Raw genomic sequence first — 130,007 nt, forward strand, 5'->3', positions numbered from 1 at the left:
GAGAGAGAGAAAGGAAAATACTCTTTCCCAAGCAGACCACTGCTGCGTATCAGCTGATGAGCAAACGCCTACTGATTTTTCATTTTTGCAAAAAACCCTGTGTCCTGCAGTGTGCATGCACTCCTCATCACAGCTTCCCTGCAGAAAATCCTCTCTGACAGGGAGCACACCGTGGTGCCAAATCACCCTCCCCTGTCTAAACAGAGCCATGGATCAAGCTGGGAGGCAGCTACATGGCCGCTCCAGCCGTGTCACACCACAGCCACGAGCATCCTTGGCTTTGGCCAAGAGGAGCGCGGAGCGTCGCCGCCGAGACTGGCACAGCTGCGGCCGAGCCACGGCACCAGAGACCTCCTTCCCCTGCTGCTGCGGCTGGGACAGGCTCTGCCGTCTGCAGGATGAGGCTGGGGCAGGGCTGCGTCGCCTGGGGACCCGCTGGCCGTTGTGCCTGTAAGGGATGACCAGGTGAAGCTCTTTCAGGTAGCCAGGCTTGCAGCACCTGCAGGTCTGTGTCTCTTCAGAAGTTTCATCATCACGTCACAAATAAAAGGCATGTGGGCTTCCCCATCCATCCTATGGCGGCTCTCATTTCTGTGGGGTTTTATTTTCCTTGATTTAACTTTTATTAGTTGAGATTTTAAAAGAACATAATTCATTAAAATTTGAGAATGAAGATGGAACTGAGACGGAGGTTACCAGTGAAACTCATGAAATAACAATTGCTGCAGTTGTGATGCTGCTTGCACATTAGTGAGGAAAAAAAATGTGCATGTGATCATTTCTGAGGTGTGACATTTCTTGTTTGCAGGGAAAGGAGATAAGGTGTAATACTTCAACCGTGCAAGTTGCCTACGGAAATAGGAAGATGATGATCCTATGGAAGAACATGGGAAATGGTTCCAAGTGAAGGACATTGTATATTAAGGAAATTTCCTGCCATGCAATGGAAGTTAACATGAACTCTTGCTTTTGTTTTTTAAATATCACTATAATATATTAATTTATTTTAAAATCACATATGAGTATAAAAATATGTGAATAGATAAAAATATCGTGCCCCTGTAAAAACATTTTGAAAAATTAATGTTTAAATGCTAAAGTATGGTAAAAGTTCCCCAACAAAAATGAGTGTTCATGAAATACTTCAATTTTACGCCAAGTGTAACCAGATGTAGAACTACATTATGCTAACTGCTGTATCTTTTGAAAATGTCACTTTATTTCCAACTACTGAAAAATACTTTGGATGCCACTGGAAGATCAACAGAACCAATATTACAGTCTGCACAGGTTTACACTGGTCTGCACCATTTGCTGTGAATGAAGCAGTTTCATGCTTTGCAGTTTACAAATGATAGTTCTGATTACAGCAAATCTCTCCAGCTACCATTCTCCATCATAATCTGTAGAGCATCTACACCGTAATCAAGGTGAAGTCTCTTCTGGTTTTGAAGTCACAATTATTCTGTTGTCCCACTGAGATACTTTGAGGTTTGGTGATTTTTTTTTTTTTTTTTTTTTTTGAGGAAAAAAATATTATTAAAACTAACTCCACTACTGTTAGACTTGCAGACTACCCCTATCATGTGGAAGGGATATTTGGTGCTCAGATTTGCATTTAGACAGTGAAACAAGATCTTTGTAACATCATATGCAGTGGAAGGGGGAAGAATCAGCAGCAAAGCCATTTGACTTCAATTCTATGTCCAAGACAAACTTTCCAAACCTGCACTCCACTTCAGCAGTCCATGAACAGGTATGTGGTGCATGACCTAAATCAGCACGGTATAGGCAGTGGCAGCTCCCATCTGTCTCTCTAAGGTTGTTTCCGAGCCCTGCAGCTCTGGTCCATCACAGGTGGTTCAAGCTTGCACCTCCAAACAGTGGCCACCTGCGTGCGGGCCTGGAGCTGAGCTGTGGAGCAAGTGCTTCTTCAGGGCAGCTACAGGGCAATTGCTTTTTCAGTAATTAACAACCATCAGCTGTTGCTGGCAAGTTGTTAGTGCGCGGCAGCTCCCGGTCCCCCAGGCAGCTCGGTTCTAGCGCAGTAACCCGGCCCCAGGGACGGGCTGTGGGAACCATAGGGCTGCTGCGGTGCTAGCGCAGGGAGGCTGGCCAAAGGGGTCGAGCTGAGCCCCAGTTCGTGGGACTGCAGGAAGCTGGTGGTGAGGTTTTATGTCGGAAGCGTTATTGCAGGAGTGCTACAACTGCTGGTTTGGTTTGGTTTGGTTTGGTTTGGTCAGGTCAGGCATTGTAAGTCAGCTACAAGGAGACTCCGCAAGCCACTACGCACAATGTAAAAGCACAAGGTGATCATTTTATTGGGTAACAGCTGTGAGAAGCAGGCGGGCTGTAACGAGGTATTAAGATGAGCACTAGAGTGGCCACCACTCAGGTCAGGCAGGGCGGGCAGGCAGGTAGCTGAATCCCTGGCTGTCTGAGTTAAGGTTATGGTTATCCTTGCTGAAAGGATGACAGCATTGAATTTTTATGTTTTGCTTCAAGAGGTTTGCCAAAGGACTTCGGGACTCTGCATTTAATCAAAGTTTCTTTTGAAGTAAGAACTGAGTTAGGATTTATGGATTGTTGGTACATCAGGGAAACAAATAGTAGAGAATCTGTCAGCTACTGCTTGCTTTTGCGACCCGTGAGTACAAGCTGGAAGAAATCATACACAATCAGTTAGCACTTGAGTATGTATGCTCAGAGGTGATGACATGGAGGTAAATTTGCTCCAGTATTACTGCCCATAGGCTTTCTTTAGCAGCCTTCTGGAAATGCAATAATGATTATTACTGCCTCTTAGAAATACCCAAATTATCTGGCATATATGTATCAGATGGAGGCTTTTTGTTATTTCTGAAAGCAATGGAAGCACATTTCAGAGCTCTGAAAGCATAATACCTCAGGTACCAAAATAGCAAAGGGAACAATAAAAATGACTGTTGCCAGCTTATTAATGGGGATGTTTCTTTACACTAGGAATTCACCATCATGCACATCTCATTCCTGATGAGAAGGCCTCGTTCCTCATGCTATGCCATAAGTAAACCCAATCTCTCCTGAAATTCCTCATTAAAAGAAATTCTTCATAAAAGGAGCTCTCTAGCGTCATCTCTTGATGAAGTGCGGGAAGAGCCACTGAGCACCTCCAGGGTTCATTGCACTTTCGTTGAATATAGAAGCAATAAAATGGTACATTTTCATCTGAGGTCACATGTTACCATGAGGTTATCTGGCAATTGATATGCCACATACCTCTGTGGCAATACAGGTAGGAGGGTATGTTTCCCTTGTTTCATCTCTTCAGAAATATCAACATACAACCCATACACCGTAACATGGGCTGGATTTCCCGGTTTGACAGCGAGCTGTGCCACAAGTGTGGACAAGGCAGCTGGCTCTGTCCAGGAGCGGTGCTGTGCACCAGGGTGGTGGTGCCCAGCAGAGCCACTGCTCGGGACAGGACAGTGCATCCCCCAGGGCTCTGGCCACCCCAAGAGGCTGTTTGGGCAGGGACCCCCCTCCCGCCAACTACACCAGGTCCACTACTGCTTCAGCCACCATTTTATGGTGGGTGACCATGTCTTTTGACCATGTTGTGCCCCAGGTGATTTCATGCTGCCCTGTGACTGCCTGCAGGACCAGCCACCCCACCAGTGAACTCAGGAGCAGGTTGGGAAGGGAAGCCTCCACACTGCTCCAGGCAGCATCATACCCCATGGTCTTTCCTAGCACACCATCCTCCCACTCAAGGGGAAAAAAGAGTTGGGGGATTTTTAAGCCAAATGAGTGCCAGATATCCCAAGACCTGTTTCTTCCTCTGGCACAATGAACTTAATTATGGTGCTGAGGCTGACAGAAAGGTTTTTGGGGAGAGAAACATCTGTGAGCTTTGTCATACATTATATAACCACAGCCAGGGCTTGTAAATACTATTGCTGCCTCTGCTTGCCCCAGAACTGTGCAGGTAACAAGGGTAAGGTGCACCAGCTGCAGGCTTCGGTGCAGGGCTGGGGAACACTTACAGATTTTACAGAATGCTTATGTTGTGAAAAATGCAAGACCTGTATAGGAAAACATCACAAACATGAAGTCTGGAAGTGCGGACTGCATTGTGAACAGATCTGTTATGTAAACCAGCACCAGTGATTTGTGCCCATGATCCAGAGGCAGGGCAGGGCTGCACTGCTGATGGCCTGGGGCGTAGGCAGGAAAGCAGGACACTTACACCACACTATCTTTTTGGCATGGAGTTAGGACCGGGTGCCCATTGGGATGCAGTATAAGGCACAAAGAGGGAAAGACCTGAATGGGAAAGGGAGTTTGAAGAGGACACACATCTCATAGGCTTGATTCAGCAGTTCATGGACACCAAGTTTCAGAGCTCTACTCTCCTAGCAGGTAACACCAAAGGCTATGGCGGCTACTTCCTTGCTAGTCAGCTTCTGAAGGGAAAAATTGATGTGCGATTTATCCCCCAAGGTGGTGAACTCATGTACATAGAAGTTACGAGCTTAATTATATGTTTCACTGACTCTTTAAATCTTTTACCCCAACGTTCACTAAGCTTTGGGTATCAGGGTCTGTCCATTTTTTCAACACTGCTCAAAATCAAAGTTATGTGGGGCTTCTTCAATCACCAGAACATTATGGAGTGGATGGCACAAAGCTTGAAGAGAAAAAGCTGTTCTCAGCATGGCACACAGCTAGTCAGGAGAAGATTTCTGGCTTGCAAAAAGAACTGAGTTACTATTGCCAGCATGATATAAAAATTTTGAGGGAAGCCTGCAGATCGTACAGGAATGAGATTATGGTGATGAGCCATCTCACACTCTGAGAAAGAAGGCAATGGAAAGGTGGAGGTTTATCACCCATAGAGATCCCTTTTCCATATACCACGTACCAGATTATCTGCCTCAAACCTAACATTGCAGCATTCCTCCCTCCAGGTGGCATTTTGTCTGCATTACAAAGCAACCCCCAATGAAGAGAGAAATCACTATGATTTCACTAGCCTCTACCCCTTCACCAACAAAACAAAACCATACCCTCTTGAGCACCCCAAAGCTGGTTTTGAGAATTTTGACACCCTGACAGCCTGTTTTGGGATGGTCAAAACAAAGAACTTTTCCCCCTGAGAGTCAATGGCAAGCAATTCTCTCCCTTATGATACTCTTGTGCTGAAACCTGCCAGGTCCCCTGCACCCAGTGATGAAGAAAGAGCTCATGTGGGCACCTGATGATCCTGAGAACTGAACAAGGCTCGGCAGGAGGGCTACAGCAATGTTTTGCATAGAGAGGTAGCAGCCTCTTCTCAAATTGCATAAAACTGCACCTCCACCAGAATCATCAACCTACCCAGCCTGGTGCACAGATGATAATAAAAAAGCTAAATATGTTGAAGATTACAGGCAGAAAGAAGATGTCGTTTTGTGGGATGAACTTATTAAGAAAAACTCTGCCAAATGCCAAATTGCAAAACAGTTTGTAAATTATCTGTGGGGAAATTTAGACAGGCATCCAACCTTCCAACACCACCATCATAAAAGAACCAGATGAGTTGCATGTTGACCTCTTTTCTCTGGCTTATGATGTGTGCTCCTGTCATTTTTTTGGTGGGGGGTTTATCCTTCACATGGCTGCTGATCATATGAACGGATGCTGTATGTACTCTCTCACACAGCTTCCATTCTCAAAACCAGGCTGCAGCAGTTTTTCTGGTATTTACTCATCGCCATGTGGCCCACACACAAGGCCACAAAATTTGAATCATGAAGTTGAAAGGGTTCTTAGCATAATTGTAGCTAAAAGTGTCATTATTTACACACCCAATAACAAAAACGTCCAGCAGCTGTCCCAGAAAAAAATTTTCCTGGTTGCTGATATGACTGCTGGATGGTGTGGTGAGCACTTTTGTGCCCACCTGGTCCATACCCTGCCGTCAATGGGCAAAGGGAGCTCCCTCACCACCACCACTGCCTAATTATTATGAACTAAAGGAAAAGCAAAATTCAGACCTTTTGTATCCTAGCTTTGTTCTTTTCCACGTTATTTAAATAGCACATGGAATTTCTCTCTTTGTCCTGTTTTTTGTGCTTCTTTATTTCTTGCTTTATAAATAATTCTTAAGGCCAATCTCCACCTGGTTCCACCTTCCTTCCTAGCTATCTGCTTGCTCTGTGTGACTCAGGTATGCATTCTCCTTTGTAGCTAATGAACATGGATATATTTTTGGTGCAAAGTCTGCATTGTATTGCTACCAATAAACCAATATCATAGAATCAATCTCAAGTAAAAAAACTCCTCTTGGGCAGTAGAATGTAACAGTGTCAGCTTTGCTTTCTGTGCATGGCATGTGTTTTTCTGCAGTCCCAAACAGTATGAGGGTGGAAGAGAACTTCAACTTTAATAACCTGTATTTTAGGACTATTGGTTATAAATACAGCTCTCTGACTGTGACTGTTACTCTCAGTTATGTACTACATGCAGCTAAGGTCTTTTATCCTGTATTTAGTCTGCTGTCTCTTCTGCTCAAGGGTATTATTTTTCACCTCATGTTTGTGCAGTGCCTCACACTACTCACGTGAGGCCAGAGTTATCAACTGGGAAACTGCATGGGGTGAAAAGGTGCCAACACTGTATTGAAATATGGATTGAGAAAGGAAGATTTCAGGTTAGTGGGGAACATAAAGAGACTAAAAGCTTTTCAGTAATTTTTATTTTTGTTGAGAATATTATCAGATTTTCAGGTTGCTATTTAAGAGGTGACAACTAGGAAAGTATGCTGAAACCCTTAAAAAGGACATACACTTTCATAAACATTATGAAACAATTTAATTCTCAGTTTATTTCACTCACTGCAGAAGATAGAACACTCCCATGATCATGTTTTTCCAAAGCCATGGCTCAAGGCACACTAAAACAGTCTCCTTTTTTTTGCCTTGACCGGGAGCATTTAGTTTAATTTCCATCTTGTTAAGAACAAAATCTTAATGAGAAATATGTTGGGGCAGAGGGAGGTTGGTTTATCCTACATATAAATGAGTAATTAGACTGCACTAGACTTGGTGGTTTGCCTTTACCACTGCAAGATTACTTGCTTTCCTCAGATAAATATGCAAACACAGCACAACAGAGCCTTAACATTCAAGTTGTCACTAGCAGTTCAAGATGTTTTGAGTTACATCAAAGGAAACAGCTCCCACAGTGAGATCACGAGTTGCACAGTCCAAAGCCTGGCTTTGTTATTGCATAGTTGGGATGGAAGTCGGGTGGGGAATCATTACAGTTGCATTACAATAACAACACAAAATTTCATTATTTCTCTTCTAGTCTGAACCTCCCCCAGGAAAAAGAACCCAACAGCAACCAATGTTCTTTGAAAAGAGTGTGTTTCATTCAGCAATTATGTGTGAACAACAGGATATAGCAGAATTAAAACTGAGGTGTGAAAATGAAGACTCGTTGAGTGTGTCTGCACTGGAACGGCCACGTCCCTGTCACTTGTGGTACATAACCAACTTGGGCAAGTATAGAAATATTACCTCCCTCCTTTTGTCACTGCAGAGTTGAGACATGTGGACGTAATAAGCTTGTCAGAGTTGCAAAAAGATGGACAGTGCCCAGTTCTGGTCTCTGCTCAGAAACACACCTTTCAGGTGCATTTGGGCTGTTTTATGAGAATTTTCATGCCAATCAGGCAGGTCTGGTGTGGCGGCTGCCTGGAAGCCCTTTGAACCAGTGGAAAGAAGGAAGCAGAAACACAGCTGTCTCCATAAGGGATCATTGCTGTGTGAAGAGGGCAGATGAAACTCACAGAAAAGTGAGGGGAAAGAGAACAAAGGAAGAAATACATGAGTAGGAAGGAGAGTGAGGGAGGTAAGAGAAAAAATGCAGGGATAAGGGACCTGAATCAGCAAAGCAAGTAAGGAGAAAGGCACATCCTTCTAAAGGTAGCAACCCTTGCATCTATCTCACAAAATATGTAGTAAACAATTCCCAACACATAGCAAGGAATGCTTTTCTACAGAAGACATTCACAACCTTCAATAAAGAACGTGCCAGCTGGCTTGTGATCTACGGCCTCCTCCTTTCAGTAGGTGTTGGGGTATCCAACCTGCCTGCAGAGCTGTTTGAACTGAAGGTGTATGAGATCATTTGGGTGTACGTCAGCGTGGACTGCAGCTGTGAATTCCCACAGGTTAGCTCAGGACACCTCATGTGTTCATCTTGCCAGCTCTGCACTTTTATTACTCACTAAGAATGCTGCCAAACCCAAGGCAATGTACTAATAACATCGATTGTTTTACTCATGGTTAATAATGGACTTACAGAAATGAGTTATTATGATAATCATAAAAATTCTAAAAAGAAGGTGATATTGGTAGCATGTGATGCTGTATTCATGATGAAATGGCAGTCCTCTGAATTCCTTTCTCTTCCCTTCCCAACCTTTGAGCCAACCTGCTCATTACTGTGCCTTCTGGGATTTGCACCGACACCTGTTTTTTGAATACTTTCATTGAAGGAGTTATCTTACAAAGAGAAGCAACTAGAGCTACTCATCTTAGGGCAAACTTGTACAGCACTTTGAATCATACTGAGTTCAAGTCTGTTTTTTAAAGAAAGATAAGTAACATTCATGGACATCTCTATAACAACCAGAGGTTTGTCTATTTTCCTTTTTGGTAAAAAACAAATGAGCAAGTAACCTTTGCGAGATGACTTTGAGGATCCAAATCCAGCCCCCACTAGGCAGATATTCAAAAGTTCCTCACCCACTAGTAATCATCCCGTATTTGTAGCACAACCCTCTTTGTAACTCTACAAAGAGTAACACAGAAAGTAATGCACTTTCTCTGTGTTTGAAAAAAAATTATTCAAAGCTCTGCTTTTTCTGCAAGTGGACTGTGATGATTTTGGAAGAACCATCTCCTAAAGTAGTGTTTCACAGAGACTAGACAACCGTTTTGAGAGGCATACTATAGCTTCATTGTTTTCCATTAGGCTACATAATTGCAAAATAGTAGCTCCCTTCCTCCAAGAATTACTAGGTCACATTCTCCCATTTTTTGGAGGCTGGACTTAACAGTACCTGTGGGACTTAAGAACCATGCCACAGACTCGTAGAATAACTCAAGTTGGATGGGCCTCCTCGAATACCTCGTCCAATACACCTGGTTAGAGCAGCATCAGCTAGAGCAGGTTGTTCAGGACTGTGTCCAGCTGGGTTTCAAATATCTCCATGGATGGAGGCTCCACAATGACTCTGGGCAACTTGTGCCAGTGTTTGATCACCCGCATGGGATTACAGTGTTTTCCTGTGCTCAGACGGAATTTCATATTTCGGTCTGTGCACATTGCCTCTTGTCCCATCACTGGGCACTACTGAGAAGAGCTGGGCTCCGTCATCTTCTTTCTCTCCCGTCTGGTATTTATATATATTGATAAGATCCCTGAGCCCTCTCTTCTCAAAGATGAACAGCAATCTTAGCCTCTCCTCAGAAGAAAGGTGCTACAGTTCCTTGATGATCTTCGTGGCCTTTTGCTGGACTCACTCCAGGCATCTCAGAGATTGCTTGTGCTCTGCTCTGTTGCACATCCAGCAGATATCCGAGTGGTCCAAGTGGTTCTTCTTGGCCCCCCAAGAGGACCAGGGCCTGCAAATGTGAGGCTTCTTGCATCTGTCTGAATTAAAATTCATCTACTTGTTTTTCTTTATCAGGAGGCCTATAGCAGATACCTACTACAATAGCACCCTGCTTGGTCTGCCTGCTCGACCCATATGCTCTTCATTGGCTATTGACCCACACCAAGGCAGAGCTCCATGCATCCCTGCTCCTCACTCACATAAAGGGCAGCTTCCTCTCCTCGCCTTCCCAGCCTCTCTTTGCTCAAGAGCATCTGTCCATCGGCAGCAGTCCTTTTTGTTCCCTACACTGCATACACTACTGTAGAGGCATTTCAGAGTGTCACCCACGTGTGCTGATTCCCCAGAAAGGGCATGAGAGTGCTCCCCGTAAGGCTGCTCCCCAAGCACTTCCTTCTTTACATGCCTATGCTTGAGATGATTCAAGTGTCCATTCTGTTTAAAGTCTACAACTTTGTACATTAAGATGCTGGATGTAGAATAAATTAGATTTAACATACGTGTTCTGGTCTGTTGGACTACTTCCAGCTTGTATCCTTACCATCTGAATATGTATTTCTGTAGGGCTCATGATGATGTTCTCCTACATTCCTACTATAGTTTACAAAAAGGCTTGAGCATGAATTGAACAACACTCATGCACGTTACATCTTCTCTGGGTTGAGTTCATTCCTCTGAAGACATCCTTCAAAACCTACAAACCACTCACAACGTGCCCCAGCATTAAGTTTGGGCAATGACTGACTGTCTTTCTTGTGCTTCAGTCACTCATTTCCACCTGCTCCATCAGTGTCAGCATAAGGCAGAGCTGGGAACTCATTCAGCTGAAAAATTACTCAAAGAAAAAATTATTCTGAGTGGGATCCACTCCCCAGCCTGCCCCAAGGAAGAGCTGCATGAGTGCTGGTGCTGGCACCACCGCAGACAGTGTGGATCAGTGGTGGTGGTAGCTTATGCCTGCATTGCCACTGGAAAGCTGTTTGTGAAACCAGACCATCACACACAGCAGCGGAGCTGCTTCACAAGTTTTTTTTCAGCTGGCTCAGCTCACTTAGTGGTTTGGTTTTTGCATGAATAAGTGTGCTGGCATGCTGGAGAGGGTGACTGGAGGTGGACGCAGCAGTGGGCAGCCAGAGAGATGCCTCTGCAACCACAGACATACATTGCCAAAAAAATCCTCCCAAATCTTGGCTGAAGTACAGCTTTATTTCACAGCTTGCAATGCAATTCCCAAATGTCTAAGCATTATCAGCCCCCAGATGAGTATCCATATTTATCTTTTACATCACAGAGATCTCTGTGTTACTTTGTTGTACCTTATATCCCTGATGGAAGGGGATTTTTCCTCTATTAGAATGCAAATGTTATCTGTTACTCATTCAAAGTTGAACAATATTTTATCACTTTTGCTCAGAAGTCTTAAATGCTCAGAATAGAAAGCTTTCATTTTGGGGCAATTTTTTACAAGACCTAGTGCATTTGTACTGTGTCCAGTGTGCCAACATTTCATTAGTGTGTAATTCTCTAATTTCTTCACATCCTTCATGTTTCCAGAACCAGGAGAAATAGAAGAGTAATTTTTAAAAACTCCCAAATTTGCCAGTCGGTTGTGATTTCAAAATCTAGAGTGTTAGGTGGAGCTTTAGTGCTGAGACTGTACTGAGGGCTTTACCTCTTCACTCTGATTTGGTAATTCACACAATATATTGAACAGTTGTTTATGTAATTGGCTGTGATGATGGCAAGCTTCTCTGGTGGGATTAGCTGTTTAAAAAAAGTTAAATAACTTACTTGTTTTAATGCATCTTGTGATTGAGTTAGTCTGATGTGTATTTCTGTGTTTAAGTATCATCATTTGATCTCCTTCCACTGTGGATGGAGGGCTTGCAAACACGTGTCCATATCCTTGCCCTGAAATTTGGCCTTACATCAAAACAGGATTTTAGAGAACACTGTCTCATAGAACCTACTCAACTGCTATATGACAGCATCTTCTGGAGGTATGTTTCAGGTAGTAGAGACAGATACTGATCTGGTCTTCTGCAATGAAAAAAAGTATTGGCCAATGGCATGATTTAGGGGAGTGAAGTATTATTAAAAAAATGAAATGTTAATGCAATCTTATGCACTTCCTTCCCCTCCTCCCAAATCTAAGATCGATATAGGACTCTTCAAGTTTATGTGCAGATATTCTGCATTTAAGGATAACAAGTAATTTCAAAGAGCTCTCATTTTCCTCTTAAAAACACTGATGTTTGTTTTCAGCAAAGTTTTATCATTTGCTGAACATCATGAGTCTGAAGAATAATAGCAGAGTTAAAATGTTTCTTATTAGAAAAGAGTGTGACACATGTTGAGATGTTTTGTACCGACAATTCAAAGAAAAGAGCAAAGTTTCCAACAGCCAAACCCCATAAAAATCGTAGGTGTACTTCCCTGTGAGAACATGTTCTCTGTCATGCTTTCCATGACATTGATAATTTGAAGATTGTCCTTGCTGTCCTCAGCGTTTCCAGAGGAAATGATCCAGAAGAAAGTCAGAAAGTGAGATTAAATGAAGCTGAGAGCAAAGCAAATTGCAAAGGAAGGAGATACTGAAGGGTAAGTCGGGAACAGGAGACCATACCAACTTTTGGCAATAGGCAGAGTCAAGGGTTAGGGATAAAGGGAAGCAGCATTCCCTTTTTCGTAAGCATGAACAGGACCTCTAGAGTTCAGGAAAGTTGATTGCAAGGATACAGGATACAATCAGCTAGAAAGATGGAAAACAGTGAGAAAAATTGAAAAAATGCAAAGATACTCTCTCCCTCCAAAATGTAGCTATCTTCATTAAGCAAGTAGCATACTATAAAGGAGGTCTAGTCTGCAGTGTTTCCGAAGTGAGGTGTCATAACAAATTAGCTGATCAGCTTAAAAGTAATAAACCTACTTACGCATACTGCTTGATACTAATGGAAAGGTTACATAACATGCAGTGACATGTCTACTTGTTTAAATGATTCCCCTAATGAAGGTGAACAGTAGTCTCTTACGTTACAGAATTTCAAACAAATAAAAAGTGGCATTCTGTGAGCAGCATAAATTCAGAAAAATATTGCCAGCTACCTTTTTGCACCAATAAACACCAGTCCTCAAGACAAGATCCTTATGCTAAAAAAGAGGATACAGTTAGAAAAGAGCTTGCTGCTAGAAAGGAAAGCAATATGAGTTAAATATTCTCATGGTTGCCTTGATAAATGATGTCAATTATGTTCAAAGTACTAGGTACTAGATTGCTGCCTTCTAGGCGATGACAAAGAAAGGAAGGACTTAGATCAGAAGGCACCAAATCCAGGCTTCTGCTCCAGGTAGGGTTCACTGCAAAGCTCAGTCAAGTTGCCAAATTTTGAAAGACTCATTCAACTTTATTGATATCTGTTTTATAATGGGGACCTAAAATTGGACACTTTATTGCTGTTAAACTTGAAATTTTGCTGGTTTCCATTAACAATGCAGTGGCAATAAAGAAGCTGGCTTTGCAAAGAGGACTGGGTAAGAGGCAGGAAAAGCTGGAGAAGCCAGTGACAAAGACCAGGGGGAAAAAAGAAAATGAGTGAAATGAGAGGTAGAGCAGCACTTCTGTCTGAGAAACAAAAAACCCTACCCAGAATGGAGGTATGAACTCTTCATCCTGTGGGTGTATAATCAACAGGTACACAGATGCCAAAAGGTGAAGTTCTGCCCTTTTTGCTGGCCAGCTGCCCATTTCTAGCTGCTCGTTCACTTGGGTTCAGGAGCTAAGCAGCTGCAAGGTGAACAAGATCAGCAGAAAAAGGAGGAAAAAAAAAAAAGTTTCTTTCTGTGATTCACACTGTGGCCATTTGAACACGAGTGCTGGATCAAATGGGAAGGGAGGGGAATAGGGGCTGGGAAGGACACAGGGCAGTGACTGTGAGCTGGGAGGTAGGCACATAATCCCTTGGGCAGTGGTTTATGCTGACTGAAGAGTTACAATCTTATTCCAGAAGCTAAATTACTTCTGCACAATGTTTAATAGGAGCTGAGGAGCAAGTACACACATCCCTGAAAAACCCAGGGCTGAATCTGGACAGAAGAACAGTTCTGTCTATGTGCAGTAAAGAAAATGCAAAGACAGTGCTCAACAGCTGCATTTTTAAAGGAGAAACCTCTAAAGTTGTACTTTTAATAGATTTTGGTGTGCTTCAGACAAATGAACAGATTCAGTGGTTGGGATGTGGTAGTAAAGGCAACAGATATCAGGAGAGGGGGACATCCTATTTATGAGACCGAGCGTGTATCATGTGGATAGAAACAGTGATCAGTGATGGACATGGGTGCTAGCTGGGATAGTCATCTGGGAAGAAGGAGCTGGGGAGGCAGCTCCTAATGAGTTAGCTGGGAAAACAAAGCATTAGCCATCAAGCTAGCATGAGCTGTCCTGCAGGTGTATGTCTACAGGCTTACATTTTTTCTTTCTCCAGAGAACAAATGAACAACAATAAAAGTAAAATAAATTGTTGTCACAATTAATTGGAGACCAGGTTCACCTTAAACTTTGCAGGTAAAACACCTCTGAAAAGCCTTTTATGCCTTTCTGCTTTGGACGCAGCATGCTGGGAAGGAAAGAGGAAGACAGACATTATTTCTTTCAAAGGCAACACCATTGTTTTAGTTCGAGCATGTTATATGAGTTCACAAGACAGTAAACTGTGGTTCAGGTTCATCTGTTAATATCAATAAGCGAACTTCATAATCCTTACAAGGTTTATATCCTCCTCGTATGGAAGCCTGCTTATGCAAAATGTCTTGGGAATACAGGACATGGAAACTAATCACTGCGAATGTGCATTCACTGGCATTTAGTCCCTTTCTGTTAAGTTATTTTAATAGCTGTTACATTTTTTCCTTCCTGATTGTGAAGTGAATCAAGAATTTCCCTCTTCTAACCCTAGTCATTTCCAGGCTAAGTTTCTTCCTGGTTATTTTGATTTTTTTTTTTTTTGCTTGTGCTTCCATTGCTAATAATTTTAATAAGGTTTTTTTCCCCTTCACTTGTTGATGTGTTTGTAGACAATAACCATATTGGCTCTCAGCTTTCATTTTGCCAAGTACAACAAGTCCAGCACTTCCAGTTTCTTCCTGTACAATGGGCTGGCTGTTGATCCACCTGTTTACTTAATAGCACTTCTGTGCATCTGCTACAGGCTCAAAGGATCCTCAACCAGGATAACGTTAAGTTACTCATGGCACCATTGCCATTGAGTATGGACATTAATGCTTCTCCATCCGTGCAGAAGAGATCTTTCCTGATGCCTCCTACAGTCGCATCTGTCTGTATTACTGTTGCGTCACCAAGCCATGATTCTCATCATCAGTACTGCAGATTTATTCTGTCCTCTCTTGTGAAGCCATAAATGCTCTCTGTGAAATGTTTATCTTTCTCTGTGTTGTCCTGTTGGTTCCTAGGAACTTCAGTCATTCTGGTACAACACACATTCCTTGCCTCTTCTGCTCCTTACTAAGAACATATTTGATACCCTTTGCATTTACTCTTCAGTTTCTCTTCAGTGATAAATTCAAGGTGGAGTTGCTGTTTGATTCATCCAGATTTTGCTTTTGGTTTAGCTGTTTTCCAAACAAAAAGTTCTTTTTCCTTTATTCCTCCTTTTTTCCCAACTTCTGTTATCTTGCTACTTTTTTCCCGTGCCTTCCCTTCCTTGTGTTTTGAATCAAAAGCAGTGGCTTTCTTAGCTTCATTTTGAGTGTCATTGTATCATCCACCAGATCAGCATCAAACACCTTAATGATCTGTCCAAAACAAAAACCTGTGTTACACCCTATGGTCTCACTAACACTGACTTACTCTGCCTCCAGCATCACCACCAGCTCTGGTTCTACTCAGGGTTTCTAGTACCAGCTCCATCAGCTGTACTGTTTAAAATCTCCCTAAACTTTGTACCCCAAAGAATAAAGATGGCCTTTGCTACCTTTTTCCACTGTGGCTATAGATGCCAGCAAGGGGTGAGCAGTGGGGTGCTGGACCACAAGCACTGTTTCTACCTCCTCTATAAGCCATCAAGGCCAAACTGGTTAGCAACTAGAGTTGTTGATGCAGTTGGACCTCCATCCTGTTGCAGACCAGGTTGTATCTTAGGTATGTATAGATCAGTCTGTATAATCTCCTTGACCAGTAATAGTGTTCACTCTGCTTCTCCCCACCTGATGGAAGGGCTCAGCCAATGACTTCAAAAGAAACCCACCCCTTTCCTGCAGACCGTCCTAGCAGATGCCTCTTCTGAGGGGGAAGTGCCCATTAGTCTTCTCTAAGTGTAAGGCTGGTGATCTACAAAGGAGGCAGAGTTCGCATGTGCATTCTGTGGAGCTGGAGAGGTTACTATATCTGGGAGGGGATCTTCAAATCATGACAAGCAATGCCAGTACAGTATTCTGTATCAGCCTGCAAGGAGGTTGGAGGTCCTTCTCAGAGGTGTGAAGTGAGTCAGCTTTCTCAATTGGACTATCAACCTCTGCATGCACCTGCTGGTGGTGTATTTCAGATCCTGCAGTCCTAACAGACATTTCTGCTTGAATCCTCAGGGAGATATGAGTCTCCTGTGCCCCATTTTCCCATGCAGCAGCCATGTAGATGTAGGCCTCCTGCTTCATGCATTAATGGGCAGTGTTGTGTAGGTACTGCCTGCCAGTATCGGCAGTTCTGATTTCTGAACTGGAAATTGAAGAACACTAGGACTCTGCTGATGCTCCCCAGATGTTTCTGGGTCCACTCACCAAAATGCAGACCTTCATCTCTAACCTTCACCAGCTAGGACTCTCCATATTACTCTGGCCTCTCTTTTTTTTTTTTTTTGCTGAGTATGACTGACAATTCTCCCACAGGCATGCCTGTCCATTTTCACAGAAGTGTGAAAACCTTACGCAGTGCAAGCTTTAGACATGCTACAGGCTGTAGCTTTTTTCTATGTGTTTCCCCAGCCGCTGCGTAATTGTACTAATTGCTCCTTAGGCCGCTGCACTTATCTCTTTTTCTTAATGATTCTTTTTTCTTTTGATTCAGTATTTTCTTGTGATTTCCACCTCCCTCATTTGCTTTGGAAAATCAGGTATGCTGTAAGTGGTGAAAATCTGTTTCTTTATAAACCTGACTGCATGAATGACAGACTGTTGAGGCTTCCTCAAGATCTGAGTAACTCGTGTTCAAATTAGAGATGGGTAAACCATTGCAAACAAAAGCAAATTCCAAAGCATGCACTGCAGTTACGAAAACAAATACAGATATTTGTAATTTCTAACACCAGATTCGCTCTTGAAAATAATAGCTAAAAATTATTTGAAGGCTTTGCTACCTAGGACCATCTGTTGGTTTTTATGTAAAACGCTGTCACAGGATATTTCCTCTAAACTATAGCAGGGCTTTTGCAACTTTCCTACTTAAAATTCTGAAAAGTTACACCTATAGGAATTAAACTTAGCTACCTGTTAGTATCTGATATTTGATTGCAGATCCTAACCAACCTATTGGGATGATGTCAAATACAAAGAGTTTCAGGAGGTTCAACCTAATTATGTTTTAATATTTAACCATATTTGAAAGCAAATAGGAACTCTTGTTTTAATATTAAACCTTCCAGCAGAGCCAAACAGCTAGATGTCAGTTTTTTGTGCTTTGTTAGAACAAGAGCTATCAGCAGTTCCTTCGTAATTCCCTTTTAGTCCGCTTTTGACAAAACTGACGAAGTCTTGCAGCCAAGCCTGAAGACCCTAACTTTGCTCCTGCTGCCAATGGCAAATGGGCATCAGTGCCAACAGGATTGTGCTTCAGTGCCTTCCTCACCGTAAAAGCAAAGATAAACAAGTGCCCAGGTAGTCCTCACCTTTTCGAGATGAGGGCAGCACAGTTCATATGGGCAATGTCGTATGTCATGTGTTTGCACGCTTACCCGAGCCCTGTTTGGAAGTATCTATAGAAGGTATATATCTTGCTTTGATTCCTTGCACTAAAACATATTTTACCCTTAAATCTCAATTAAAAAAGCAAAGAAGGTTAATCTTAGGACAACTGCCTTCTGTATGACTGGGGTATGTAGGGGGAGTGAGAGGAAAAGAGACAGATTTTTTAAAAACTGACATACAAATTTTGAATGAAAAATACTGCTTTTACACTTTCTCCCTAAGCAAATGTTTTCCCATCGTCATTAAACAATATAGTCAGCTAATGACATATGATAGCACTGCTTTCTAACTAACTGGTGATTGTATACTAACTTATGATTAGAAGTCTGCCAAAATCCTTACGTTAGTAATGGTGGATTACGAAACTTTCTGTAAGATGAACTTCAGTTGGCACACCATCTAGGCTTTCACACGAACAAAAGGGGACTTGTCTCCCGCACAGAGGACCCTTATTCAGCAGGGTCAAAGTTATCCATGTTTGCTAAGCAGTGCTGTAAAATTGTTTCCTACTCATAAGACATACAGATACAATTGTCCTTAGACACCACCATGCAGCCAAGGGTTGGTAAAGCGCAAAATGGAAATGACCACGCTACGTACCCTGTAATTCACACCACACAGCCAGACGGTCGCCCTATGGCTCTAATTCTCATGCCTAAGTAAACAAATAGAAAAACCTTTTGTTTGGTGATTTTTTTTTTTTTTTCATTTTAAAAACTTTCTATTTCACTGTACGTGTGACAATTTTTAACCTTTCTACAGAAAGAATCGTAATGTCTGGTCCAATAGGAATGCATATGCTGTTCAGAGCTTTGCCAGGCTCTTGGAAATCATGCAAGGTGTGATATTTTTAAAGATGTGAGTATGAGGCAAATACAACACGCCTGTATTTTCAATAGTAGAGCCCTCCTTTATAACTTCTTGCAGACAGAGGAAGAATGTCTACTGATATATTTTTTGACACGGGGAGATAGCATTCTGGTTTTGACAGAAAGAAATTAAAAGGGAAGCCATTGTATCTGCTGAGAATCCCTCATGTTCATTTCAATATTTTTTTTTAAATATACAAGTTATGATAGATTTGTTAACAGTCTGATAGGCCAAAGATAATTCCCTATTCATTAGAGAACCATGCCATTTTGTGTGTGATTTTTTCTGACTAGCCAGTTCACAACATCACTTTCAACTATTGAATTGTTATCACAATTACTGTAATTCATTCTTTTAGTAAATAAATAAAACAATAAAATTTGGAAAGAATACCTGGAAAACATGAATGTGTAAGTTACCAAAAAGCAAATTTAAATATTTGTTAAAACTCAAAATTTTCTCAGTGATTTTAAAATTTAGCATCTAAGTTCTCCTTATTTTAAGTATTAGTATTTACTCCTTGTGTGTTCTACCCACTTCTGGGGTAGACTATTCTCAATCATTTGGGGAAATTTCTGAATAAAACTACTGCAACTTACCATTTTCAATGAAATTATTTCATCCCTGCTCCTTTCAAGTATTTTTAGAATAAATTGAACTCAGTTTCCTTTATGCAGTTCAATCATTCATTCAAAAGTAACAACATTCATAACACTACAATATCTTCAAAGACAAAGAGTAGTGCTGGCTGTGTTCACACATCTAGGCTTGCATAGACATCATCAAATTCACAGGTCGGGAACTGGTCTCTGAAATATGATTTTTATGTTTATATTGCTTCTACTCTCATTCACTCTTAAACTCTCCTGTGCTCTCAAAACCATTGTAATTAATTCAGGTATGATATGGAGAAAAGACTACATGTGCAGAGCTTAAAATAATTTCCTCTCCCCTCCAGTGCAAATTTTTAATGAATACTAGAACTGCTAAAGAGAGGCCCATTGGTAAAACTCCACTGAATTATTAACAACAACCTACAATACTCTTTGAGTCATTTATTTCCAATAAATCATGTCAGCTAAAGTGCTAGAAGGTGAGAAGAGAAAAACAAAACTGGTTTAAATTCTGAGTTTTCCTTTCATTAAAAATAATACATTTCAGACTAGAGAAAAACAGATAATCTTGACATTTCTGATAAAATATCACTTTTTTTAGTAGCAGCACATGTGACCTGTGATGTGATATTATCTTGTATCATGTGCTGTCATATGATATGCAGCTGGTGCTGCTACAGCCCATATATTTCCATTAACATGTCTATTTTTTTATTTTCTGATTCTAAAGTTTTCCATTTTGTTAGTATTTTTTAAAATGTTTGTGTTTCACAACTTTCATAAAAATGTGTATGAAATCACAAATTGCTTTTTGAGTAGCATAATTCTAGCAACTGCTTTGTGAGAAAACGGCCTTAGAGATTTCAACAGGATACAGGATAAGCAATGACCTTTTCAAGTGAAATGCAAATTGCAAAACAGTCCGAGTCAACAATTGTCCAGTGGAACATCCATTGAGTTCATCTTCAGTCAGACTTCCTAAGAAGTGCTTTTTATGCGTCTGGACTGCTACCTTTTGACCTTGGTCTGCAGCCAGTTCAACTCTTCAGTCTTTACACCATGTTAGCTATTCCCTTTTCCCACCTGATCCTCACTAGAAGCAACTTTCTTCCTGTTTTGTAAGAGAAATAGGAAATCTGCTCAGCCAGTCTGATGCAGTCCAAGAAACTCGCTGCCAACAGAACAATTTAGCTGCAAAACTTTAGGGAAGTTGAAAAAGGCCAAGAACAACATTACAGAAAATCTTAAATGATGGGAAATTAGCAAAATAATGGGACGCTGAAAATTGAACTGCATTATAGGGCTATTGCAGCTTCTCATCTTCTCTTCCTTTTTCTTTATATACCTACTATGTGAGATGCGGTAATTTGAAATCATCTGCTATTTTCCAGGATAAGATACCCGTCGTCTGTTGTCACAGACTTAACTGACCTCTTGCAGAAAGCACCGAACTCCCGCAGCTTGCAAAACTAGGAAGACCTGCAAATGTGAAACAGCTGGCAGATATACAGCTTCCCCATAAAAAGAACTCCTTTATTTCTTCTCCCACAACCCCGCAAGCGACCGACCCCTCTCTCCCCGGCAACCCCTCCATCCACGGCTTCCCTGCAGTGTTGAGCAGTCCTCTGCCCACCGCACCTTGCAGTTGCTCTGCCAGCCTGCTCCCTCCCGAAGGTTCTGCCTTTGACATGCTGGAGAGCCCACGGCTGCCACTGGCAGGTCTCACTTGCTTCTTTTGAATTTTATGGAGCTGCCAGGGAACTGGCTGGGGTGGAAAATTAATTTATTTTTCCGAGGCTGAAGTTTATCGTGCAAACCTGTTCTTCCAGCCATGTGAGGTGTAGCCTAGTCACTGGCTTTTCATTCTTCTGAGGATTATAAAGATTGTTTAATTTTTGTAACTTCATTTAAGATTTTTCAGAATATCTCTTTTTATCTCTTTTCCTAGTATAGAAGGGGAATTTATCTGAATTCTTAATTTTTTTCTCATAGCCAGAATATAATTTCCTGTCCAGCGATTAGCTGAGCCTGCGTCAGCACAGATATGATGCTGTCATGTTCCAGCTATAAAATTAAAACACGCAGGTCAATGAGTACAGATCAATAAATAGAAAACAGAAAGTAAAAGGTGTTTTCATCAACACAATTATTTTAGTAAATGCTGTGTGGTAGCAGAAGGACAAGTACTACAGAAGATGTGAATTACAGTAATTGCCTGAGCTTTCAATAGCAGTCATGAATAACTCAGTATTTCTATTTGTGTGTGGGTGGATTCTGTAACATCTGAAACATCAAAAAAACCACAAATAAGAAAAATTGTTTTGTAAAGTTCATTTAACAAGTAGGGAGAAAGTACAAATTCTACAGGGAAAAATGTTATTGTAAATTTAGCTGTCTCTGTTAGCCTATGGGGAGAATAAATTGCAAGAAAAGCATTCATGAATATTTGAAACAGCGAAGCACGAAGCAAAGGCGTTCTGGGAGACACTCCTGCACAAGCAGGGAGATGAACCGGTGGACTTCATACTGAGCAAGGCAAATGTAAATTACGTGCCTATTTAAATAATTTATTTTAATACATTCCTGTCACAGACTTATGCTTTTGTAGCTGCTTTGCTGGAAGAGCAGCTGCTGCTGGTGAGAGAGCACCCAGCGACACCGAGCCTGCCGTGGCTCTGAGGGGTCCCACTGAGCCCCACCTGCCTCTCGTGCCCCCAGCCTCTACTCTCATCTTCCCTGCACAAACTCCTAGCCCAAACACGGGGCTTCACTCCTCCTGGTCATTGCTTTCCTCTGTCACAACTGGGACACCTCCTTTAAAGACCTGAATTTTGTGAAACCAGTGGCTAAACTAAGACTTTCCTGTGATCTCAAGGTCCTTGACAAACCTGCTCCTGCACATGTGCTCTGTGGCTGCTCGTGATAGCGGGAATTTGCTCTGCTTTTGTTTTCTCCAGTGGAGCAGCTCTTTTAAGGGAGAAGATCTCTTTGTTGTGCTCACCAGCTGCTTTTGCAGCTGAATTTTTGCTGTATTTTGCAGCTTGAACCTTACTAAGCAGTGCAGGGAGGTGTGAGCAGCATGCTGTTATAGCCATCAGCCCTCGGTTAAGCAGCCGGGGAGCAACCTCTGAGTGGTACTCAGAGCCCAGCATAGCTTCACGTCTAGGAAACACACTCACTAAGAGATGTATGGCCTCCTGCTGCCTCTTCGGGGGGCTCCCGGACAGCCCTTGGGGCCACCCTGCATCCCAAGTCCAAGGTGCTGGACTCCTCTACGGACTGCGTAGGCCACGCAGGTGCTTAATGTGGGCCTCCTAGGCTCACTGCCCCAGGGTGATGGATGGAGGCACCTAGTGCTTAGGTGTGTAAGTCCTTCGCTGAGTCTAGCCTGACACCTGCCAGACACTCATATCCTTCAATGTTGCCTTACCTTGACAAAACAGAGGGGAAAAGTGAGACGGTACCCTCTCTCAGAGAGCAGCAGCTATTACCTACGCATGCCCATTTCCCTCCCATGCCAATGTCTGTATGTATGCCTACATATAGATATGGTTCTGTCATATATACCTCTGTATGCCCATCCTCAAGGGCTGCCAGAAGGCATCTTCCAGAAAACCTGCAAGCTCACACCACAGAGGGTTAATGGCTGGTAGGCATCCGGGTGAAAGCAGCCCGCAGCCTGCCTGCAGTGCAGGCATGTGAACTACGAGTCTGTGGAAAATGAACTTGTCACACGTACAGCCAGCTTCAGAGCAGTATAGGCATCGCACGAAGTCACGCCTTTATTGTGCGATGACAAGAGCAGAATTCCTCTTGTCTGTAGGGAGCCTTCACTGTAAAAGAGCTACAACCCACTAAAAGTACCAATACACAACACTCCCTCCCATTTGGACAAGAAGGAAACACAGTACAGGAGAGCTCACTGTGAACAAGATTGACTGTAAACTTCTGTGCCACAAGGAGAAATATTGCTGTGTTCAGTTTTGGGCCCCTCACTACAAGAAGGATGTTGAGGAGCGTGTCCAGAGAAGGGCAACGAAGCTGGTGAGGGGTCTGGAGCACAAGTCTTATGAGGAGCGGTTGAGGGAACTGGGGTTGTTTAGTCTGGAGAAGAGGAGGCTGAGGGGAGACCTCATCGCTCTCTACAACTACCTCAAAGGGGATTGTGGCAACGAGGGTGTTGGTCTCTTCTCCCAAGTAACTAGCAATAGGACGAAAGGAAATGGCCTCAAGTTGCCCCAGGGGAGGTTTAGATTGGATATTAGGAAAAATTGCTTTACAGAGAGAGTGGTCAGGCATAGGAACAGATTGCCCAGGGCGGTGGTGGATTCACCATCACTAGAGGTGTTCAAAAATGTGTGGACATGGCACTTAGGGACACAGTTTAGTCGGGATGGTGGTGTTGGGTTGATGGTTGGACTTGACGATCCTAAAGGTCTTTTCCAACCTTAACGATCCTGTGATTCCTGTGATTGTATAGCTCACTACAAAATACGCACATGAGAGATTCAGAGGAACATACAGAGGAGGTTTTTCCTATCATAAGCATTAGAAAATTAACCTAGCGCTCAGTTAAGATGCATTCTTAGTTCAAATTTCAAGGTAATCTTTTTTCCTTATTATTCCATATGAAATAGCACAGACCACACTAGCACACAATGCTGAACTCCTTAGACAAATAAACATCTTTAGCTCCTCTGTTGTACCTACACCCCGCCGCAATGCCGAACGATGCAGCATTAACTCAACGTGACGTTTCACTGCTTCAGCCTCGTCTGTGAAGGGTGCAGTAACAACAACACCCCAGTGCCTGCAGGTCGGTGCTGGGGCACAGCCCCACGCTGTCAGCGCCGCGCCGCGCCGGCCTGAGCCTCTCTGCCAGCTGCTTCATAGCGAGGCGTGGGGTAATCAATCTGCCCTTTCCCAGGCAAAAATGGTAGTGGCTCAGGAACACGTTAAACTTACCTGACTCCAGCCTGAGGTGAGCAGTGCAGCCTTCCCCCCAGGTGGTGACAGGGGACAGATTCAGCCTGGGAACGCATGTTCAGTGTAGGCATCAATCAAACTGTTGTTTCGGCAACAGGAGAAGATGCAGGGCTCAAGACCCAGCCACAGGTTTTAGGCAGGGAGTCACAGATTTTGAAGGGCAGATGAAAGCCCTGCTGAGCAGTCCAGCAGTTTTCAATCACCAGCACAGGTCCTGACCAGCGGTGCTACACAGTGCTGGGTCTGTGACAGCCGGGTGAGAAAAAGCGTGTTCCTGGAGCGGAAACGGGAGCTTGTTTTGACCATTTAGGGACATACAGGTGAGGGGCATGCAGCACAGAGAATCAGGTTGCTATTGCCACCCCAAGTTTGCTAGCCACCTCCCCAGCTGAACTGCATGACTGGAAAGCTGTAGCAGTGGTACTGAACAAGCCATGAGCTCCCAAGGGGAAGCTTTGCTGAGCAATTTTAATTTCCATTCATCCACAAGCAGGAAAGACAATGTGCTTCCCAAAACTATCAGCAGGTATTCTGTGGGAAGGTAGTCCAAACCACAGAGATAAGCACATAATTTTTACCTGCTTCTCCAGGTACACCATCTGAAAACATAAGGAGGAGCGATTTGCCATTGCACAGGCTGCTTAACAAGGGTTCAAGACATCTAAGTGGAATGTGCATGACAGTTTTGTGCATCCAAGGCATCTGGAGATTTGGTGTATTTAAATATGTCTGTGAATTGCTATCGTGTATAATGATCCTGAGATATCAGTCTGTTATGTCTTCATGCCAGAGTATCACAAAAATATTGACAGACTAATAAGTTACCGGTAAGATGATTTCCTTCTTGTCATAATTGAACAGGGTAAATACAGCACAGGAAACTACGTGCGAATGTGAGTTTCAAATACTCAGATCAGAATAAATGAATAGGTGACTTTTGGTAAAGGAAAAGGTAGCTTACAGGAAATACGACCAGAAGGAACTGTGAGAAGGCATTGCAGAGTGGGAAGCACTCGATTTATCCTATCAGCCACAGATTAGCTGCCACTCACTCGTACTCGTACCTCCATGTGGTGCCACGCTTCCTCGGTGCTGTGTAGGTGGCTGTGGCTGAGGGCTGAGAGAACAGGACTACTTCAACTTTGGCAGGGTTTTGCTCTGAAATGAAGGCTAGCCCAAATCACTCCTTACCTGAATGCCTTCCTGAAGGAAGGGCAGCAGTTGGTCTTGCTGTGTTTTCGCTTTTGCTATGACATTAGAATGACCCACCTTAGAAAAATTCTGTCAAGTGATTATATCGTTTTACAAGATTTGTTCTTGACTCAACTTTCTGATAGAACCTGAAAACAAAAGTGAGAATGGCTTTGCAGATCCTCTGAGAACTAAAGAAGCAGGTGGTGGGAGCTTGAAATAATTGTACTTGATCAGAATGTGTGGCAGCTTCGTACCAGCTGCTGTTTCCTTATAAATATTCTGATTTGTTGTAAATTACTATCCATCATATTTGGATAAACACAGGGCAGAAAAATATAGTGCTGGTTGAGTAGACATGAAAGATCTCATGAGATACCCTAAACTTTCTGTGAGATAAAATGTGAGGTTGTGTGTCGTGGTGCAGCTCACACATGTACAGACCAGGACAGGGTAAGAGAGGAGACACGGTACTTTCAGGACTCCTGGCCAGTCAGAAAGCAAAACTCTCTCCTCTGAGAGGAAGATACGTGATTCCAGCACCCTATTGAAAGTACCTTTGCAGAGATTCCCCCTCAAGAGCTGCAGGGAGGGTCTAGAGGAGAAAGAACTGGAGCCTTCCTCATCCCATCAAACATGACTCCCTCTTTCATAATTTGCATAAATTACCTGCAGCATCTAGACGCACGCAGTATATTGGAAAGTTTTATTGCATTGATTACAGAAGTCCTACAGCTCCCTCAGTCTGTAGTAGGGAAATAAAGAGTCCGCAGTTGGTAGGAAGAAACCCTCTAACAGGTCATGGCAGAAAATTCTCATAATCATTTGTTGTTACCTATATGTAACCCAACAATACCTGCAATAAACTCATTATTGCAATACAGATTTGAACCTGGGCAGATATTTTGAATGGTCCCCTGATTTGCTCTGATGGTTCTGATTTGCTCACTCCATTATGTGCAGTGCAGATTTTACAATAAACCAAGGCAAGATCTGGTTAATTACTCCATTGTTGAAAATATTAAGAATCATAATTAGTAATGTTCCAAATAAGGTGGCATTAATAGACAAGTCAAGTTCTGATTATGGAGTTTGTTATGCCCTGTCAAAAACTAGTGGCTATACTCTCCAAGGGAAAATCCATAGGCTAATTGTAAAGACTATTTTTTTGCCTTGGAGGTAGCAATATTTAGACCTAAAATCTGTTGGTAGCAAGCAACTCTGAATTTCAGATATCTAAGTATATTTGGATAACTGAGTATAAGTGTTCCTGCATAGCTTTGAGCACTGACTCTTTGGAAAATCAGTCAATAAAAATTGCTAGGAGAAGATAAAGGTAAAGGAATCAGACAACAGTAGAACCTGCAGACAAAGAAGGAGGTTTCTTGTATGCCTATGTCCTTTTTTGACACTATGTAATTCTGGTTTCTTTCATTTTATATACTAAATTCATTTATTATTGCAAGCTAGAAATTTATACTTTTTCAAAGGACTACTAAAGAGGTCAAGGCAACTGAATAATGTGTTAAAGACAGGAGACCAAATCCAATGAAAGATGAAAATGTGTGATTAAAAAAGAAGCATATTTTCCCTTTAAACTTTTAACAGGGAGTTATGAACGGTGTTTTTATTGTTTGTTGTTTGTTTTCTTTTCAGATAAACAAACACAGGTCTCATTCGTAAACTAACAAAGTGCGTAAACCATTGCAAATTGTAAATGCAATGAATGTAGCAGTTCAGTATGCACTTTGGAGATTACAGTGGCAAAGGAATGGTGCAGAAAGTTTCTGTTTCCTTCCTTAAAGTAGGTTTAAGATTACAAATTAATCTCAAGAGAGATTATGATTATCTTGAAGAGTTAATGAGTATCTTAAAACTGCCTGTTCCTCTTAATTGTCCAAAGGCCAGTTGATCCTGAAGCGTATAAAATACCAGTGCGTGAAGATGAGAAGCACAGCTGAGACGGCCGGCAAACACAGAGCAGACAGGAACCAAGTGCTGTGTCTGCTGAAAAAGATGTCAAAAGGAGTTTCTACCTTCATTCGTCTTTTTGTGCTCTTACTCGGTTTCTCCACCATTTGTCTGGGAGTCTTCTGCATTTCCACAAGTTCCTCCACATGCAGATGTGGTAGTAACCAGCTGGTGTTTTATTGCCTGTTAGCTTTGGGGTTCTTTCTCCTTATGACTGGCATTTTCTGGAGTGCTTTCCATGAAGTCTTCAAATACAGGGGCCTCAGCAGCATCTTCATTCAAAGTCTCAGCTGTAGAGGGCTACATGTCAGCACCATCGACAGGTATGTGTTGCAGAGTGCTGCTGATGAACTGGGAGGGAGGGATGCTGTTTTGTACACATACTGTGAGAAGAAAGAATCAATACAAGTTTTTTACAAAATAAAGGCTATGTAGCCATTTTATTATGGGTTTTTTTTTTTTGTGGGAAGAACTGTAATCTGAAATTGGATTTGCTAGGGCAAGCAGCAACGGGCAAAGAGCAATTTGTGCAAAGGATGCATAAGGTAAAGTATACCACAGGAAACGTGGCGGGTTGCACAGAGTGGTCCAAAGCCATGCGTGGAGGGAGCAGGTGCAGCTGCGCTGACTCCATGGAGCTCTGCAGGAGCATCATTAGTTCCATCTCAACAGACAACCCCAGATGTGCTGCTGTGGGGTATGTGCTCACACTACGTGTTACCGATGAGGTATGCAGGGAGCTTCAGCTCCCGACATGGTCCCTGCTAAACTTTTCCTGTGTAGTTGTCCCTCCTATTTCTGAGCAGAGCAAAGTCTGATGCTTTGAGAGAGTTTCTTAAACTGATTGGCGCTAGGCCCGACAAAAGTCTTTAAGAGGCTCACTGGGTACAGATAACATTTCCTGGGCTGTTGTGGCAACCGCAGCAGAAACACCCACAATGGGTGCTCTAAAAGCACTATAAAAAACAACATTCAGCAAATTTTGGTTAGATAAGCAGAAACATACAACATGTATTTTAAAACTGTGGAAAATGGTTACTATTATAGTAATAAACAACTCACTAATTTAACCTACTTCAGACAGTGATCTCCTTTTTCTTCCACCTCAAACTTTCCATGGGCACTTGTTGAAATATTCACAAGGATGAGTGTTTGTATACCGTGGGTGGGAACTCTCATGGGGAAGGCTTGCCTTTTTGGGACGCTGTGTTTTAATAAAACATTTTGCAGAAAGACACAGGTAATGATCCCAGCTATGCCAGCTGTTTTATATTAATATACTCTGTTGATCTAAATCTACTTAAGCTTCCATTTACAGTTTAAGCCTCATCTAAACTTTGGAAGTGTAACAGACAAAGCCGCTAACCAAGCTCTCTCAGATAAATCACATTTCACCATGATGTGTTTCTTGTTGGTTTGCTTTTTTTCAGGCCTGACTTCTATCCCCCCTCCTATGAAGACAGCACAGACCCTGAAAAACAGACCTCCCCACTGCCAGTTATCTCCACACTAAAACAGCAAGAAGCCATCAATATCCCGCCGCCTCCATACAGCGAAAGCAGCACAGAGTTCGTCAGTGAGACTTACGAGCAGGAACAGCCACCACCATATGAATTATCTGTGCCGCAGCTACAGCAGCAGCGAACAGCTGACCAAGGCTCAGACCCTGGAGAAGAGTCAAATTCTCATCCATCCACACAAGAAAACAGTTACCAACAGGATGCAGGCTGCCGGGGACCTCAGAAAGAGCAACGCCTGTCAAAACGTCTGAGACAGGCAGCGGGTAAAATCCTGCATCTGTGAAGCGGGGAAAATTGGAAGAAGACATGCGTCAGTGGTCCCTTATAGAAGCTACCCAGGAGAATCATTGACCATTTGTGTGTTTGAGTGGAGTTAGAGGGGATATATATATGAAAATGTGCTCAGTATTTCAAAGCAGAATGAATCTCCATAGACATAGAAACAATCAGATTGTATCTTATAAAAGTCAACATCATAGGCAATAACAGTTCCTTACGCTGCGAGATAAATCAAGCATCATGCTGCTATCAATCTTAAATGTCTTGTGCCTCTTAAGGAGTTTGAGCTGAAAGTCCTCATTTGTGGTTTTGTAACATTAGCTGACTTGGAAACCTATTAAGCCAGCCTTTGTTTGGAATTTGTAAATTATTTGTTATTGATTATTTTTGTATCATATGCCTTTCAAGTTACTTGTTTTATTTTGGGGTACTAATAGCTGGCATTTTACTATTGAATTGATGAACAAATTTTGTATTTAAAATAAATGTCTCATATTTGCTTATATGATACAAGGTGTCCGTGATTCAGGGTAAGCACACAATACAATACACTTAACACACTTCCTAGCTGCTAAACAGACAAGCCTGGTTATGCCCACAGCTCCTCAGAGAGAACTAGCAACTGCAGGAGGAGAAACCTTCTCTGACTCCTCTGAGAGGTCTCTAAAAGCAGTTGCTTCCACTGCACCTTATCTGAGACTTAAAAAAGGGGTCCTGTATCCTGCTTCTGACACAAGCGGCCTCGTGGTTGGGCAACAAGTACCAGAAAGAGGATAGGCTTGGACTCATCCTTCCTCTGTTAGATATTACCATCCTTCCATAAAATAGCTGAGGCAGATTTGCATCCAGGTCACTGTCATTTATAATTCCCAGTGACAAGAAGAATTTCATAGAGGTTCACTCAGATTTGGACCTGCAACACTGGCTATAGGTAGAGTTTTGCTTTTTCATAGAATCGTAGAAGGGTTGGAAGGGACCTTTAAAGGTCACTAGTCCATCCCCCCTGCAATGAGCAGGAACATCTTCAACTAGATCAGGTTGCTCAGAGACCCGTCCAACCTGACCTTGAAGGTTTCCAGGAATGGGGCAACCTGTTCCTGTTTTTGTTGCAGAACCAGCGAGACAGAAAAGTTGCCACGCTTTCTGGATGCCCACATACCCCAAGACAACTTTAGCATTATGGCTGCATATACATTAGAAACGCAAGCCATGATGGTGATGGTAACAATGGCTAAGGCCAGGGAAGTGGCAATCACATAATTTTTTTCTTCCAAAGAATTCCGTCCTTTATGGGAAGGACCTATAAAATTTCAGTTGATGTAAGGACAATGGAAAGCAAGATAAAATTGGGTGGAGAAACTACGGAGAATGGAAAACCAATTCAAGATGAGTTAAGGAAGAGAAATATATTAAAAAAATCACAGAGAGTCCCTGAAAAAGACAGAAGCAGATAGAAGATGCCATCAGCATATAAAGGGTTTTCAAAGTGGCTGGGAAGTGGCACAGCACAGAGGAGAACAGTAAAAGTCAGAGGAACATCACACATTATTTCCAAAACAGCTGAAGTGAGGATCTCCTTTGCCAAGTGACCTTGTTATGGCCTTACCTTTTAGCATTACCATACCCGCATGCTGAAACCACTTGCTGCTTTGCTCCAGAGCCCCAGATCCTGAAGGCTGTATACACTGCACAAGTATTGGTGCAGGGATCAATCACAGCAGATGAGGTGGATTAACAAGGAGATGTCCTGTGGCAAAATGCTTGTCCTGTGCAGGTTAATCTTTTTTTTTTTTTTTTTCCTGTGGAAATCTAACTTTTCCACCAGGCACCTTTTAAAGCAAGATCACATGAGTGGGAAATGATTGAGACTACAGGTAGCTCTGAGTGCAAGTACTGCAGGAGTATTGCTGAAGTTTGGTACTCTTGGACCAGTTTGCTATAGGAAATGACATTCAGATTCTTTCCACATAGTTATGGATAATCAGGAAGAGCTAGTCCTCCCTTCCTTTCCCCTAGTCCCAGGGCAGTCCTGCAGTGCCCCTTTTTATCTCCAGCCTTCTGCAGATGTTGTGAGGTCTCAATGGATCCAGAAATGTGAAACTGAAGGTAACTGCATCTTCAACCTGCAATATGGAAGAAAGTATTTGAGACACGAAGGTTATTGAGATAAGGAGAAAATTAAGGTTAATATCTAATATTTTATTTGATACAACCTGTTTTTCAGTTGGTCTTTTCAGCTAATGAACTATTTGGCTATGAGCTTAACAGAAAATGGTGTAGGCAATTGGCTCAAAAATGTCAACAATCTTAAAGCAGCAAAAGCTTTGAAATGGTTTGCTTTTGATGAAACTTACTAGCAGAAAGCCATCTTTGCCAAAAACAGCAGCTGGAAGTTTTAGATTTAAAGGAAATTTATTTATACTGAAGGATATAAACAGGTCAAACTGCGGCTTCAGAACAGAACAGGATCTTTCAGTGCATTGACAACTTCCTGACACAGGTGACTGAGGAGACAACAAGGTGTGTGACTGTCCTAATACTTACAATACCAGAAGAAATGAGTGGGCACATGAAGACCTTCGCTGCAGTGATCATGAGATGTGGAGTTCAGGATCTTGAGAGGAGGGAGGAGGGCAAAATGTGGGACCAAAGTTAGCAGAGCCGACTTTAATCTCTTCAGACATCTCCTTGGAAGAACCCTATGGATTACAGCCCTGGAGAGATGAGTCCAGAACAGCTGTTTGATTTTCAAGTATCACCTCCTTCAAGCTCAGGAATGGTTCATGCTGTCATGCAGAAATCAAAGGCAGCATGGACGACCAGGGAGCTCCTGACTAAATTCAGATATGAACAGGATGTTTATGATAAGTGAAAGCAGGGACAGGTTACCCAGAAGGAATGTAGAGACACTGTCCAATCATGTAATGATCTCATCATTAGGAAAGCCAAAGCCCACATGGAGTTGAATCTGGTGAGGAATGTGAAGGGCAACAACTGTAGAAAAGTTTCTACAGTTACATTCAGTGAAAGAGGACATGGAAAAGGCTGAAGTGCTCAATGTTTTCTTTGCCTCCATCTTAACTGGTAAAACCAGCCTTCAGGAATCCCAGGCCCTCAAAACCAGAGGAAAAGTCTGGAGCAAGGAAGACTTACCCTGGGTGGAGCCGGATCAGATTAGGGCGCACTTAAACAAACTGGACACACATGTCCATGGGATGATTTGGGATGAATGATGGAGCTGAAGAAGCTGGGCCATGCCATTGCAAGGCCACCCTCTGTTATATTTGAAAGATTGTGGTGACTGGGAGAGGTTCCTGAGAACTGGAAGAGAGCAAATGTCAGTCCTGTCTCTAAGAGAAGGAGGATCTGGGGCATTACAGGCTGGTCAGCTTCATCTCTGTCCCTGGGGAGGTGATGGAGCAACTAATCCTGGAAACTCTTGCCAAAACCATGAAGGGCAAAAAGGTGACTGGGCGTGGTCAGCATGGATTTATGAAGGGGAAATGAGGTTTAACCAACTTGATGATATTCTACAATGAGACAACTGGTTCGGTGGATGGGGTGAGAGCAATAGACGCCTTCTTTAACGATCTGGACGATGGGGCAGAGTGCACCCTCAGCAGTTCTGCAGATGATACAACACTGGAAGGAGCAGCTGACACAACAGAGGGCTTTGCTGCTATTCAGAGGGGCATGGGTGGGCTGGAGAAATGGGCCAACAGGAACTTCATGAAGTTCAGCAAAGGGAAATGCAAAGTCCTGTCCTTGGGGAGAAACAAACCCAGGTACCAGTTCATGCTGGGACCAGTGGGCTGTGAAGCAGCTCCAGAGAGAGACCTGGGGGTCACTCGCTAGGCGACAAGTTCACCACTTGCCAGCAACTCACCTGCACAGCAAAGATGGCCAATGGCATCCTGGGCAGCATTAGGAAAAGCATCACCAGCAGGTGGAGGGAGGTGATCCTTCCCCTCTGCTCTGCACTGCTGAGATGCATCTGGAGTGCTAGTTACAGGTCTGGGCTCCCCAGTACAAAAGAGACAAGGACATACTGGAGTACCCCCAGTAAAGGGCCAAAAAAATCAAGGGAATGGAGCATTTGTCATATGACAAGAGGCTAAGAGAGCTGGGAATGTTTAGCCTGGAGAAGAGGAGGGATCAGGAGGGATCTTACTGATTTCTATAAATACCGCATGGAAGAGAAAGAAGAGGATGGAGCCAGGCTCTTCTCAGTGGTGTCCAGTGACAGGACAAGAGGCAATGGGCATACACTGAAACACATGAAATTCCATCTGAACACTCACAGAACCATAGAATCACAGAATCTTTGGATGGGAAAGGACCTTTAAAGGTCATCTTGTCCAAGCCTGCTGCAATGAGCAGGGACAACTTCAACTACATCATGTTGCTCAGAGCCCCATCCAACCTGACCTTGAAGGATGTTTCCAGGGACAGGGCATCTACCACCTCTATGGGAAACCTGTGCCAGTATCTCACCACCCTCATTCTGAAAAGTTTCTTCCTTATATCTAGTTGAAATCTCCCCTTAGGAGAGATTAGTTTAAAACCATTACCCCTTGTCCTACAGCAACAGGCCTTGCTAAAAAAGTCTGTCCCCATCTTTCTTATAAGCCTTTTTTAAGCACTGGCAGGCTGCAATAAGGTCTCCCCGGAGCCTTCTCTTCTCCAGGATGAACAACCCCAACCCTCCCAGCCTGGCCTCCCAGGTGAGGTGTTCCAGCCTTCTAATCATTTTGGTGGCCCTCCTCTGGACCTCCTCCAACAGGTCCATGTCTTTCCTGTGCTGAAGGCCCCAGAGCCGGACACAATACTCCAGGTGGGGTCTCACCAGAGCAGTGAGAGGGGCACTCAAGGAAATTAATTTTTTTTTTTACTATGGGAGTAGTAAAAAACCTGAACCTGCTCCGAGCTGCAGGATGGACTGCGTAATTCTAGTCCAAATGGACTAGATGGTCCTTTCCACCCTCAAGGATGCTGTGATCCTGTGTTTCAGCTACTGCTGCCTTCCAAACTATCTCTGAAAACAATGTGCTTCTCACCCTGCCACTAACTCTCCTACAGAAGGGCACTTCTCCCAAGGGAAAATGTAATAATCATTTAGCTGTGCTGGCAGGTGAATTTGCTGGTATTTTATGCGTAGCAGCATAAAAATGCCACTTAGCTCAAACCACTTGATGCTGAAAAGCAGACGCTAGAAGTTTGTGTGGTAAAAAGCCGCAACCATGCTTCTGCCAAACATTTTGTGGCTTCTAGTCACATTGGCACTACACTCTTCCACCGTTTTCAGTAATTTGGTCTCAGCTATTGTGTTTTTGTAAACTATTAAAAGTATGTTACGTCAGAGTTACCAATTCATAGTGCTGCAAATTTGCCCTTATTTCCCCCTAGGGTTACTTATCTCAGGTCATGAGAGCAGTTACTACAATACACTGTCATTAAACAGATGCGATTATAGACAGTTTTCTTTAGTATTGAACATTATTACATCATTCTTAAGACTATGCTCCCTTCCCACCCTTAATTCCTTTTTCTCTCTTGCCCTCTTTCAAATCCATTGTTGTGCTATTAGTATTCTTTTATCACATCTTTCTCTTTCCAGCTGAGTCCAGCAATTTGTCCTCTCCTAATCCTTTCTGCCACCTGCTGCCTCTTGCTCTGTTCCTGGGACCCATCAAGCCCTGTCTTGGTCAGCCCCCTGCTAATGTACCTTGCAATTATTCTCTCTCTCACTGGTCTCTTTGAATTCCTCTTGCTCCTTTTCCTCCAGCATGATGGGAATGTATCTTTGTATTGCTTGGTACAGAAAAATTTGAGGTTTTAGGAAACAGAAGTACTGTCCAAGTAAATGTTAGTGCAATCACAACTGAACGACATGGGAATCTTGCTATTTCCAGACTTGATGAAACTGTGAATTCAACAATAGCCACAGAAGGGCCTGGGTCTCTGTCATAGCGCACAGACACTGTGATAAGACAAACTATTAATATTAGTTTTCCCTCTGCCAGATGTACGGTCTGTTTTTAGAAGCCTTGCATCTTTGTGTAAGTTCATGTAAGTTGCTCTTTCCCAAGCATTCATCTCTCATGTTAATAAATAAAAGACCTCAGGAAATGCAGCACACTTTATGAGATTATAGCTATAGTCCTTCCCCAAACACATCAGATATACACTGTACTTCAGCCTCACAAAGTTTTATTCATCTTCTTACAGAGAAAAGCAATTAACTGGTGGAAAATACCAGTTGTTACATTTTATCAATATCACCAGTCATCATAAAGGGATGGTGAGTAGATTTGGGGTTAGGCTAGTTCTGGAAGTCTGCTGTTTGATAGCTATTCACAACCACACAAAACCAGCCCTTTTCTCCACTTAGTGCAGAGGCACAACTATTGTTTCTGAAGCGGAGGACAAAGTCAGTACTGAGATTTTAAAATATATCCTTTGTTCACAAAGACTGCCTTCACGAAAGCAGACTGCCATCTACTGCAGGTAGTGATCTAGTGACTTTCTGATAAAAGTACAAGTATGATTCTTCACAGTCCTGATTTGTTCCCCATGAGTCTTCCCACCACATCTTGAAAGACACCTGGCTTCAGTACATCTTACTTTTCAAAGTGCAAGTCCCAGTCCCAGAAGCCTGGCAAATGGGATACTTGGTACTATAACTAGCTAGTTCACCATGTGATCAAAAATTATTTCATTGTCAGAGAATGTGTAAGAGATTTTAGAAGTTCTTGGACTGCCTTTCAGAACGTTCTTTCATGCAGACCCGTAATTTGAACTAAGTGTTGTAATTCAGAGTATGTCTATGCTTGACCACGTGCAATCCACTAGTTAGGAGCTTACTATCCTGCACCTAGAGGAGTTTGATCTATGAGAAAAATTAAAGATGAGTTAAACAAGGTTTCTGTAAAGATGAATATTCTTACGTCCAAAGTAGATGTCCAAACTGTGTAAGAATGCCATGGTCGTCTCCAAAAAAACAATCTTTATAAAAGGAACTAAAGTCTTAAAATCTTTCGGTGAATACTTAATGGTAAGGTAGAGTACTATGGGAGAACATTAGTAGCTCATTTGTTTAGAGTCAATTAAGTAGATAATGTAATTGTATTAAAGGCAGTTTTATTAGGATGCTTGAAAGTGCAGTGTGTCTTGTCCACAATTACATATTAAGACAGAAATAAACCATTACTCTTTATTGTGTACTAAGTGCCATAGCAATTTTTTGACAGAAGTGTTGAAAGAAATCAAAACACTTTCCTTTGCTGCAGTATTATATAAATTGCACTAAAATTTGACAACCACAATGAATTGAAACACACTGCAAAGAGGCAAGTTGCACAAAGCCACCTTGACAAATGATACAAGTGACCACACTGTTCCCAAGGAAGCAAAGCTTTCAAACAAGTCACATGCATAAAGTGTTTGTGTTCTTCTTCAGAGCACAGTATTGTAGCCAGAACTGCGGTATCATTTCACAAGCAGAAAAATGCTGATGTCCATATCCCCAATATCCTTCTCAGACCTATGCCAGGACGTCTCTTCTCCCTTTGCACCCCCCAAATTTTTATTCCACTATCCACTGTTACAAAGAGTCTAACAGAAACTGTGTCCAGCTGGTGAATCAGACAAGTATTTCTATTTAATTCATTAGGGTTTGTTTTCATTTCCTATTCACTACATGCTTCACTTACCACTTTGTGATAAGAGAAGCATGAGTATTCCAAAGACTTAAAAAACTTTCATAATAACTCCTTCATGAAAAATTGCTGAACTTGCAGTGATTACCTTTCAAACACCAATATCATCTGCTGATATGAGGAATACTGCAAAAGACAGCCAGATTCCACATCCGACATATTGCTGGAAGGACAGAATCAGCTTCTATAGCACAAATGCCTCCCTTTGGAGGCAAAAAAAACCCAACAAAGAGTCAAAATTCAGGAAAATTTAAAGGCACAAGTCACATTGATATGCTTTAAAAGCAGGGGTAAAAAAAATATGGGATAACCCCTTCTTTGGGAGCATGTGCAAGTGTGTATACAACACTGCTGCCAGCGTGCATCTGTGAGCAATGGCAGAGACAAGAGAGGAGGAGTGGTGTCAGGTGAGGAAACACACCCTTTGCAAAGCTTAGTATATAGCCATTATACATCAGACATGCTCTGTATACCTCTTCCTAAACCAACAGAAGGTGACAAGGATTCCAAACAACATTCGTCAAGCATGTCTTTGCTTTGCAACTCTTCTCCCTATCTCCCTAACTGAAATTTCCCCAACCTTTATCACAGCATTCAAAACCAAGCAGTTTTCCTTTTCCACCACATTGCTGACAACATTTGAAGGTTAAGGCCTCTTTCTTTGGCTATATTGTTATCTGAAATTAAGATATTGCAGGTAAAACAAAGAAGTCAATACACTATGGTATTTGGAGATCAATGCAAAAGAATATGCTCATATTGAATTTTATTTCCCACCCTACCTCTATCCCCAAGAAAACTTTTTAAATCGTACAAGGCACAAATGGCTAACATCTTTAAGCAAGGTCCTGTCTCTTCCTTGCTGTTCTTCTTTTGGCCCTGGTTTAACAGTCTTCTGTGGCTTCAGGTGATGACAGTGGGTCCCTTTCGCCCTGTCCTCTCATGAATCTGAGATATTTTCAGTGCGATTGCTATAAGAGGACTCAGCACAGCCTAAAGAGGAAGAAATAAATTTAATTACATAAAGCAGAAATATCAATAGACATATTTATGAGTCCCCCTTTTAAGTCTAGTATTATAGAATAATAGTAAATCATTTAATAATAATAAACACTGACACAGTTACAGTGTCTATACTGTACTTGATATAATCAAGTATGATGCTGAGACTATGTTTTGTGAAGTGTTACACTCAGTTACCTAAGCTATGCAGAAAAAAGAAACAAATAAATACACTATATTGATAATTTCTCTATGTAACAGGAACTCCGGAGTTCATGTGAAATCTGATGTACAAATCAACTCAGAAATCACAAAAGTAGAATTATTTCTGTTCTGATGAATGGAATCCATGTAGATGAGATTTTCTTCCTATACGCGCTTAATCTGTGAAGCTTAAGGTCAGAAGTTAATGCAACAATTACCTTAACAGAAATCATGAAAGTGTGTTTTCAGTAATATCACCTATAATTGTATTAAATACGATAAATTCCAACAGGAGCAGCATGAACTCTCAAGTTTCAGGCTACAGATCTTACTGAATGGCTGTATGTATGAAACTGCCCATGTGGGTGAGTGCAGATAACAACTATGATGGTACCATTTGGAAACCAAGTAAAATACAATTTTTCAAAAGGCAACTGAATCTTCTCTCAGTTAGTTAAACTATATGCAAAGATAAACTGGCAGAGCTGAGTTTTGTGTGAACATCTTCTTTTCAGAGAATCATATAATGCTTACCAAACTAGTAAGGTTACTTTCTGAGCCTCAAAGATTTACCCTTCTGCTTTCAAATAAACTACATTCTGGCTTTAAACCTGTCAGGTTTAAAAATCAAATCAAACAAAACAGTAATTCTGGAGAGCTTAAATTTACAGATATCTTTTTAATAAGCTTAATATAATCAATACTTTGAATCTGTTTCAGCCACCCAACAGTTTCTGACAGTATGAGATGTTTACTTTATACAAATGGTCAGACAGTTAAATCAAAAGAGTGAGACCAACTAACTATGCAAGCAGAGTCATGGAATAACACCATGAATGTCACTGGTGTCAAGTGAGTTTATGATCAACCTTAGTTATGCACAAGTGTGAGCAGTCTGACATGTTACTGTTCAAAAAGTTCCATATTTGTAGATATCTATCTATTGAATAATCATTGAAGCAGAATACAAGTCTATTAAAGTCAAGGATGTTTACAGAAGATTAATATGCAGAGCACAACTTCACATCTGTGGGCAAGTGCTGTAAAAGTAAACATTAAAATGTGCCCATTTGTAAGGTCTAGATCATATCATTCCTTCCCTCCAGCAACATGGATTAAGGAGGACTGAAAGAAGACCAAAGCATCTGAAGTCCCTCTGGCACTCCTCTAAGAAACCTCTTCCTTATTTAATCTAAAAAGTACAGTAACATTTAAAAAGCAACCCTACTGACCAGCTTTACTTAACCCTGCTTTCTTAAGTAACAGAAGCACTCTGAAGAAAAAAAAAAACAACCCCAAAAAACCCTCTACATAATGCTTTGAACAAAACACAAAATCAGTTGAGTTTATGTGACACCCATTTACATAAACAATTTAGCCGCTGCTCTTTTGCCAAGTCGTTCCAATTATTACTAAATATTCTTCTTGTTACAATCACGCTTTTCTACAAAGAATGTCCTGTTTTAGTTCTGTCTTCTCACACTTCAGTTTAGCTACACTTTCTTTATCCTCCAGATGTAAAAAAAACAGAAGGGCATTCTCTTTGGAATGGCAAGAGTGGGGCAGAATAACAAGGAACTAGAGCTGTATGTGCCTTTTAAAAACTCCTTTATCCCTGCAATGAATAGTTTACATTTCAGCTGCAAAAGATAAATTCCAGCCAGCAATCATTTATAGTTAACATGACTCTAGAAAGACTTCTATATTCTAAAGAGATCTTGACTTAAAAATATTTTTCAAATAGTTCTTTCAAGAAATTATAAAAATTTACTATTGATATGTCAACTCAAAATTAAAATTGCAATCATTCTGTATGTTAATAATGTATTTATCTCTTGGAAACTGTTTGGGAGATACGGCATGATATAATTTAGAGAAAGTTTAAAAACTGAAAATTAACAGAACTTACTTAAATCAGAATTTTGCTTTACTATTAACAGATAGAAGTTATACCTCTAAAAAAATAACTGGTAGGAATTATTATTCATACCAGGAAATACATCAAATAAGCAGATACACAACATACGGCAAATAAATCAAAAGCCTTTTGCTTGGGAGTAATTTGTACCAGAGCTGTCAGAGGTATATCATTCCTGCTTGGCTCATATAGCATTTTTTCTCTCTGTAATTTTGCAAGAAAATTCTGTACAACTCCCTTCCTTCTAGTCAAGTACTCAGATAAGATTTGCCCCATGATGCATCTAGTTTATAAAAGGCTCAGGCAGGGCTGAAATGTACCTGCTTGAAGGTTAAAAGCTCAGCATGCGTCTGGACTTCAGTTTTAGAAAATATTTTTCTCAGAATAGGTGGACAAATGTTATCTATAAGTCAAGAAATACCTTGTGAAAACCTACTATGTGTAGCAGTTATGCTAAAATTTGCCAATTTTCATGATAAATTCACTCAGTTCTGATGCAAAATCATCTGTCCCGACTTAAATCCATTCTCAGTCCTTCTCTTTTTATCATTTAAACATTACACGGAAGGTTGCTCAGAGAGGTCAGAGTAACTGAGACCACTCCAAGTCCTGGAACAAGGACACAGAGGAACTGAGAAATAACTCTTTCCTTTCTTACTTCTTACTGCTCCCATGTCATTTTCCCTTGCTTCACGTGACTGCTTAAAGCCACTGTTAGCCCTTTGTAAATTGGACCACAGAATCACTATCACATGAGCTAAGGCAAAGAAAAAGAAAGGCAGAAGAGAGGGGCAAATCCTCCAAAACATGTTTTGATGGCCTTACCTATTAGAAGGAGCTTTTCCTTTGGCTGTAATGTACTTTAAAAGTCAAACCAATATATTTACAAAGCAACGCTAAAGTCATGGAAGAGACACAATGGACTGAAACAACTACAAAGTGAGCTCAGCACTAAGGTCACACAGTCTGGCACCACAGATGTACCTCCTGCAGGGCCTCTGCCATAAGGGCTCAACACACAGCTCAGCGTGCCTGCTTGGGTCTTGCATTCCGAAAAACAGAAGTCTTTGGAAAGGTTTATGCACATGGTTTACAGCCACCCACCCTAGAAGATCTAAGCAATGTCGATAGCCTGGTTCATTGTGGAACAAACCAGACTGGCTCTGTAACATCCACAGCACTGGTTGTGTTCACTTTATTACCATGAAGCAGCACACTCACCATGGGGAAAAGGAAACTGACCTCTCTACTCTTGTGCATGGTCTGCCTGCTAACTCAAAATAAAATTTCAGTAAAGGTCAGGAGGCCAGCTGTTCTGCCTCTAGCAATAGAGGAAGGCAGGCATGAGGGGTGAAAAAGACAGAAAGAAAACGTAAACTGCGTGGTGCATGGAAACATCTGTGTTTGCAACAGATCAGTTTTTTTCTAGTATATCCAAAAAGCTCTGAGTGAAGATTAGGTTTAATGAACTCATGTTCTTGATTCACGAAGTACTTTATAATTACCGTCACATGAAGTATTTTTCTTCTGTAATAGGAAAACAGACTTTCCTTTCCAGTTCCAGCTGATTTAAAATTTATTCACTGGCTTTGGGCAGAATCAGAAGCTAAATTACCTGAATAGCACAATCATGCTGTGTTACCTAAGACTGTGATCAAACAGGTGGAAAGTCCCCTCAAAGAAAATCTTATGAGTTCTAACAGTAATGGCAAAACCTGCCATATGTTTTAGTAGCCAACCAGAGCCATGCTAAAAGACCCAATCCTTCAAAAGTAAATGAAGGGGCAACTTCCCTAGGGATGTAAGAGTGTCTTGACAGAACCTTACAGAAACATTTAATTTTATCCCTATTAAGTGATATTGGACACAAGGTCTTCTGGGTTATTGATTTCAGTTCCCTGCTCTTGAACAAAATCACACCATAAAAAAAACCTTTATATATAATCACTATTTTTATATATATATATGCACAAACACATATATTCACAATCCTTTCATATACTGACCAAGGTCCACCTGAAAATCCGTTTGTTTCTTCCTCAGCTACTTGCAATTCAAAAATTGTTTCAGAAATTCATTCTTTGATGATCATGATTTTTATCCCAATGATTTTTCTTTCAATTGGCATGCGTTTTTTGACAAAAACACAAAGAAACAACTCCTGGCCCAATATCTTTGCTTGGCTGCTGCTAATCTAATGCTTCTGTAGCTAACTAGCATGTAGTTCATTAGTCTTTAGCAGAAGTAATTGCAGCATGGGTGACTCAATGTATCCTGTTTAAAGATTACCTGATATAGACTGCATAGGTCTATGACAATATCTATTTATTGCTGTTGCAATTCACATAATGAATAATAACAGACTGTAAACCGAGCTGGTTAGTCCATATTCAGAACAATGCAGATTATTCAATACACTACTCCCAGGGCACTTATCCTGCAACAGCAGCACAAACATGTTCTTGAAGAATACACTGCATTTATAAATAAAACAATTCAAAACAACTCTGCATAATAAGTCATTGCTTTCTTGGTCTTTGTATATGAAATTTCCTGTTCAAATCTTATCCAAGTTCAATAATATATCCAGGTGGCTAGACAAAGGACAAGAAGATATTAACCATGTATTGGGATCTGCAAGTAACAAATAATGAGTTGACCTATAAAATGAAGCTATAAATGGGGCTAAAGGTAAATAGTTATTTTAGTACTTCATGACTATTGAACATCTCTAGATTTTCCATATGTGTTAAATTCAGCACAGCTAAAACTCTATTAACTTTAGAAAAAGATACATGCCAATGCATAAAGTCCAAGAATTCAGAAAGAAGTCTTTCATTTGTTATAATTAACTGAACTTCCTCAAATTGCCCGTTGGATGCCTATTTGAGTGGCTAAAACCACAAAAAACCAAAATCTTTTCAAGAATGTCTTCCAAATTAGCTGGAAATCCATTTTCTCAGGAATGCACAGAGATGAGGGGCATCACCAGTGACAAGAAGCATTGACAGAGTGGTCTTTCATTCTAAGTGGAACATTCCAGTTTTAGAAAAGCATTGGGTATTGTTTTCAAGCCTTTGTTTTACAACTAGATTGCATCACCACTATAAATTACATAATTTTAAAATACTTACATTGAATTGTTTTTAAAATACTTTGCACATAGCATGATGGTAATTTTTCTTCATTGCTCCTGATTTTCACTCCTGTTGATACTGGCTTATAGGAAGAACTGAACTACTCACGGAAAAAAAGTAGCCACTCCTTATCTCCCAGGTGTCCAAGGCAGCCAACAGCATCCTGGATTGTATCAGAAATAGTGTGGCCAGCAGGAGTAGGGAAGTGATCATCCCCCCGTACTTGACACTGGTGAGGCCACACCTCGAATACTGTGTTCAGTTTTGGGCCCCTCTTGTAGTGACAAGACAGACATTGAGGTGCTGAGGCATGTCCAAAGAAGGGCAACAAAGCTGGTGAAGGTTTTAGAGCACAAGTCTCATGACAATCAGCTGAAGCAACTGGGATTGTTTAACCTGGAGAGCAGAAGGCTCAGAAGAGACCTTATCGCACTCTACAACCACCTGAAAGGATGTCAGTCTCCTCGCAAATAACAAGTGATTGGACAAGAGGAAATGGTTGCGTGAGGGGAGGCTTAGATTGGATACTAGGAAAAATTTCTTCACTGAAAGGGTTGTCAAGCTTTGGAACAGGTTGCCCAGGGAAGTGGTTGAGTCACCATCCCTGGAGATTTATGAGAGACTCCCCTTAAAAGACATGTAGATGTCGTGCTCAGGGACTTCGTTTAGTGGTGGACTTGGCAGTGGTAGGCTAGCAGTTGGACACTATGATCTTAAAGGTCTTTTCCAACCTAAACAATTCTATGATTCCATGAAGCTGCTTCTGCCTATTTCCTTCAATGGATCATTCAACAGCCAGAAGTCACTGCTATTCACATTCATGTGTGACCTCAGACTTCTAATTATTGGTATATTTTACTACTCTCCCTTTCTTACGCTGTTGATCAGGCAGTTGTCTATGCTTAACTTATTCTAGGTGGAATAAAGCTTCACTTGAGCACCACTCACCTGAATGTCTCCCTGGGGCCAAAATGAAAAAGCACAGCTTTGAGCAGCTCCAACAGTGCTTCAACTTATGTCAGGCTTTCTGTTAGGTATCAACTAAAGCAGGGCCTACAGCTAGCGCTCTCATGGTAGTTGAACCTGGATGCTGTTGAGCATTGTTACAGATCTTTATCCAAATTTTATTCTGGACAAGCATTCATCATATTAACAGTACAAGTTGGAAGGGACCTCAAAAGATCATCTGCTCTAACCATCTGTGGGAAAGGCGCTCTGGTCATCCACAGAAGTACAGCACCTCTAACGTGAATGATTAACTCTGTCCTGTTTTTAAAAGAAATGTACTTGTATATATTGCCTTTATAATACATCTCAGTTAACACAACTCAGAAAGTGTCATAATGTCATACTGGTGTTTCAGGAAAATGTGCATATCTCAGCATGCATATTGGAAGGTGTGGTTTAGATTTCTGCTTATCTGTGGAATATTCACCCATCAGCAGTTACACTGTCAAAGAGAACTGAAGCAAACTAGAAAAACTTGGAAACTGCTGGAAAGCTGGCTTAATTTTGGAAAAGGCTTTGTCTGAAATGAAAGGGAAAAAAAAGGATGCTGATATGAGGCAGACTCAAGCTAGTTACCACAACGATTGCACAAAATATCACTCTTAACTTCCAATATAAATGAGTTGCTATCAAGACAGAGATATTTATTTCTTGTGTAAAAGAGACAAAAAGATGTCTCAAAGTAATTTTGCCTGACTGGAATTATCATCAGGCAAAAACACGGAGCAATGCAAAGTGTTAATCTTCCACTGGTCTGTGTAAAATGTGAAAAGAAGGTACTGGAAGGAGGTGGTCCAATAACTGGAAGTAACTAAGTATTTACTTAAGCAGCCAATCATCAAATAATTTTATGTCTTGGTTTATGATATGGAAGAGAGTTTTTCCTGATCCAGGCAGAGAGCAATGATACAGAAGCTACATGTAGTCATCTACCCAGTTACAAAGATCAACTACACTTAAAGAAAAATACTCATTTATTCCAAATGTAACAATTTCCTTAAATACTATATATAAGGTAAATACTTTACATACTTCTTTATATCAGTTCTCTTTGAATAACTAGTCACTTACAATATGTCAAATATGCCCCTATTACTGAAAGTAAATAGGAAGCAAAGTACTTAAATCATAAATCTGTCACAGCTCTTCTAGATGTACATGTGTCAGTATGAATCTCAAAGCAAACTAAACAATAAAGGAATTACAATATGATGAAAATTATGCTGCCCCTCCCCAGCAATGCTGTTTTTTGTAAAGGGAGTTCACTATTCCCTCTCTTCCACATATTCCACTGAAGATTATTCAATGTTCTCCTGAGAAATTTTTAGTTTGTTTTTGTACTCACATGAGGATCTCATGAAATTAAATTTATATACTCCCTTAAAACGCACCATCTGCCTGCAGGATACAACGTATGACCTTGCAGGTCCAATGCCCTCTTGTCGTTGGCAATGTACCCAGCCAGGGCAAGGAAAAAGGAGCAGTGGGAACTGCACAATACTGTACAATGAGAAACCAGAGAAAGAATTTATTGCATTAATTGAGAAGAAACTGCTACTTGGCCCAGATTTTGTGCACATTGCAAGATACGAGGAGGGTGCTTACAGCACTGTGTATCAGCTGAAGCAGTCTGGATATTAAAATGTCTGCATGAATGCAGGGAAGTCCCTGCAACAAGTTTCAAGGCAATGACATTTCTACCCCTGGGGTTACCTGCTCACTAGTGAATATCCTGGATAAACAGCCAAAAGTGTAACAATCTGACAGGTTCTGGTACACGTATAGGAAAAAACCTTCCAGCCTTTTTTCTGCCCCTCGGAATCACAGACCCTTTTGGTGTCTTTTATTCTGAAGACTAGACTCTGAAAGCCCTGAGGGCAGTGACAAGCCCTGCTGGCCCTGTCCAGACTCCCTGGAGGACTGGCTCCTGCACCCTGCCCGTGGGCTCACACAGCCCATTTCAGCCTGCCCCAGGGGTGTTAGTCCCTGCCTGAGCTGTGCTGTAGGAGTGCCTGGTGTACATTGTAGCTTGTCTCCAGTTCTGACCTGTCTCCTGGATGGACCCACACTGTTGCCTTCTCTCCAGCCCTGTCTCTGGTCCCATCTCCTGTTGCTCCAGGACCCTAAACCCAGTCAATGGCGCTTGTTACCGGAGCCTTGCTCTGCCCACTCCACTTGCCTGCTCTAGGACTGTCCCCTAGACAATGAGGGCACTGCTTGTGCTGTAGCTGCTCTGGGTGCCTGGCTCCTATCACCTGGTGCAGCAGCCCCATTCTTCCTGCTCCCTGGACATAGCCTATGTTGCTGGTGAGGTGACTAGACCTTACAACTCTCAAGCAACTGCACACAGAACAGCAAAGAAATGTAACAGTAGGGCATCACATTCCTCATTTTCTGAGGAAAACCTCTGCTCCCTCAATCTAGTTTCTTCAGAAGTGGAAAATTCACTGAAAATACTTGCTATTTTCCATTCATTTAAAAAAACAAGTTTTAAATACTGGGCATTGATTGTAGGTTACTTTAGGAGACACAAAAGCCTAAACTCTGTCAGCATGTCATTTCTCTCATATTGCACACCTTCTAACAAGTAAAGTAGAACATCTGTTGATGGAAAAAGAATCCCATTTTAAAAGGCATCTTCTCATTTGTACTTAAACAGTCAAAAGTTTAGCTAGATGAATGCTTCAAGTATATGCTCTATTGTTTTCTAGTATTTTTTGTTGGGATTCTTTAGACAGGAAACACGTGCAGATCACACTTTTTTTGTGTCCCATATCACAAGGTTACTCTAAGTCCACTGCAAACCTCTAAAATGAACTCTTAGTCTGTCTCTTATGACTTATTTTCATTTCATCTATGCGTTGCCTACATAGCGCAAAGAACCATATTTCAAATGGTCAGCTTAATTGCAACTGATAAACAACTTGTGCTGTAACAAAATTTGACACAGCTGTAGTGAACAGTCCCTAGAGGGCTGCCAGATGCCCAACAAGCCACTCTATCACTTCCCTCCATTCTTCACTGACCTTGGTGTCTGCATAGTTGTTTCTCCCACATATTCTCACTCCTCCCTCCCTCCTGCTGTTGCACAGTGTTTTTTACCCTTCTTAAATACATTATCACAGAGAGGCTACCAACATAGTTGATTGGCTCAGCTTTGGCTAGTGGTGCGTCCATCTAGGAGCCAACTGGAACTGGCTCTGTTCAACATGGGGGCAGCTTCTGGTGTCTTCTGAAAGAAGCCACCCCTGCAGCCCCCCTCACTACCAAAACCTTGCCACGTAAACCCTACACAGCAGAAATGTGAATGGAGTTGTAGCAGTGTTCTTCGTTGGTCAAAATATATTTATGACCCTTCTAGCTGGCTAAACCTGGCACAGAAAAACAATAAAATTGCTGAAAAATGGTCCTTTACTCTGTTGGAGGCTTAACATTGTAAGTATTCTATCCAAGGAGTTACTGAGGATGTAAACTGTTACTTTAAGAAAAAGCAAATAAAATTAATAGATCATATCTGCAGAAATGGAGTCTGCAACATTTCTGGAAAAACTGAAGCACTTTTAATGACTAATAGACAATTGCTTAATAGCATAAGAAGATACTCGCTAAGTTTATAGTGGGAATCCGGTGAAAAAACAATGTCAAACATTTACCTAGGGTTCAAATGCATTTGACAGCTTTTATGTTTTGGGATATTTGCATTTGCATTCCAGCCATGAATACAATACTACATGGAACTTCAAACTACAGGGTTTTGATTTACTACAAGCCAAACGCTTATCCTCTCTTCCATGAAATATCCTTAGTCTTCTCTTCTTGTATATCACAGCATGAAGCTGTTTTACTGTGAAAAATCTGATAGTTTGAAATGTGATTTATATTATTAATTGTTTTAGGCATCTGCTGGACTATACTGCAACTTACTTTCAACCTTCACTCTTCTTAGGAAAGAGTCTGGTTATGATATAATTCTCAGACAGTTGCAAGTCTTTCCCTTAAAAGGAATCCCTACATTGTTTAGAGTCTGGCATCCATATTTCCCTAAGTGTACTCTCACCATGAGGAATCCCTGGAATCCTGTAACTATGTGATCCCCAGATAACCTGCTTGAAAAATAATTATCTTCTTTTTAATATTGTTCTGTAACTCATACTACAAGACTTGTAAAAAAATGAGTGAAAAAGTAAAACTAGCATGGCTTCTCTTAATAGGCTAAAAGTCATTGCTTGGCATCTATCACCAGGCATCTCAGCCCTTGACATTCCTGTTGTGTTCGATATTATGTAAACATATATTAGAATTACTAGTCCTGCCTCAAAACGTGTACAGTCACATGATTAGGAAAATCATGCACAAACACAGTAAACAGAGGTCAAAGTGCTGAGTGTTCCTTCTGATTAAAGATGAAAAGCTGTAGCCGTTGCTATTACAGAGGAATGGCATTACTTATCGACTTATTACAATGCTATTGCATTACCTGTGGTTCCTTATTATGTTGGCTAGGATCCTTTTCATAACTCTCTGCATAGATCCGGAGAGTTGCTCTCACATGGCTAGAAGCACTCATTCTGAAGATGAGCCTGGAAGCATCTGAAAAAATAATGCGCAGCCCCTATGGGAGAAGAAGTAACAGCATATATGTAAGATGGCAGTATCTTTACAAGTCATGGTTCACTACTGTAAAATAAGAAGTGAAAGGAAGAGTCATTTGGATGCAATTCCTCTTTCCAGGTAACTTTGGACAACTCAGTTATTACTCTTTTTCCCTCCTCTAAAGACTAGGAATAATCTTGTATATTCCCTTCCACTCCTCATAACAAGGACTCTCTTACTGCTGTTTTTATTTTGTTTAGCTGATTTGTTCTTGTTCTGTGTGTCAGAGCACAAAATCAATGGCCTGAGAAATAGTTAGAAGATCAGCAAAGATCGGTCACCTAAGGAATAGCTACAGTATCCCAGGAACAAAAACACAGTTGTCAGTAGTGAATACAAAAGACAGGATCAGTTGCTGCCCCTCATAGACCATGCACCAATATCTGATTACAAGAACTTCAACAAGAGTCTGTAATACAACTTGGGAAACTTAAGGTGTTAATTAATTTCACATACACTAATTAATACACATTAACTGTGTGTAGAATAAAAAGGATTTATTATTAATTGTGAATTTGCTCTTTGCTCCCATCTTCACCTCTTTTTTTCCCTTTCTCCTCCCCTCTTTTGTACTGTATATAAGAACACATTCTTCTACAAACCACAGACCATATACTTAGATCCACAGTGGACAGACTTTCTGTACAAGAAGGACATTAAAGCCAAAGGACTAAATTGCACAGTTAAATAGTTGTACTGTTTCAATACTCCACCAATTCTGCACTTACACACAGTCTAGTTCCCTTTCTGTAAATGGTACCCTTAGGCTAAGCACCACATCTCCTATGCCACTGAACTTTATTTTCCCTTTTAGTCCTGCTGTTGGCAAACGCCTAGTGCACGAACTGAGATCCTTGTTACTTTTGTTTAAAGGGGCAGTAAAACATTAAAAAATTAGAGAAGAGAGTTAAAAGAGAAGCATTTTATTCTTCCAGTTTTATCAGGAGCTTGAGGCGTCACTTATGTTAGCAACACAGTGCTCCAATATTCTAAAGTAGAAACCTTTGTTTTGTCAGGTATAAGTCAAAACATCTTCAGCATCACATAAAGCATTGTTTGGTTGATAATCACAGAATCATAGAATGGTTTGGGTTGGAAGGGACCCTTAAAATTCATCTCATCCAAGCCCTCTGCAACATCTTCAACTACATCAGGTTGCTCAGAGCCCTGTCCAACCTGACCTTGAAGAACGTTTCCAGGGATGGGGCATCTACCACCTATACGGGCAATCTGTGCCAGTATCTCACCACCCTCATTGTGAAAAATTTTTTCCTTGTATCTAGTCTGAATCTCCCCTCTTTTAGTATAAAACCATTACTCCTTGTCCTACAGCAACGGGCCCTACTAAAAAGTCTGTCCTCATCTTTCTTACAAGTACTGAGCAGCTGCAATAAGGTCTCCCCAGAGCTTTCTCTTCTCCAGACTGAACCACTCCAACTCTCTCAGCCTGTCCTCATAGGAGAGGTGTTCCATCCCTCTGATCATTTTGGTGGCCCTTCTCTGGACCCTCTCCAATAGGTCCACATGTTTCTTGTGTAATAGCCATTAACACTAGAAAATATACAACAGGAAAATATCCCACATGGATAAAGGGTTGGACTAGATGGCCTAGGAGATATTTTCCATCTCTAACTGTGGTGATACCATGAAACTTTTCTTACCTGCTAGTATGGTATTATGTATTTTTAACATGTATCAGCAACGTAAATTTACCTCATAGTCTCAATATGTACAGCATAAGTGACAAACAGAAATAGTTTACATTCAGAATATTGAGCTTTAGAGCCTGTTTTTCTAGTATTTTATATTAAGCCAACTTTGTAATGAGATTGTTCAATTGATGCTGATGAGAGTTTTGCCATTGATTTGAATGGCATCAAGATTTCATCTTGGATGCCTAGAATTATACAGGCAGTTTGTTATGATCTGATCCTGTGAGCAAGGGGTTGTCTCTTGCTGATTGTTTGTTACACTTAAGTGAAAAGAAACAAGATAAATTGAATAGTTTTGCAGTTCTGGGTATGGTTTGTTTTGAATGGTTGTCAAACCCAGGACCAGCAGCTCAAAGTACGGAGCATTAATGTCAATCAGCTTTAAGAAAGAAGGAAAGGAGTCTAATGTATCTGCACAAAATGAAAGCGTGAACATCAGAGCATGTGAGTGTCTTCCTCTCCAAAGAGTAAGTGGGCAGTTTAAGTGTTCCTGCCAGGCCTAGCAGCTCCCAGGATGACATGACTAGCAAGACCACTTGAACACTCTTCCACAAACTCCATGTTTATCTGGCAATAATAACAATAACATATTATTGGTTTAACAATGTGTTATTTTAATAACACATAATATTTATATGTTTAATAATAACAATAATATTGATATTTAATAACAATAATAAATATTATTTAATAATAACAATAACCTGAAGTCTCTCCACTCATTAAATTATGGTCTTTGGAATAAAAAATATTTATAAACACTCCCCATAACTCCTTCCATAACTTTATGATGCAAAAATGCTCCACCAAACTACAGCATATGTAGTCAGTTTGATGTTACAGTTAATGGCAGTTGGGATGTTTATACAATATATATAGACACACGACCAGCATTCATACAGTTCACTGTACTATTTCTGAGCTTATTATTCTATTCATTTTGCATTTCTCAGGGACACCTGACTGACAGTATTGATTTTTACACATACATGATGACAGATAATATTTGTCTGTAAAACTAGGATTCCTGCCATACAGCTGAAAATAGTCTGTAAAGGGGAATTACAGAGACACAGTGGCTATGCTCCTTAAAAACAATAATCCTAAGTGCCAGGGCGAAATCATGTGGTAGGTAAACAAGAGCTGGCCTTTAGAACTGGACTGCCAAAGACAACTTTTAAAGTCACAACATTTGCACTTGGAGATTGAGTTTAACTCATTTTTCAGACAGCCCAGCAGCAAAAAATCTGACTTTCGATTCTCCCTTGGAAACAGTGATTTAAGAACTAGCACAGCCTTTCACTCAGGAAGGCCACAGGAATTAATGAGAGCTATTAAATTTTTATACTCTTTACTGTTTTTTGGAAATTATACCTAAATGCCATGAGTTACAAACATTTGTTAAAGCCAAAAAAACCAGCCCAAACCACATAGATCTGAAAAAGCATTGCCTGGAGAATAACCTGTGACTCTGCATCTTGCGTAAAAGCAAAACCAAAGAGGTTTTCCCCACTTGTTACAGAATACTCAGCCCAAGATACAAAAGTTTTCCTTTTCAACATTTTTGAGCTTTTGTGGTCAGCAAGGTCGAAACAAGCTGAAATTGCAAGCAACCTACTTACTGTTTGTCATGATGGTACTTTTTCACCTGACATAAGCTCCATTAATTTAAAGTCACATACTTGCTATTATATAGAAGGTATCAGCTCCATGAAACATGAAATTTTATATGCAGAACTTATAAACCAACACAAGAGGAAAAGAAAGAAGAGTAACATACTGAAAAGCCCATAGGACAGAGTAACTTCCAGTTTTAATAAAATAGGACACACTACTTGTCACTAGCAAGAATGATGTTTTCTTATGGGAACAGATAGGGTTTTTTTTCTGGGAGGATGCAAATGAAAAGATTCAGTACAGCTCCCCCACTGAACATCCACAGATATTTATTTTAAGCAAATTGTGCCTGCTAATGGATATTGATGAGCTCTGTGGAAACTCTGAAACAAAAGTACGTTCCATGGTTAACCCACTGGCTTTGAAGCTGATGTGATGGAGATGGAGCTTCACAGGGATTTCTCTCTTTTACGTTACAATCCAGTTAAACAGCTTACTGATGTATTAGTATCTATGAAGCACTCAGAAAACTAAACCTACTATATATTGCACCATGTAGTTTGGTTTCCAGTGGTTTAGGGGTTTTTTCAGTTACCAATTTCATAATTAAATAAATAATAATAAATTAGCATAATAAGTTAGCATGAACAAGACTAAGCAGCAAACTTAAAGCAAAATATCTTAGGATTTTGAAAAACATTATTAAAGTGTAACAGCAGGGAATGACACCAGTAGAAAATCTAGCCTAGGAGCAGTATATTAGACACAGAGACATATACATAAATTAGGAGCATGTAAAATGGCTATACTTTTACTTCAAAATAATGAGATTATCACAATTTTTATTTGCTCCTCTGTGGACCCTTGAGTGTCCCCTAGGCATAGCAGACCACACTCACTACTCAGACAGGAAATACCTTATTGCTGATACACAATTGAAGTATCATTCTGAAGAGAGAAGAATTTGTGCCTTATCTCTGGCAAGTTATCTGAAATAACTTTTTTCCAACTTTTCCAATGCCTGTTTCCTGACTCCTGCTCAAAATGAAATACAAAAAAACCCAAGACTACATGCAGAGCCCTCTGCATCCCAAATCTATCAGAGGAGTGAGAAAACATTAACAAACTTTTAATAACAAAGCTCCAGGGTTTTATTCTGTGAATCTCAGAATGTAAGAATGCCTCATTAGGGAGCTCAAAGTTAACCATTACAACGGGCAACTTGTACTTCTCATCCTTCTAATTAAAATTTCACACAAAAATACAACTGGTCCAGCTTCTGGCTTGCAGGATCCTCAGGAGCAGCACTGTTACATGCTCATGTGTACAAAGGCTAGCACTATAGGACTTTAAAAATTAAAACAGTCTTCAAGAACAGCAGAATGTTTCATTTAATTTTATGCCTTATTATTGCACCATAAGCTACAGTCTGGGCATATGGTCTGCTGCCTATTTTGTTCTTCAGTGTTTTCTGAACCTGTTGGTTTATTAACACTGGCTAATTATCATGTAGCCAGCTTCTCATTCATGAGACATACTGCAGTTACAGTTACACCTTTCTTGTCTACCTACTGAGGAATAAAACTTTGACCAGGTTCCCAAAAATGTGGCTGGAAAATCTGTCTGAAAGAGTCATCTGCATTTACATGAAGAGCAAGCTACCTGAGCAAAATGGCAGCAGCGAATTGTTGTTTCATTTGCATGGATCAATGTCCTCTCTTATTTTATTATGCTTGGAGAATCACACCAAGACTGCAGACACATGGAGCTAAGAATGTGACCTTGCCAAAAGACAAATTGGTTGAACTGTAGTCTCAATAAATATGTGCTTCTCCCTATGAAAAGACATGCTTTCTGGTTTTATGAGCTCACTTTCAGATCCATCTGAAAACAGGCCAAGTCATGTTTCTCTGTTTGTGTTACATGGTGATATGATTAGCAATTATATTCCAATTTAGGACAAGGGCTTTGGATGAAAATTAAGGGGGAAAAAAGTGCACTAGAAGTTCACAAGCTGTTTTGTAAAAGTATAAGGGCCACAAGTCTGCCGTGCCTGTAATTTTCCGGTGGACTTTGATACGACAATATTCTCCTATCTTGTTTCAACAGCAATACGCACAAACAGAGAATAGTGCAGTGGCAGGTGGGCTGCTTATATTTTCTGGATGCAATGATGAATGGAAACTATAAAGACTCTGAACAGAATGCTATGACAATAGTTTTAATGGCTTGTAATATCATTTGCTAGGGTCTGGTCATGTCGAGTAATTTACAAACCAGAGAAACTAGGACAATAAAAATAAAAAGCATAAATACAGAACACATTTTAATATGAGTCATAGCTCATATTCAAGATGTTTGAATATACATTTACACCTGGAAAAAGTAGTTAGTTCTGAGTGTACCATGAATTTCAAAACACTGAAAGGCTCAGTTTGAACTGCAGTTCTTGATAGCTAAGGAATTTCATTACAGACACAGCCCAGAAGGAACACAGAACTGGTCATTTGGGCTATAAAAGTTGAACATGCCCACATATGGTACAATCCACTAAAGTCTTCTGCATGCTATTGGCTACAGCAGATACTGTGCCTTAATTATGCAAATCCTGTGGGTCACCAAAAGCAAGAAAATTTTAACTTTTTTTGTAATGTAGAGCAAGTGGAGATTTCAGACAGAAAAAAGAAAGACTGTCTTTCTACATGACGCTTTGCATTGTTCAGAGAAAGGAATCCTCCCTATACGTGCACTGCTGTCAACAGGGACTCCATCCCCTCCAACATTCTCTGTGACACTACTGCCTCCAGTTATGCACAGCAAGTGCAAGCTAAACCAGAGGTGGATTATCTTATCCAGACCAAGCTAATCTGAAGTAGGAAATGCAGTATCTATCAGAGCAAAGAAAACACCATCCTATAAATAAATGGAGAGGCTTGCCAGCTGAACATTAGAAACAACAGTGTTAGCAACAGTTATGACAGTTGCAAAACTTTGCTACTCCATCACTACACACATACCTGTCTTTTGGTCACAGTGCCATCCACAGGATCTAGGTACTCAAAGCTGTCTGTTCTTTCCACACTGTAGATATTGTTACCCACAGCAAACTGCTGATGGCTGAACGACTTGTCAGTGATCAAAGCTTCCAGGTCTCTCATTATGAAATATGCTGTTCTGGGTTCCAGTGCTTCATAATCAAACCTTGCACATATATTAAAAAAAGTAGAACCAAGAAGTCAGTCCCCTAGAGCTGAGAAAACAGTTCTGCTTTCACAGAACTCAGTATACTCACAATTAGAAATTTACTGCTTACTTCAAAAATCAGAGGTGGAACACTGAAGTACTGATTGCAAACTAAAGCAGCACACGCATGCAATTTTCATGCAATCTGGCCATTATCTGTGTGCACCACCGTTCCACATTGGCCATCAGACTCTGAGTCAACAGAAATCATTTAGAAAATGCATGGTTTCTAAAGTAGCATAGAAAACATCATCAATACACAGATAGCTTTCCAAGATGAAGGACACAATCAGTGCAGTGCTCAACAGCCAAGTCAAACAGAGAAAACCGCTGTAATTTTTGAGGAACAGCTGTGTGCAAAAGACCTTTTGGTCACATGGATATGTGACCTCCTCTGGATTAAGTCTATTCTGAGAGAAAGAGAGAGGCAGAAGCTAAGATGTAAATGACAGTCAGAATTCATCCTTTTGAGACCTTAACAAAAATGAGCAAATGTTCGGATCTTTGGAGATGTACACCTGAATTAAAAGTAGGCATAGTTCCAGTTCTCACTAAAACACTGTCACACAGAAGCACATACGGAAACAAATGCAGGACTAAATTTTGCTGGGATTTTTTTTTTTTAAACGCCATGTAACAAGCTATGCCTACAGATGCCACAAGTAAGTAACTCAAATCTTTCTGCCATTCGATGTCAGAAAATTCAATTACTCATATACTAGAAGTGACATATACGTGCTCCTCCTTCACTAAGTAAATAACTTCTGCTGACACTTACTCATCAGGAAAAAACCTGCCTACAGAACAGTGGCAATCTGTGGCAGATTTTCATTCTGTGGACACAACAAATGCACAATCTAAATGCAGCTGAGCACAGCTAGACAAGCCCTGGTTGTAGCAGAATTGTCCTATAAGCTGCGTAAGTTCCTCTGATTTTTCCTCATTTTTCTCACCTGCAGTAGTAATGCCGGCCAAATTTTGCCCAGTGATCCCTGACAATCTCCTCCACACTCTGCTTTCGTGCTGCTAGGATTGAAAGCCAAACTAGCACAGCCCATAGTCCATCTTTCTCTCGAAGGTGATCAGACCCTAAAGAGACATACGTAAAGCACATTATTTGTTATCACTGCAAATCAGAAAACAAGGTAAAGAGGCTGGGCAAATGTTTCATTGAACTTTGTATGTCACATAAGAGTAATCCACAGTACTAACTTCAGCCACTCTAGTATCTTCCAGATGGACAATCAGAACTAATGTTTAAAATGTGATTTATTTATATATGACTAAGTCCATACTCCTACGGTTAAATAAAAAGATGTACAAGTATTTGAATAGAAATCGTGGTAGTAGGAAAACATTTTTAGTCATGATTCCCGCTCACTGACAAACAGGGTTTTTTCACACCTCTGGTGCTGTTTCCCAGAACCGGGCTAGATATGCAAATCCCTGGCCATGAACCAGAATGTTCTGAGTTATGTGAGTCAAGTTCAACAGCATCTCCTTATCTCTGCAGATGTTCATCTGACAAGCTGCAGAGAAAGAATTTTCCCATTCCATGAAAAATGAAGATTTCCAGAATGTTCATGAGCTCCTATCAAGCAAGACCCTGAAAAAATTGTTCTGGGGAAAAAAAAACCCCACAAAACACACCAGAGAATAGCACTTTTCCCCTTTCCTATATTTCTCAATACTTCTCAGTGGTAAAGATGTTTGGATGCTCAGATTTAAACCCCGTCCTAGGCTTATATTTATGAAGAGAGAAATTGATCCAACAATCCAGACTAAGAACAATTTTGGAATACCCCACAGGATTTAGCACATACTCTCAGATATGGGAGGCATAAGTTCAAGTCTATTATCTGAATTCAAAAGAGCACAAGTTTGATCTTGCACTTCCATGCCCAAAGCCAAAATGCCAACCTGGAGTACCAGGCTACTCTGCAATAGACGTGTAGCGTATCTTAACCAGAAATATTTCTATGAAGCTACGCTCTGCCTGTTAAAACTGGAATGTCTCAAATCAGCAAACAGTTTCAAGAAAATCAGTATTTTCTAACAAAAGACTGTTTCATGGGAAGGTTCTTGGTCGTCTCAGCAAGTGTCCTCTCCTTCTGGCTAATTTAGAACAAGCTTTTGTTGGCAATATGTATTTAACCCAGATTACCAAAAAATCACAAGAAAGCATGCATGAAAATTAACGCAAAGTAGGATCCAAGACATCTCACACTCAGTAGATACCAACGACAACTACGTAAGCTAAGAGACTCAAAAAACTTGAAGAGACATCAAATATGTGGCCATTGCTCTGGCGTAATAAATACTAGATTTGGTTGAAGTTTGTTAGCTGCAACCATATCATTTTCTGTCTAGTCACACATTATTGAAACCCTGAGTACAAAGCAAGTGCAGTACACTCACAAGTTTTGTTTCCTCCTTGACTTACCTACCAATCAGGCAGGCAACTAGTACCCTTAGAAAATACTTAGCAAAATCCTCCAATGAGGAATATAAAAAGTCTTAGGTTGAAAACCTCTTTTATGAAATATCCTTCTTCCTGAAACACAAAAATCCTGTGGCAGCAAGAGTGCTTTGCAGTGCTGTAGTTTTACGTAACAGCCTGCAAGGTGTACACAGTTGTCCGTCGAAACAGCTGTGTTTTGCTACTGGTGGAGGACATGGTTTCCATAATATAAATTGACGCACTGAGGCTGTCAATCCCGTGTCAACAGAAAAATAAAGACATATAAGGAAAACAGTGAGACATGCAGAGAGCCCCCATGATTCCTAGGGTTCCGTCTTGACATCCATCTTCCAGTCACTGCTGCTGCCTTGGACTTGCAGTCCCTCCTCTTAGGAGAGAGCAACGGTCACAGTAGAAGCTGCTACTCATACACATTTGCTAAGAGCCCATTGTGCTGGCCCTGCCACAGCTCTGCCTCCCACTTAGTCTTTTTGTCTTACGTTCAACCCTGGGCATGTAGACCTCCAACACCCTGAATCTAACATTCATCAAGTTAACTACCACAGAGTTAGCTAAATGCAAATTACTATTTCAGCACAGTATCAGAGTTGTAGAGGACTTACGAAAAGGAAAAAGACTTGCATGAAGATTATGTTTGTGTCTATGAAAACAAGGACACTGAATACTGTAGAGGGATTCAAGAGCTGAAACAGATGGTAACATTCCTTTGCTTTTGCAAAGTAGCTGTCATGATAGTAAGAATAATAGTAAGAACACTTCGTTTTTGCCACTTTTTATCTGCCTTGATCTGTAATCTGTGAGCTCTCTGCAACAAGGGCAGTCTCCTACTACAATGGCCAGAGCTGGAGGACAAGTGACAGGTCACTCTGCTCACTGCTCCAGAGTCCTGGGTGCTGTGAAAGCAAGAGTGTCAACTATTGAGAAGAAAAAAAGGCAGGTTTATTTGCGAGCTCTCATAGCTTTGTAAATAACTTCAGGTAAGAAAGGAAAACAAATGTCCGTCCAGAGGAAGTCAGCCTTTCGGACAACGGGGTCCTCACATTTCTACTCCATTTTTGCGGTAACACAGATCAGCTGAAGGATGCCTTCCACAGAAACAGCAGCAATATGGCCTACAGATAATAAAGCCAGCTTACTTGCAGGCAAAGGAGACGGCATGGTCCTGATCATTGTTGTTGTAGCCAAGAGTCTGTTCCCAGATAACGATGCAGGTTTCTGCCACTGCCACCAGTGAGAGACCTAGAATAGGTTGTCACTTCCCACCAGTGTCCATCGTTCTCCTGGTAGCAGCAGGAAAAGTCATCAGGTCACCACAGGGGCTGGGGGCTCCCGCAGGGTGGCAGGGCAGGGCCCAGTGGCCAGAGCCCATCCCACTGCCCCAGCCAGGAGCACCAGGGCAGCCCCAGCCCTGGGCACCGGGCACCTCCCTGGGGACGGGGTTGGGCTGAGGCCAGGCCAGGCTGCGGGACTGTGCGTAGGCCCGGCTGGGGGGGTCCATGGCTGGGCAGGGCAGGGCAGGGCTGTGAGAAGCTGGAGACCAGCCCTGCTGCAGCATCACCGGGGCAGGGGCTGACAGCCCCAGGGGCTGACATAGGGTCCTAGGCCATGGGCAGGGTGGGAATGCCCCAAGGGGCTGGGCAGGGCCCCAGCAGCAGCAAGCTCACCCCACCATGGCTGTTCCTCTCCTTCCACTGAAAAATTCAATTTCACATAAAAGGTCACCTCTTTTGCTGATACTCCCAGCAACTTAAATGGCTTATGTCTCAACAGATACCAGCAAGAAGAGAGACATGGTACTGAGCTAAACACCTCAGCAATTTGTTCCAGTGTCAACAATCATTTATTCTCCTGTTGTGTAACACTCTGTAGACTGCTGGCCAACAAGTCGTGCAGCGAAACGTACAGCATTCATTCAGCATAATGGTCTATGCATCATGACATCTGTGCAATGGTCTGAACTGAATACCACGGAAGAGATGAGTTTTGATTTAACAAAACCTTCGAGTATGTTTCATTGAACCAAAATGGCCTGTGAAACATGGACAGAATAATTTTGGAAAGCTCTCTGTTGTGCTCTGAGCCTTATTCTGGCATGGCTTAAGCTCATAAATCTCTATGAAGAGGGACGAGTGTATACACGTATCATTCTTCGGATTCATTTAGGAGCTTTAGCATGTGCTGTGTCCTTGTGTGTCTTTCAGGAGGACATACAGATTGTTGCTTCTCTGGAAAGAGAAAGCATTGGAAGAAAGTAATCCAGAGGCAAAAGTCTGGATGGAAAAGCTGGAAACAACCCAACTGTTCCAGGATCAAAAGCCACCGATTAAAAACGCTAGCCTGTTCTGAGTACAGGGACAATAATCCTGTGTGCCCAAGAAATGTCTCTGTTTGTTATTCTTAATAGGAGGAAAATTGACAACTGGGATTTCTCAGAACTTGTTTATTCCACTTCTTTTATTTCACCAGCATATACATCAAACGGGTTACTATATGCACATATGTTGGTCTATTTATTGCCCTTCTTTTAGAAAATGGAAACCTGTTACTGCAACTCTGTTTTTCACCTACTGTACCATCGTCTTTGTACCTGTCTTTGCTCTCTCTCTCTCTCTCACGTATTCTTGGTGCCCAGCTGACATGGTAGAAACTCTAGGGAGGGACCTCATTCTGCTGCCTCAGCTCAGCTAACACCATTCTTTGCCTTACAGATCCAGTATTTGCTGCTGTGGATCTGCAGAAGCAGAGCTGCCCTGTGCAAAGGGGACAAGTAAAGGGTGCCTCACAACTATGTATTCCTGAGACTGCAAGACTATAGTCCTCCTGGTTTGCTGAGGGCTCTCAGCAATCTCAGGATAATTATGAATAATACTTTTAATTGAAACATCCAAGGCATTGATGAATTCCAGACTCTGTTTAAGGAGCTGAAGCAGATAGACACAACAGCACAGAGGAGTCAACAGATATTTTTCTGATTGTGCCATTATATTTATTTTGCCACAGGTAAGGGAAATTCTAACAACTGCAACTACTTCGACCACTAATTTTTGAGTTAATTTGTCACATATTTCTCCATATAACAGCAGCAAGTTTTTCCTACTGCAACAGTCAATTGCTATGGGCAGACTCAGAACAAACAATCTGTGAAAAACTCTCAGAGCATGTTCCCATTCATAAAGAAGTAACCAGCTTAAACAGGCTTAAAGTGAAGTAAAGTCTTGAGAGGCAGTAGCCTGAGAAACAAAGTAACATCATTCAGTTTAAGTTATGATTTTTCTGATATTGGAAGGCTGTTGGGCATGCAGACTGTCTTTTACGTGTCTAACTTAATCTGTATCTGAGATTTTAAATTCTGATAGAGACAGTGAGCCCTGAGGATCTTATGCATCAAGAAACTGTAAGTGCTTTTCCCTGAATTAGTCATCTCTGTCTAGCACATTTCATCCTGTAAATGTGATTTTAAAACAAAAATCTGACTGAAGCAAGTATACAAACTCATGGCAAACCATTTTGTTTGGACGCACTTTGAGTCTTACAAATTTATCATCCAGCAATCTGAATTCTGACAATATTTTATGTAAATAGAGATTTAGGGGTATTCTGATGCATTCCTTTATTGAAGTTAATGAGATTATTTTAGATTTGTCTTCCTGTAACAGATATCACCAAACAGCTCTTTTAAGGCTTTCATTCATTTCAACAGCAGCATATTTTTATATTCTCCACTAGTTCTCCTTCTACATAATCTTTCAGGAGAAGGCAGCTGATGTTAATAGCATCTGGAAATTTGGAGATGAAGCATGCAAATTTATGAAAGATGTAGCAATTACTGAAGTAGTTTAAACTGCAGAAAGATAAATCAGCCACACAGCTCTCCTAATCCTGATTAATAGTTTGCTGATGAAATTTAGAAACTAATTGCTGCTGCTGACGCCCTTCTCTGAACTGTGTCCTGGGCATTAGTCATAGAACCAGAAAGCTACTAACCTCATCTGACAAGCTCCCCACACTGCTACAAAAATGGAAGAAGTTTTTAAAGCATTGGTTGAGCTCCAAGATCAGCTGCCAGAAAACAAGTCTGGGAAACACAGCCCTATGGGATGTTTTCAAAATCTTTTGTCCTTTTATAGCAGAAAATTTGCTTTTATTTACTTGCAAGAGCAAAATCCCTTATGTTATAAAAGCAGGGCTCTGTATTATTTGGAAATTCCAGCTGGGCTGGATTACCTGGGTATACAAGCAATCAGTCTCCAGTGCTGTTCAGTTAGTTTGACAACACAATGTGGATCTGTAAAACCCCTTTCTCTTGGAGAGAACAGCAAGTTTCCCACTCTGATCAGCTATATAGTACATTTCTTTAAATATTTCATGCTGAAAGTTAAAGAAGTGCCAACTTTCAGTTCCCTAAAGATATGATTGAGGGGAAAGCTGTAAAATTGATTCAAATGCCCAATACTGGCAGAAACTTGTGAGGGTCACACAGCTTAGGACATCACTAAAAGATTCGCAATAAGGTAAATATTTATTGCTAAAAACAGCTCGCATCGCTGAAGTCTTGCGTCATCTACAGACCAGTCTGTATTTTACAAATAAACTCCCTGGCATATAAGATATTTTCAGACAGCTGCGTTGTATTGAAAGTTGGTAAGGAAACTGAGGCAGGGAGAAAAACTTTAGGCATCACAGTCATTGCATAACTGCCCTGTCGGCACTGTCACGGTTCATTTATACAGCAACTACACATGCACTGAGGAATTCAAACCCAGTGCTCAAGTTGTCTGGATGCCCATATGCCCTGGTTTCAGCTGGGATAGAGTTAATTTTCTTCATAGAAGCTAGTATGAAGCTATGTTTTGGATCTGGGATGAAAAAAAGTTGATAACATACTGATGTGTTTAGTTGTTGCTAAACTGAAACCAGGATACAATGGGATTGAATCTTGAGGGTTCAGATTAGCCTTTACATGGGTTTGGCTTCAATGGGAGGTCAGGAGGCTTTGAGCACTGAAGTGCTGCAGGTACAACAAAGCTCATCTGACCAGAATGTGCCAGGGTGTACAGATTAAATAATGCCGTAGAGCAGCTCTCCACGCTGGACAGTAATACGTTGTTCAAGCACCCTTAGAATTCACAAGAGACAGAATTTATCAGGAATCTGAAGAACTAATGACAGGATAGGAGAACCAGATTAAGACAGGAACACAGAGAGTGCTAGGAATGCAGAAACTGGTCTGAGGTCAGAAGACAGGAGCTGCAAAATTGGAAGACAGGCTACAGTACAAAATGCAATTGTTTTAGGGCCCTGCAGAAGGATACAAGCAAAGGAAAAAAGTCAAGTGTAAAGACAGAGGAAAGTTAGAGGAATCCTCTTGCCTACCTAGAAGAACAGACAAACTCCATAGGCCCTTGCATGACCTCTGTGAGACACCTGTCCCTCTTTCCCAACTTCAACCACCATCTGACACTCAGGGTAATAAAGTTAGGCCAACACAAATCACAATGCCCTCAGTGTTTTAGTAGATCAAGCGCTGAAACCACTTCTCTTGATTCCCATATAACTGATCTGCAGGGTTGAAGTCCACCAATGCTTGGGACAGCCTGCTTAGCAAGACCTGAAGATGCCTTTCTAATGTGTCAAGGAAATTGGATGTTTGGCTTTTTTTAGAACTGCACCATAAAATCTTAATCACAAATCTCCTCAAAGGAGACAAGGCTTCTACTAAGCAACTAGAGATGCTTCCCTTCTCCCTGAGACCGAAAGCATCTGCAAGAGTTCTACTCAAGATCACAAGATTAAGATAGTCTAGGAGCCTTACATACGAAGCAGAAACAGGCCTGAGAGAGTGGTTTCTCACAGCATATGGCACACTGAGGCCACCCCTGCTTGCTTTACATACCTCTACAGATAAAACTGCATGCAGCAGGAGATGCTGCACTCTGTGGGCTAAGGCACCCAGATGTACTTCAGCCTATGGGAACTCACCATCAAACTCCTACAGGCTCCTTCCAGTCAAAATCCACACTTCTCTTTCTTCAGCATGATGATGAAGGCAGGAGTTTTTTCCAAGTAATATGGGTGCTAATGAGGTCATACTGATGTCTCAAGACCCGCCCAAGTTTCATGGAAGTATCTCATTTTGGATGAGCAAGAGAAACTTCAATATTTAGAGGTAAAAGGTACAGAACTGGCCTAGTGACAAAGCATCAAAAAGCAGTTGAAAACTCCTCAGTCCAGACCTCTCATGGGCAAATGGAGACACAGTCTAACACCACACCACAATAAATGGCAATACATTCTGAAAGGTACAAGACATTCCTGCCCCTTTCTCCAAGTTAGAACTCAATGACCTTGCAGAACACACTTGGAAAATATCTATTCAAAAGATACATTCAAAGCAATACAAATCTGTGCCAGTGACAGCAATAAAGCCAAGGCATCTAAGTTGTTAATCATGGGACACCGGTTCCCATTCACAACAGAAAGAAAATAAACAATCATTATAAATTTAAATTCTCTTACTTTTTACAGATAGAGACTCAAAACCACATTTTTAGTTCTTTCGTAACAGTCCATACAGATACTTACAGACAGTTAATGACAGGCTAACACATGAAGTGGCATGTCTATTGCTTAAAGGTATCCTCATTTTTTAAAAAACAGCATTCTGCTCTGATTGACCTTAACCTACAAACTTAATACTAGACTTAACTCAATCAAAGCAAAATGAAATTTGTAACCAAGTTTTCCCACATGATGAATTATTTTCTATGAAAAGCTGTAGCCAATGAATCGCATAAAATAAAGAATATTGGCACGATAGAACTCACATCAAAATACAGAATAAATTATTAGCGAGGCAAAGTTAAATTATTATGAAGCGTGCTCATTCAAAAGCACTTGTAACATAACCCTACTAATGAATAAAAAGAAGAAAGAATTTCTGTGCCAGAATCCAGGAAAGAAAAAAAGAAACACTGAAATCTATTTAGTTTTTCTTATAAATCAAAACCATGTTTGTGCAGATTTACAGACTACATATTTGAATTGTTTGCTACTGAATTCATGAGGGCTCAAATTTGTCTTTCATTCTGCATTCTACTGTTTGACTGGTTCTTGGGACAGATAAGGGAGAAATACTTAGGGAAAACACAGATGCTGACATGTAACTGAATTTCTTCTGTTGATGATTTTATCTTTGGTAATTGTGATGTTCCAAAAAGGGACGCCTGCAACATGTTTGATTAGACATACCATTAGCCATACCAATTCTCATACTTTGTACACTGAATCACATTAGGAAAAACCATGTGGTTGCAATACAGGCAAAATCCCTCCAAAGGCTGCTGCTGTTTCAGCCTCTGAAAAGACTATTACAGTGGAACCAGTGAGACCTTTCTGCATTATGTTCCAGTTAGAAAAGAGTGACAGGCACCTGCAAAAGCTGTCTGAGCAGTGGTAAGATTGCCTACGGCTTCTGAATGCACATCTTCCACATTGTTCATACCTCAAGGTATTGGACACCAGAGTTGCAAGAAGGCCTCAAGATGTGAACAACTGGCAGTTCACTGTTACAGCACAAAACAGAGTTAATTTGCTGATTCTTTTGGCTTCGACTTGAAGCACCCAGGAAAACTAAAAGTTGTCAATAAAAGTCTGTGGAGATTTTTTATTATGTATTACTTACCAGTGCCAAAGCTTTCCTCTCCACAAAGTGAGCAACGTCCAGAGTCCATGAGGTTGGAAAAATATCTCCATCCTGTTGGCGTCTCATACACAGGAACCTTCATTACTTTTGCCACTCTGGAAAAGACACAATAAAGTATCACACGATTAAGACAGTGCTATTTTTACATATGGTCTGAGATCAGTTGAGGAATATTGTAGGTCTTGCTACATCTCCTGACAGCTTTTACTTTTTACATAAGTAAAAAAAAAAAACAGAACAGATCAACAGCACCATTCAAAACCAATCCTTGCCTCAGAACCTGACTTCAGCCAAAACCCAGGTAATGTTTACACACTAAGTATAGTATTTTGGAAAATGTAGGACATCCGCTCAACAGGCTTTACCAGTATCTTTCTGTTGTTACTGAGCAAGAAACGGTTATATCTAGAGATACAGAGTTTTGTTATACTAATATTTTAATGAAACTTAAAGCATCATGTTGAAGCACCTTCCTTTACAAAACATGGGTGGCTAACACCAATGTGCTTGAAAGACATTTTACTTCTGTTCATGTATTCAAAGCCAAGACAATACAGGAAAGTTTCCATGATGCAGTATCTCCTCTAAAAACGCTTTCCCAACCTCAGCCTGAGTCTGAACTTACTTTCCCTGTCTCCTCTGACATACCTATATGAAATACCCCCACTAGCCGTCTGACCTGCCAGTATTTTAAAGAAGCAAAATAAACCACCATATAAGCTGGATGTGCTCTCCTTCCACAGGTTGTTAACCAGTAATTATTACTGTTATAAACTATAATGAAAAAATCCTTTCTTGGACTAAAAACCAAGAAAGAATAAAAACTCAAATCCTCTAAGGAACCTACTACCAAGCTGGGATTTATGCAGAATGAGTATTACCATTCTTCTTGTTTCTAATTATATTTGCTCGTTTTCACTGTGTGCCTAGGATTTTCAGAGCCAACTGGTTTTTAATATGAAAAATAAGATCTGAGATATAGTCAAGGAATCTGACCACTAAAAAGGACCTTATGATCTCCCTAGGATTGCTGCAGCCATCACACCTAACAAACATTTCCTGAATTCCACCCCCACAGAAGAATATTTGACGTGAGACAATTTACATCATTTTAACTGCAGTCAAGACCTCAAGGCAAAGCCCGTCAATCAAAGCAGGATTCAACGCATTTGACACAATCCGCCTAGAAGTTACATGTCAAGGTGAAAGCAGTCACCTCTCTGATCAACAGAGACATACCTGTTTTCAGACAGTCCATCACTCTGTCTTAAAGTAGGCGTGTAAGTTAGATGGGATGAACTCTCAAATATGCAAATACTGACCCTTTCAAAACCTGGTACATAAATGTACCGAAATGACAGTTCAGTCCTTCAGTATTACAGCCCCTCTCTGAAATCTTTAAATTGTTAATCAGCATTGGTATTAAGTCTCAAAATCCACCTTTTAAAATGAAATAAATATCCATTGCTATCTAAGTTTCCTCCTATTCAGCCTGGTGTTCTTTTTGTACTTAAATATTACATCTAAAAAGAGTGTTTTTTAAATGAGAGAGAGCAAGAATTGCTGATACTTATTTGAAAAGAACGAAAGAGGTACCTGGAGAAAAAAATATTATCAAAATGTTTAATCCTAAACTCAGTTTCCATGACTCTATCCTAGAAGTAGTGGCAAATGTATTTCTCCTTATGTTAATACAGCACTAGCTACATTTTTGGCCCTCAGAAATGCTGCTGTATAAGGGAGGTTATACAGTGCAGAGCTGAACAGGTTTCTGGCTGGCTCTGCAAAAAATCAAGAGCATAAAGGGATTTAAACTTTGTGTGACAGCAACCGCAGGTTTGGAACAGGACGGTACTGCCAAAAACTAGAAATCAATCAACCAGAAAACAATGGCTACCATGCTAGAAGAGCAAAACCAATTCTCTTGGGGTAGCCTAACAATACAGCAGGAATATTTCTACTTGCAGAAATGTTCCCATATCCTAGTACTAGTTTTGGAGAAGGAAATCCTTTCCCTTTCACTTTTCTGTATTCCTCTAGTCTGGGGACAAACAGACTTGGATGGACCTATCTTGACCACCACCGACGGCCTCCAGGGGCTGTAACAGTTTTCAAAGATTTCTATGCACTAGGCTAGCACTGCAAATACAGATGTTGATTGTGTTGGCGTTAAGCTTAAACTAAGCCTTTCAAACAAACAAACATAATATACGTATAAACATATACATACAAAGTTTGTAACGAAATATGACAGATTGTTCCTCACAATATTTTTGTTCTTGACTCTTCAGACTTTAACAGAGTAAATAAGTAGAAGCATACTGAAAATTAAGCACACTTTTTTTTAAGTGCCATTTTACTGAACAGAAGAATCATCACTAGAAGTTTCAATAAATGCAGAATATGCCGTTATGCAACCTATAGACATTTAAGGTGAATGATCACCCAAGAAACATGAGAGGTGTTCCCACAGGAAGATGCAAAAAATTCCCAGAGGTGCAGACTTGGAGGAATAATGTGCTGCCTCAGATCAAACAGATAACAATGCAAACTACAGGAAAATACCCTCAGAGGAAGAAAACTAATATTCTGTAACTGGAAAATTTCTAGATCTTCAAAGCTAGGGAAAACAGAGATTAAATGTGAGATGCTCCTACATCTATCCACACATTTCTACAAGAAATAGGACTGCTATGACTTCAGTGCAAAGAAAGTAAAAAAAGAAGAAATATTTTCATTAACCAAAACTTTTTTTTCACTTTACATTCACCAATCTGCTTTCCTGTAGACAAAATGACAATATCAGAGCTTTCAGTCACTGCTACACTAAGTAGCCAATTTTTTAATTTTTTTTTTTTAAGTGCCAGCTGAGACAAAAGGGTAGCAGCCCTTGTGGACCAAAATTTGGAAATTAGCCTCTATGTACCACTGAAGATTTCCAGCACTACCCAATGCAGCATATGATTTCATGACAAGTCTGAAAGATACTAAGGGAATATTTTATTCTGCTAGGCAAATAAATGCTTAGGAAGAGTGTTTCTGGAACTTGTCATTCTGCAAGAACAATTGCTGGTGAGTTATGGTAAAGATTTTTGATTTATCTATAACAAATCACAGATCCATTAATTACAAACTCTCATGTTTTTAGCAATTAAATTTTTTAAGTTTCTCTTCTTTCTGTACATTTACACTGGAGTCCCTAAATTTGTAGAGTCAGAAATGGAAAGTCAAGTGGTTACCATATTTTTGTCTATATGAGATCTCTTGGTCAGACAGGATACTACTCTCAGAAAGTGAGTTTTGGAACAGGTACTGCGAAGAGTTTATATCTTGTAGTGGTCTCACTCATCAGAATAAATTTTACATGTCCTTATATATAGGTATAATGCATCATCAGTTAGATACTGATACAGTAGTGCTCCTGTAAGGGCAATACCTCAGTCTCTGAATTCTCTGGGTGAAGGTGTTAGCTGCCAAAAGGCCTGACATGATGGATGGAACATACTTCCAGAGCAATTCAAACTAAGAACTGGAAAAAAAAAAAAGCCATATGAATAGGTTCATGGTACTAGTCTATTTGAAGTAAAGGTATTCTATTTATGTCTAACCACACAGTTGATATACCTCTGTTTATATATTCCATGAGTATGAACTATATAGAAGGAACACAACAAACCGTGGACATTCTGGTTCTTGTCACATCAGACATTTAATGGGATTGACTTCAAACAGTATTCTTGCTTGCCTTCCTTCAGTGTAAGTGCTCACTACATCAATGAGATTACACAATAAAGTTTCTTCTGCCTGTGTATAGCACTAATTAGCTCTTGCTAGACTGGGGAATGGGATATTTACACTTGGACCTGAACTGAAGGGCAATCACCTCAGTTATTCTGCCCATATCAGAGCTACGGGTATTTATGTCCTCAGTACACCAAAATACTGCTTAAGGAGGGGAAAAAAAAAATCAAAGAAGAGTGGACTGTACTTTTTGCAATTACATACATTATTTAAAACTATATTTTGTGAATTTAAAAAAGAGCAGGAGCAGCTGTTTTTAAATGGGGAGATAACAAAGTGAGTTAAAATAAGAATATAAATTATTGCAAGGTTATATAGCTAAATTTACCCTCCTACTGCACAATTTCAGTCACATTTTTACTTTGAAGAGCTAGTCCCACACTACCTATACTGACCACCCACTTTATATTAAAACATAGGGAGAACACATACAACACAACGATGAGAAGCATCTGAATTATCTCATGACTAGAAAACAGAATGATTGGAGAGTTTAGTACCAACACAGAACTGTTAAGCCAATTCTTGAACTCCACAATAAGTCTCACCAAAGCATAAGCTGGCCAGTTCATAATAAAAGTAATAATGGACATAATAGTAATCTTCATAATGAAGATCAGAATTTTTGAAAATTTTCTGTCAGAAGAAAAAAAATTCATAGCTAATTCTAAAATTGCTCCTGAAAGCTTTACCAGACTAATGTGGAAAATTTATCTGTTCTGCACCAGGCTACTGGTCTATATTTGTACAGTTGCATGTATATCCCAGACCTTCTTCCTTATACTTCATCGCCACATGCATGTCACCTAACTAAGAAAGCAGAGGGTACAGGGCTCTTGATAGCCCAAATGATTTTCCTTGGAATTACAGTAAAAATATTATTCTGCTTAAACTGTGTAAAAAGATAACTTTCCATTGGAAAAAAAGTTCTTTTTTTTTTTTTTTAAATGGGTTGAAGGAGTATCTTTATGATGCCTTTCTTTTAGTTTTCTACCCAGTGGAGACAAGACTGTTTTTCACAAATGGGTTAATAAAGCAAAGTGGTTCTTGAGGATATCTCCTACTCTGTGTGGTTTTGCACCGACAAAACCACAACTGACTTGAGCAGAATTACCCTGACTTACGTTAACAAAAGCCAGAGGGAAGTTTGTTCCGACCTATTCTCTACAATGCCACAACAAGTCCTGATGAATACACATCATTCAGACACAACAAACGGCCTGCGGCAAGCCGACTTTCTTGAGCCCAGTGAAACTTTCATAACTTCTGAGAATAGATCAGTCAATCAAACAAAATTATCCTGCCAGAGTTGTGGCGCCTGTTCACCACGTAGATAAAGGTCACAACAGTGGGGGAAGGGCTTTCTTTGGCAGGTCTGATGAACTGTTGTAAACGACTGGCTAGAGCTTTGCATTGTAGGTGAAATGCTGGCTAGGGTAAACTACAGCATCACATTCATCATAGAGTCTTAACTTGGAGGAAGAAAGAGATATTAATGAAAGAATCACTGCAGAAGCGGCTGTTGCATGCCCTTGTCTCTCATCTTCCACCACCTGTAGGTATCAGATGCACGTGTGAAGGATGCTCACAGACATTTGGGTGAGCAGGCTTCAAAACATAGACTGGTGTTTCATGGACACCTTTTTTCCCAGTCCTACTCCTCTCTGTGGAGCCAGCACTGAGGTAGACTCTTTATAATTTAGAGAGCAACCAGCCTGATTCTGCAGAAGACTAAGCACTCTCAGGCCCTAACAAACATGAATTGAAGGAATTTGTGGGACAGATGTGGGCCACTGAAGGATTGTGTGTAGTAGCAGCACTTCACAAGAGATCAAACCTCTGTAATGGTTTCTTTCAGAGTTACTGGCTGTAGAAGAAAAAGGTTTCACACTGGGTCTTCTAAATCTCTACATAGCCACTGAAGTAGACTGTGCTATCTAATCTCCAGCTGACAAAAGCCTCCTTTGATTTAAGTCCTGAAGCATATTTTAGTTTAAAGACAGGACTATGGTTTGACTGAAACTAAGAAAACCAGTTTTTATTGCTACTTCTCTAGTCCTTCTTCACACAAAAAATGAAAAGTACCTCAAGTAAGAATCTGTATCTGATTTATCAAGAAAACCATTTCTCTAGCTGAAAGTAACGGTCTTCACACAGTCTAACCTTGGCATACAAATGTGTTTTATTTGATATTTTACTGCCTGAGATGCTTCAGAAATTTTCTAACACTCTGGACACTTCTGAGATCAGAACAACTGACATATGTTTGCCTGTATCAATTTTTCCATCCCTTTGTTAAGAGATCCTGCTTTTGCTATTCTCTAACCACAGAGTATGGTCTTTGCTTTGATGGACTTACTTAAGTGTACTTGCAACCACACCAGAAATTTCATGGATTCATTCTTTTGGAGTACTAAGATGACATTCAGGATTGAAATCCTATCATGCTGTCACAGTTTCTTTTCATCCAATCATTTGCGTTAGTTAGCTCATTTCCTCTCCAAAATTCAAATTTCTTTTGCAAAGAATTTTTTTAAAACTTTATTGAAAATTTAGACACAATATTCACTGTCTTTTTAGTCACCGAGTCCCTATCCCATTCTCACTGCATGATGTTTCCACTTTTCTTTCTGTGCTCTCTTGTTGAACCTGAAGAGCTCTTTACTACTTAATATCTCAACTTTGGAAGTCTAATTCAGCTCACCTTTGGTCAGTTCCCTCTTCATTCTTATTATTACTCAGGATGCAGGAGCCATGACCTAAATGGTTTTAGCTTTTTTCTTCAGTTTCATCTGTAAGTCTCTCCTTCTTTTTAACTATGCAACTCCAACAGCCTGTGAGAAATTCACAGCAGTAGCAATGACAGCACCAGCACTGGCATCAACTATAATGTGAAATGGATGGTCTCCTTCTGGATGTTTTCACTCTGTCTGCACTGCCTTCCCTTAAAAGGCTTCAACTGCATATTGTGCAAGGAGCAGAACTAAAACAACAGTCCACCCCCCTTATATGGTCAAGTATTACAGTGTTACTCCTTCCCAGTCTTTAATTTATTAAGCAAAAGCAGTGGAATGCTAAGCCCTCGCACACAACATGGACAACCGGGACATATCACTGAGACAAGATGTAAACTGTCATGGCTGGCAGAAAGGCCGTCAGGAGCACAAGGCAGAAAAAAAAAAAAGTAGACAAGTTCCTTTTCTTTCTGCTTTCTAGTATGCTACAACTCACAAAGAAAGATCATAGTAACAGAAATCAATAAACAAAAAGCATCTGAAGACACTTCAGCTACAAAGGATCTAAAAACATTTGGCTTATTTAGTTTTGCTTCCTTCCCACCCCTGCAAAGTTTTAACTCTAAAATGCTTCTGCAGGTGGACTAAAGGCACACTGAATCAAGGTCTGGTGTTCATAGTTTCTGTCTTGAAAACTGGTAACTTCAGGTGGATTTTTTTGGCTGACAACAGCTATGGATTTCTAGTAACTGCAGAAATCACCTCCTTGTTAAATTCCATTCAGGACAATTTGAACTCCCTTTCTACCACTGGAGCCTCCTGGCACTCATGCAACATAACCATGGTACCAACTAACTCTTCTGATATTCTCTCCTGCCTCTCAGTCTCACGTTGGCCTTTCCCCCGTGTCTGGAATCTTTCAACAGCAAAAACTAAAAATTATCCCGGCAGAAAGGCAAAGTCCTATGAACACAACCTGCCTTGCTCACGCCTAGTAACACACAGCAACCATACACACCAGAAACTTATTTGAGCTACGCAGAACAAAAACATTCACGTTCAGGAACAATCACCACTATACTCCAAGGGCATGAATGGTTGTGTGGAAGGTCAGCCATTTGGCTTTAAATTCCTAAAACAAACAGATTTAAAACTCAGTATCTCCCTTCAAGTTCACTGGGCTTTTTCCGCCTCCTGTAGGAGCAGAAATGAAAAGGCTTGCACCGTCACATGGATAGTGAAAACACTCAGCAGTGAACTCGGGCTCCCAAACACACACAGACGGTGAGGCCCCGTCGTTATTTACGCTCCTTGTCACAGAATCACAGAATCACAAGGTTGGAAAGGACCTTCAAGATCATCAAGTCCAACCATCAATCCAGCACCACCATGTTCCCTAAACCATGTCCTTAAGCGCCACATCCACACGTTTTTTGAACACTTCCAGAGATGGTGACTCCACCACTTCCCTGGGCAGCCTGTTCCAGTGCCTGACCACTCTCTCAGTGAAGAAATTTTTCCTAATACCCAATCTAAACCTCCCCTGGCGCAACTTGAGGCCATTTCCTCTTGTCCTATCACTAGTTACTTGGGAGAAGAGGCCAACACCCTCATCGCCACAACCCCCTTTCAGGTAGTTGTAGAGAGCGATAAGGTCTCCCCTCAGCCTCCTCTTCTCCAGACTAAACAACCCCAGTTCCCTCAGCTGCTCCTCATAAGACTTGTGCTCCAGACCCCTCACCAGCTTCGTTGCCCTTCTCTGGACACGCTCCAGCACCTCAACATCCTTCTTGTAGGGAGGGGCCCAAAACTGTTGGAGTGTAGTCCATGTAGGCCGTGGTGTGAACACACCACTCACTGTTTCACACCACCCAGTTCTCCCACACACAGACTCTGGAATATCTCAGTCAAATGTCACAAGCATCCGGTGCGACTCACCAAGACGACAGCACTTTTCGAAGTACTTCACTAAAATAATGGTAAACCCACTTGTGTCCCAAACCCAACAGGCAACTTCCTGATTCAACCCCAGGGAATAAAAGTAAATTCACATGGCTGATTTCACAGGCAGCTACAGAGCCAGGGGAGCGCTGCAGAAGTGAAATGCCGACGCATTTAAGTAAGTCAGTGGTAAGTAAGTAGGGCAACAGCTGCAGCACAGCTCTGCCTCACGTCTCGGAGAAAGGGCTGCAGAACGCCTCCGCTGCTCCCCTGCTCCTCGGGGAGTGAGCGGTCGAAGTAAAAATAGCCAGCACGGCTCCTCGCTGTGTCTGCCTTTGCCTTCAAAACTAATGTGATAATCCTGTCCACAATGGGCAGGAGGTGTAAGGACACTTTTTAAGGACACTGTACTTCAGCTAGTCTCCCTAATTTGATGTGGAGTGAACTGCCGCTGATGCAGGATTCAGTGGTGAATGAGGACTGCAAATGCAGCTTTAACACATACACAAAGCAGACGGCAGGCAAAGCTGGAATTCTTCACCCCATACTTGGAGGTGCTGCAAGTAGGTTATTGTCATAGTGATCAAGATACGAAATTACTGCCAATGTTAAAACTATCAATAGCATGCAAGTTACATATGTATTATCACAGTGAGATTGTTACCACATCCAATTTGTGGGCACTATAAGGCATTAAAGAATCTTTTTCTGAGAAGTTAAATCAGTTTTAAGAAGTTGCACTGGAGGAGACCTCATACAAGGGCTTAGGTTTTAAGGCCCTAAGTACAGCTTTGGCTTATAAATTCCTCTCTGAAGTCTGGATGGTTACACAGAGTTCTAGCAATGAGGTTCCATGGGAGAAAAAAAGTTCTCTGAAGAGCTAAGTGCTTAATTCAATTTAACTGAAGTTTGTGCATATGGAAACTAAGAACTTTCCTTCTTTTCAAGGAAATACAGCATTCAAGAAATCCCACCATGAAAAACTGGACTTTATCAGAAGCTGTTCGTTCGTTCAGGAAACTGTCCAATGAGCCCAGGACATCTGTTTCTGCTCAGCCAGACTATCACAGCATGGACACTGCTGTCAGCATGAAAGCACTGTAGGTCAGACTACAAAAACCACAATTCTTTGCAGTCTCCAGAAGAAAAACCTAAATCCCCTCTGCCAGCTTTTAAAAAAAACTCAGCTCTTTGACAGATTTCAGCATGGAGCAGATGTTCAGAAAAGAATCAGAAATGGACACAGATGCTAGACTTTCACACAATAATAATAAAATTAAATTGAATAAATACTCAGTGGTGTTTGCTGTGAGTAGAGCTACTAAGAAGCACTTTCTTGAAATTGCTTTTAACATTGCAATTCACCTGCAATAAATACATTAGTAGGATAAGAGAAAAAAAAATCTTCCTGTCTTTTTTTAAGGAAAATTTGATTTAATCATAATGAGAAACTTTTAATTCCAGAAGAAGTATTTTTGCTCTTATTACAGGCAGTGGAACCAGGTCTTACGTGAATTCACATCTAACTGCTATAAATGATTCTCAGTTATTTTTTACTGGGAATTAGTTGAGTGTAAAATTCTGTTTCCAAGCTATTAATAAGTTTACCCTTTTGAACTCCTCACATGGCCAACACTTCTCTTTCTCTCCCATTGAATGATATGAATCAGAATGAATCCACTGTGTTTAAAACTAACCCAGACTGTCAACTTGAATTCATGTATCTGGACTGAGTTTGCTAAGAGCAAGAGTTTATTCTAAGTACAGTATTTATACTAGTGTCTTTTTCTGCTGTGTGTAAGGGAAAATACAGACATGACAGGATGAGAAGAAACAAGACCAGGAACAAGTCTGCAGCATTTCTTAGCAGCTCCACAAAATTCATAGCCCAAATTTTTGTGGGAGGAGGGGACTAGAGGGATTTAAGTCCTGCTGGACACTCACCAACCTCAGGCAGCTCTGAAGGTGCAAATGATGGCAAAACATATGCCATATAGTGCAACTGAGTGTGGTTCAGGGATATATAACCTCATGGCACAGGAGTTATCTGTTAAGCAGGAAGCAGTCTGGTCCCATCAGTGTGGCACAGTTGGTTAGTCTCCTTCAAAGGCCAGGTTTGGTGTTTTGCTAGCACAAATACACAGACAGGAACTCTAGGTAGTATCTCTGCACTCCTCTGTATTGTATCATGTAGACATACGGGCTTATCCAGCCTCCCATGAAAAGCACTGCACTGTGTGAAGCAGGCATGAATCAGGCTTTGCTGAATTACTGCACTGTATTTTCTTCAGCTGGAGCAGTGTTCAGAATGTTCACAAGCTTTACATGATTTCAAACTACAGAAATGTGTATATGCAACCAGTCTTCTGAGTTGTGTTCCTCCTACCCCTTCCACTTCCATGTCTTCTTATTTCTTTTCAGCCCTGCTCCAGCATGCCACCCACGCTGAGATTTATTTATTTCACCACGCTGAGCAACCTAGGAGGTTCATGCTAAGGGATGCTGACTCAGTCACAGCACAACTTCAATTTCTCCTTTACAGGACAACAACTGTTTTATGCAAGGGCTCGGTGCCACAAAGTAATGAGGACAGGACATAAGAAAATGGGGGAAAAGATAAAACATTGAAGTCATGGAAAAACTAGTATTTTTTGTAGAATTTCTTTTTTCTATATTCTACTTTTTTTTTTTTAATAAACTTTTACAAAAGGCTTTCATATTTCCATTCAAATCTCTGGGGATTCTCATGAGTCCAAAAGTTAAGTGTGCTTATGTATTTTGCTGAACTGGTGCCAAGAGGCAAAAGTGAACTATTTTGCTTTATTGAGTATTAAGCACCCATTATAAAGCAAGACTAGTTATGTGTACTCTAAGACCCGTTTCCAAGAAATCTGCTAATAAATCCAGTACCTTGCAGACAGAAATACTGCTCCTTATGAAAAGAAAAAAAATTGATGCCAAGGTAGACAGGTCTGTGTAAATAAAGATAAGTTGGAAGGTTTATTGTTTTAAAGGGCAGGAAGAAGTAATTTCAAAGTGCAAAAATGGATGTGTTCATCCTCTCGCTTCTGATTTCTCCTCATTGTGCACATCTATATAAAAAAACAGGATACTGCAGACACATCCTATAAAGAAGCCCAACAATTCTTTAGTGTAACTAAAGCTAGCGGAGATGTTTGTCCATGCTGAGACCATAAATTGCATGTGTTTCTCCTGCCTAGCCCCTGAAGACCCCTCCTTTTTCTTTAACCAAAGTACCAACAGGAAAATGCTGTCCATTATATGACTTCATTTAACTTTGTACTCAAGGCCCATCAAACACATTAGCTTGACCAGCTATCAGTCATCACTACGAAACAAATTGTAGCTGAGACAAACTCCAAACCTCGTGGGAGGAAGGCCAGTTTATCAGATCCACGTGGGGGAAGAAAACCTTCTAGAATAAACAATTAGTGAATGTTAAGTAGTTATTTTTCTTCTTTGAGCTTCTGACCATATGGACTCCACTCTCTTATGGTGACTTTCCAGCAGTCTCCCAAGTTACAGGGTGATGTTTAAAAGATCCTAAAGATAGCTGGTTAAGTAAGAAGCATGCAAAACAGCTCTCCTTAAATTGGGGCATAAGCAACAGGCACAAGAGGAACTCAGCAGATTCCTTGCTCATTTTATCTCAGGTATGGGACTACTCCTAGGGATGCTAAAGCATTGCCAAGACTCTCACCCATTCATTAGTAAAACATTTAATGTGCTGAATGTTTAATTCATTTGAAGAATTTCCAAAAAGATATTACCAGGCTTTACACAACTCTTTCCAGTGAACAAAGAATTGAGTTATCTGGTACAAATAACAAAGTGCTCTGAAAACATACAACATGTGGAGCTTGATTAATCCTGCATTTGATGGTGGCTGTAAGGATAGAAAAGGAAGGGTCTGATGGGTTAGTTTAAGCTGCAGTTGAATATTATCACAGTAAACTCAGCAGGACATTCTACCAATACTTCGTTTCAGTGAGTCACCAGAACCTAAATTCACTCTCTAATTATGCTGGGTGAGTGACAACCACCACAAAGAATTTTTGCCAAGGAGCAAAGTCAGATTTAAACTGGATGAGGAGCACACAGCTCACAGACTGGTAACAATGTCAGTAATATCCTAGAAATGGCAAAAGCAAGCATGAATCTAGCATTTCTAAATGATGGGAGAAAGAGCAAAACAAACCATGTTTATACAGAGTTTTGACAAAAAGAAGGTAAGAGAGCTTTAGGTCTACCTGAGGGGGAGCTGATTCATTTGAACAAGAGGAAGTAATATTACAGATCTATCAGCTCACAGAAGGCCTCCTGAGAATAGACTCATATGATTTTAGACCACAATTTCTTGTGTTTCTGAAGAACTATCTAAGCAAGATTCAGGTAACAAGGAGGTGTGTAGAATTAGCTCTTGAGTCTGGAAGACTCAAGGACCAAGAGCTGGTGTGGACCAGTGCACAAGGGCTGACCACCAATGCTGTCTGGACCACAAAGGAGCTATCCTTACGATCACATCATGCCCAGGCTTCCCTAAGAAATCAATCTTCACATGGGAAGAAAGATACTGAGAAAAATATGACACTGGATGATTGCAGAGGTAAAACAATCCAGCAGACTACTACAGCAGTGAGTGATCAGCCAGTCAGGAGCAGCTGCTAAAGAACTTAATTCCCCAATTTACAAATAGATCTATGACTAAGCTAATTTCCTAACACAATCCAGCAGCAAGTGTATGGAGGCATTTGCTATATCTATATTATTCCTCTCTGGAATCACAGAAAGATTCTGCAGGCCAGTCAAACTACCTGTAATACCTGCACATTGACATTAAGTAAGGAGGCTATCTAGCATACTACAGGAGACTCGTAGCATGCTGTGAGTCTACCCATCAGAGGAAAAAGAGATAGGGAGTGGCACTTTTAGCTTACCACCTGGGAACCTCTCCATAGATAAGAGTTCTGTCAAACGTGGGCAGGGGGGAAGCAAATTTTGACAAATTGTGGTGTTTGGTGGTAGAAAACAGCCAAAGTGTAGGGTTGCTCTCACGCTTTTCCTAGATGGAAAGTACACAGTAAAAGTTAAACGAAATGTGAAAAACTTGAACAAAATGGAAACAAGGAGCAAACACCAGTCAGGGCACTGAAAACCCCTTAAATAATATAAATTGTGACTATGGATGTCTCTTAACCTAGACTACCTACAATGATTAGTAATGTTTATGACGTTTCAATAAAAGGACATACTGGAGTAGCAGGAAGATGTTGCTGAACTTCAGTAGTTAAAGATGGAAATAAAAACCTTTTAGAGCACACACAGAGCACAGGTTCCCATGGCACTGCAGTCCACATACCACACCTATGAGATTCATACTACCAACCAAAACAAACAAAAAAGAGCAATCCTTTAAGGAAATTTACAGGCTGTGGCTTAGTCCATGCTATAACATTTTGATAACCTCTGATGTTGTTTTAGTGGTAATAAATGCTACTTGGACAGCAAAACTCTAGTGAGTTTCATCAACAACAAAGCTCAAACTTCTTCTCAGAAACTCAAATGCATGATATAACTGATATAAGTGATGAAAACATGAAAATTCTCACCGGTCTCCCAGCCAAATCAGCTAGGGTAAGAAACAATTTATACGCTAAAGTCACAAGCTATATATATGGGAAATTACTCTTCTTCTCTTTAATATAAATAACACACACACATCCCCGTGTATAATATGCAAGTTCATGAAAATGCCGTCACTGCCTTTGAACTGTACATTTCCAGGAACCGAAACTTACAAGTTTGAAAACTTCTAACAAAAAGTATTATAGTAACTAATGTTGTTTTCAACTGTTTCTCTTGGTTACAAATGTATTGGAAAGCTTTGCACAAGACGCAGTCTGTGTAACTCTCTCTTATTGTGGGGCTGTTTTCTTCAGTGTGTGGGATGCTAACAGGTGTACTCATCATGACGTTCCACACCAAATGCTATTCTCATGTTGCTTTAGTCATCAGTTCGAGATTCAAATCCAAAATGCATAACTTTGCACCCTCTTTTGTAAATGTTTCAAGAGTCAACTCCCAAAGGAAGTATAACCTTCAGGACAGTGTGCCTGGGACTCCCTGCCTTGTGAAAACTTCATTGTTACCCTTCACACAAGCTCTAATAGAATGACTAGAAACAGCTGTTGACATATACAGTATCTAGATATGTCTGTGCTAAAAGTAAGGATAAAGCCAGAGACAAAATCTGCTTTGCTAAAGACAACTAGCAAACACAAGCATTTCTATGCATATACAATGAGGGAGAGAAGTGCTTTGGCTGCAACATACCCCAACAGAATTTTGTCTTTCACATAATAAAACCAGCTGGCACAGTGCTCAGAGTCCCTGTGAGGTGAAATCAGAAACATAGAATATCACAAGTTGGAAGGGACCCATAAAGACCATCGAGTCCAACTCCCTGCTGCTCGCAGGACTACCTAAAACTAAACCATATGACTGAGAGCATTGTCCAAACACTCCTTGAACTCTGACAGGCTTGGTGCCATGACCACTTCCCTGGGAAGCCTATCCTTGTGACAAATTGCACACACGTGTACTGTAGATCCACACAGAATCTGAGGTTTGATTGCAGAGTCCATAGTACTAATGAAAAAAAGTCCAACCATCTGGCAAGCATGTGGCCATGCTCTCCAGATGCACTGCAGTAATCCCTAAGGTTATTCATCCCCCTCCTGGCTGAGACACAAGAATCAATTTTCATTACTATTTCAGCATTCGTATGCCTATGGAGAAGTTAAGTCCTTCTTGTCAGTAAATTAAGGGACGAAGGCAATGGATGGCAATCAGGCATGATAACTTCTAGCATCTTCAGTGAACTTTTACATAACAAATGTAATTCTTTTAAAGATTCCAAGCTTATTTCAGTCTCTGAATTCTGCTATGGCTCAGCCACAGAAAGATTATACCTTATTCTAGGAAAGATACTGTCCACTTTTTTAATAACTGCATCTGACTGTATTAAGATAGTCTGTGTCTGTCCCATTCCCAATAGCATGACCTGTGACTAGTTAAGCTCTGCGAGCAAAGGCAGGCTTTTTGGCATATACATCCAGAAAAAGAGCTGTCACTGCTATGCTGTAGCATGCTATGTTAACAGCCTGCCTTGTTACTGGCTTCCTGAATAAGGCAGGTACGAGGACAACCTTCTTAATGCACAGAAAGAGCAGAAACAAACAAAAAGTATCCAATTCTGGGGCACACAACTGGCCCTTGCACAGCTCACTGCCCACCGGGGCCCTTGGCCCTCTCTGCAGAGCTGCTTCTCAGCCCCTCTGTCCCCAGCCTGCGTCAGTGTAGGGCTCTGCCTTTTTAGGGGCAGGATTCACCATTTGGCCCTGCTGAATTTCGTCAGGTCCTTGTCCATGCATTCCTCCCAGCTGCCCAGGTTCCCCTGACTGGCAGCTCTGCCCTCCAGCATATCAACAGGTAGCCCCCCAATCTGGTGTTATCTGCAGACTTGCTTAGAGTATCCTCCATCCCCTCCTCCAAACCATTGTTAAACAGAACAGGACACAGAACAGACCACTGCAGTACCCGATTTTTTACCAGTTCATTAACCAATGACCCTTGAGCCTGACCACCAAACCAGATTTTTCCCTATCTAGTTGCCCACCCATCCAAATCATAAGTCATGAGTTGGATACAAGAATAATGTGGGATACTGTATCAAAAGCCTTGCTAAAATGGAAGTAAATGACATCTGCTGCCCTAACCTCATCAAAAGATTCAATTGTTATATCAGCCAGGCAATCAGGTTGGTTAGACACGATTTATTCTAGTACCTCCCTAATGATGCCATTTAGCTTTGGATTTCCTTCCTTACACTAGTTCTGCTTTTTCTCTTGTGCAAACTGTTCTGTGGATTTTAGAGAGTGAGAATTAGTAAGTGCTCTGTGTGTTTGGCTCTGTGTGGTTGTGATACTCAGCTGGGAAGGCAAAGGAGGAAAGCAGTTTCACAACTTTATGATAGTGTTCACAGAAATAGAGAAAATTAAAAAGCAAGAAAAAACTATAATATGCCATAGAAATAGATTGTTACTACAGAAACACGGAATGGTTGAGGTTGGAAAGATCTTAGTCCTCTCTCATTTTCCCACAAAAGGCAACAGAAGACATGTTTCTTCTCCTCCAAAATTAATCTAGCAATTCAAGTGACTACAACTTAAAGTAAGATCTGTTCTAACAGGAGCCTTAAACACTTCTTCAAATATCGTTAAGTACCCTGGCTCTGTCACAGTTTTACAGAGATCTTCTTCAAAACACCCAGAATGTAAAGAACAATTTCCTGTCTTCTTAATTTGTAAACAATCTAAGTAACTTAGCAGAAGATGATACTTCAATACACATAAGAAGTAGAATTTAAACACACTGGTTTGAAATTCTGTGCCAGAAAAGTTTTCTTTGAAATCGGCAGGAAGCCTTCTCTGTGAGGGTCACCCACTTACAAAAAAATCCTTTGATGGGAGAGGTTGCTCTTGGGCTGATACCAGCTGTGCTGTCCAGCATAGGCAAAACATGTTCAGACACGCTAATCCATGCAGGAGCCTTTCTAGGTTGAAGCATAAAATAAGACTGCATAAGCCCTTGAAGAAACAGGGGCCTTTATTTTAAAATTTCTTTTAGTAGTCACAAAGTCTTCTATAACTGACTTGCTGTAAACTTCCTCAGATTGTTTTAATTAGAAAGCTTTTGGACTTTTTTATCAGGACATTTATAGGAATTCCTGTCATTTATTCATAGCTGTATACTTTTTGAGATATAAGACAGATGCAGCACTAAGAAAACTGTGGACTTTCTGTTACCCAACATCTGTCTATTGCACAGTGCAAGGCCTGCTCAGAATGCTTTGCAAAAAGTTTATTTTTCTCTGGTACTTTTTCACAGGTGGCATATTAAGCTGAGACCAAAGTCTGTTTGTTTCTGAGAACTGCAAATAAACATATTTCTTAACAAGAGTCAATCAGATAGAATATCACAGAATCACAGAATCACTAAGGTTGGAAAGGACCTTCAAGATCATCAAGTCCAACCATTAATCCAGCGCCACCGTGTCCCCTAAACCATGTCCTGAAGTGCCACATCCACACGTTTTTTGAACACTTCCAGAGATGGCGACTCCACCACTTCCCTGGGCAGCCTGTTCCAATGCCTGACCACTCTCTCAGTGAAGAAATTTTTCCTAATATCCAATCTAAACCTCCCCTGGCGCAACTTGAGGCCATTTCCTCTCATCCTATCACTGGTTACTTGGGAGAAGAGACCAGCGCCCTCGTCGCCACAACCCCCTTTCAGGTAGTTGTAGAGAGCGATAAGGTCTCCCCTCAGCCTCCTCTTCTCCAGACTAAACAACCCCAGTTCCCTCAGCCACTCCTCATAAGACTTGTGCTCCAGACCCCTCACCAGCTTCGTTGCCCTTCTCTGGACACACTCCAGCACCTCAACATCCTTCTTGTAGTGAGGGGCCCAAAACTGAACACAGGATTCAAGCTGCGGCCTCACCAGTGCCGAGTACAGAGGCACAATCACTTCCCTACTCCTGCTGGCCACACTATTTCTGATACAGGCCAGGATGCTGTTGGCCTTCTTGGCCACCTGGGCACACTGCTGGCTCATATTCAGCCGGCTGTCAACCAGCAACCCCAGGTCCCTTTCTGCTGGGCAGCTCTCCAGCCACTCCTCCCCAAGCCTGTAGCGTTGCATGGGGTTGTTGTGACCCAAGTGCAGGACCCGGCACTTGGCCTTATTAAACCTCATACAGTTGACCTCTGCCCATCGATCCAGCCTGTCCAGATCCCTCTGCAGAGCCCTCCTACTCTCCAGCAGATCAACACTCCCACCCAGCTTGGTGTCGTCTGCAAACTTACTGAGGGAGCACTTGATTCCCTCATCCAGATCATCAATAAAGATATTGGGTAAGACCGGCCCCAGAACCGAGCCCTGGGGAACACCGCTTGTGACCGGCCACCAGCCGGTGTCAACTCCATTCACTACAACTCTCTGGGCTCAGCCATCCAGCCCGTTCCTCACCCAGCAAAGAGTAAACCCGTCCAAGCCACAAGCCGCCAGTTTCTCCAGGAGAATGCTGTGGGAGACGCTGTCAAAGGCTTTACTAAAGTCTAGGTAGACAACATCCACAGCCTTCCCCTCATCCACTCAGCGGGTCACCTGGTCATAGAAGGAGATCGGGTTGGTCAAGCAGGACCTGCTTTTCATGAACCCATGCTGGCTGGGCCTGATCCCTTGGTTAATATATTTATGCTCCACCAAGCGCCAAATCTTGCTTGCTCTAACTTTGGTGGACAAACTGACCTCATCTACAGCCAAGTTGGAAACAGAGAACTCCAAAGTTTTCAATTCATCTTTACCTTTTAAATGAAGAGAGCTTTTAATACACCATTCTGCCCTCAGTCCTCAAAGCTGCAGGTTGCACAACCAAAACCTACTCATTTTAGGCTAAGCAGCTACAGCTGTCCCTTCCAGACACAGGTCAGAATGCAACTTACTATGAATGAGAGCAAGAGTTGTAAGTTGTGTAAGGCTCCTCTGCAGCCTGCCATTCTTAATAGGGATCAGTTGCCTTCAGGCTCTGACCTGGCCAGTGAACACCTCTCAGACCCAAAACCCAAGTTGTGTGCCAAGTAAAAGGAGGTAAGCCACACGACTGCCTAGCCTCTCTTGCCACTCATCCATAAAGGACAACACAGAGTTTTCTAATGATATTTCACACCACACTGATGTGTTTTCTGTCCTTTTCTTCACAAGCAATGAAATGTAGCCACTGAAGAACACAAGATGCAGTATCCATTAATTCTACCCTGAAAAGTTCAGAAGTATGCAATACATTGAGAAAGGTTCATTCTCATCTTTGGCTGAGAAAGTATCTGAGAGTCTGACTGCTACTGTCCTGAAAAGTGTCAAGAACACTTACCCACATACATCCAAAATGTGGCATGCCATAGCCACAGTGGGCCGCATATTTTCATCAGCAGGCTAGGATAGTGAAACACTGGATAGCCAAGAATACAGTGGGCTTGTAAGAGTCAAATACACTACACTATATTAAAGCATACAAATCCAGCATCAAAGAAAATACAAAGATGACAAAGACAGCTCCTTAAGGATATCCTTGAAAATATCTGCAGTGATAAATCACCTCCACTGCTTAAAAAACATTCAGGGAAGGAAGGGTAACAGCTAGATTACAAGCACATGGTAGGAATAAAACTAAGAGGCACACTAATGAAAGGACATCAGTGCCTTGTAATGACAGTTATTTTTTTCTCTACAAATTTTTTGAAACATGTCTGTATATAAAACATTTAGCTGCAAAACATATTTGAAAGCTGATACAGGAGAACTACCATTCTTTACTAGATATACAAGTACAGAGAAGACATATATGGCTATTTTTAATATTGCGATGTTATTTAAAAAGTTACAAATCCTGAACAAATTTCCATCACAGTGCTCAACAATTTTATATTAGGCTTCAAACATGTTAAATTATATTCACAAAGGTTTTATGCAGTTGTCCTTCTGCAGCATTCCAGAACAGAACCTGTCCTTCTGCTCCATCTAATTTAAAAACTGTTTGTACGTGACATGGACTCTGTTTGACAGAGGTGTCTTAAAAAATTCACAGCAAGCCTATTCCAGATAAGAGAAAGTGAGACTGACTTATCCTACTGAAGGAAGATAAAAAGAGTGAGGTCACGACTGGCATAACTTGAACAAATCACAGTCACAGAGCAAATGCAGTACCAACCGTGTAGAAAGATGTATTTATAACTTGGAGAAGTCTTTATGTTGGAAGAATCCCTTACACTCCCAACAGTAAAGGATGTCTGTGTAGAGAAAGAAATGCACAGTGTCTATCCTGCTTCTGGCATAAACATCTTCATTAAAACAGTTGATCAACAATACAGAAGAAAAGCAGATGGTTGCAAAGAAACAATAAGCTACAGATTCACAAGAAAAGACAGATGAAAAAATCCATGCAGGATTCATAAATGAAGAATTCAAGGAAACAATCACAAAGGCACAGCTAGAATGTGGTATGCTGTCCTCTGTGGCCAGAGGTATATGTTTCTTTAACTGCTCCTGCTTGTTAAACAGCGATAAAAGGTCCCCTCCATTAATTCATCCAAAAACTTTCTTCAGTGTTTAGAGAGGAAAGACTAAGCTTTACAAGGAGAAGCACTTACACTGGACAATACACCCCTCAACAAAAGCATACAGGAAGGGCCCAGTGCTTCCAGAGGAAAGATGGTCTCCTTGGGTCTCCATTCCCTGGTTAAGACCATTGACTGCCAGCAGCACTGTCCTTGCCAGTACCAGGCCCTGGAAACCACTTGTAGAGGAACAGTCAGCCCTTCTTTCTTCACCTTCCCATCAACCTATATCAACTTTTGTGCATAGCCTGACTTTGACATAATACAGTACACACTAGCCCATTGTTCAAGCCTCATTATGCCCTTGTGGTTTCCTTCTATTATAACTGTGTTTTAAATGGCAAAGAGAAATGTTCCATTATTTGTTAGCGGAGAGAATTTGCTTCTCTAGGGCTTCCACGTAGGAGTGAGAGACAAAAGCAAACTGACCTAAGCTGAGAATGAAGAGAGGACCTCTTTTTGGGCAATTCCTACCAAACAGCCACCCCTTTCTTTGTTTCCTCATTCTCATAATGAGGAGAAAACTCCTGGAGCAGTGTTGCTCCTCTCTAAGCAGTAAGGGAGCGCAACCCACCTGATAACGAGTAAGCAGAAACCCAGCCTTTGCTGTAACTGCGCAAACTTTGCCAGGTACCTGGGCAACATAACTGTAAGATGACAGTTGAATTAGTATTTTTCATCCTGTCTTAGTGTCATTCATCGCTGCTTACAATGTTTGGGGCTCCTGTCCTAAAGAAACGAGCATACAGAGCCATTTAAGCAATGCTTCCTGCTGTGTTTCAGGTAAAATGGACCCCACTCTAAACCAGCACCCTGAATTTACGAGTTTCTTGCTGCCAGGGCCAGCCTCCTTCCTGCACCCAAGACAGCTTGTTTAGAGCTCATCACATCTTGATGTGATGAATAGCCCTTCACTGCTTGAAGACACTTCTTTAAACAAGTCTGAACAGTCACTGTGACTACAGGCCCCCTTAAAACCTGCCTCCAGCTGACCAGACAGTGAATGGACGATCGGCAGACAGAACACTGATGTCTCAAAGCTGCATTAAAAGATGGGCCACCAGATGCAAAGTGGCAGGGTGCTGCATGGCACGGTGCTGAGATTTGCTCAGGGTAAGTATAATCAGAGCACCTACATGCTGTTGAAATGACCTGGCTGTAGAAACGAGGTATCAGAAGTATTAGCACAGTTCTCTCAACAACCTTCTTTTCCTCTACCAACTTGACAGCTATTTTCCACGCCCACCCAGATTCGTAATTCCTACAGACACATTTTTTACTCACCCTTGTGATTCTCATTTTGTAGACCATTAGCTAACATCTTAGTATTTAATTTCCTTTCCTGTTATGCAGACATCAGATAAATCAGAATACAAGGATATGAAAGAATAGTTTGTTGAACAGGGTACACAGCTTCTCATTCCGCACAAGAAAAAGAACACCAACCTAAGGGTACATATTGCCAGAGAATTGAAGTCCGGAGACGTACTGCCACAATCCTGTTGATGTTGGAGCATATTAAAGCAGATGTTTCCTGTCAAGTGTTACACTCTCCCAACAGTACATACTAGTAAATTCCAGCAGTCACTTCAAGCAAACACATGTAAATGTTAAACATCTTGAGTGAATTCTCTTGTAATCCACTGCTCTATTTGTTAATGCTGTATTCCTAAGCAACATTTAGACCCCTCTGGATTATTTCTTCCTTCTGTTTAAGTTTAATAATGCACCGTGAAAAACTATTAAACAACACATCACCATGCACACAAGTGAAAAAGCATCACATTTTCTAAATCCTTTCTTTCAAGTACTATGTATGATTATTTTTTTTTTATCAATACGGAAAAGCTCTGCTACAATGATCTAGGCTAAACTGTGGCCACACAATATGGACACACCATTAGAAGAGCTGTTTTTAATTTGCTTTCTAGCACAGACTTCAGGAGAGAGGCTCAGAAGACAGTAGCCAAGTGGACAGGAATCGATCCAATTCCCTCACATGAGAGCTACTCTTATTACCAAGGTTCAGAAGTAGGCCAAATGAAATAGCTGGGTACACTACAATAAGATCCATTTTATAGACACAATCAAATTACACCTTTCAGACAATAGCAGGGCTCTAATGACCAAAGAAGTGTTATCCCAGAGACACTGTGATCACACCATCAAATACAATGATGTATTTCTAGCATAATTCATCATTCCCTCATGAAAAAAAATTAAGGGGTGTTCACATACATGATTCTTTTGACCATCATTACCTCTGTTTCCCTACTCTGGTAACATCTGTTGGGAAAAAATTTCCAAGCATTTTGATTTTTTATGGAGTAATTTTTAAATCCTAATTAGATGTGCTTGAAGCTAGTATTTCCTAACTTCTTCAGGAAGACTAACAAGTAGAATATAAGTTCTGTTTCTTTTAATAGGCACTAATTCTGCTATCCTACTGCACCTACTATTACAAATGTTGCTATGTCCTTTTCAATCATTTTTATTTTAACACAGTTTCTCTATTTCCAGTGTTAGAACAACAAAATACAGAAAATAAGGAATATCAACACTCAACAGCACAGTAGAAATCCTTCTTTAAGTACTCTGTTTATTAAGTGTGCTCTCCCTCCCTTGTTAATCAAGTGTTGTTCTTACTCTTGTCCATACTATCACGTGATGTAGATAACGGTTTGCCTGAAAGTCCCTTCCCTTTATTTATTTCTTCTAATTCACTAACAAAAGTATTTCAAACAACCATTTCCATGCAACTAAATGGTACTGCACATGCATTAAAGGCCAAATTACGACTAACTCAAGCTGTCATACCTGAAGATTAAATGTAGGGAGGTAAGTGGGACATGTCTAAGAAATCCATGGATGTAGACTGATATGACTGAGAACAAAACTTACAACTTAATCTTTGTATATAAGAAGGTTTGCTATGTATCTAATACCTCAATGGAATAAATGCTAATTTGAATGAATAAGAGTTTAGACATGAGAGAAATATTTAAGTATTTAAGGCATTTGTTTTAGAAGTTGTACTGGGTGTACGTGTCAGGGTTTGCCAGTGGGGTCCTGCAGGGGTGGCCCCTGTGAGAAGAGGCTGGGGCTGCTCCACGCTGGACACAGCCAGTTCCATTCAGCTCCAACAGAACCACCACAGGGCACAGCTGAGCCCAGCAAAAAGCTGCCCAGCAGTGAGGACTGAGGAAAAAACTGCCCTGTGAACACCAAGGTCAGAGAAGAGGAAGGGGCAGGAAAAGCTGCTCCTGGTGTTGGAGCAGAGATTACCCTGCAGCCCATGGAAAGAACCACATTGCAGCAGATGCATATTTCCTGACAGGAAATGCAGCTGGTAGAGAGCCCACACTGGACCAATTTTTTTCCTGAAGGACTGCAGTTCCTGAGGAGAGCCCACGCTGGAGCAGGAGAACAGTGTGAGGAAGAAGGAGCAGCAGCGGGGAGCTGTTATGGACTGACCCCAACCCCATTCCCCATCCCCCTGCACTGCTTAGGGTAGAGGAGGTAGAAGAATGATGGGAGTGAAGCTGAGCTTTGGGAAGAAGGACTGGGGGGGAAGGTGTAAGTTTAATTCATGGGTTTTCTGTTTCTCATTATCCAAATCTATTTTAATTGGCAATAAATTAAATTCATTTTTCTCAAGTAGAGTCTTTTGCCCATAACAGTAATTGGCAAGTGATCTCCCTGTCTTTATCTCAACCCATTAGCACTTTCATCCTATTTCCTCCCCCCGTCCTGTTAAGGAGGGGGAGTGAGAGCATGGCTGGGTGGCCATCTGGCAGCTAGTCAGCCAAGGTCAACCCACCATTGATATTTGGATGCATATTTTGATGTTCATTTCAGAAGCTTCTAACAAAAGCTTTAGCATTGATATAACTACCAATGCTGACTCGGTACCAAAGGTTAACCAAATAGCTAATAGTTGCAAAGAAGGCAGAAGCCAAGCAGTTTTGGAAAGTTATGCAAACAGGAGAGATTACACCTAACATCAGATGACATTTCACTCAAAACTTTTTACTTATTTCATGAAAATAACTATTTGGAAGTTCATTAGGATTTGTTTCATTGAGTCCATTTTGACCAATACCCACAAGCTCTCACTGTCAGATGTTTCACTCAGCTTAACAATTCATACTTTCTACTGTAACTAGCACTATGTAACACAAGAGTCTTCTTCTAAAGACGAGTGAGGTGAGGGATGAGTGGAAGTCTTAAGCAAGGAACACCTACCCTCAGTAGAGAAAGAACACGTTGAGGAACACTTAAACAAACTAGACATATACAAGTCCATGAGGTCTCAGGTGCTGAGTCATTTCAAGGCCACTCTGTTACCTTCGAAAGATTGTGGCAATTGAGGGAGCCTTCTCAGGACTGAAAGCAAGCAAATATCACTCCTACCTTCAAGCGTGGCAAGAAAGAACATCTAAAGAACTAAAAACCAGTCAGTCTCACCTTAATCCCTGGGAAGGTGATGGAGCAACTAATCTGGAAATCATTTACAAACTCATGGAGGACAAGAAGGTCCCTTGAATGGGGATGAATGGATTTATGAAGAGGAAATCATGACTGACCAATCTGAGAGACTTCTACAATGAGGTGGCTGGCTCAGAGAATAAGGGAAGAGCAGTGGATATTGTCTATCTTGACTTTAGCAAGGCTTTCAACTCTCTCTCCCATTACATCCTCACAGATGAAACCATGAAATATAAAATAGGTAAGTGAACAGTGAGGTGAATTGAAATGGGGCTGAATTCAAAGGCTCAAATGGTTTTGATCAGCAGCACAAAATCTAGCTGGAGGCCAGCCATCAGGAGTGTCCCCCATAGGTCAATACAGTGGCCAATACTGTTCAACATCTTCATTAATGACCTGGGCGATACGGCAGAGTGCACCCTTAGCAAGTTTACAGATTATACCACAGTGGAAGGAGTAATATAGCAAAAGATTGTCCTGCCATTCAGACAGACTTCAAGAGGCTGGAGAAACTGGCAAACAGGAACCTCATGAAAGTCAATACAGGGCAATGCCACCAAGCCCTACACATGGGGAGGAATAATCCCTGGCACCTGGGGGACAAACAGGTGGATAACAACTCTTCAGAAAAGCACCTGAGGTCTTGGTGGACCATGAGCTGACCACAAGCCAGCAGCAAGCCCTTATAGCAAGAGTGGCCAACACCACTCTGAGTGGCATTAGAAGATCATTGCCAGCAGGTGGAGGGAATTGAGCCTTTGTCACTATTTAGTACTGGTGATACAAAACCTGGGGTCCTGAGTCCAGTTCTGGAAAAGGGCCACAAAGTTAACTAAGGGATTGGAGCATCTGTCATACTAAGAGATGCTGAGAGAGATGGGATTGCTAAATCTCAAAGGCAGAAGACTCAGGGGGAAAACCTTGTCAATGTGCATAAATACCCAATGGGGGGTGAGGGAAATAATGAAAACAGACTAGGCTCTTCTAACAGTGCTCAGTAACAGCAGAAGACACAATGGGCAAGAACTGAAATCCAGGAAGTTTTCTTTCTATCGATGGAAAAACATTTCTACTCAGAGAGTGGTGAAGTACTGGCACAGGTTGCCTAGAAAGACTGTCGAGTCTCCATTCTTGAAGACACTCAAAACCCAAGTGGACATGGCTCTCAGCAATCCACTCCAGCTGACCCTGCTCTGAACCAGGGTGCTGGACTAGATGATGTCCAGGCATCCTTTCCAGCCTCCACTATTCTGTGATTATTTCTTTTCTGCCAGAAGCAATAGTCACAGTACAGTTTAAATTAAATATTAATGTTTTCTTTCTAGTGCATGAGCTTGAAGCATGAGCTTTATAGGTAGATATACAAAAGGGTTCTGTGATAGCTGTCCCTGGAGCACGTAAGACCAGTCCATTAGAAAGGAATAAAAGGGATCAAGAAGCAAAAAAAGCAATAGATTTAAAGCATACACTAGAAAGCAGTAATCTGAAACTTACTGCAGGACTGAAGAAAGTAGCATTTTCCATTCTTTTTGAATGTTCTACTCTGAGCACAAAATACTTTCCTTACTGATTTTATTATATTGGAGGTCAGACATGCAGCAGCAAACACAGCAGGGATGCTGTCCCTCACACTAAAAAACATGCTGACATCACGTTTTGGAAGAGAAAGGATTTCCCTTCCTATTGCAGAAGTACAGATTGAGGTTTTAGAATTTTAATACTAAACATTATACTGGTATGCTAATTGTACATAGAATTGGTCAATCTTTCTTTTTTTTTTCCTGCCTCATTATATTGGGAATATTCTTGTCCTTCCAAAAGGTGCTTTTTTTTTCTTGCAAGTTAGCTAGTTAGCCTATGGGAATGGAATCATGAATGCCTTACGCATCATCTTTTACACCCACTGTCCACTCTAAGATTTCCCTGACACTAGTGGAACTGTCCCTTATGTTTATAGATACATGAAATTGGAATTCAGTCCAACATGAAGCCTGTACTGATATAGTACAGGTGGCCAGCAGGAGTAGGGAAGTGATTGTTGTGCCCCTGTACTTGGCACTGGTGAGGCCACACCTTGAATCCTGTGTCAGTTTTGGGTCTCTCACTACAAGAAGGATGTTGAGGTGCTGGAGCGTGTCCAGAGAAGGGCAACGAAGCTGGTGAGGGGTCTGGAGAATAAGTCTTCCACGGAGCAGCTGAGGGAACTGGAGTTGTTCAGTCTGGAGAAGAGGAGGCTGAGGGCAGACCTTATCACTCTCTACAACTACCTCTCTTCTCCCAAGTAACTAGCAATAGGACAAGAGGAAATGGCCTCAAGTTGGACCACGGGAGGTTTAGATTGGATATTGGGAAAAATTTCTTCACCGAGAGGGTGGTCAAACATTGGAACGGGCTGCCCAGGGAGGTGGTGGAGTCGCCATCACTGGAAGTGTTCAAAAAACGTGTGGACGTGGCACTTCAGGATATGGTTTAGTGGGCATGGTGGTGTTGGGTTGATGGTTGGACTTGATGACCTTAAAGGTTTTTTCCAACCTTAATAATTCTGTGATTCTGTTAGCCACTACTTCAAGCAATATATTGGATTTCAGACAACGACATTCTACCATTTTACTGAAAAATAGCTCTTACAGACAATCATCTTTCCTGGAAGTTCAGTGGTTCCTTATGGTGGGCTTCATTGGGAATCCTGGAAGACACGATGGCTCAGTAACTCATGCAGCGAACCTCTGAGGAAGGTGTTTATGATATTCCTTAACATGTTCCTATCCGTTTAGCCAGCCAATATATAGGAAAAGTGACTTGCTTAACATGAACTACTTTCTGTGATTTCAGGTCTAAGCTGGACTCTTCGATGAGTGAGTTCAGCACTGGCATTCATAAATTAAATAGATTATACAATTCTGGCGACCAAAGCATGAGAATCTCTGGACAACTTTATAGTGTTTTTACAGACAATTAAAATTCAGGTATTTTGTATTGTCATGTGTGTAAATGAGTCACAAAATAAAAGTGACCAAGTTAGAAAACATGCAACTTTTAAATCTTCAGGAAAACAAAGACAACCACAAAATTAAAGAAAAAAATTCAAAGATCCTGAATACAAACTGCAACTTCATAATAATAACTATTTGCAGAATGGCTGGAAAATATTTACATCCTTCCATCATTATCAATTGCTCAGTTTTATTTAATAATCAGACTTAGCTCCACAGAACTAAATAAGGCAGTAATCACCATGAAACGATTTGTACTCCAGAAGGTCAAGTAAATATTGTCAAGAACATAATTCAAATAGTGACAGTGTTATTGAAGGAGACTTCAGTACATTCATACTTTAACATATTTACTGAACTTTAAGAAGACAGACAAACATATTTAAATGTCACTGTTTCTTCAAGTCTTACAGGAATGCAGATATCCTGGATTTTATATCCAAAATGAACCTCTGTTTATTTTATCTAGTAGTCCAATATAATGGTAGCTTTCACTTAAACAATGGGATTTTTGGATCTCTAAACAGAATAAACAAAATACAGCAAATCCTGACCTAACAGTATTTCATTAAACTAGACCATCTACCTACAAGTAAGGAATATTTCCCTGAAGACTCTGTAGAGCATTAGAGGAAGCAGCTAGCTCTGAACTTAGTAACTTTCAGAAATTTCCTGAATAGGGAAGCACCCTAATATCCTTGCTTTTCAAAGAGCAATCAACCTTTTCGTACAACCTACATTTCACTTTAAAACTACTGTTTCCAGATTGGACACATTTTAACAGGGAGAGGAGATCATCCTTCTGTTAGTAAAGCTGTGCAACCAGAGCAACACCGAGACACAAGCAACGCAGTGAATGCTCTTTCCACACAAAAGGTACCAGGCAATAATATTTAGCTTAACCCTCCTATGCCAATATTTACAGAAAATTTAGGCCTGGATGAGACTTGTTAAAAATTCAGCTGCTAACACAGGATGCACATCGAGCAAATCTTATGACCAGACTGGACTTACCAGAAATAGCTTCAGGTATACTTTCAACCTGGCTTGAAACTGGGAATGGATTTCATGACTGCCTGCAGTCCCTTCTGGGACATTTTGTATCATAATATATAGGTTTTGTTTGGATATTTTTAATTCTTGTTTAGTACTGAATTAGTACTTTATCTGTTTTAAATGTCTAAGACTTTCGTAAGAAGTAGATAGTAGATCAGACTGTAAACCATTATATACTAAGAAAAAGAGTAAAAAAGTTATTTGGAAAAGCAATTACCAGCCAAGTGTTTGTACTCTCAAAAAGATTTAACCTATTTATTTCTTTTCCAGGCTGAATTAAACTACTTTCATCCAAGTAAAGGTTTGTAAAATTAGTCTAGGTAAGATAAAAATATCATCGAAACTGTAAAAAAAAAAAAAAAGCATACAAAAGATTGTGAAAATTAGAAGCTCTTATCAAAAGACTTCACAATTTTGGAATTGCTATGTAGTACAAAACAGCGGTAACTGATGTAATGACCAAGGTGATACAAACAGATGTTTCATCTTACTTGTCCAGGGCTGTGCTGGTAGGCATGCTTCTGCCAAATCCTCGGACACCCATCTGACAAAAGTATGGAATGCAAGACAGATTGGCAGCAATTATAGCCAGTGAATCTGACGCGTTAACAAAGAAACCATTTTGGCCAAGGATCATGTAGCGGTCCTGGAGAAGAAAAGAAATTCAAAAAAGCATCTTAAATTCCATGTTTTGGGGATTCATAATTTCTTTCATTAGATCCACTGTAGGTAGGAAAAAAGAACAGGCTTTGGGTTACTCACATCCCTTTTCGGGCAGAATAATTTACTGGCATCATCCTGGCAAGTCTATATTCTTGCTATCACACCATCACTCCCTCCAGCCTTGCAAATCAGAGCTCCAGATCAAGCCCTGGCTTCAGCCGCCTACATGATACTTCAGTAGGTCTGCTCCTGCCAGGGAATGCTTGTGTGGGAGAATCTTTTTGCCAGACGCGCACTACACAGGGAGTAGGAGGGTGTTTTGTGTTTACTGACAACAGAAAACAGCTTCTGTTCTTCAGAACCTTTTCATCTTTCTCCCACCCTGGCAGGACAGAAAGTTGCTTCTGTAATACTTCGCTGTTTATAATGCTGATAATATGACATTAAAAAAATTAAAACAGAGATTATGATTCAGTGCTTTATCTAGCTAAAAATCCCTCAATTTACGATGTTAACCAAAAAGGACTATTTACTACTTACAGCGACAATTCCATATTATCTATACATTATCTATACGTATTATCTATACATCTTCCTTACCAGGGGATAAAAGTGTTACTCCAGTACAAGATAAAATCAGCCTAATATTTAAAGAATTCTCACTCTGCATTCAAATCCTGCTTGATTCGCAGTCATCTGCAGATATAAGTTACCACACATGTGCCTGATTTATGTGTTGCAAATGCTATCATCTGTACCTGAAAGTAATACCACTTTCAGCTTCGAAGGCTTCCCGAAAAGCAGATCTATTATACTTACATGTCCCATATCTGACCCCAGACAAAACAAAAACTATGGTGAAACCTCCAGACAGATCAAAATACTTACCCCGTCAGCATCAAAAGCAGCTCCAAATCCATACTCGCCACCTCTCATAGCCTCCAGCAAGGCAGTTGCATATGTTAAATTGGGATCAGGAGGCTGTCCACCAAAATCCTCAAGAGGAATACAGTTTATGGCAGAATTTGCAGGAGCTCCCAATTCATCACACAGGATTCTTCTCACATAAGGTCCCATAACTGCAAAAACAGAAATCTGCCATGCAATCACAAAAGCATATGCTTGACGTTCAAATTTTTCACAGCACCATGGAAACTTGATACAAAACATACTTTCAGCAATTCTTTGTATCTGTCCTAGCAACAAAAAACAAACTATTATTTCACAAAGTATGTGACTGTCCCACCAGTAAATAACTAATTGGCAATTCAGCATTAAAAACACCGTTCCCTACTAGTGGAAGTGAAAAAGTAATCACTGAATGGTGAAAGGTGCAAGTTTTATTTACCCATTATTAAGTAAAGAAACTATCACACACATAGAGGGTTTTTTCTCACTAGAATAAAAATAAGATGCTATTCTATGCGTCCTGGAATGCAAACGACAGTTTAACACATAATAGCAAGGAAAGTAAACAGTAGGGGAATACAAATGGGAAATACACTTACCTCAACAGTCCAGTTCATGTTAAAATGACAACAGGTTTGTCCACCAAAGAATTTTACCACGTTTTAGTTACAACAATGTAGATGATAAATAAAAACTTTCTCAAAACTAACTCCGGAATAACTTCTTTATTTTGTTAAAGAAATGGCCAACAAAGATCCCAGCTCATGCTATTACGTATCTTAATTAATATACGCGCTCAGTGGCTAAACGGACATTAACAGCTGACGGAGCTCTCTGCATCCCTGAGGCAGGTGTGAACAGGTCACGCAGAGGTCAAAAATTCGTGAGTGATTGCTCGCTCTCTCGCGCTTTTTCTCCTACCTTACTCCCAAATCTTGCTAACCGGAGCAACTGTAACCAGAGGTAAAACTATGTGAGAAACTTGTGTTTCAAGAAAATTTAGATGCTAATTCTGTAAAATATATAGTACACAGTGATTCAGGTTCTTATCAAGAGTAGACTCCTGACAAATTACTCTTTTCTATGTCAATGTTAAACTATCGATGCCTACCGCATTAATGTTCATTATATTGTGGGTGGTGACTCACTTTTGGCTAATGCATCTCATCCAGAAAGTCTTCTGATCTGGTGCCACCAAGAGAAGGACAAACCCCAACTATCTTTGGTAGATTGCTCCAGTGGTTACTTACTGTTACCTATAAACATGTGAGCTACATTTCAGTTTGAATTTGTCTGGCCTCAACTTCTCGCTATTAATTCTTTTTGATATTTTTGGGAATAGAAGACTGAGAAATAATTATTCTGCAGGAAAAAAAAAACACTTTGTTGTATAAGCAAATATTCTTGTACGCGCTTGCTGTATGTGTACTATGTATTATAGTATGGTTATTTCTCCACCAAGGTACAAAGTTATAAAGCCAATCCTCTATCACCTTGTACATAAAGTAAACAAGCTCCGTCCTTTAAAATTTATGTGATGCATCAGCTTTTCTAACCCTGGGCCAGGCTACACATCTTTTTGACAATGTGTAAAATTTTTCAACACTCAGTTATGTGTCTGGCCATTAGAGCTCTACAAACTACCTGAGTGACATTCTCTCCAGCACTGTACATGACAGGAGGCAGTGCCTTCCTCGTTGCTCCCTCTGCATTGTCCAAGGACACCATCTGCCCTTTCGCCAGTCTGGCAAAAATGGGTGTTCACACTGACTGTATGCCCACTATAATCTTTTGAACTGTGACTACCACACTGTACTAGATAAAATGCTTTACAAAAGCTTTGTAAGTGTATCCAGCTCCCTTTATCAGTCTGTTTTTGTAATCCCTTTAAAGAAAGAAACCTGGTTGGTTTGATGGAATTTGTTTTCCGTAAGATAATATTGAACAGCATTACTTACACTTCTATCCTTCAAGTCATTAGCTGTAGAAATCTTTATTTATTTTTTCATGATGTAGCCTAAGGCAGATCTCATACTGGTCTATGTTTCCCCAAGTGACACAGCTTCTCATTTTTTTAACATGGGCACAAAATTGGTCCCCTTGCTGTCTTCTGTGACACTTTCTTTCACCTTACCCCAGTACACTGAAAATTTTTAACAGTTAACGTTAGTCAGACAGAGGTCTCAGCCAACTCTACAAGGACCCTTGGGTGCAATTTATTCAGACTTAACTAATTTTATACCATTTAGAATTTACTCTTAGTAGAGGCTGCCTTGTAACCTCCTTGGTTACTGGACACTGCAACATACTTTATCACCCTCTCCATAGCAAGATTACCTCATACTCCTTGCTTCCAAATGCAGAAAGAGAACATTTATTGGATACATATGTCTTCACTTCTTTATCAAGAAAGACAAACCTCTTCGCCTAATAACAGACCTAACTCGTTGTTAAGATTGCCTTTGCTACTACTATAATGTTCAAATCCTTTCTTATTACCTTTAACCCCACTAAAAAGTCTAACTTTTATATGCTGTACCTTTACCGGGAAGCTACTTCAGTGTACCATCTTTACTGGGAAGCTACTGCAGTGTACCCCCAATTTTGTCCTGACAGCAACGTAAATTCATACCTCCATTCATGGCATCAATCCTTATTTTAATCTGGTTGGGTCCGGTCAGTAAATTTCTGATCGCGTTGAAGTCAAAGATACTTCGAAGGAGATTGAGGTAGATATCCACAGAATCCACAATTTCCACTAGAAAAATTAGGTAGAAAAGAACCACTACAGTTCAGACATGGGAAAATACCTCCTTCAGCACACTTCTACCAGCCATGCACCTCAACCAAAATCAGAGCATGCAACCTCTACATAATAGGATTTGCTCTGAAGCCCGTACAGGCAAAGTCAAAAACTTTCATTGATTTCAGTGTGGCTGCCACCAAGCTTTAAGCCTCGCAAAGATCAACAGTTTTTGCCTGCTAAAGGACTGCAGAGATAATGTCAGCTGACAGTTCCTATTTCACTGAAAACATTCATGAGAGTACATTATATCAAAGTAAACTCTTTACTTATCATTCAATAAATCACTGAACAACTTTTCAAGCTAAAATGATTTATTCTCAGAGGACTGAAGATGTCCATGCCGAGTTGAAGCCACACGTCCTATTCTTCTATCTGACAGCAGGATCTATCTGCATCATTCCACCAGGAGAGACATACAGCCTATTCTTCTCCCTTTTAGTACCTGGAATATCTGTCTCCAGTTTGCTATCTACCACTATACTTCTGCATTTTATATCTCTCTGATTTAGGAAACTTAGGTGCAGATACAACATCTGTTTTGGGATAAGGTCTTGCTAATTTGAATTCTAAATTCATAAAAGCAGAGTGCTACATTTTTCCTAGTCCTTTTGGGTGTAAAACATTAAACTAAAATGAATTAATGAAAGTAAGTTTTTCATAATGAAAGCAGTTACCAAATAACTGTCAAAAGCCATGCTTCTCAGTCATCTTGGAACATATATTACTTTTCCTGATTAAATTAAAAAGCATATGTTATACAAATGTCTTTTTATCTGGTTAAATAGGTATCTTGAAATATTTTAGTAACAAGTTAAATTATTACTTAGAATATCAGCCAGTTTTCCTCAGAAACACTGACTTCACCCTAATGCTTTTCTTTAGGATAACATGAAAAAACATGAAACAGGCATTTTTTGACCCTGAGAAAAATATGTAGAATAGATTGCAACAATACACTTGAATGGAGAAACAAAAAAATGTTTCTCAAGGCTGAAAAACAACCCGTAAAACCTATTTGAAAACAAATTAATTCTATGGTATACGCTGAAATTCTCAAGGATTCACAAAATTACTGCATATCTTCTATGCCCTGCTCCTAAAGATGCTTAAGTAGGCTCTAAGCTTTACACATACGAACAAATGCCTCAACTTCATGTTAAGATAAAAGTGCATGTAGGATTAAAGTCTAAAAATTATTTTAGCTCCTGCCAAACCCAACTGGTTTACTATCAGTTGCTCCAACACCTCTGTAGCCTTGATTCATATGAGTTAGTTCATACAACTGAAAAAGTAGAAGTTTTAAATATATCAGATGGTATCTTAAAATACCTTTTAAATTATTTTCATTCTTTCTGCACTTTCATTCTGCATTCAGGCCTGTGTAAACTTTACTTTTTCAAGCACTTGTAAGCCAATTACATTGCTTCAGTAGGGATCCCTGGGAGCTCTACTGCCCCAGGATGATGTATTCTGGGAAGAGATGATTGGGAAATTATTTTTCCTTAGAAAAATATTCAGACAAATAGCAATTATTTTTAATCTATTTTTATGCTACCATTGCAGGGGTGTCTCATTTTAATTTAGAAAAATACAATTTGGAGAGATTAAGAAGCTGAAAAAGCAAAATTTAAAACTATGGCAATCATATGATTCCAGAGTGGTGCCGGAGCTGAATTTTCTTTGCTTTTTGTTTGCCTAAAAAGCTGAACGTGTTCTTTGCAATCAAAAAAAAAAAAAACAACAACCTCATAACTGAAGATTTTTTTAAATCAAAAACTTTATCAAAATGTACTTTGTCTCCAAATATAACTTTTTGGTGGAAAATAAACTGGCTTTAATTCTAGGACATCATGAGTGAGGAAAAGTTCCTGAGGCCACACAGTGTTTTACAGTACTTGAAATATTGTCTGGACCCCTTCCTTTGTTTTTGACTCCTTCAGGACAAAATGGCTGTGTTAGCTCATTCTAAATCAAGTGTAGGCATAAAAGTACTCACATGCTTAAAATTAAACATGTGCTTAAGCACCCCCTTTTCATTTGGAGTCACTGGATGTATAGGGCCTTACACACTCCCAACTTTTCAGAAAGCGTGAGAAAAGAATGAACAAACTGAGACTCCCATGAACTCTTTTGCCAATTAGACTTCCAGGAACAAACACTCCTAGCCCAAAAATGTTTGTGTTTGGTGTTTAACTGCTAGCAAGCCTAAGCACATATATTTGACAACGGTATTTGGCTAAATGATGAGGCCTGATACACTTAAAGTCCGTAACTCAGCATCCTTCTGTGCAAAACCAATGCAACGCTTACCTACACTGCCTGATATTTTGAGAACTTGTAGTTCAGGCATTTTGAAGAATTAAAGTGTTTTTTTAAATAATTACCCATTATCATTCTGCAGCAATTCTAATGTTTAGAATCAATGGATGTAGCATGCATAAAAGCACACATTGATACCTCGGAAAGGTTTGAATTTGTTCTCCAGATCAAATTCTTGTCTTCCTAGGCGTGATAAATCAACTCGGAGATCAGGACAAATGGCATATTCCTCCAAGGTTTTGCTGATTTGATAGATTTTATCAGAAACTATATCTGGAGCAGGTCCTATAAGAAAAAATAATGTGGTGGGTCTTTCTTTTAAATGAAGTTTCCCTACTTAAAAAGTGAGTGCTATAGCAAACATTTTTCTAAATATATTGGAGTTATTAAGGAATAAACCCAAACAAAGAACTATCTTTTTAGCAAAGATCTTTTCTTCCAGTGTAACACAGGTTTAAAACATTTTTTGAAAAAATATAACATGGCAATACAGTGCGTTAATCACAACATTTTGGTTCACACAGAGTATTTTAATCCATCATTATCCTGGGCAGGGGGGATGAGGGAACCAAAAAACCCACACTTATCTTTCTTTCAGTTTATTGCTCAAAGACTTCAATTTTTTACTCTACACAGAATCTCAACATATATGTTAAAGGAAAGCCTGTCCTTCAGCAGCAGCTTCTGGTGTTTCATAGGGCTTTCTGCAAATGAACACTTGTGAAGCTGAGATAGCTCCATGTCTCACATTATTTCATTAGACATACTTATTTTAAAAAGTCTTACCAGTTTGACAGTAAGTTGCAGTTTTTCTCCAATGGCTTCATGAAATGTATCTTTGTTAGAATTCAAAATACAAAATTAACAAGCAATTATGACCTGGAACACTTATGTCATTCGGAAATAGAAATCACATCTTACTTGTGTGTTACTTTTATTGCCAAATCCTGAAGATTGGCTCTATTTTAAAAGATTTACTGTCAATCAAATAAAAGCTGCAGGCTTGACGCAAAAAATTACCAGATGAGCTATGCCATATGTAGACTGCAAGAGTTGAGCCTGAGCTACAACAAAAGCCCTTTCTGGCTTATCTGACTCTTCACTGCTTATATTAAACCCACACTTCCGCCCTGAAAAATTATTTCCTTTATTCTCTTTTATGTGCTCTCTCTCCTAATCCAAAGCCTCTGTCTTTTCAATGCTAACTTCCCCCTCCTCTAGCAATGCTGATATATTCAGTGCAGCTTTGCCACATAAATTAGTGTGTTCCATCTCAGACACAGTGCACCAGATGGTCCAAGGCAATACAAGAAGTAACAGTCACTTAACTCTTCATTTGGCTTAGAAAATTACTTCTTACGCATCTAACTCAAACCCACCCAAGGAGTGAGGACAGGTTTCATTAGCTCCAGATCATCCTTGAAAGATGGATGTACTGTCTACCAATATTTCCAGCTAAGGACATCCCCCAGTGTCGCTCTGGGTTCTCTCCTACAGCTATGGAAACAAACTGTTTCTGCTTGACCTGGATCTGCAAAATGGACTTAGTAAGAATGCAGAGCAACTACAGCCCTCCCTCGGAGCTTGTTGTGGTGCCTAACCATTCTCGCAGTTCAAAAGCCTTGCCTAATACTGAACCCACGTTTTCTCAGCGGCAACTTAAACCAAGTACTTTTCATTACGTCCCAGTTGATTATCATAAATAACTGAACCTTGTGACCGGTGCTTCAGGAGTATTTCATTCTTGAAGCTTAATAGCCTGCTGGAATTTGCTTTAAAAAGGCAAAGAACACTAAGAAGAATGCCCCATCATCACCCATTTATCAAACAGATTTTAGGTGTACCTGGTGCTTTATAGAGTGCTAACGCATCTAATGGTTTGGCTCTGGTATGTTTGTGCTGTGACGGTGGCTTTCTCACTGTCTGACCTTACACAGTACCTTTAATCTCTCTGGGGTTCAAGCCTGTTCTGTTTATAAAACCACACTGGTTTACTCATGCACATTTTTCAATTAAACAAGGGAAAAGCATCCCTTTCTAAAGTTCTCCCACCGTCAAAATGGGGAAGGAAACATCATTTTAAAAGCACTTTCAGTTTTTTCAGGTGGAAAGCACTCTACATGTGTGTGGTATACAAGGTGTCAACAATTATCACCATCATGTTTTATGGGTGTACACAGATCTGTAACATAAAACATACATAATGTATAACACACCAACATGTGTTAGCTTGCCAATTTTGGAAAGCAAGACATTAGCTACATACACAAATTCCATTATTCAACGGTGGAACTGCAATAGTTAAAATGGTACAACACTATCCCTGGATAAGAGCAGTTATTTCCTGGGTAAACATGAGAAGGGCTTTCTTCCATACAAGACAATGAGTTATACTGCTTACAGCACTTCTGAAATTACATGCTTTAAAGCAAATGCCAAGACAAGCAACACAGAAATATGAGCAAAACACAGCTCCCTCACAGGCATCTTTATAAAAGGATCAGAACTGTTACAATGATCTGGCAGACTATCTGCTATAAAAATGGGATGGCAAACCTCTTGCTTATAGAAATCTTTCAGCTACCACAAGGACTTCAGTGATCATTTAATGCTTATTGTACAGACCCGTGTAAACAAATACACTCCTATTAATTAAAAAAAAAAAAGACATGCATATGTTCTTCATAGTTTTAACAGAATAAATGAAAAACACATAGTTAAAGTCTGCTAGTTATCCTTGTCAGCACATTTTCATCATACCGAGATGCAATGTTGTAATGTGTCATTTAAAAAAACCTACCTCCATTGGCAACCTCAAACTTGACTCCAAACTCTCCACCAGGTCCCCCAGGACTGTGGCTAGCTGTTAGAATAATTCCACCAGCTGCTTTGATCTTTCGGATGATACACGAAACAGCAGGTGTGGATAAGATACCATTCTGTCCAATAACCAATCTGCCGATCTAGGTGGAAAAGGAAGTCAAAACGCTCTGAATGGTACTAAACTTTTGAAAATTAATAAATAAACACACACATATAGGCATACATGTACAGGATAGAAATTGTAAAGCCCTAGTATGGAACCTATTCTTTTGCAGAGTGATTCCTTCACTACTCCAGATGAAGAGGGTGTGTTTCCCAGGGCACAGCTGAGCAGGGGACGTTCCCACCATTATTAAAGTAAAAAAAAAGCTTTCAGGTGGTGTTATAAAACGCTGACTACATGTGGTTGGTATTAAGCGCAGTTCCACTGCAAGGTTCCAATTTCAAAACCTTGCCTTCATCCCCTACACAGATACTACAGTTTCAGCTCAACATAAATAATCCAGGAGCCAACCAGAAATGTATTTACAAACCAATATGAAAGAGTTCCAGTTCCTGGGAAACAGGCAGATACAAAAAAAGGGAGGTTAGGGTCACACACGAGAACTGCGGCAGCTGCACATGGAGCTTAAAAGGATATTGCCAAAGTTTAGGGGTTTTTTAATATCCTCAAAAAAAAGAAAACAACAAACAAACAAACAAAACCTCATCGCTATTGAGTCGTGGTTTGGGAAGGGGGCACAGGGGAGGAAGGGAAAGGCAGAATGCTGAATCCTTCCCACTCAGCATTTAAAAGCTGACCGGGAGGTCAACCTCAGATTTCCTTCTAGTTTGTGGGAGGTTTGATAGCTCTACTGCCTGTGTGGCAAAGTAACAGCACGGGAGGTGTCACTACCTGCCTCCTTCCTATGAAGAGCTGTTCCTTCATATACAGATGACCTTCTTCTGGGTCCGGCGCTTGTGTGAGGCCCTCAACAGTGATTTAGAAATGGCGTCCCAAATAACTTCAGAAAAGCAAAAAGGTAACAGCTGATTTATTTAGCCCATTTTTGTGGACTATTTTAATTAAAAAATAAAGATTTCTACATTGAAATTATCAACTTCTAAAGTAAGCACAAGTTACTTCTTTGCTAACCCTCACAAAGCATGAACCATGGCGAGCCATTTCTCCTTCACTGAGAATTGCAAGATCTGCTTTCACATTTAAAAAAATGGGCAGAACAACGCATTCTACTACCTGAGATTTCTACCTCAAGATCTCATGATAGGATGATTGTTTGTCTACCTGGTTCTCTTTTCACAGTTTTTGCAGATAATTTTGAAGCATAACACACATAACTTCAATTATTTGTGGAACAAAACATACCAGCGAATACAGGTTTTCAAATGTTATGCTTGTACACTATGACAGCATTTACTTGTGAGATTCTGTATCCCTTTCTTTAGGTGTCTCCTGCCTTCCCACTCTTGCTTCTCCTTGAAGGTAAAACTAAGCAGTAATTTATAGCATGTGTGTTTCTAAATCTCTCAATCATAATTTACAGACCTTAGGAGCAACAATTAAGGTATATCTCCTCCAATACTAGCTCCAAGCCAAGTGAAGCAGCTGATTAAATGTTACTTCACTGATTACAGAACAAAATTGGTATCTCTCTTACTGATCAGACTTCTTCACATTTATGTAATGCTCTTCCCATCTTTTAAAACCCTTTTAAATCTCGAAATACTACATTGACATTTTATTTATGTTTTGAAGACTAAACTACTTCAAAAATAGTTGCTATACAACCCTGCTTGTTGCTACAGAAATGCAAGTCTTACATTGTGGAACAAGAAAGACTTTTTTTTTTTTTTTTTTTTTAAAGCAGAAGCATTTCCAGTCGTTGTGGGCTGACAAGTGACAGACTTTTACCTCAGAAAATGCATAGGGTAAAACCCCATTCACCAGGAGAGGCACTGAAATCACTAGGAGCTATAGCACATACTTTGACACTAGAATCAAGCTCAAGAAAGAAAACTTTCCATTAGCCACATAACTTACTGTTTTATTTAAACCAGTGCCATGTAAATAATTTGAAAAGAAATAGAGCTTTTTTCAAATTGTTCTGAATTTGAGTGTGTCCTTTTATGGCTTCTTTTCAGTCCATGAAGCAGCTTTTGGACAACATGCCCTGTCTTGCAAGACTGTTGTACTTATGCTGTCATTTAATCACTATTGCCATTTGTACTGAAGCATTAGAAAAAACACAGAACACTGGGAAATAGACTTTAACAAACGCTTTTCCAGTCTATACAACAGTCTACCCATGTACTTCTATTACAGAAAGAAAACCATGATGAAAATAAATACTGAAAATGTTTGTTTTTAATATTGTCTCTCCCTTTTTTAAACTATGAAGCATGTAGAAAGCTAGAGCAATGACTCAACCTTCCAAATACAGCTGTCAGAAATGGGTGCCAGCTCTTAAAACAGTAGAGTGTATGGGTAAGCAAAAGGAAGACGACAGGAATTACATTTTGCAAAGGGCTTGAAAACAACCACACTGAATCTATCTTGAGGTACTCAAGTATAAATGCATTTATACTTGCATACAGGCTTACAAGGAGCACATGTTCTCCGTACTTCTAAATCTAAACTAGCGAGGTTTAGATTTTTGCCTTCATACACACCAAAACTGTTTTTCTAAAGTAAGTAGAATACTTAGATTATTCAGAATGCACAAACTACCTGCCACTACCTCTGCACTGTTTCGGTTTTGGGGGTTTTTTTTGCTGTTCAGCAGATGTTGCACAAAGCAGTCTTCCCATTTTTCTGGATGCCAAATATTAATACGAACAGGAGTAATTTGCTTTGCCTTCAGCATTTGTCAGAAGGCTATTACTTCTACAATACTTAGAAATATTATTTATTATACTAATTTCTATACTATAGAAACACTGAAATATCTAGTATTCTAAGTTAAGGATGTTGAAAGTGAAATTACATGAGCGATGCACAGATATTTTATTTGCAGTCACTACTGCAAAGAGCTTCACCTTATGTGAAGGTCTTCAGTGCTTTTACAAAATTCCCTGAGCACAGCACAGACCTTAGAAGTGTACACATGCTACCCATCTTCCTCTGGTCTCTTCATTTCAGCGGCAAGAATGCACAACCTCATCCTCTCTTGTCCCCGAAGCTGTTCATTTTGTCTTCGAACCAAATACTAAACTTCCATTTAATTAATTTTATATAATGAACACCCAGATTTACAGACTTCTCGCAATCTGGGCTAAAACAGTAACCAAATAATGTCCATGTACCGACTCACAATTAAAGTTCCAGTAATATCCTTCTGAAAATCTTGGACAGTTTCATAGCATGGAAAGATTATCTTTGGAATTCAAAAACTTGCATGGCTACGAGATCACAGGCATGTAACGTCTCTTCTAACGCCGTGCCCCTACGCCACGTTCTATTTTGTCACTGTGCTTTTAGTAGCAACAGCAGAAACAAAGACCATGATCCTCAGCAAGTTGTTACGGCTGAAACCCTAACAAGTTACTCACCCTAACAAGTACTTTACAAGAACATTTTTATGCAATATTACCACTTGCAGCTGTGCATTTTCAGATGATTCAGTTGATTATCATGGAGTCACTTAATGCTTTTTAAAATTATTTTTCCCAGTAATCTCTCACATGTCTCAGTCAATTAAACTTGAAAGAACATGAAGCAAGCACATTATACCCTGGACAGCACGGGGCTGTGCCTTCCTACCTTTTACTAGAGCATCCTAAAGATGACTGACTCAGCACAGAAGCAAACACAGCCATCACACAGGTCCAGGCAGGGCAACATTTGCACGGAAGACCATGGAAAATAAAAACACCATGGTATTATAAAGAAGACAACTAGAAAACTCTCTGCCACCTCAAACTTCTACAGTATTACTAGCAATACCCCATCTAGAGGCCTCTCAAGGATGTTGCTATGACTTTCCACATTCAGAGTATGACGATCAGCTTCTGATCTGCCACTGAGACTCACACATAGCAGCTTCTCACTTAAACCCATCATAAACTTTGCCTCAAAAACAAGACACCACATCCAGTTGACGGGTCTAATGGCATACTTGCATTTAATTTCTAGTGGAACTGTATTATAAATGACTGAGCCTTTTACCTCAGTTCTTCCAGACATTAAGGTACAAGGACACTACTACTGACAGGACACAGGTGAAAAGAGACACTGAGCCTCAGGTACTCTCTTCCCACCCCACTTCACTAAACTTGCAACCCAGAATGGTACAGGACCTCTGTCTGGCTTTCCTCACACTCACCCACCCTCCTATGACATGCAGTCCCTTGCCCAGAAGTGTTTGCTACTGCCCCAGCTGTGTGACCCGTCAGAGGGTGACCCTGCTTAGCCGCCTTCAGCTCTGAACAGGAAGATTCCGTGGCGCGTGGGCTGACCACAGCCGCACGGCATCGACCAGCCTGCAGCTGTTGCCACCAGGGGAAGCCTGCGCGGGCTACAGCTGCGGAGCGGGTACCTGCAACCTCAAGCTGCAGCGCATGAGGCAGAGGGACTGAAGATGAGAAGAAGGCAGGGCAGGCGCTGGCAGCTGACCGGGCAGGGGCCTCATCTCATTCCTTGCACTGGGGCCTATGCCAACTGTGCTAGGCTGTTAGCGCAGGGGGAACGCGGGGTAAGTCACCAAGTTAGAGCACGGGGAGCCTAGCAACTCTAAAGGGCAGTACATTTACAGTTGATAATAGAAAATCCTTTTTATTTTTGTACTCAGCAGGCACAATTAACCATAACACTCGGTATGTGTCTTCCAGGAAGGAGACTCAAGTCCAGTTTATCAGCGCTACGTGGCTATCCCTCTCCTGGCACTCGGGGGTGGCTAAAGGTTTTGAATGCAACTTCAAGGCTTCCACACATTTCATCCGATCCAGCTCACTTCTTTCTGTGATACTGGCTACACACCTTCTAATGACATTAACCTCATCCAAAGGGAGAGATCTTTGCCCTCAGGAGTACTCCCTTCCTCTCCCCCTACTTACATAGTGCAGCACTAAACAATGCCTTCAGGGAGGTTTAGGTATTTTCCCAGCAGATATATTTTAACAGACAAAGAATAAAACATACAAACAGTATTCATTAAGTACATGTGAGTCTTATGTATTTACAGTGTCCTTGAGAGAAACAGGGGTGAGGGTAAGCAGGGTGAGAATGGTAGAGAGGCAAAGGAGCATGAGCACATGGAAATGGGGAAACTTGTCAGTATCAGTAGCACCCCACCAGCTGGCCTGCTGCATTTGTGAGGATTGGGTCATTAGTAAGAGTACCGTGCTTGAATTCAGATATTTGTGGGAACAGTAAGCAAAAACGCTTGGGTTTTGGCTTCAGAAAACACTAGGGAGAAACTGGGTTTCCAAGAAACTGGCAGTAACTTAAGAAAGGGGAAGCACTACTACAGCAAGGTGCCAGGAGCATGTCAAACTGGAAATCTCCTGAGGTCCAAAAGATCTGATCTTCTGGGGATACAAAGCAAAATGGGGAACATGACAGAAGAGGCAGGAAAGAGGCAAGCTGACCGGAAAAATTAGTCAGGAAGGAGCTTTGAATACAGCATAACCTGTCTTGACGAGCCCTTGGTCTTCTAAATCCTAAACTTTTTTTCTTCCTTAGCACCTCAGTCCTTGTGGTCACCTTGTGGCTGTAACCCACTCTGTAGCTCCTGCTGGTGTGCAAGGGCAGGCAACGACCTCTGCCTCGGCAGGGCAGCTCTTGCTGCAGGGCTCTTGCTTTAGCTGTTGCTGCGTTTTATTCCAGCAGGTCAACAGGTACAACTCCAGCAGCGAGGCTTTCTCCACCCAGCTACATGGGGGAAGGGGCTAAGGAGCAGCACTCCTCCGGGCCCCGTCCCACCTTCCTCTCAATGCCCCACACACCAGCCTGCTCCTGCTGCTCTGCGCTCGCTCCCTGCAAGCTCGCTCCCCACCACCGCTGACGAAACATCGCCACGGACGAAACACCGTCGCGCTACCTTCGCCAGTGTCCCCAAGTTCGACAGTGTCCCTCCCGACAGCCCTCCTCGCACCCTGGGCCACATAAGCCCCTGCCTGAATGGCAAGGTTGCACAAGCTAGCCAGTCTGTAACACAGCCAGTCTCTCTGAAATCTCAGGTAACAGGCAGCGCCTGTTTGATACTATCAGTGTGGTGAGAACGTGCTTTAGAAATAAATTTAAAATTCTCATTATTTGTACCTGGCTGGATAATCCATATAGTTTGCATGTGACAATTAATTAATCAGGGAAAATTCAGACATGTATGGAAATTCATTTCAATGTTGAAAGATCTCCTGGGTATAAAAGAGGACTGCATTTAAAGAGTGGAGGTTTTGAAAAAAATAAAGAAAAAGTAAATTCACTAAAAAAAAAAAAAATTATACGACTTCTTTTGCCAGATCTGGAGAACCAATTTAGCCACCATAACGAGAGACAGCAGCTTGAACTCTGCTTCGAAGTAGAAACTTCAAGCCTCTATCAGCTGGTATTTCCAGCTTTCTGTACATGCACACCAACACATGAATGTGCATGTATCTATGCAAAGACATCAGTTTTCTTTCCAAGTTTTTTCCTATTTTCAAAACTGCGCAAGAAAAGCTGTAGCCCATCTGATCACAGGGGTATTTGCCACTGTTGTCTTCTTGCATTTTGCAATTTGTTTGCAAGGGAACAATCGGAAAGAACATCTGCATTATAAGATGCAGCCAAAATGCTGAATTTCGCTTGCTTCAGCAATACCATATTTGAATATTTTTAAAAGAGCCTGAACAGTTGATACACGTCTGATACCTTCGTTTCCCATATACTTATTTTTAATTCTGCTACATTTTCTCGTGCAGAGCCAACGGTGTTTTTCAGCTCCCACTCCTGCCTCTCTCTAAAACAAGGTGAAACAGAAACCTCTCCTGAGCTTGTCACGACCACCCCGGGGTACACGGGCAACACCCGCCAGCGGCACAGCCTACGGGGCGTACGAGCCGGCTTGGGGACGGCTCGGGCATCAGAGGCGCAGAGCACTGAAACCCAGCCGGAGGCGAAATTAATCTTATTTTTCTCTGCTCAGCGCTCCCAGGGTTATGCCATTAAAGCGCTCTCCTCCCGCGTTCCTATGGGGCCGCTCCGCGCTTCCTCACGGAGGCGAAGGGAGACACCGCCCCGAGGCCGGCCGCCGCTACGGGAAGCCCCACGAGGGGACGGGGCGAGGGCGGCGGGAGGGTGAGGGGGCCCGCTTACCCCGTTGGCCGCCGCCATCTGGACGACGATCTCGATGGCCGTCTTGCTGAAGTACCTGCCGTCGCTGCCCACCACCATGGTGCAGCCCTGGCGGTCGCGGAGGTCGACGGAGGAGAGGAGGCTCTGCACGAAGTTGGGCAGGTAGTTGCGCTGGCTCTCGAAGAGGCCCGTGGGCCGCCGCAGCCCCCCGCCGCCCGTCGGCCGCTGGTCCTCGTAGGGCGCCGTCTGCACCGTCAGCACCGGGATGGGGGTCCTCTCCATGGCGGCGCCCCGCGGCGGCCCCGCTGCCGCCCACCCGGCTGTGGCTCCGCTGGGGAGCGGCAGCCCCTCTCGCAGGCTGCCTGGCCGGCGGCGGGGAGCAGGGAGGCGTTCCCCTGCCGCGGGCTGGCCGGGCTCCCCGGCGCGGCCGGCCCCCCGCGGGGCCGGAGGCGGGCTCGCTCGGCCCCCGGCGGCCCGTCGGCGGGTGCCCGGCGCCGCTGGGGAGCCGAGGCGGGCGCGGGGTGCGCGCCGCCCCTTCCCCCGCCCGGCGGGCCCCCGCCGGCGCCTCGCCGCCCGCCAGGGTGCCCGGGGCCCGCCGGTCCGCTGCCACCAGCGTGCGGCGGCCCCGGCCAAAAATAACCCTGGAAGGCGAAGCCGAGAGCCGCGGTCTCTTGCCAGGGGCTGTAACCAGAGGCAGGGGCAGAGAGCGAGCCAGCGCGACACACTTGCTCGGGGGGATCACGCTCTGTCAGCGCTGCAGCCGGCCCCGCCGGTCCCCGCCGGCTGCCGCCCTCCCGGCCGGCAGGCGGGCGGTGCGAGGCACCGCGGCCTCGCCCGCCGCGCCAGCCCCGGCAGCAGGGTCGGTCCCCGGGCTGGAGAAGGGCTGACAGGCGGTACCGTCCCGTGTCGCAGGTGAGGGGACGGAGGAACAGGTGATTAAAGAACGAACAAGTTCTTTCACTACTAAAACCTTAAGCGAGGGCAATCGATTTTTTTTAATTTCTTTTTACGCTATTGCTCGAAAACCAAGGTTTTTTGTGTAGTAAGCAAGCTCACAGAGGGGTTTTGGTTGGTTTGTGGTTTTTTTTCACAGCAGGAGCTGAGTACTACAGGAAGGGCTTGGTCTGATCGTAAGGTAACTGGCCGTGCTGGTTTCTGTCCAGCCTTACTCCCTGTAAGGCCCAGCAACCCTCTGAAGGTGTCTTTCCCGTTGCAAAACTGCCAGGTATTTCATACAGATGTGGTGAGGCTGAGTTCATGGACACGTGTTCATTCTGCTTACATCAAATGCAGAGGTGGTAAACTGGGCAATTGTGAAGATGGCTGACGATTCCCAGTGGAAAAGCTGTGTTTATGGGTGCCTTAGACTGTCAAAACATCAGCTGCAATTTTCCATCCAAATGCTTGTTTCGCACTGGGCCCACACAACAATATTTTGCCAGGACAGCTCTGTTGGCTGGAGAGCTGGAAAAAATACTCATGTAACCTAGATGTCATTTTTGTGCTTAAGAAATCCCTGGTGTAGACCTGCACCTGAGCAATCAAAAATAATTTTGTAAGGTGTTCTTCACATCACAAAGGAGTCTGCTCATAAACTGCTCAGAAGCATGACAGAGTGTCACAGTTCAACGAGACGTGTTACCTGCGTGACGGGAGGTGGCCGGGCAAACGTGGGGTAAAATGCTGTTGTCTGTTACATAGATTAAGAGCACGTAAGGAGTCAGTGAGAGTCACGTGATGAACGGTAACCAGAAGAACTCGGTGGCGGTTTTGAGCCCTGTATCTGCAAACTCTTCAATGGTTCATAGCAGGCAGAGTGTGACAGTTGTCTGCTACTCATCCATCCCTTTGGCAGTGACCGCTGCCGTCACAGGAGAACACTATAGGTGCTACAGTAGGCAAGGCCCAACAGCTTGGTTTAAATAAACTACTCCGCTGAAGCAGGTGTAGGAATTCTAGCTCTGTTGAAAGAACGCCTGTATGCAGGGCCATATACTCTGGCAGAGGGAAGCAGTAATCTCTTCTTCCTCTTTTTGTTAGACCTCCTAGTCTGTAGTGGCTTCCTGTACTGATTCAGAATGCATTTTAAATAGCAAAAGGAAAATTTCTGCAATATGGAAATGCCAATTCTCACATCCCTAATGTAAACAAGCCAAAGCTATAGATGAAGTTGTTACACCTTAAATAATTTTGGGCACTGCCAGTAATGAAGCCACATATAGTCTGCATTAGTGACAGCTGAAACGGAATCAGATAATTGGTATCTACCACAGCAAGCATCCAACAAGGGGACAGCAACAAAGGTCAAAAGCATTAGAAAGAACAGATGATAAGTTCCAAATGCCACATAAGGGAAAACAGATGACCAAAGCAAAAAGCAACGTAATAGTCTTTGAAATAGAGAATTGACTGCATTTCTCATATGGTTAGAGGAAATGTGTTCAGCATTTGGAAGAAAATGCATTGATTTGAATCAGTTTTAAAAATTCTGCAAACACTGACATTCCCAGAATGTACAGTTAAGAGGGACAATCAGTGACAATTTTCCAGAAGTGTTTGTCTTCACTCATATCATCTACATAATCAGTGCTGAAGAGTAAAGGAAAAGAGTGTTTTGCAGTCTTTTCAAGCACCACCTTGACAATGTCTCTACCAGGAGTGCAGTGTGTTGTAAAGAGCCCTGTAAACTTTTTAGCTCACACTCGAGCTCTGCTTGAGATAAGTCTAACCAAAAGTTTATGTGACCCCGCTTTTACTGTGATTCCTGTAATACTTTGCAAAACTCAGGTTTTCAAAGCCATGCTATTTTATGAGAAGCTCAAGTTTTGTTTAAAAAGAAAAAAAAATAATTACCAGCCTTCACCATAGCAGTGCAAAGCATTAAAAAATTAATGTAGAGAGCCTGAACATTCTAGTACAAAAGCTGAAGAAAAGGAACAGTTGTTTACTTTTTTTAATAAATGCTTCAATTTTCCAGTACCTGGATTAGTGTTATGTTGCCATATTTATACATGGCGAAGCACTTCAAATTCTCTTTTATAGCAACACAAGTCCCACAGTCTCGGGGGTGGATAGCACATCTCTGCTCTCAGCATATTTCACTGAAAAGTGGAGGTCTCCGTAAATGGCCAGTATTGCAGTGCATTAAGTGAGTACAGCTCTGTATCTCTAACAAAGGAATAATTACCAATATGGGATGATATTAAAGTCCTGGAATGCCTTCTTGGAAAACAACAACTAAATATATTCTTACTATTACCATTGTGTGTTGTGAGTTAGTTTTTAAAAGGTTGTTAAAATAAAAAAACAACTTCATGGAGTGAGTGATAGGATACATACAAAATTTGTTCAATTTCCAAGTAAAACAATTAGCTTTCTGACCGCCAGTTCTGCAAGCTTGGTTTGACAAATGCTATCTAGTTCAGAAACATTTTCAACCCTTATTTTGATTCTTAAAGCTTTTTAATTCCTGAGCCTTAAGATGTTTACCGTAACTCATTTGTCTTGTGCAATTGACTGAGTCAATGTTAATTATTTTAAGAGCCATAACTTTTGTGTTTCCTCAGCTTTTTTTACCAGCATTGTACTGGTGCCTTTCTTTGTCCCTTTAGATCCAATTTTTTATGCACTGAGCTGGGCATTGGGTTATTGTCTGTTGACTCAAAGGAAAGAAATCTGTCCCACAGCAACAGGAGCCTTCTATACCCACACAACTGCTTCTGCTTCAATTGACCTGGTGACCAGAAATGTCCCCTCTGCAAGACAGCAGAAACTGCTAGTGGCTCTTCTTAAAGGTAGATTATGAAACCCCAGCCCAGCTCTGATTTGATGGTAATATAGAAGAAATTGCTGTGGACCTGAAGCTTACTTTCTGCTAAGGAAAATATCTTTTGTATTGGCTTGCAAGTGGTGCAGCAGAATGGTACCACCACCATTAACTAAGCAAGTTTTGCTCCTTCAGTTGCACTACGAAGCTCACAGTTCAGCCCTGGTATAATACCCGAGTTTTAGACGGAAACATATTTTTACAGTTGTTTCATGCAATATGTATTTGTGACAGAAATGTGGATACTCAAAATTAAGTCAGCCATTCCCCGTGATGGCATATTTTGCAGTTCAAATTCTTCTGCCACTAAACTGCGTTTTGCAAGTACTCCTATGGAGCAGTTATCACTTGAAGAATGGCCTACAGTGGCGTTATTGTAAGTTGGAGATTGTTAACCTCAGCTATTGAAAAAAGCATTTTGCAAAAAATTTCTGAAAATAAAACGTTGATTTATCAAAACCACTCAAACAAAATGCCTAATTTCAATTAATATACTGTTGTGCTAATAAGAGCAAAAATAGTTTTAAAACCCCGTGCTTCCAACTGAGGTATTTCCTACTTGTGAATGTGTTGTTTTCTTTGACTTGCAATGACTTTGTTTCAAAATGTAAATTACTTAGCTAAGAAAATTAGAATAGAAAATAAAATTGGAAATTTTTTAGGTATTTTGACTGACTCGATCTGTCTTGTCTTGCAGTGCACAAATGAAGTCTTTTCTATGTAAGCCTTACTATAATGTTTAGAAAAGGCAGAGAAAGTGCATTTTATACTCTTGTAGGAAAATCAGTTCCCGTGTAGCAGAGCTTTATTGAGAAGTAGTATTTATGATCTGATGGATACCACAGCTCGGTGAGGTTGTTTTCCGGAAATTATACTTAATCACGGGAAAAGGCAATGTTTCACTACAGCTGTAAGTCTCTAATCACTGTGAAACAAAGTGACTGTTCTAAGTAACATTTTCACAGAAACTTACATGCAAATTGATTTACAAAGCCCAAACAGGAAAAATTCCCTGAAAACGTAGTTCTCACAATTGACAACTATTTTCTGCTAAGTCAGCAACTGACGGTGGTGTATAAGTCAGGTCTGACTTACTTAGAAAATTGCCTGTTACTATGCATTAAATCAGGAGAAACAAGGAAGGAAGGAAGGAAGGGAGATCACCAATCATTAACCTAACAGCAAAAGCAACTTTTGTAAGAAGAACATCCCCCAAAATGCCCAAAGACTCAGTTGCAGAAAGTTGATTCAAACAGTTTTGTGCATAGCAAAGAAAATCAAGGTAAATATCCATTTCAAACCTCTTAACAGTATGCCTACTCAAATCAGTGCTTTGGGTATCTCAGAATGACTAGAAATTTTTCATTTTCCAGTGTTACTGACAGGCCAGTCCATCATTCTCGTTTTCAGCAAGTAATGCCATGGAAATGCTCAGGCAGGCACATTGCATGCTCGGCCACAAGGTGTTATGCAAGGATGTGGACAACAGATCCATGGTGTGATGATTCTTGCCAATGTGGGGAAGAAGCAGAACCTGAAGATGGAGCCAAGCAACTGTCTGTGTCCCCGCTGTGGTCCTGCCACAGTTAGTTCAGCAGCTCTGTCGCCAGTCTAGCCTCCGCTGCCAGGACTGGAAGGGGCAGGGGATGCAGCTGACGCTTTAATTCTCCCATCGCCGCAGCAGCAGCTTGGAGAGCAACTCGCCAGCGTGGGAGAGGAAAGAAAACGTGATTCCTGGGAGTGGAAGTGAGCCCCCGCTCCGGTCCCACAAGGGGGTATGCAGTGCTCCGCCGCCGAGCGTGTCGCCTCGCTAGTGAGAGCACCGTTCTACGTATTTACACAGCTCTCTTGGATCCGTCGCCTGTTATGCACCCCTGTAGATGAAGGGAAATAATAACAGGTGTGTTAAAGCCTTGCTACGCATATTGGGTTTGCTAAATGGCTGTGTAGACCGAAACAGGCACTGCTGTGCAACAGCTTTTGCTGCATGTCTGAAACCCAGGGTATAGTGGATATGCTTCTGCATAAATTACAGCTTCTCATTAGGCCGCCTGTCTGGATTGGCACGGGGGAACAAGGGGTGGAATAAATGCTGCATTGATAAAAAGTAATAAACAATTCAAGTTTTTCCCAGTATTGTTCAGTACCCTCGTTTAACAGCTGCTGGATTCAATCATTCAAATAAGCTCTAAAATTTGTACAATTCCTTGGGCGCACACTAGCCACCAGTATTAGGAGTTAGAACATCTGCAGAGGGCATCTTCTGGGAAGAAAGTCTTGAACAATTGAGTTCATGTTGGATTTATATACAGATGTGAGATTTTTTTTTCTGTGCAGGAATTAAAAATAAATTAATACCAGAAAGTTCAGGATAGAATGGTGAACCGTCATCACGTGCAATGTTTGTTGCTGTCATTTAATTCAGCATAGATTGGGAAGTAACATGATTCAAGGGTGGAAAGATCTGCAAAAGGGCTGAGGAAGGGAACAGCTAGAGACAGGAAAGAGCTACACAGTCTAGTGGTCTCCTCTCTCGTGGGAGGGGAAGGCAGTTGGAGAGGACACTCTGCAGTACCATTCCCTCCTGCTACCCCATAAACAAGCTTCAATGTAGTTAATGCCCAGAATGAATGTCGCAGAGATGCAATCCCCAAAAACCAGACATCTGACATGGATCCCACATGATGACTTCACAAAATCTGGCAATATATTTAAGCCGTTGAAAATACTAGCATTCTCAAATATTAACATTTTGTGATTAACTAGATTCCTGGTCAGGAAGTGATAGATTCTCTGAGTCCAACACAAGCTTGTGTGGAAGTGGTGAATATGGAAGGATGCTTCACACCCTTAGTTTTGCCCACTGTCAAGAGATTCATACTCTTTTTCTAACTGCAAATAACTAAGTTAATTGACCGTACTATATGTGAAATTAAGTGTCCAGTCACCACAGTCTTGCTAGACTGTGTGAGGGAGATAGATATATTCTGTTTAAGAAGCTGTTTGTGCTGCCAAGTAAGCACCGTGTCATCAAGGTCTGATTTAGCAGGGGCTTACTCCACACACACTGTGGAAGCCTCACATTTCCATTTATGGCTGTTTACCAGTTATGCCACGAGTTAAGAGTGGAAACTTTATCCATATGATTGGCACTCTGGCACATGATATGCAAAGAATAAAACACAGCCTGCAAACTGGTCCTACTGCCGCAGTCGTGCAGATTGCAGGTCTGATTTTCAGAGGTGCAAGAAATAAGTGCTACCACCTTGTCCGATGAGAGTGACACAAGACTAGGCCCTACAGGCTGTAATGCTCAGATGACGTCATGTTCTGTAACCATGACAAAATACACCTTACAGATACTTGCCAATCAAACCGTCTCTTCCACACGATCACCCACTTGTGCGCTGCAGACTCCTGGCAGACGAATTGCTTCATGGTCTCAAGTCCACTGCCCCTTACAAGCTTGCACGTTCTCTATGTATGTTCATCCTTTCCAGTGGTGGAATTACTGCATAAGATGAAAACGTCAGCTGAGGCACAATGGTTTGATTGTGGGAGCTGGGCAGTGATAACACAGAAGAGAAACATACATTCTCAGGTACATCCTGGCTACCTGGCTACCAGCCCCAGGGATGCCAGGTAGTAAAGGTAACAGAGAAAAGGTTGTTTTTCTGGCTGTACTAACAGCTTGGTACATGAAGCAGAGACTGAGTTTATAGTACAGATCTACTGTCCATCCATTTAAAAAGCCCAGGATTTTTAACATTAAGTAAACACAGAGCAGGAAATGTTCCCCTGACACCCCTTCTGATAATAAACACATCTGAAGGAAGATAGACACTCAGCATAATGATTGCTTGGTGCAGGCATTCCTTGTCTTATATATACCAGCTTCTACAACAATATATCAACGTGGGAAAAGCAAACTGTCATCACCCCTGCTCTAAGTCACAGTGTCTCTGACAAGGACTCAAGACTAAAACTATCCAGGAATACAACAAAAATGGAAGAAGAAAGCAGCATGGAAAAACAGCTCCTTGGAATAGCGGGGGGAGGGATTTTAATACGAGTTTTCTTTCTGAGTTTTTGGGGAAGTCACAATATATTTAAGTCCCTCAGTTCACCAACTAAGTTCACTGGCCTTTCAGAAAGCACTTTGAGACCTAGGGATTAAAAAGCCCTATTTGAAGAAAGAGTCCCAGACAGAATTCCAGTCATTCCTTAATAAGCGTCAATATCATGGTTTTGATCACTTTGCATGGTTGCTTAAAGGTTTTGTTTGGTTTTGTACCCACTGAAAAAGACATTGTTCACTTCACTCTTCCCTGCCTGCTGTTTCTGGCACTGCCATTTGGGGGAATACTACTGGACAAAGCACTTGGGATTTTTCTCTTTTTAAGAGTTCCCCTCTCTCTCATGTCAAGGGTCAAGTAATTTTTCAGCATACATACTCTAAATTGTAGCTACCAAATTGATTTTGCCAGGAAACCTATTTTATCTTCTGACCATAGCTGATGAAAAGAAGAAACATTTCTTACAGCACTATACTGTCGCTGCTGAACAACCTCTCGGTATTCAAGTGGTTCTGATTGTTTCTTTGGTCACCAGTGAGGGTAGATAGACATAAAAGCAGTACTTTAAATTGATAAAAATTATCCAGAAAGAACCCCTGACTTTAAGATCCAGAAAAAAATCACACAAAATGAGTCAAATGTGTAACTTCAAAATGCCTCAAGACATCTGTGTGCGAGAACCCCACGCAACTGCAGGCGCCACCAGCAACGTGGAAAGTGGTCGAGCAGCGCCTCCTTCGGTGGTCACGTCTGGTCTGTCTTAAAGTCTGATCTTTGAGGGTCTGTCCACAGGAAAAGTCTGATGTATTTTTCCCTTCCATAACCTGCTGTATCCTCTGGCTCATCTCTGAGCAGGTTACGCTAAGTTCTCACGAGCTGCAAAGCCAGGAAAGGCGCTTAAGTGTGTATATCCGTTTGGATGGATGTCGCTGTGCACTTGTGGTCAGAGAAATTAGCCTTTCGATTTTGGTGTGTCTTCTGCTCCTGGTCTTGCCTGACCTTTCATCTGGCCTCAGATAAATCCAGGCTAACTTCAGATTTTTCTTATACAGATTCTATGAAAGTGTAGGTGGAACAAAAATTTGATGCGCTCTGGAAAATGAGTGTAACTGTATTTGACAGTTGCAATAGAAAGCTATCGAAAATAAAATAAAGTATCAATTTCAGATGTTAAGTAGGACATTTCCTTAAGATTGCCAGAGACACTGAGTTAATGTATCTATTTATACGTGCAGTCCACATCTGCATTGAGGTCTCTGGAGCCTACTGCTGCACAAATTATTCTGTCATGAATAATTGAACTTGTCTGTCTTACTTAAGTCACGATGCTTTTAGAGAAATAACATGCTGCTTTATTTCTTTACTCTAGAATTACAAGTTCTTTTTCCCAGGAGGGTCCCCTTGCACGGAAGTGGAGGGCTGTTTCTACCTACCACTTTTACCAAGGGTGCTGGTTTGACTTGCTGTTGTTGGCCTTTGCCTGTCACCTCTTCTTTGAATCAGATTATGTCAATGATGCCACTTCCCTTCCAGCCTCTCCCATGGCCACACGATTAAGCAGCAAACAGCCTATCAAACTGGTGGTTTCCTGGGGTTTCTGGACTTTCATTTTTAGCTTTTCTCCAATGTTGAAGCTACCCCTGCCTTCACACAAAATGAGTCTTCCAGGATGAGCTTGTCTTTCAGCCTTCCTAAGGTCACAGTCAAGTGGAAAGGGCTGGAGCATACTTGAAAACATGTGACAATTTAACTTTCTCCTTTATAATACACAGGTAGTTAAAAAGAGGTTCACATAAACTTGGAAGCAGGTCTTTGTGGACCCCACATCATTTTCTCCTAAGAGAATGTTATCTCCTAATCAAGGGTGTATTATGGCATAGCCTCATTTCTCATCCATCCTACCCTTTCCCAGCAGTGTTGTATGCGTTCTTTCCTGCGTGCCAAACCTTGGGCAGACTGCAGCATCCCGGGTTTAACATTCCTGGTTTTCCGATGCATTATTGGATGGTCCTGTCCAGAGCATGTGCCATCTAACAGCTCTCAGTGTAACTGCCTTTAAATGATGCAAAGCAGCGGTGCCTTATTTGGCAGTTCTTCAAAGAGTATAAATTGATGCAGCTTTATTAATATCTACAGAGCTAAACAGAGAAACAGGAGCTGTAATTCAGCACACCATGCATGGTATATTACAGATGTGAATGGTACCTCAAGATTTCATGCATCGCTGTCCATCCTGTAGCACCAAGAATACCTATGAGAAAAAAATGAACCATAAAGGTAACACTCTCTCCACTGTGTTTGGAAAAGATTATTAAAATTATCCCTCTTCCTATGGTGCTGGGGGGGGAAAGCTAAAGCTTATCTTCTCAGACACCTCTGATATCATCATTCAATCTTGCAATGATGTCAGCAAAGTCCTTCATAAAAAAAATGAAGTCACAATTCTCTTTTTTTTAAAAGAGGAAAGCATTTGGCAGGAAAAAGTTTCACTATTATTTTAGACTAAACCATGAGTAAAAGAATACAGGATTTTATTCTTCATAAATCCTCTCCTTTACTACCCGGAAAAGAGCATAAAACCAAAATCAGGTCTAGAATTTCCTAGGAGAAAACTAAAACTGCATTGTTGCAGAGCTAACAGTTGCTAATATAAATCATACCACTAGATGGAAGCAAATACTCGTTTTCTGTGACATGTTCCTTCCTGTGAGAAGCTGTATTACTAGAAGGGAAAAATAGGCGAAGAAATCCGTGTGTTGAGAGAGGAGCTGGGATAACTCGCCATTTGGAATCAATTTTGTTCCCCCTGGAGACAACAGAAGAGTTCTTCATTGAGTAAAATTCACTTATTGGGCTGTAAATTCTTTGTTTCTTTATAGTCCTAACTTTGAAGACCCATCCTCTGAGATACTAGGCTTTCTGAGGTTCTTGTTTGCAAACCAGAACTCCAGAAACTCCAGAACTCGAAGGACAGGGAGAGGGAGAAGGAAAGGGAAAAGGAAAGGAAAAGGGAGAGGGAGAGGGTAGAGGGAGAGGGAGAGGGAGAGGGAGAGGGAGAGGGAGGGCCCATCACCTTGCCCCACATCCCACAGTTGGAGGTATCACAACTGGGGAGCCAGCACCAGCCATGGAGTGTGGGGAGGAAGACAAAGCTCCTTCATGGAACCAAGGGGTTTCAGCAGCAGGTGCAAATTGCATAGTTCACACTTAACTCAGTTGTACGGGTTTGGGGCTGAAACCAGGACAAAGGGCTAAGTTAATGTTCTGCAGGGGATGGACCTTATGCCCCTTGTTATTGGGCAAAATGAGTATCCTGGGAATAGGTAGCCTGAAAGGACCATCTTGGGTAGCTAGCTGGAGTAAACGGGAAATAGGTACTCCTCCCATTACAGGAAAGGCAATTTGCCACACGATTAAGCCTACAAGCATACTACAAATAGCCCTGCCCCTGTCTAATAGTTAATATTACAATTAATACTCATCACTATAAGCTACTTGCTCCTGCTATAAAACCTATGACAGAATTAATCAAGCAAACAGAGCAACTGGATGTTATAGGAAAAAAAGAAATATTCACCATGTAACAGCCTAGGTTAAAAAAGCTATTGATTATGAGGGTTCATATAAAAATGCTGGCCTTTCCACTGCTTCTGTTGCCAGCATCATAGATATAGTTAACACAATAAACTGATGTGCTTTTCGCTGTATGGGAGTGCCAGGTATAAAACATATATTCTTTGTGATCATGATACAAGAGAAAGACAAGACAAAGTTTGCATTTACCCGAGGTGCTATATAATGCACTTTTAATTGCCTGTCCCAAGGCTTTAAACACAGCCCCACCATTACGCTTACCATGCTAGCTAAACAGCTACCTACCATCCTCCCACCTGAAGTAACTGTTTCTCAAGATATATTTGATATCTTAATCAGAGGTCCCAATAAGGAAGTAGTTGGCCAAACTGACTTTAGATACCCAATGGACAGGAGGGTGGAAAACTGCCAGCATCTGTTTCAGCAGAGATACAAAATATTCTGGCATCTTCTGATTAAAAAACAAAACAAAACAAAACAAAACAAACAAAAAAACCCCACAAAAATAACAAGGTGTTGTGGATTTCAGCCAAGTCCTGCAGGTTTTGGAGTCACACGTGCTGGGTGTCCGTATTCCTGCGAGACCCTGATGTGATTTGCTGAAGAAAAACACAGTGTGGAACTGGGAACAAAAACACTGTGAAGCATCATCCAGTGCTTTAGAAGATGAAATTTTTACTTACCAATCTACGGGGCCCATCATCTCTAGCTGCCCCTTTCCACTACTGGATGTCAACGGAGATGATGGCAACCAGAAGGGCAAGGTAAAAAGGACTGCCCTACAACCACTGGCTGTAAATCCTGGCCGGGCTCTCTCTGGAGAAGTGCTGCTGTCAGCATGGGCACGGCTGCTGCGCTGAGCTGGTCACTCGAGGAAGGGGAATCAGACTCTGTGCACCCACTGCTGACAATTTTAACCAGAGAGCCGTTTCCCCTGGGGCAGCACAGAAAACTACCATGCAGCTGTACGGGGGAAACACTGGGAGAAGATTTGTGCTATAGCACATTCTGGGAAAATACCCACAGGACATGTACATGCCCATGGAAGAAGAAAAACAACAACAAAAAGCTTGGAAGAAAGTGATATCAGATGATCGGCAGTTTGGCTGAAATAAATGGTGGGGAAACATGGCGAGGAAGGGGCTGCCTAGATGCCAGTCTGCTGCTTCTCCCCCACTCCAGGAACACCCTCTGTCAACAGATCATGGTTTAAGAACAAAAAAGTGCAAACCTCGTGTAGCTGGGATGGAGTGCATGGATTTTCCACCTGCAGTGGAAAGGGAACAACAGTGGAAGGACTCTAGTCCCACCTCCCAGTGGGGATCCAACCATGGGGAGTTGTATGCCAGCTAAACCAGTGGCAAACCCCCATGAGAAGTCCCATACAAGGGATTCATGTCAACAGCAGTACAAAATCCTGTTAAAGCTGAGGTAAAGCCCCCTGGAGCCAAGGTTGTGGTTAAACATGCAACTTGGAGCCTATCAGGTGACCCTTGTTTCACAACAGAAAAGTGCAGGATGCTGCTTACACCGAAGGCAGTGTAGGTCAGCCATAACTTGGGCTTGCATTATGCCCAAGACCTCCAAGTCTTATGTCCAAGCTTTATTCTCTTGCAGGAAAATTGGGGTTCCCACCTGACCACTGTGGGAACATTGGCGGTTGGGGCATAGCCCTGAAACCAGCCTCCTGTGGGTTCTCTTTGCCCATGGAACAGGTCAGGTATCAAAAATTACCTCTACCCAACTTCACAGTCACAGTTAGACTCTGCTCTGCTACTGGCATCTGACCAACGTGCCTGTGGTAACGAGGCATGAGTATATGACAGTGGTTTGTGGGCAGAGTATTTTGGAACTGGCAACATTTGCCATTGTTACATGATGTATTTTTGACCGAACTACCAAAGGAGGAGTTGTTAGTTAACCTCTCCCACAACTGAGCAGGAGGTGTCTTATGTTGCACCATTTTAAACCTTAGTAGTGATTGGAGTAATCTTCAACATCACAGAATAATGGAATAGTATGGGATGGAAGGGACCTTTAAAGGTCATCTAGTCCAACCCTCCAATATCCTATAAATACTATATATGCTATATATGCTATACAGCTCTCTCAAACTAAGTAACAAGGTTACTCAACATCTGTCTGAAATTGGAAAGTGCTTAGGGGAAAGAGAAATAAAAATTATATACGGTAGTATCACACTGATTCAGTTAGCGAGATGGAAACCACCCTTATTCAGCATCATGAATACGATGGCTAGTCACCAAAAGCTACCAATGTACTGCAATGGATGTTATACCTATGTTAATAATCATTGTATTGTTATCCATAGTAAGTTTATTATTGATTTGTTACCTTAAAACTCAAATAGCACATATGAATTAAATATTAATTCAAGTTAAATCACACACCAAATTACTGTAAATTGCCATGTTTTCCATTATACTCGTGCTCACTCTCACAGTGCACAGGCAAGAGGGCTGGTCATTCACCCGATGAATTAATGAACGCAGATCACTGCACAAAAACGGTTAATGATGTCTAAGTATTGGTCTGAGCCAAGGGACTGATTGAGTGATCAGTGAGCTTCTGCAAAGGCAGAAGGGCCAGGTAAGGGCCAAGGGTTCTCTGCTCACAAAGCTTGGGGAGGAGTGGCTGAGAGACCGCCCATGGTTGTTGCAGAGGAAACTGAAATTAGGTCTACATAAAATACCCGGAGTGTTGTCTTGGGTCTTGACAAACAGCTGGTCAGAGACCACCAGACTTGGACAAATACTTTCCCTTATTTTTAAATCTATATCTTCTAAAAAGTATGTTGTCAAAGCACGTGGAAGGTCTCGCCCACCAAGAAGGTGTGTTTCATCCGCAAGCATGCATTAGCACTGGACTTCCCTTAACCTGCCAGGCAATTAGCTGAAAGCCGGCTTCCAAGGCAGTACAAAGCACCAATCCTCCAGAGACTGCCACAAGTGGTGTTTGGTGGCTACTCTGGTACCCTGAACCAGTCCTTCACTTTGACAAAGATACTCTGTTAAAGCATGCAAAAGGATTTAAAAGATCTTAAATTTTGCAGTGCTTACCTTGAATTGGCTACTGTGAATCATGTTTTTTTTAAACGATAAAGTCAGTCATGGATTTTGTATCTAAAAAAATCATCTTGCTGCAACAGAACAGATTACCATAGACACAATGCAGAACACTACTGTCAGACGCTCCATGCCAACATTTCTCTTTCAGATTTATTTTATTTATAGTAAAAAATATAGAATCAGCACTGTGAATTCATTTTAAAAATTACTGACTTGATAGGCAAAAAACAGACCAGAAAAAAAAAAAGTCATAGGTTCTTATGTCAAAAAAACACAGTTATAGGATCTGATTTGATTTTTCTGCATCTTACAATAAAACAACCTGTCATATTTCATCCAATAGCTCCAGGAATATGATACCAAGGAATACGAACCACAAAGTATATTCTACAAGGATATCCTACTTCTATTTAAGGACTTCAGGTAACTGAGACTCCAGGTTACTTCAAATCGTTAAGTATCTGAAATAAAACTTCAGCTTTCCACTGCTCTGAACATGTCTAGATCCAGCTGTAGTCTCCAGCTCTGATTGTGACCTCTACTGCTGAATTAAGAACTTTTTAATCTGTGAAAAGTCTTTCACGGTGGTGATTAAAATAACTGACAAATGGTACAGACAAAAAAAAAAAGAAGAAAGCAGCATAGTATTAGAAAGGCAAAGCAAACTAAATATAGAAAGCATAGAAAGCACAAGCCTTTATGTGATTCTGATAGCTGAAGATTACTTCTAGAGCTGTGAATTCATCTTAGTTCCTAGCAGAAAAAAACAGAGACCAGCAATCTCCACTTTCTCAAGGGACGAAAAAATCTCATTTCTACAGCGAATTGAAGAGTTTTCGAAAGCATATTGTAGCACCAATGGACAGAGAGAATTTTAGTTGACTTTCACAGAATCACAGAATCACAGAATCATTAAGGTTGGAAAAGACCTTTAAGATCATCAAGCCCAATCATCAACCCAACACCATCATGCCCATAAAACCATGTCCCAAAGTGCCACATCTACATGTTTTTTGAACACTTCCAGTGATGGTGACTCCACCACCTCCCTGGGCAGCCTGGTCCAATGCTTGACCACTCTCTCAGTAAAGAAATTTTTCGTAATATCTAGTCTAAACCTGCCCTGGTGCAACTTGAGGCCATCTTTCACATGTCCTCTTTGAGAAGTCTACTTTTTTTGTACCCTCTTCTGACAAAGAGAGGTTCCAGAAGACATGCTGGTTTTAAAAAAATGGCACCTCCTAACGATGCCACTGAGAGAACTGTACAGTTATAGTAAATCAAGCTCTTGTAATGTAGACCTTTCAGCTAGCACGGTTGAAAAGACTGTCTTTCCCAGCCTTGTATTACTGTTCATGAGCTACGGTTAATGCTCTTATCAGTCCATGCAAACATGATCTTCTCCAGTTCAGTGTCGGACCAGTCTGATGTTCAGGATGACCTGACCTAACTGGTTTGACCTGGCACTGAACTGGTGTAGGCAGCACTGGCTGGAGCCCCTCTGCAGGGAAGACAGATATCTCCAGGAGAGGAGCGGTAACTATTCACACAATGACAGCTTTTTGTTTTTCCCCACAGCGACTGTGTCCATGCATCCTAAGAAAATATGCTGGGAGAAAAGGGGGAAGAAGGAGCTGTTGGAAGAAAAGGGGAAGGAAGGATCCGCTGTGAGATGCGCTGGTGCGGGAGGCCAGCCCTGCCACCCGCAGGCTGCTCAGCTCTGCCCTGCTGCCGCTTGCAGGGTTTAGCTGTACAACAGCGGGGCCCTTCACCCTGTTATGACGTGGTAATGGCATTACACCGTTACATATTGTTAGCAGCTAATTGTGGTTCTGGGTTTTTTTGAAAAAACTTTCTCCGTAAGGAAACAATGCTGTGATTCTGAGCAACCTATTGCGAATTAAAACAAACTTCCGTGCTGGACAAAACATAGAGAGCTACAGCCTCTCCTGTTGTATGTAACTGAAAATGAAATTATAAAAATACCAATATCTTAGTAATTTTAAGAGTATAAAATCATTATTAGCTGCTCATTCCTGTTAAAAAGAAGTTTCAAACAAGAACAGTACAGAGACAGTAATAAACCAATTAACAAACTAACTGTGCTTGTTGATGAACAGATTGAAATGATGAAAAACAGACGCAACAGATTGAAATCCTGTCAAGAGAGCAATGTGAAACTAGTACAGCAAACTCACTACCGGAGTGAGGACAGTAAGACCACTGGGACCCTCCATTATGCTCAAAGACTGGAAGCAACGCAATGAAACTACACTAAGTTAATGTAAGTGGCAAGTGTTTTTACTCATCTCGTAACAAGCAGTACACGTCCTAGATTGTTTGATGCTTGAGCTGTTGCAGCGCAGCTCTTTTCCCAAAATTTCCACGGTTGGGTGCAGACCCGAGCCCAAGCTGCCCAGGAGCCCTGACGCCTGGGGCGGGCTGCATCTGTGAAGCTGCTGGCCCTGCCCGGACTTGGACTTCGCTCCGCTTGCAACGCATGCCGGTGGCTGGAAGAACGGGAGGACCGTACGTAGGGCACTGGGAGGGGAACGTACCCGTGCTGCCCTGTGGTACGGCACTGCCGCTGCCGGTAGCAGGCCATCAGCTTCGTGCTGGGTGTGCAGGGCCTCAGGGCCGCTGCTCCCACTCTGGCCAACCTTCTCTTGGCCTGCCCATAGCCTTGTGTTACTTGGTTTACCTGCGACAGCAGTTTCTCTAACTGACCGGGTGCCTGTTGCTGATTAGTTTTACTTTTTTATCCTTGTATGTTTTACAACCATAGTTTTTTATAGCTAGCAGGAACAAGCCGCCATTCTGTGTAGAATGAGGTATTTATGGCTGTAATGTAATGATGAAGTATAGAGAAACATGCATGCCTGACACAGTATTGGCGGCCTTGAGAAATGGAAGCAAGGATGTGGGGTAGAGGAGCACGGGCACAGGGTGGTAAGAGATGGGGCACAGGCTTAGCATGGTGCTAAGCTGCTACAAACAATTCACCATGGTCAGTTAAAACAATGCAGACCTGGATTTGGATAAAACTGGGTTTAAGGGTAAAAACAAAAGAACAAATGCACACATCTAGGATTTGTAAATGTATATAGTAAACTGGGGTGCAATGTGGAGCTGCAGAGCAGTGAAGGAAGAGCTAAGCGTGGTAGCAAACATACAAAAGTGATGCTCAAGTGGATCTGAGAGAGAGGAAGAAGGAGCAATGGACGCCACCCGGGCCAGCGCTCCTGGCAGCAAGGCAAGTGGCCCGGTGGAGGCGCAGCTGCCACCGCTGTGGGCTCCGTGGGACAGCAGAGGAGCAGAGTGGCTCATGAGGACAGTGGGCAGCTGGGACCCCAGCCCGACCCGTCCTGTCCCCTCGGGCCACACCCTGTCCACCGGGGATGGGATATGGATGATGACCCGCTCTGGTGCGGTGGGAGGGTTGGGGAGTGGGGTCGTTATACTCGAGGCTTAGAAAGTGAGGATCTGGCGAAAATCTAGCAAATTCAGAACTGATTAAATTCTAAATGGCATAATAAAACATAAAAAATAAACCTCACCCATCTCCCTGGGCAATTCCTGAAGATAAACATGACAGGTGATATAAGCAAATGCACGACAGTTAGTGCAAGATCATTTCTGTTGTTTATTTTACAGTTTAACAGAGCCTACAAAACCATGTGGAAAGTATAATACAGTGGAGAAAATGCTGTTTTGGAAAGGCAATTTCTGTAGACATTTGATGTTCACGAGGGCGCAGGCATGGTCAAATCATTGCAATTCGCCTCTAGGAAAGAAACTCCTCTGCCTCTGCTCGGGAAGAAAATCACATGAAAAGAAGACTCAGCACCCCAGGCTGGATGTATCAGAACAGACCAGGAAAAGTCAGTTAAATAAATATCCAAGAAAAG

General features: G+C 41.4%; 2 protein-coding genes across 2 annotated transcripts; one reads left to right on the forward strand and one right to left on the reverse strand.

The window, feature by feature from the left end:
• Positions 1–27,228: 27,228 nt before the first annotated feature.
• On the forward strand, positions 27,229–29,042 carry TMEM252 (transmembrane protein 252; the record flags this gene model as incomplete). Its single annotated transcript, XM_082013790.1, is given in 3 exon segments — positions 27,229–27,578; positions 28,686–28,975; positions 28,978–29,042. Coding segments are annotated over 3 exon segments (705 nt in total).
• Positions 29,043–37,675: 8,633 nt separating this feature from the next.
• PGM5 (phosphoglucomutase 5) lies at positions 37,676–111,796 on the reverse strand (the record flags this gene model as incomplete). The annotated part of the gene is made up of 11 exons (XM_082012944.1): positions 37,676–37,765; positions 48,519–48,653; positions 55,041–55,224; positions 56,220–56,355; positions 65,430–65,545; positions 95,213–95,367; positions 96,273–96,463; positions 98,926–99,051; positions 101,557–101,703; positions 104,219–104,381; positions 111,536–111,796. The coding sequence occupies 11 exons, from the start codon at positions 111,794–111,796 to the stop codon at positions 37,676–37,678; spliced, it is 1,704 nt and encodes a 567-aa protein (XP_081869070.1).
• Positions 111,797–130,007: the final 18,211 nt, after the last annotated feature.

This window comes from Phaethon aethereus, assembly GCF_964289735.1.
Source record: "Phaethon aethereus genome assembly, chromosome: Z".
NCBI lineage: Eukaryota > Metazoa > Chordata > Aves > Phaethontiformes > Phaethontidae > Phaethon > Phaethon aethereus.